The sequence below is a fragment of the Pongo abelii genome, chromosome 2 (genome assembly GCF_028885655.2).
Source record: "Pongo abelii isolate AG06213 chromosome 2, NHGRI_mPonAbe1-v2.0_pri, whole genome shotgun sequence".
Lineage (NCBI taxonomy): Eukaryota > Metazoa > Chordata > Mammalia > Primates > Hominidae > Pongo > Pongo abelii.
Genome location: NC_085928.1, coordinates 115,712,314 through 115,843,437, shown reverse-complemented (window position 1 = coordinate 115,843,437; position 131,124 = coordinate 115,712,314). Strand labels below are relative to the sequence as shown.

Sequence of the window (131,124 nt, the reverse complement as noted above, 5' to 3'; positions counted from 1 at the left end):
GTTGGTGGCACTAATCTTTGAAATTCTCCCAGGGGTTTCAAAGGGCTACTGTAATAGCCCTTACTCCATGTGTCAACAAGCCAATGTGAGGATTCTGCCTGCTTCCAGGTATGCCTCTCCCAGCTGTCAGGGGTCAGGAAACATTTCCTGTGAAGGATCAGATAGTAAATGTTTCAGGCTTTGTGGGCCACATTGTTGTCATCTCCTCCTCCTCCTTCTTCTTCATAGCCTTTAAAAAAGATAGAAACTATTCTTAGCTCACGAGATGTACCAAAAAAATAAATAAATAAAGAAGGCTACAGGCCATAATTAGACCAGGCCATATTTTGCCCACCTCTGGTCTAGACCAGCGCTATATAATAAAACTTTCTGTGATAAGATGATAATGGAAGCTTAAATTTAAACATCCACAGGTGGCTAGTGTTGACTATATTGGACTATGCAGATCTGTATCCAGTAACCATGAAGTATGTCAATAGACCTATTGGGTCCACTATGATTTGAACTTTGGTGACATCTCCATAATCACTGACTTCCATAAGCACCCATTTTCCATTTAGATTGCGGTGGCATTTTGGGTCCCCAGGAATTAGCTTCAGTTCAGAGTCAGTGTCTCTTAATCCCTCGGGATATTTCTTTTTCACCAGTGCACAATTACTATAGTAAATAGTTGCAAGTTCCTATGGAAAAAGCCTGGTGAAAGATTTATAGTATATACTTTTGGAAATTCTGCGGAATCCTTTTTCAATAGCAACTTGTCTCTACAATCAAAGGAATCTTAGTTTGTGAACTGGTTAAGGTTTGGAAACTGGGTGAGAGTCTGTGACTCTTTATTGCAGTGACCCTGCTTTGCAGTGGGTAATTTCTGTCAACCTATCTTCAGATTCACTGTTTCTTTCCTCAGCTGTTTTGAATCCACTGATGCATCAGTTGAAGGTATTCTTCACTGCTGTTATTGTGGTTTTGATTTATACTATTTTCATTTGATTCTTATAGTTTTCATTCCTGCTGAAATCTGATCTTGCATGTTGTCTATATTTTCCATTAAACCTTTCAACATATTACCCATATATATTTTGAATTCCCTGTCTGATATTTCCAATTTCCGTGTCATATGTGAGTTTAGTTTTGGTTATTGCTTTATGTCTTCAGCTTATGTTTTGTCTTGCCATTTTGTATGCCTCACTTTTTGTATTATTAAAAGCTGGGCACATTGTATAAGTCAGTAGAAACTGGGGTAAATATTTTTATGCTTGGACATGCACATGCTTTTGTTTTTGCTAGGGCTTTAGTTTGGGGGTTTGTGTTAATCTAGTCAGTAGTTGGGCTGGGTTGAGGGCTGCTCCCCACTTGGCTTTGAGTTGTCCCTTTGAGCTGCCCCTCAGAGAGAATGAATTTCTTGCAGCTCTCTCAGATGTATTCCACTGTCATTTTTACATGACACTTGTTAGCATGGTGGTAGCGGACAGGAGAGGGAAATGTTTTTTGATGTATTAATTTAGTTTCATTCTTAGGCAGGTACTGAGAACCTGGGTCTTGGGAGTGTGTTCTCCAAAAGTGTTCTTACTTCTTTATATCATACTGGGCCTTGTTTATACTCCTGTTCCTCCCCTCTGGGGATACAGGATTTTTGTTTGTTTGGTTTTATTTATTTATTTAGCCTCCCCTGGCTGCAGTGGGTTTCCACCAGTGTTTTAAGGCTATTATTCTGTTACCTGTCCTCTGTGGACTAGGGCTTTTTTAAAAAAAACTAGGGGAGATAGGGAACATGGGTCTGGGTAGAGGTTTTCTTTTCTTTTCTTTTTTTTTTTTTTTTACTGTGGCTGCTGTTCCCCTTCCCCAGCCCCCAGCCAGCAATGGGGAGGGAGCTTTAGCAAGTTTCTTACCTATGTCGCCTGTGAGAACCAGGTGGGGTTCCCGGAATAAAAAGATGCAAGAGAATGTAGACTCCCCTGTTTATATGCCACCCCACTCCCTACAAGCTTTACTCTTTCATGCTACCCCACCATTGTACCTTACAATTTATTAAAAATTTCTAGTTAAGCCAGGTGCTGTGGCTCACGCCTGAAATCCCAGCACTTTGGGAGGCTGAAGCAGGTAGATCACGAGATCGGGAGATCAAGACCATCCTGGCCAACATGGTGAAACCTCGTTTCTACTAAAAATACAAAAATTAGCCGGGCATGGTGGCACACGCCTGTAGTTCCAGCTACTCGGAAGGCTGAGGCAGGAAAATCATTTGAACCAAAAAAGCGAAGGTTACAGTGAGCCAAAATTGTGCCACTGCACTCCAGCCTGGTGACAGAGTGAGACTCCATCTCAAAAAAAAAAAAAAAAAAAAAAAAAAAAATTCTAGTTAAATCTTCTCATTGGCTTATATGGTTTTTAACAACATCTGTCCTAGATAAGCAAATGCTTAGGTCTTGTTTTTCCCTACAGGCACCTGTTTCTCTCCAGATATTGGGTTAGTTGTTTGCCCTGTGATCTCAGTTCTCTCATGGATTTTAGAAAAGTCACTACTTTTTCAGGGTTTTTCTTATAAGGGTGGGAGCAATGCTCTTTCCGGCTCTCTATATCTTCACGCTTGAGGTGGAAGTTCTCACTATTCATTTTAATAGAGATAAATTAGTAGAGATAATATTATATAGAGAATTATGAAGTAGGTATTAATCTGTTAACTAAGTAACTGAAAAAGTAAAAAGAGAACGTTAAGGTCTCACAGCAGTAGGAACTACAGGAAGCAGATATAATTATAATTAGATAGAGCTGGAGGTACAAAGGAAAGAGCTGGAAGGAGGGGTCCTGAGGAGCCGAAACTTGGACTTTAAGGAGGTGACTCTGGCTGGCTAGTGAAGGTGTTTCTAGGGTAAAATCATGAAGAGGTTGGTTCTGCAAGTGCTGAAAAAATGCAAACTAGGTTTAATTGCTGCTTTGGGAAGGCTCTGCTGCTCAGCACATGACTAGTAGAAGTTTCTAAACCTGTGAATTTGCTAACATAAAGTCCAGTGACTTAACAAAACTCCAGCATAATAGGGGATTAAACAAAACAGAAGTTTATTTCTCCCTTGTGTGAATTAATTTTGAAGATAGGCAGTCTAGGCCAAGTTTTGTGGTTCTATGATCATCAGGAACCCATCAATTCTGTCTTTCTAATTCACCATCCTAATTCACAGCTTCTGTCACCTCACAGTCCAAGGTGGTTGCTCCATCTGTCTCATTTGTATGGTAAGCTGGATGGAGGAGTTAAAACAGAACTCAAAATAATCTGCCTCCTCTTTTTTTTTTTTGAGACGGAGTCTCACTCTGTCGCCCAGGCTGGGAGTGCAGTGGCATGATCTCTGCCCACTGCAGCCTCCTCCCTTTTAAGGAGCTTTCTGAAAGTCATAAAAATGCCTCTGGTTATATCTCTTTAATCAGAATTTAGTTATAAAGCCATATCTAGCAGCAAGGGAAGCTGGGAAGGCTGTGTTTTAGCTGAGTATACTTGTCAGAATTCTGTTACCAAGGAAAAAGAAGAGATTGGATTTTGGGAAGCAATTAGCTGTTTATTCCACTATGTGATTGAGGAAACCTACCAAAAACTGATAGCAAATACATTAATAAATTCTGAAAGGTTTAGATATGCCTGCTAAAGTCAGAAACAAGATTATTATACCCACTCTTTTCACTGCGGTTCCACATTGTGCAGGAGGTCCTCCATGCATTAAGACAAGAAAGGAAATGGTGGCTTAAGGATGGAAAGGAAGAGACAAATATATTATTTTTTACATAAGACCTAATTATCTGCAAGGAAAATCTAAGAATCTACAAACTTGTAGCACTTAATAAGAGAGTTCAGAAAAATTTCCAGATACAAGATCAACTTTTGAAAATCAATAGTGTTCCTATTCAATAGTAATAATTAATCATAAAAAGTAAAGTGCAAAATATGCCTTTTGTAGTAGCAACAAACTATGTCCTAGAAGTAAATATAATAAAGTTGTGCAAGTATTTTATGAAAATTAATGTCATATGTTATTGAAGGGCATAAAAAATCTGAGTAAATGAATAGGCATATCTTGATGTTGGATTGGAAGACTGAATATTTTTAAAATGTCAGTTCTTTTCTAATAATCTATAAATTCAATGTATTGTCAACAATTACTCTAATAGATGATTATATGGAACAAATCATAATTCTAAGATTTATATGGAAAACTAAAAGCCCACAAACAATAATAAAATTTTTAGTAAAACTAAGTGAGAGACTTTGCTTATCAGATTTATTACAGGGCTATAGTAATATAGTGTTTTTCCTGTAAAAAGGCAGAGATACACATTAGTGAGATTGAACAGAATGTCTATAAACAGGCCCAAGCATATATAGGAACTTGATATTACATGTGTCAGAGGTGATATTTCAAATCACTTAGGGAATGGATGGCTCTCTACAAAATGGTGTTGGAAAAAATGACTATTAATATGGACAAACATTGAATTCTATGTTGAAGATAACAGGTTGTCTTCTAATATCCATTATCCTTCTCCTGTTTTCATAAATCAATATATTTTTAGTTGGGCATAGACCCATCCCCAAGGCTGAGATTAAGACCTCTTTTAAGATGGTGTGGCCACCCCAGGAACACGGCCTACTGGTAGTGAAGAGATTTACCACAGAGTGTGGGCAGGAGCTAGTTTAGAAGTGGCCCACAATTGGCATAATAAATGGGTAGGTCAAGTCTGTTCTGTAGAAGTCACTTGCCATTGTGGATGGTATGTCATTGCCTGAGGGTGCAGCTAGAGCTGGTCCTCTGTGCTAAATAGATAGAGTGACAGACTAGAACCTGGAAAGGAATATGTTCTCGCTAGAGCTTAGTCAGGTGGCAGCACCTAGCTTGTAAGGGAGACTATGACAGAAGAAATGTGGGTGACTTCCAATCATACCTTTAAAGGGAGAAAATGTGCTGTCCACTTTTCCATTTCCCGTTGGCTGAAATGTGGATACAATAGTGGGGTCCAGAACAGCCCTTCTGGGCCTTGAGATGAAAGCTTCATGATGCAGATGTCAGAGCAGCATGGTAAAAGGAGCCTTGATTCATGGTGGCTATGGAGCCTTCAGTCCTATACTTACCACTTGGATTTTCACATGACAAAGCAATGCACCTCTAACCGTTTAAGCCTCTGTGATTTGGGGTCTCTTTGTTACAATAGCCAAGGTTATATCCTAACATAAATAGATACCTTGTGTATTAAAATATAAAATTCAAGGTGAATTTAAGAAGCTAAGACAAAACACAAAATTTGAAAGTTTTAGAATAAAAAGAGAAGATTATATTTAAATTTTTAATTATATAAGGAATGATTTCTTACATAGACCAAAAGAGGGAAAAGATTGACAAATATGACCTATGTAGATCAAAATCCTCTTTTTATAAAAATCATTGAAATAAAGCAATAGTAACTATATATGATAAAGGCTTCTTTGCAAGTGACTGTTCTAAATTTCTTTTCAGTAATTACATATTTATGGTCAAAACAGTGCTCTGAGGTCTATGCTATTACTATCTCCATTTTGACAATGAGGAAATGAAGACCGAGAGAGTTCATATAATTTGCCCAAGGGCACAGGGCTAATAAGTAGTAGAAGGGGGGTTTGAACCTTGGCAGTCAAGTGCTGGAGGTTACACACTTGACCACTACTTTATGCTGCTCCTTACTGATTTCTAAATAGACTAGAAAGACAGACGATAGGCTGGGAGAAGATATTTTCAATTTATAGCAGGTAAAGATATATGCAAAGAATGCCTAAAAGTGTATAAGAAAAGGACAACTGATGTAATAGACAAGTGAACAAAAAGTACAAGCAGGCAGTACGTAGAAGAAAAAATACAAACAGCCAAAAAATGTTTTTAAGAGTAGTAATGTTCACACAGTGGTCTAGAAAATGGAAGAGGAGGGAGAACTTCCAAACTTATTTTAAGAAGCTAGTATTACCCTGATACCAAAACAAGACATAGAAAGTACAAAAAGGAAAAAAAGAGATCAATGTCTCTCATGAGCTTAGCCACAAAAATCTTCACCAAAATATTAATAAATTGAATCCAGCAACACTTAACAATTATTATATACTATGACCAAGTGGGATTTATCATAAATATTTAAGGCTGGTTTGAAAAGTGATTTGGAAAATCAATTAATATGATCACCATATCAACAGGCTGAAAATGCTATGATTATATTAATTGATTAAGAAAAAAAGTATTGTAGAAATCCAACACTCATTCATGATAAAAACTCTCAGCAAGTTAGAAATAGAGAGAAAGTTTCTGAACTTGATGGAAAGCGTCTATGAAAAACCTATAGCTAACATCATACTTAATGGTGAAAGATTGAATGCTTTCCTCCTAACATTGGGAATGAGGAAAAAATGTCTATTCTCACTGTTCTTATGCAACATACTACCACTGGAAGTTCTAGATAGTGCCATAAGGCAATAAAAAGAAATAAAAGCATTCAAAAAGGAAGAAATAAAAGAATTACTATTTGCAGATGACATAATTGTCTGGTAGAAAATCACTACAAAAACAAACAAGAAAACTCCTAGAACTAATAAATGAATTTAGCAAGATACAGGATACACGATCATCACACAAAATTTTATCACATTCTATATACTAACAATGAGCGCATAAAAACTGAAATTAAAAACACAATACCAATTGGTGAAAAAAACCCACAATATCATTATTGTATTCATTTAAAAGAAAATGAAATACATTAATGAAACGTGTAGGTTCTACATTCTGAAAATTACAAAATGTGGGTGAAAAAAGAAGAGCTAAATAAATGGAGAGATATATACCATATTCATGGATTGAAAAATTTAATATAGTAATGATGTTAGTTCTCTTCATATTAATCTATAGATTTAATGCAATTTCTATAAAAATATCAGCAACAGTTTTTGTAGACATTGACAAGCTTATTCTAAATAGTACATAAAAATGCACAGGACCTAGAATAGCTAAAATAATTTTGAAAAATAGAAAAAGTGGAGGAAATCACTCTATTCAATGTTAAGGTTTATTACATAGTTATAGTAATTAAGATAATTAAGTAATTAATTAAGTTATAATTAAGTTATAGTAATTAAGTAATTATGGTGGAGAGATAAACATAGAGGTCAATGGAGTGGAATAGAGAACTCAGAAGTAAGATATACATATATGTGCAACTGATTTTTTTTTTTTTTTTTGAGAAGAAGTCTTGCTCTGTTGTCCAGGCTGGAGTGTAGTGGCATGATTTTGGCTTACTGCAACCTCTGTCTCCCAGGCTCAAGTGACTCGCCTGCCTCAGCCTTCTGAGTAGCTGGGATTACAGGTGTCCACCACCATGCCTGGCTAATTTTTGTATTTTTAGTAGAGACGGGGTTTCACCATGTTGGCCAGGCTGGTCTTGAACCCCTGATCGCAGGTGATCCACCTGCCTTGGCCTTCTAAAGTGCTGGGATTACAAGCATGAGCCACTGTGCCCAGCCTTATGTCATGCTGATTTTTGACAAAAGCGTCAAAACAATTCAATAAGGATACCTTTTTCAACAAATGGTGCTGGAGTGATTAGACATCCACAGGCAAAGACATGAACTGTGGCTGGGCGTGGTGGCTCACGCCTGTAATCCCAGCACTTTGGGAGACCTAGGCGGGAGTTTGAGACCAGCCTGGCCAACATGGCGAAACCCTGTCTGTACTTAAAATACAAAAATTAGCCAGGTGTGGTGGCAGGCACCTGTAATCCCAGCTACTTGGGAGGCTGAGGCAGGAGAATTGCTTGAACCCGGGAGGCGGAGGTTGCAGTGAGCCGAGATTGTGCCATTGCACTCCAGCCTGGGGGACAAGAGTGAGACTTCGTCTGAAAACAAACAAACAAACAAACAAACATGAACCACAACCTCAAAATAAACTTCAATAGATCACACATTTAAGTGTAAAATGTAAAACTAAAAAACTTTAAGAAAAATATTTAGGTAAAAAATTTCAAGACATTTGGACTTAGACTTGATGCCAGAAACATGATCCATAAAAGAAAAAGTTGACAAATTGCACCTCATCAAAATGAAAAACTTTTGTTCTGTGAAAGACCATTAAGGGGTTGAAAAGACAAGCTACAGATAGAGAGAAAATATTTGCAAATCACATATACAATAAAAAACTATTATCTAGAATATATATAGAATTCTCAAATCTCAACAGTAAAAAGTCTCAAACAACCAAATGGGAAAATGAGCAAAATGCATAAACAAACATTTGGCTGAAGAAGATTTATAGGTTGCAAACAAGCATATGAAAAGATGTTCAACATCATTAACCATTAGGGAAGTGCAAATTAAAACCATAATGACATATCACTATGCACCTATCAGCATCGCTAAAATACAAAATAGTGACAACACCAAATGATGAGTAGGATATGTGGAAACTGGGTCACTCATGCATTCTGGTGGGAATGTAAAATAGTACTGCCATTTGAGAATAGCTTGGCAATTTCTTACAAAAGTAAACATGCACTTACCATATGAACCATCAAAGGCACTCCTGGGCATTTATTCCAAAGGAATGAAAACTTATGTTCACATAAAATCTGTACATGAACATTCATAGTAGCTTTATCCTTAATAAATAAAGAGTTAAAATAACCAAGATGTCCTTCAATGGGTAAATGGTTAAACAAACTGTGATACATCTATACCATGAGATGTTATTCAGCAATGAAAAAAGAATGAACTATGAATACACACAACAACTTGGAGGGATCCTTAGGGAATTATGCTGAGTGAAAAAAAATCCAATCTCAAAGCTTACATACTGTATGATTCTATTTATTTGATATTATTGAGATGGCAAAATTATAGAAATGGAGAACAGATTAGTGATTGCCAGAAGTTAGGTGTGGAAAAAGGAGGTGGGTGACTGTGCCTATGAAAGAGTAGCACAAGGGATCTTTGTTCTGTGTCTTCACTGTGATAGTGACACGAATCTATATGTGACAAAACTGCTTAGAACAAAATATACCCACAGGCACACACACATGCAAATGAGTGCAAGGGTTTTTTTGTTTGTTTGTTTTTAAGTTACTGAGACTCTGTGAAGAAGTTTTAGGAATACCTTAAATTATTAGTTTTGCTTATATACTCTTTTACATATATGCATAGAAACAATATAAAAGAACTATTTCAATAAGTTCAAAATAAAAATTCTAAGTGGTAAGAAAAAAAAGGAACCAGGAAAGTATCACTAAAATACCAATGATTTGTCATTTCATATTTAAAATTGATGAAATTTAATTAAAATTAATTTAAAATAAAAATTTCTGACATCTAGTGTGGATAATGACATGGGCAAGCGGGAGCTTTCCACACTATTGGCATCATTTGGTTTGACCACTTTGGAGTACATACAGTCCTTGAGGTGCAGAGTGTACCCCAGAAAACCTTGAAGTAGGTACCCTAGAGCAACTTTTACATATATGCACAAGTAATTGCTTATAAGATTGCTCAGATCAGCACTGTTTTCAGTAGTAAAAATTTCAAGCAATGTAAATGTTCATCAGTTGGAAATGGTTTAATCGTGGTATATTCAAAAGATGAAAAATAATTAAAAGTTAAAGTGAATAATGAGCTTAAAAATGTTGAGTAAAAAAGTAAGCAATTGAAAGACACAGGAAATATTACACTGTTTATGCAAAGTTTATAAAATGCCCAAGATATCATATATCACTCATTAAACAAATTTATGTAATATAAACACAAAACCTTTATTTATGTAATATAAAGATAAAAATCTTGCAAAAAAATATGTGCTCTAAATTCATCACAGTGGTTGTCTCTGGGATGGAAGGAAAGAGAATCAGAATGGCAAGGGATACAAGGGATACCTCAACTCTTTAATGTTTGAATTCTTTCAAGAATAAAGGAAGAGATCTGAAACAAATGTGATTGACAACATTTGTTAAACAGTTACAATGCTCCAGGCACAGATTCAAGTCTTGGATTCAGTCACTTAATATTCGTAACAATACACTACCCCTTTTGCAGATGAGGAAGGTGAGGCACCGAGAGGCTGGATAACTTACCCAAGGTCTCACAGTGGGTAGAACCTGGATGTGTGGTGTTTGTGGGTGGAGTGCCTGTCTTGTATCTGAGCCTTGTGAGGAGGGTTTCAATAGGCCAACTCTGTGATCCCTGAGGGTGCTTTCCCCACTAGTAATGACCACCAACCTATTCCTGAAGCACTGATTTGAGGATGGGAGATGTAATGGCTGGTGTTTCTCATGCCTGGAACATGACGCAGCTGAAGATGGGCTGGCTAGCTGTTGGCATAGAGGCCGGCCGAATGCACGGTGGCTGTATTGGGATAGATGAGCCCCCCTAGAATTTGTCACCTAACAGGATGCCCAGAAGGACCAAGGGACCTCAGCAGAAAGTATCTGTAGGGGACTACCTCAGAGCTTCTCAGGGCTGTGGAAGGAAGCGAGAGGACAGGGCAGATGAGCTAGAGGAGAGCGTCTTACTCCAAAGGAAGAAACTACAGGTGGGAGAGCTCCAGGAATGAGAGCTTGAGGTAAACCCATAAAATCTCCTACAGAGTCGTCTTTAAACATTGGCGAAGCTCAGAGAGCCGGAGGTCAACTCACAACAGTGACAGCTGGAAAGAATTTTCCAGTTCCCTTCCCTCTCCAACACCCAAACCCCATAGGGGTCAGAGACAGCAGCTAGAAGAGGGAGAAGGCAAGTGAGAGAGAAACAAGCAACACCCCTTTCCAGGAACTGAGACTTTGAACGAGGTTGAAAGCTTTGGCTATTACATAGGACCGGCATTCTAAGTACCAAAGTGGGACTGTATTTTGTGACCAAAAGTTATCAGTGGACTTCTTGTTAAATAAACGTAATCAGAAGAGGCAAGGGACAATGAAGATTTAATTCAGAAGTGTTACAACTTCCATTCTGAATGAAATTCAAGAGGGCAGTGAGTGACAAAAATGAAGTTGCATCATTGAATACAGAAGTAAGAGGCAAGCAATGTGCCAGGGTGCAAAATTTAAGGAGACATCAACTCTCAGGCTCATGCAACTGCAGGATCAGCACTTGAGGGTGAGTGCCTCCTTAAATCCTGTGTCCAGGGCACCATGCTTGCCTCACTCTGGTCCCCACCTCGACAGGCAGTGATCGAGGAGAAAGCACAATCCCTGCAGGTGGTAAGGGGAAGCCTATTCTCGAGGCACTGATTTGAGGAGGTCAAAATTACTGCATGGGAGCTTCTTGAATGGGGGCTCTCCTTCAGAAACACTGCTTCACAGTGTTGAGGGCAATCCATGGTGACTGTGGGCACTCAGGAAGGGGAGGGGTTGTTGCTAGATCTAATTAGAAAGCAGCTTTTCTGGTCCAAGATGGCTAAGGATGCTCAGATGACATATTGCTGAACATCTGCTCTGAGGGGCTCCATCTGTGGCACCTTCAGAATCTACTCTACTGCATAATGTTCATGCAAAAGCCACGTTCCTCCCATGCTGCCTCCATCAATGACTAAAGAGTGGGGTTCTAGAACTAGGCCATTCTTGCCCATTGAAGACCCCTCCACTGGGCACTCTTTATTCTAAGACTCCTCACCAACCTGCTTGAGACTTTCCCACTGCTGGCTGCACTGCAGACTGAGGCTCTTCCAATCTAATCCTACTTCCTTCCTTCTCTTCTTTTACAGACAGCAGACTTGCATCATATTGGAGGTTCTTTCTGCTGATTCTTTCTCCCCTCCCTTTTATTCTTTATAAATGTCCCCCTCCATGAATCTCTTGCAATGTAATTTTGACTTGAGAGACTGGCTCTTGGAGGACCAAGATTGACCAGAGGTGCTCTTCTCACCATGGCAGCATATTGCGGGGGCAGTTAATCTTGGTCCTATAGACTCTGTATGGGAGAGATTCAGGGAGGGATTTTGAGAACTATAGGAAGTGTTCAAGCTGGCAGGATAAATATATCTGAAATGTGCTCCATCATCCTCAAGGAGATCCCCATCTAGAAAGACTTTAGAGCTTAGTAAGACACTATAGAGGCTCTGTCCAAAACAAGGACAGTGAGTGGGGTAGGTGGACCTCATAGTCCATACATAGGATGCCACTGGAATGAAGCCACCAGTTGGAGCCCTTATTTCTCCATGTTTAGGAAAGAGCCTTGGCTGCCTACTGACTTCTTTTATGAGGTGGACAACAAGGGAGAAGCCGGAGGGTTTCTCCCACGGTCTTCTGCTGCTCTGAGCGGCAAAAGCTAAGCTTCTTATTTACAGTAGGCCACAGCAACTTAGCCTGCTGTTGTGTGCCAGGAAAAGGAACCATGATAGCTTCTGGGTACAGTCACAGTTTGGAGAGTCTTGTTGCAAAGTGTGACTTCCAAAGTAGTCCAGTACAATAAACTAATGGAAAAAGGGCCAGAGGTGGTTATAGACTTGTTGGGAGTCTTGTCAGTTTACAAGAGGCAGTGAGAAGCTAGAACTTGGGCTTATAATTAACCTTTTCTTTCTCACAGAACAGTTGAGAGGGGAGGTGAGGATCTACTTGGTCCCAAAGCAGTTGCCACCAAAATCAAAGCCTTCAGTAGTGCTTTGAGAGGGTGTAGAGAGGAGTTTCACCCTCCTCCTTGGTCAAAAGCAGATGGGCGATGGGTGAGCAGTGGGGAGCTGGAGATGACAATGTTGTTTTTAGGTGGGACCCTTCAACAACTCACATAAGCTAGAGGAAGTGATTTCCTTTCTCCAGGAGCCATCTATAGCAAGCCTGGAGATGAGAGCGTTAGCATGTGGATGGCATGGGAAAGTGACTTCCCAATTCTGAGAAGCGGGATGTCTGGGGGTTTGTGTTAATTTGTGTTTTCCCCTAAACAGGAGCTGAGACAAGAATTTGGGGACAGAGTTTATTTGGGTGGCTATTCCAGGAAGTAAAAGTGAAGGAGCAGGAAGAGTTAGCTATGAAGGAAGAAACTCCAAGAAAAGCTGGTTAATGCCCTGGATAACAGGGCAGGGCAGGGACTAAGGCGAGCTGAGACAGTGGCCTCGGGTGCAGAAGGTAAGGAAGCACTCACTCTCAGTTTCATGAAAACCTAGCACTACACTAGAGCCTAGGCATGCTGGGGATTCTCTGAGGAATTTGGCTCAGAACTGTCTCTCCAAGGAGATTAGGATATTTATCTTCCAACTCTTGTCCTCCATTGGTAGAGGGTTGGCCTCAAGAGTGTCAACATCCCCCTGTACTTGCTCCACCACAGGAAGAACAGCTTCTGGGCTGCTGTTCCTGAAAAATAGCAGTGGAGAAAAGCCCAATGGCTTTGGAGAAAGCCCCGAGGCAGAAGAGCTGCAGAATTGTATCCCAAGTCAGATGAGGCAAGGGATGTGGCACGGAGCCCCAATGGTATGTGCTACAGGGTTGACATGGTAGAATTTGAGCATAGCCTCCCACAGTGGTCTCTAGAGGAGCTGCCATCTATTTGGATGACCCAAGTGCTGGGCATGTCCAGGGAGGACCCTGCAATGTGGTGAGATGCTCCTTTGTGTGTGAGCACAGTGTCACCCACCCAACACCCCTCTACTCAATGAGGCAGGGACAGCAGCATTGCCACTTGGGAGGGGCACAGTGTGGCAGGATGGGCTCTCTAATTTCCCCCCCTTTTATCTTTCTGCTTCTTTCTTCTGGGCAGGAGTGGAAGGCATCTCTTAGCATGAGAATGTTTAAAAGTTATGCCAATGGCAATAAATGGTTGGCCTGTAGGTGCTCCTTTCTAAAGAATACGGGGTAGGGGTCAATGGGACTTAGTGACTTAACATAAAAGGGGAGGGCAAAATGGGGCCTTGGCTGGCCAACTCTTTATGAACTGAAAGGCAACCCTAAGTGGGCAGCAAAGAAGCACCAGCATCATCCTCTGCTTCAGAGCAGTTTAGGGTCAGCTAGAAGCAAGCTTGGTTGTGGGTGGAGTGGGCATGACTTTTCAGTCACTGTGGGTTGGGGCCAGAATGATGGGAGTTACAGCACTGGACTGAGGTGGAGGTTTTAAGGCTGAATGCATTTCTAGGCAGTAAATTTAATATTTCAAAGAGTTTGGGGGAAGCAATCATACTAATCCAGAGAGAAGGCAAGATCCTGAGTTAGAGAAGTAAAAATAACAGATGGTGAGAGGTAGAGATTTGACATAGAGACCCCAGGACTTAGCTGATGGAGTATGTGGAAAGGCAGCAAGCATAGCTAGCTCTGAGTGTCCAAACTGGGTGGATTGGAAGGTGAGTGGTAACCTGAAAAGGGCAGGGGGCACTGGAGACTTGTATGAGAAAAGAGGTGTGAGTTGGAGTGATCTGAGAACATTCAAGTGGACATGACCAGGAGGTGCTGGAGCCAGGGGAGGAGGGGTGACTTTGAATTCTAGGGAGCACTCACATTTTTAGTCTTTAGAGACAGTGCCTCACTCTGACAACCCAGGCTGGAGTGCAGTGGCGCAATCATAGCTCTACTTCATTAGGAGGAAACTCTGGGAGTTAAGCACTCCCTTTGCACATTCCATATATGCTGTATCCTCAAACTCCTGGGCTCTAGTGATCCTCTCACGTTAGCCTCCCAAAGTGTTGGAACTATAGGTGCAAGCCACCACACCCAGCTAATTAAAAAAAATTTTGTAGAGATGGGCATCTTGCTAAATTGCCCAGGCTGTTCTTGAGCTCCTGGTGATCTTCCTGCCTTGGCCTACCTGGAGTGCTAGGGTTATAAGCATGAACCACTGTGCCTGGCCGGCACTGATACTTAAAGATGGCCAGAGGATGAGGTGTTCAGAGAGGGAGAGGGAAAGAAAGTGAAAGAAAGAGAATGTTTTCAGAGAAGGGAGTGTTGTAGGAAGGATTCAAGCCCTCTTGCCTCTTAAGGGCCCGGTGTTTTGGAGGCTCTGCCATTCTACTTCATTAGGAGGAAGCTCTGGGAGTTAAGCACTCCCCTGCACATTCCTTATCTGCTGCAGAATTTCATAATGGTCCCACCATAACAACCCCTCCCAAAGCTGTTTTTCTCTTTCAAACCTTCCAAAGCATTTTCATCCCCTTCGAACTTCTTTGGTGGGTTTGGTAGGCCAGTAATCTTTCCTCCAATTGTGTAGATGAGAAAATTTGCTCAAGGAACTTGTGACATGCGCAGCAGAAGGCCTGGAATCAAATTGGGACCATCTGCCCTCTCATCCAGAGCTCTGTCTGGAGCGCCATACCACTTAGCAGATGAGTTTGAATGCTTCTGTGTGGATCATTTCCAGACATCTTCGGCCTCCAGGTGTTTCTGAGGCTCCTTGTTCTAGCTTCAAGAACATAATTATTCAACAAGTACACACACACACACACACACACACACACATACACACACACACATATTTATATTGCTTTATAATGCAATTAAATCTGTAAGCTGGAAGTAGGAATAGCTACATTTCTAACAATCAATTAACTCAATTCTGGTAAGGAAAAAAAAATGAGTCTTCTTCATGTACCCCCCTTTAGAATTTATCTTAGTGCAGTGTGCATATGGACCAGGTTTTGTTGTTGGTTCTGTTGTCAGAACTGGTATTTAAAGGGTTAGCAGTAGACAGGAATTTCCTTGGTGTATATTTGATGCCCCCAGAAAATCCTGCCTTTTTCTACCTGAATTCAGGTGAGTGATGATTTATCTGGGTCTCCTCAGGAGGACACATTTCAAACATATTTCCATTTCAAGGAATGTTTGAATGACTTTCTGGAGCCAGAGTTCACTGCCAATGTTTGGGGCCTAGGGAGCATTTATCCAGACAAAAAGTATTTGACCATCTCCCCTTAGATGAAGGTGGGAGCAGGAAGCCTAGTCCATGTCCTTGGCATCCTATCTGAGCAGGCTTAGTGGCTTTTAGTTAGTTTGGTTGAGAGACTCAGAAGTCCTTAGATCAGGTCAGCACTGGACACAACCTCCTACCTAATCTCTCTGCACCTAAGCTCAGCTTTCATGTAATTTGTAACTGTGGCCAGAGGGGTCTTTACAAAACATGAATACAGCCTGTAACTTGTAATACTCATGGGGAATTTTTGCCTACCAGCTTCCTTCCTCCTTTTGGTAACAGTGCTTTCACGTTTTTGTTGGGGGTGAGGAAGGGTTTGGAGACAGGAGGTGATTGCACGTGGTCTTGTTGGAGCTATCAGTCTAAATGCCCCTCTCTTTCTTCACTGGAGCTGGGCCAATCAGATGCTCTCTTCCTGAAATTTGAATCCTAACTGGGAGACTCACAAGGGAAAAAACTGGAACTGCTTGGTCTTGGCCTCCTGAAGAGACTTTCTATTAGTGTCTGCTGCTCAGAAACCTACCTAGCCTGGGGTGCCATCCTCCCTGGTTCTTCAGCATTTTCTTTCATTCTTTGAGCTTCCCATAGCCTTCTAGTAGATTATTTCTATGCTTATAGCTGAATAATTCTGATGCAGAAATTGATACCTAGAGATGAGTGTTACTGTTAACAGATTCTAAAATGTGTCATTGGCCAAACTGAGGTTTGAGTATAGAGCACTGAAACTTTCCTATCCCCAGATCCAAATTTGGAAATCTCTATTATGCCATTAGCTGTAGCCTGTTGTATCTGAAGACTCAGGCCACCTGCCTCTTGCAGTAGGAGTTTTAGGGCCTTGATGGAAAAATTCTAGGATTTGGAAGGTGTGGGCTACTTTCTGTAAGGCTTAGCAAAGTCATACGAATGAAGATAAACTTACTTTGCCTAAGTTGGCCCATATTAAAGCAGAAGGGGAAGCTTTCTCTCTTTATGGCAAGAACCCTAGATCTTATAGGCTTATGCATTGAAGAGTAGAAAAAGCAAATTTCTGTCCCAGGCTAATAATGGTAGAGAGAAGGCAATGGGGCTGGAAACAGTGGTGTGCCAGAGCCGGCTCATATTGGCTCAGGTCGACTGCGTACATCTCTTCCCAATTCTATCTTCAGGGTGGTCACATTAGTAGTTTCACATGGGCCATGGTGGAAGTGTTTACACTAGACAAGGCAGAAAATGCTACATATCAGGGTTTTTTTTTTTTTTTCTCCTGGAGAGCTGACTTTTTTAAACACTTACCCGCACACCACTGGTTGGGTACATTGAGATGGGGTAAGAATAGGAGCTGGGAGAAGCCTGACACCTCCTCCCCTCTCTTGCACTCTCTGTAGGGCAAAAAAGATATTACCCCAATTTAAAGAGCTGTCCAGTGGGATACAGACTGGGGTAAGGGGGAAGTAAACTGTGCCTCCAAACCCAAGCCTATGTTTTTTCAGCAGTATCTTTATACAGTGGCTGGCTAAAGCCAGGATGAAGGCTACTCATCTGAGAACTGGAGGGAGGGAAGGCAAAAGGTCTATTGTTAAAAGACAGTAACATACAGGTCTAAGTCTCGATGGAAGGGGCGTAACCCACTAGATCTGACAAGTTGGTAAAATATAACAGAAAAAATCTCTTATATTTTGAGACTGGGGTTTTGAGGGAGTTGCATTGCCAGAGAAACTTCAGTCCAGATAAGAAATGGCCTGTGATTGCTCAAACCTGAAGGGAATTTCTGGGGCCCAGTGGTACCAACAGAAAGTGCTGCCTATTCCCAAGAGGGAATCTCTTCCCAGTGCTCTTGTCTCATGAGGAAGTAGGACAGTGGATGAGGAATTCTTCCGGCGATCAAGACCAAGAAAACTCTCCACTGTCAGGTCAAGGAGTACATGCTTCAGGGTACATTGTGGATTGGCACTTCGGGACGTGGTTTCTCCTTTTCTGAACAGCGTTTTTTAAATGGAAGCTAACATGTTTATCCTATACTATCAATTGCATGGTTAGCATTTGGGTACTGGGCCATGAAGAGCTACCTCTAAACTGATCAGGAAGAAAGCATTTCACTCATTTGACAAATATCTTTGAATTTACTTTGATACTGTTCTGGTGGCTAGGAATATATCAATGAGTAAAGAAGAGTCCTTGCCCTCACAGAGCTTACATTCTAGTGGAGAAGACAGGCCATAGCCAAGTTCATGTATGAGATCCCAGAGGGTGTTAAGTGCTGTGGTTGTGGCTAATGATTAGATAGGCTGGTTGGAGAAGAACTGAAGAAAGCACAGGGCTGAGCGCTATGGTTATAATGGCTGAGGGAAAGCAAGTTCCATGGACTTGACATTGAGGCAAGAGCATGCCTTGTGCATTTAAGAAACAGCAAGGAGGACAGCGTGGCTGAAGCACAGGGAGTGAGTGGAGGGGAGATGAGGTCAGGGAGGAGTGAGGGCCCGATGATGTGAAACGGTTGTAACGATATCTACTCGGAGCACTCTGGGGCCATGGGTGGATTTTGAGCTCTGGCTGTGGTTTGAGAATTGATTGTTGAGGGTAAGAGTAGAAATTGAAATAAAACTTGTGAAAAATGATGGCTACTTGGATAAAGTTGAAAGTTAATGTGGTAAGAAATGGTCAAATCCTGGATGCATTTTGAAAGCAGAGTTGACAGGAGTTGCTGATATCTATTATTGAAACATGCTTGACTTGAAGCTGAATGCAATAATTGGACAAGGCTCTGGAGTGTATGGTTTTATGTGAGAAAGTTACATCATGTTAGGAAGTTATTCTTGTTATTGCATGTCTGGAAAGAAGGAAGTTTGCTAACACTGGGCAGCCATGAGGTGGAATGCGGTGAGCAGCTATTATTCATCATCTGTTCCTTCTTGTTATGGCCACAGGGCTCCTCTATATGGGAACTACTCTCCACCCAGTTTCTGATTCTGATTGAGCACATGATCCAGGAATGGCCAGTGGGCTGCATGTTCCAGACACAATGTTTGCTTAGGAAAAGGGATGTAATATAATGAGGGCCAATACCATGCCCTCCTGGATTTTTGCTGGAATCATTAGGTAGAAGTTAAGCTTCCCCTCTGCGATCACAGATATGAGCAATTTGCAGGTGATCTTGGCTACCCCATGGAAAGAGTCTGCCTGATAATGGAGCCAACATATAAGAGACCAGAGTCAAGAGGGAGAGATGATATCTTGATGGCATTGTGTGAGCTCCTGAATCCAGCTAAGCCCAGATCCAGCTGCATCTCAGGGTTTCCGGTTTAGTAGATGAAAATGTCTTCTTTTCTTTCTCCTTTTTGCTGGGAACTAATCTAGGTGGGATTTCTATCACTTGCAACAGGGGATAATATCTGGTCAGTATATGCAGGTATAATGAGATATTTCTATACTGACTCGGAAATAGCGGCTGCCTCAAGTCTTCCAAGGGCTCCCTACTGTGCCAGCTATCCTGGTCCCTACTTTGGGACCTCTCTCTGGACCTCCCCACAATCCAACAATGAAAGGGTTAATACCTGACGCAGCAGGGGGCCTGCTTCAGCAATATGGTCAGTTCCTGCTAATTGGTTGGCACCAGGCAGATTGTGAAAAGTTTTAATATCACTCAAAGTACCATCCAAAATAATTCAGAGGGATATAAAACTTTGTGCCCGTTGTGAGCATATCCTACTCACTCCCACACTCCCTGATATGCTTGTTTTACAATAGCTTGGTTTCCTTTCCTCAAACTCTTCATCCACATGCACATCTTCTGTGTCCTTTGCAGTTTTTATTACTTTTTCCTAGAATTTTATTTTTTATTACCCACTATTGAACTCCTACGCCACCTTTTACAACTCAGCTCTGATAATCCAAGTCCAAGATATAAAATGTCACCACTGAGAGTAGCAAATAGTAACTACTTATGTGAAGAGGGAGGAGAATCAAAGCTGAACCATTTAAAATTTCTTTTTTTTTCCTTAAAATCATGAGATAGCGTATCAAAGCTGAACCATTTAAAATCTCTTTTTTTTCTTAAAATCATGAGATAGAGCACACACACAGAAAATGCATGAAACAAATATGTTTAGCTTAATGCATAGACATAAAGACGATACTTGTTAAGAGAACTACGTAGGTGAGTAATTTTTTTTTTTTTTTTTGAGACAGAGTCTGTCTCTGTCACCAGGCGGGAGTGCAGTGGCGCAATCTTGGCTCACTGCAACCTCTGCCTTCCAGGTTTAAGCGATTCTCCTGCTTCAGCCTTCTGAGTAGCTGGGACTACAAGCATGCGCCACCATGCCCAGCTAATTTTTGTATCTTTTAGTAAAGACAGGGTTTCACCATGTTGGCCAGGATGGTCTCAATTTTCTGACCTCGTGATCCACCTGCCTCGGCTTCCCAAAGTGCTGGGATTACAGGTGTGAGCCACCGCGTCCGTCCTACATGAGTAATTAGAACATTGCCAATCTCAGTCACAAGCGCTATCTTCCGTCTACCAGTAACCTTGATTTTTGTGGTCACCAGCCCTTGCTTTTCTTTATACATTCCTAAACAATACAGTTTAATCTTGCCTGTTTTTGAAACTCATATAATCGTAGAGTAGATATAGTTTGTGTCTGGCTTCTTTCATTTAATAAGGTTCATTTTTAGACTTGTTTGAGGCTGTATCTCATCCATTTTCATTACTGCCTAAAATTACATTAAAAAATACCACAATTTATTAAATTATCCTACTATTGAAGGACATTGGGTTGTTTCTAATTTGGGTCCATCATGAACAATATTGATAAGAAATCGTCTTGTAAATGTCTCCTGGAATATGCGTGCATGGATTTCTCTAGGTTTCATACCCAAGAATGGAATACCTGAGTCATGAGTTTATGTATCTTCAACTCTTCTAGGTAAATTTAAGCGGTTTCCCTAAACACAGTCATGCTCTGCATGATAACATTTCTGTCAATAACAGACCACATAGAAGACGGTGTGCCGTAAGATTATAAGGAGCTGAAAAATTCCTGTTGCCTAGTGATGTCATAGCCAACAAAAAGTGGTAGCACAAGTCATTACTCTCATGTCTGTGGTGATGCTGGTGTAAAGAAACTTACGGGGCTGCCAGTCATATAAAAGTAGAACATGTACAATTATGTATAGTACATAATAATTGATGATGAAAATAAGTGACTGTTACTGGTTTATATATTTACAATATCATATTTTTATTATTAAAGTGTACTCCTTCTAATTATTTTTTTTAAGTTAATTGTAAAACAGCCTCAAGCAGGTCTTCCAGGAGGTATTCCAGAAGAGGGCATTGTTATAGGAGATTACAGCTCCATGAGTACTACTGCCCCTAAGACCTTCCAGTGGGACGAGATGTGGAGAAAGAAGACGGTGATATTGATGATCCTGACTCTGCGTAGGCCTAGGATAATATGTATGTTTGTATTTTAGTTTTTAACAAAAAAGTTAAAGAAATTAATAGGAAAAAGCTTGTAGAATAAGGATATAAAGAAAATACTTTTGTATAGCCTGTACAATGTTCTTGTGTTTTAAGCTAAGTATTATTATTGAGTAAAAAAGTTAAAAGAAATTAAAAAGTTTATAAAGTAAAAAAGTTACAGTAAACTAAGGTTATCACTGAAGAAATAAAAATACTTTAAAAAAATTTAGTGTAGCCTAACTGTACAGTGTTTATAAAGTCTACAGGAAGCGTACAGTAATGTCCTAGGCCTTCACATTCACTCACCACTCATTCGCTGATTCACCAGAGCAACTTCCAGTCTCACAAGCTTCATTCAATGTAAGTGCCTTACAAAGGCATACCATTTTTATCTTTTACACCATATTTTTACTGTATCTTTTCTTTTTTTTCTTTTGTCTTTTTTTTTTTTTTTTGAGACGGAGTCACACTGTCTCCCAGGCTGGAGTGCAGTGGTGCGATTTTGGCTTACTGCAACCTCCAACTACCGGGTTCACGCCATTCTCCTGCCTCAGCCTCCCGAGTAGCTGGGACTACAGGTGCCTGCCACCACACCCGGCTAATTTTTTGTATTTTTAGTAGAGACGGGGTTTCCCCATATTAGCCAGGATGGTCTCAATCTCCTGACCTCGTGATCCACCCTCCTTGGCCTCCCAAAGTGCTGGGATTTTAGGTGTGAGCCACCCACCCGGCCTACTGTACCTTTTCTATATTTAGATACACAAATGTGTTACAATTGCCTATAGTATTCAGTACAGTAACATGTTGTACAGGTTTGTAGCCTAGGAGCAACAGGCTATAGGTGATGCAGCCCAGATGTGTAGTAGGTTATATCATCTAGGTCTGTGTAAATGCACCCTATGACGTTTGCACAGTGACAAAATCGCCCAAAGACACATTTCTCAGAATATATCTCCGTTGTTAAGCTACACATGACTGAAGTTGTACCAATTTACACTGTCTTTAATGGGAATTCCTGTTTTCTCCATCTTTGCCATCACTTGATATTTCTTAGACTCTAACATTTTTGCAGATCGAATAGATGTGTGGTGGTATTTCACTGTGATTTTAGTTTGCATTTCCCTAATTACTAATTAGGTTGTGCATACTTTTATATGCTTATTGGTTATTCAGATTTTCTTTTTTGTGGAGTGCCTCTTCCAGTCTCTTGCCATTTTTTTTCTATTGTGTTATCTATTTTGCATTGATTTGTAGAAGTTAACAAAAATATCCTCTGAATATTATTTTGTTGAATATAAGTGTTTTAAATATTTTCTTCCATTCTATACTTTGCCTTTTCATTCCTAATATATGTTTTAATAAACTGATGTTCTAGATATTAATGTAGTCAAATTTATCAGTCTTTTCTTTATTCTATGGTCATGTAGATATTTTCCTCTATTATCTTCTAACAGCTTTATAGATTTGCCTTTCACATTTAGGTATACTTGAAATTGATTTTTGAGTACAGTTTTAGGTAGGGGTCTAATTTTTTTTTCTTTTTCTTCTGAAAACACAATAATCCTAGCACCACTTATAGGAAGACTATCTTTTCCTCACTCTGTGTTGTCCCATCTTTACCGTATATGAAGGGTCCATATATAAGCTTGGGTGTGCTTCCTTTTGTAATTGATTCTCAGCTAAATTGTATTATCGTCTGAAAACATACGTATATTTTAATCCCTTGAACATTGTTTGAATTTTATTCTATGGCCAGGCATACAGACTATTTTTGTAAATGTGCCCTATGTACTTGTATTTGTACCCTTTTGGTAACCTTAGGTTTTGTGTGACTTTCTGTAAACAGAATTTATTTGAATTTTTTAAAATCTTGACTGACACTCTTTTTCCCAGAGTCCATTTAAATTTAATGTAATTTATGAATATATTTGTTTTTGAATATACTACTTTACTCTGTCTTTTCTATTTGTTTCTTTTATTCTGTATGTCTCTTTATCCTGTTTTTTATTTATTATTATTAAACTTTAAGTTTTAGGATACATGTGCACAACGTGCAGGTTTGTTACATATGTATACATGTGCCATGTTGGTGTGCTGCACCCATTAACCTGTCATTTACATTAAGTATATCTCCTAATGCTATCCCTCCCCCTCCCCCCACCCCACAACAGGCCCCGGTGTGTGATGTTCCCCTTCCTGTGTCCATGTGTTCTCATTGTTTAATTCCCACCTATGAGTGAGAACATGCAGTGTTTGGTTTTTTTTGTCCTTGCGATAGTTTGCTGAGAATGATGGTTTCCAGCTTCATCCATATCCCTACAAAGGACATGAACTCATCATTTTTTATGGCTGCATAGTATTCCATGGTGTATATGTGCCACGTTTTCTTAATCCAGTCTATCATTATTGGACATTTGGGTTGGTTCCAAGTCTTTGCTATTGTGAATAGTGCCGCAATAAACATACATGTGCATGTGTCTTTATAGCAGTATGATTTATAATCCTTTGGGTATATACCCAGTAATGGGATGGCTGGGTCAAATGGTATTTCTAGTTCTAGATCGCTGAGGAATTGCCACACTGACTTCCACAATGGTTGAACTAGTTTACAGTCCCAACAGTGTAAAAGTATTCCTGTTTCTCCACATCCTCTCCAGCACCTGTTGTTTCCTGACTTTTTAATGATCGCCATTCTAATTGGTGTGAGATGGTATCTAATTGTGGTTTTGATTTGCATTTCTCTGATGGCCAGTGATGATGAGCATTTTTTCATGTGTTTTTTGGCTGCATAAATGTCTGCTTTTGAGAAGTATCTGTTCATATCCGTTGCCCACTTTTTGATGGGGTTGTTTTTTTCTTGTAAATTTGTTTGAGTTCATTGTAGATTCTGGATATTAGCCCTTTGTCAGATGAGTAGGTTGTGAAAATTTTCTCCCATCCTGTAGGTTGCCTGTTCACTCTGATGGTGGTTTCTTTTGCTGTGCAGAAGCTCTTTAGTTTAATTAGATCCCATTTGTCAATTTTGGCTTTTGTTGCCATTGCTTTTGGTGTTTTAGACATGAAGTCCTTGCCCATGCCTATGTCCTGAATGGTATTGCCTAGGTTTTCTTCTAGGGTTTTTATGGTTTTAGGTCTAACATGTAAGTCTTTAATCCATCTTGAATTAATTTTTGTATAAGGTGTAAGGAAGGGATCCAGTTTCAGCTTTCTACATATGGTTAGCCAGTTTTCCCAGCACCATTTATTAAATAGGGAATCCTTTCCCCATTTCTTGTTTTTGTCTGGTTTGTCAAAGATCAGATGGTTGTAGATATGCAGCATTATTTCTGAGGGCTCTGTTCTGTTCCATTGGTCTATATCTCTGTTTTGGTACCAGTACCATGCTGTTTTGGTTACTGTAGCCTTGTAATATAGTTTGAAGTCAGGTAGCGTGATGCCTCCAGCTTTGTTATACACCAATAACAGACAGAGAGCCAAATCATGAGTGAACTCCCATTCACAATTGCTTCAAAGAGAATAAAATACCTACGAATGCAACTTACAAGGGATGTGAAGGACCTCTTCAAGGAGAACTACAAACCACTGCTCAATGAAGTAAAAGAGGACACAAACAAATGGAAGAACACTCCATGCTCATGGGTAGGAAGAATCAATATCTGGAAAATGGCCATACTGCCCAAGGTAATTTATAGATTCAATGCCATCCCCATCAAGCTACCAATGACTTTCTTCTCAGAATTGGAAAAAACTACTTTAAAGTTCATATGGAACCAAAAAGAGCACGCATTGCCAAGTCAATCCTAATCCCGTTTTTTTTTAACCTTACTTTTTTGATTGGCTAATAGTTTCTTAGCATAGTTCCCCCTTGTCCTACTTTGGAAATGATATACTCTATTTCTGATTTGTTACTGGCAACCCCAATAATTAAGTCATTCGTTCTTAAGTTACACAGTCTAATGATAATAAAAACCTTTACTTTTTTTTTTACTTTTTAGCATTAGGAGAAATACCTAATGTAGCTGATGGGTTGATGGGTGCAGCAAACCAACATGGCACATGTATACCTATGTAACAAACATGTACATTGTGCACATGTACCCTAGAACTTAGAGTATAATTTTAAAAAAAGAAAAAAAAGGAATTGTCTTTTTAATGTATTTGTGAACCTTCAGCCTGTGTTCAGCTCCAGACTGAAGATCTGTCTTATTTTGCATCCCTAGCCCTTAGGAAAGTGACTTCACTTTTGTCTTAAGCAAATGCTCCAGCACACCAGGGCTCCGCCTATACCTACTATTCTGTGTTAAGTGGATGTTCTGAATATTATTTGCCATCTGTGTCTATGTGTTATGCAGTTTAATGGTATAAAAAGTTAGGGCGGTGTTTATGGTGGAGGCATATTTTTGAGAACTTGCAGGTTCCAGATATTTGTACAGTCAGTATCATTATCCTGTCTCTTATCTCCCTTCAGTGCTAAGGTATCCTCACATTCTGGGCCAGAGAGATTCTAGTTTTATCTCTTATGAGTGGGGTTGAGAAGGTAGCTCTGGCTCTCAGGTTGGCTCCCATGGAAATCTAGTTTCTACTTTGTAATTGTACCACCAGGTGAACTTGGAAACTGGCTCTAGCAAAATTTTCAAAAGATAATCTTGCATTTGGTTATATTTCCAAAAACTCCGTGTCATGAAAGATGTATATATTGCATCCCTTTTCCAATGTTTCCCATTACAATTTAGGAAATGCATTTGTGTAGAAAAAATGAGAAATGGATTAGTTTCCCTGGGATGCTGTAACAAATTACCAGAAACTAGGTAGATCACAATAATAGAAATTTATTCTCTTACACTTCTGAGGCTAGGTGTCTAAAATCAAGGTATTGGCAGGGCCATGTTCCCTCTGAAGCCTGCAGGTGAGAACCGTTGCCTTCCATGCCTCCTCCTAGCTTCAGCAATCCTTGCCATTCCTTGGCCTGCAGATGTATCTCTCCGATTTCTTCCTCTGTCTTTGTACAGCTGTCTTTTCTCTGTTTGTGTTTTTTTCTGCATCTTCCCATGGTATTCTCCTCTCTGCGTGTCTCTGTTCAAATTCCCCTCATATTTTAACAACACCAGTCATTGGATTAGGGCTCACCTTCATCTGAATTTGTTTACATCTGCAAAGACCCTAATGTCAAATAAGGTCACAATCACAGGTACTATTGGTTAGAACTTCAACATACCCTTTTAGGGAACATTATTCAACCCAAAGCATAATTCAACATAAAGTTGAATTATGTTTCTATGTTTAGGGAGCATAATTCAACTCAAAGTAAAAATACTTTTGAGAATGGTGTCATCTACTTTAACAGAACCAGTCTGATGGTTTGGCACACTTAATTCTTTCACATATCATTGTAAAAATAAACCTGTGCCCCAACTCTCTGTCCACTTAGCTGTCTTATAAACACGTGGGCTAGTATCTCAGATGGCTTTTTCATCATCCACATGGGATTTAGACGTTGAAGAAGCTGCATAGTCGGTATCTGTGCTCCCGGGTTCAGTGGTATGAGAGAGGAAGGGTTATTTGGTTGAACTCATCTTTTAGAATAAATCAGGCATTCAGAGAATAGCTGATTTGAGACGGCTTGGGCCCTCTGCTATCCCATCATCATCTTATTAACCTGCATCTGTGGATGCTGCCAACTCCCAGTAAGCATCTTGAAAGCCTTTTGACTTCTGATGGGCTAATAGTGACAGAAAAGGGAAAGCAAGGGCTCAGCAAATCTGTATCTTTGAGGCATGTGAGATGTATCAGCCACTGTGCTTTGTAATTATACAAATGGAAAATCTTATGAAATGATCAAATATATAGACCATGAATTGGCTATATATTTGAATCTTTGTGATTGTGGCTGGGAATGGGTCAAGAGTTAATGGAAGATCATGATTGTCATTACAATCCCTATGTCCTATGTTGTCATAGGGAGTCTTTGCTTTCCTTCATCTCAAAATCTGCAACATGCCTTTGGCCTAAATAAACTCCTCTGACAATTCTTACTCCATTCGGTTCATACAACTAATCTTTTGGGGGCTTAACTCCTATTTTATCTCTTGTTCTTCGAGCAGTGCCCATCATATAGTAGGTAATTAATAACATTTGCAGGATGAATGAAAGAAACTACTGGCCATACATTTTATCTACCAGATCATCATTCTCATGATTATACCTTTTCTTCTGATTATACTAACTATGGAGTTCTGGACGCCAGGTAATGTAAAAACTCTCCTCCTTAATGTCTGATTATGAAATGTGAACAAACACTGGAATGTATTCTAAAGCTACCTCTTTAGCTACACAACAGAAAGGTCCAGCCATTTCAGCCTCAGAAGAGTGTTTTTCCCATATAAATGGGGCAGGCACCATTGAGTTCTACAACACGAGATGCGAAGGCTATAGAAAGCATTCATTTTCTTCTCTTCCCACCAATTTTACAAGTGAGGAAATTGAAGTTAAGAGGGGAAAGACTTTAGCCCTGGTCAGTCAGACAACTGGTGGAAAAGTTAGGATTCCAACTGGCATTTCCAGATCTCAGGACAGTGCTCTTTCCTGCTCCACCCAGCCTCAATCTCAAACTGAAAAATATCAGGATCCCAGAAAGTGAGGGGTAAGTGACTCATGATACATGTCAGCATCACAGAAATAAGAGAAAAATAAAATGATGCTTTATGATACAAGACTGGTGTGGACATACCTTTAAAAATATTAATTTTAATGGATATCTCAAAGGCTTTTCATGACATAGGCCACAGGTGTTACCCTGGATCAGAGCAGTTGTCCAACAGCTCTCACATGCAGTCATGCAAAATCCTAAATAACATTGCCAGTCTCTATATGGTGCTTCACAGAGGACTACCTTGGACCTTCAGTAATGTTCTTGTTCTATATCTTTGGAAGTTCTGGTGCTGAGAAGTTTGTCTCAGTGAATATAATCTGATTACAATAAAAATAAAAGGACAAGGGATATTTTCTGGAGAGTAAGAGAACCCATGATCTGATATTGAAATTCAGAAGGGAAATCACAGTGGAAGTGCTCTTAGCTTCTGACTCCTTTTTGTGTATGATGGCTTTTTTAAAGGTGGTTACCAGCTGCATTCCCTGCCCAGTTCTGACATTGTGACCAGTGGCATGCATTGGTGAGGCTGTAGCTGGGTGTGATCTGCAATGGGAAAGAGTTAACACAGAGCAGAAGGACACATCATAACTGAACATATCCAGGCTGGAGTGTTCTCACTAGGGCCCAGGGGCAATCACCTCTGTACTGGTGGCTTCATCTTCATTTTGTATTGAGCTAGATGTCCTCATGTTGACTCTATCACTAAGGCCTCTAGTGACACTCTCATAGGATGGTGGGAATGATGTGGCAGATGCAGTTTCAGATTTGTCTGGGAGTACACAATTTTCATTTGCTGTGAATGGAACAAAACTTTCATCTGGGAGTGATGCAGCCTCCTCCTCAGCTCTGGGCACACATGGGGTGTTAGAGAGTGCCATGGAGCGGTGCAGCACATAGCTCCGATAGGCCTTTTGAATGACAGTGGCTGAAATGTCTTCTTGCTTCCATCGGAGAGTGGTTGCTATTGGTTCATAGGATGATTTTGAAAGATTAGTTGCCATAAACTTCTCCTCCATATTTGCCTTCAGAGAATCCAACTCCCCGGATTCTCCTAGGACATTCTTGGTGAAAGCAAAAAGGATGTCCAAGCAGTGGATCTTATCTCCAGGAACCAAAGGCAGGTCCATCTGGATCAGTATATTTCGATTGGGTTTTGGGATTCTCAGGGGACCAGAGAGAGTGTCTGCAAAGTCCGAGAGAGCAGAAAAGGTAATAAACTGAGTGGCCTCTGGGTCAAACTTCTCCCAGGTCTCATAGAACATGTCAAAGTCATCCTCACTCAGGGGCTCGGTGCTCTCCTCCGTGGCCACATTGAAGTTCTCCAGAATCACTGCAATGTACATGTTGACCACGATGAGGAAGGAGATGATGATGTAGGTGGTGAAGAAGATGATGCCTACGGCTGGGCTCCCACAGTCCCCTCTGGTGCCATTGCTGTTGGGCAGATTGGGGTCACAGTAGGGGGGCCCTGTGTTGAGGATGGGGCTGAGGAGGCCATCCCAGCCGGCCGACGTGGTGATCTGGAAGAGGCACAGCATGCTGTTGGCGAAGGTCTGGAAGTTGAACATGTCGTCGATGCCAGCCTCCCACCTCACATGGGGAAAGCTGGACATACCGAAGATGGAGTAGATGAACATGACAAGGAAGAGCAGCAGCCCGATGTTGAAGAGGGCAGGCAGGGACATCATGAGGGCAAAGAGCAGTGTGCGGATCCCCTTGGCCGCTCGGATCAGTCTGAGGATGCGGCCAATTCGGGCCAGGCGGATGACTCTGAAGAGCGTCGGGGAGAAGTAACTTTGAAGTGACTTAAGAATTGCAGAAAAAATCAGGCCTTTAAAAGAAGGAAGAAATTATCTAATTAGTATCTCCAGCCATGCGACCTGACAAAGTTGGCTGTGATGGCACTCTGCTTTGCTTGGTATAGACTGCCACTTGGGCATCCACATTTGAGGACTCTGGGCCCTCAGAGCCTGGCATGGTAGGTAGCACAAAGTAGGGGCTCAGTAAATGCCCATTGCATAAGTCCTCTCTTCCTCATCAGTCTTACCCTTCCTACCATGCTATCTTTGCCTCCACCCAGAATATCCTCTTGGTCAACCTCCACAGTCAAAAACTTATCTTCTGCAGCCAAGTTCAGCTGGAAGTGACTACAGTTTATTCCACAGGCTCACAGTCTTTGGCCTGTTTTTGCCTATGACACAGACCCTGCTCCTCCCTGATACTGCAGCCTTTGGGTCATGCCCTTTCCTCCACCCTGGTCCTGTGCTCTGTGAAGGCCAGGACCCCTTATGATTCCTCTCCCTACCTCCTACTGTGAAGATTGACTCTGTTTCTGGCACCCGGGCCTGTGGCTAATTGTACGGAGCCTGGTGTTAATTACAAGGAGGCCTGAGGATTCGGGAAACTGGCTGACAGCTAAAGCATAAGGGCTTTAAATGACCAGCTGTCTGCACAATGCCTTAATTTGTTTTTTTTTTTTTTGGTTCCAGCTGTTTTTGAACTTTATGTTAGAGCCTGGAGATAGGTTTTTTTGGGGTAGTCAGTTACTGCCCCCAACTCCAACTATGAACAAAGTTGGAAATATAAAGAATGTATATGTCCCTCTATATGATGTCTAACTTGAAGATATTTGAATTTTGGTCTTGGGGACCTGGGGAGCCCTATTTGTACCAAAGGCCTCCACCAAAGATGAGGCAAGGGCTTCAGGTAAGAGAGGGTTCAACATCTCACAGGAAAAATGGTGAGGGATGTAGCAGCAAGCTCTCGCTCCTTGCCGGGTTCCCTGGGCCCTCTCCCCTACTTGCCCTTTGTCGTTATGCACATGGGTCACAATATTGTGTCAGAAAGAGGAAGAAAGTAGAAGGGGACTTGGGAGATAATTATAATTTTGGATTATAAAATCTTTGTGGAAGACCTTATGTAAAATTCCAGTTTAACTAGGACATGTTCCCATCGTGTAGGGTACATTATTTGTCTACATACTCTGGTAAAATTTTCTGTCAGACAACTGGTCTACAGTACATTTTAATTTGCTCCAGGATCTTATTTTAAGGGAGAATGGGTCCTCGTACTTGTAATAATTAGATACTCAGTCACCTCTTGCTGGTGGGAAGGAAGAAAGGGAAGTAAGGAGAGAGGGCAGAAAGACTGATATGTGGGTTTTTCTGCTTATTTTCCAGCTCTATAAGGGATTCCTGCCCCAGCGGATGGTGCTACCCTGTAAGTCACAGGAACTGGTAGTTAAGATATCCCCATCATAGAACTTGGCTATGTTTTATTTCTATATTACTGATACACAAACAAGCTCCCTTCTTTAATATAAAATCAAAATAGCCTTTGGAATCTTTCATTTTGGAAGACAAACAAAACAAAACAAAAATGAAAACAACCAACCAACCAACCAACAAAAACTCCTATTATGCTAAGTAAGATAAGCCAGACACAGAAGGACAAAAACGACATGATTGCATTTATATAAGGAATCTAAAATAGTCAAACTCATGGGAGCAGAGAATAGAATGGTGGTTTCCAGGAGCTGGGAGGAGGGGAAATTGGGGAGGTACTTGTCAAAGTGTACAAACTTTCAGTTATGTGACATGAATAAATCCTAGAGCTCTACTTATAGCATAGTGCCTATAGTTAGCAATATCGTGTTGTCTACTTAAAAATTCACTGAGAGAATAAATCTTAAGCGTTCCTAGCATTCAATAAATAAATAAATAGACAGGAGGAAGTATTTGGAGGTTATGGACATGTTTCTGGCATTGATGGTGGTGATGGTTTCATGGGTGTATACTTATCTCCAAACTCATAAAGTTGTGTACATTAAACACATATAGCTTTTTACATGTGGATCATACCTCAATAAAGTGTTAAAAAACAGAGCAGCAATATCAAAATAAAACAAGAACAAAAACAAACTGAAATCCACGGAAATACATGCAACCCAAGGCTGTGTTTCAGCACCAAGGTGGGGAGGTTGATGAAATGCTGCTAAGTTGTATTTAGATACTCTCAGCTCTTGGTAGTAAATCAATGGGAAATTAAATCTACAGCTACGCCCTGACATGAAAAGTAAGCAGGTCAGGATATAACCAATCAAGATACATTTATAATGCCAGGTGAAGCTGGTGAGCTGTGATTTGGCCTTTATAGGGTCAAACTTCAGCTAACCCATAAGCCCAGGGACAGTCTCTTGGCTGTTGGTGACAGGCAGCAAGTTCATTAGAAGATTGGAGGCTGTTCTAAATTCAGCTTCAACCCTTGGAAACTGTGACCCTGCATAATATTCTTGATCTCTGAGACTCAATTTTAAATTATAAAATGAGGATAATAACACCTGCTTAACAGGGCTGCTGTGAACATTCATGGAACCCAGCTCAGTGCTCAGAACTTAGGAAGTATTCAATCATGGCAGCTCCATTTCCCCATGTTAGCCTCTAACTCTAGTAATTTTCTCTGAACACCATTGGGCCCAAAATACTGGGCCTGTCATTCAACAACACCGAGACTGGGCCTTAACAGTATTAATTTCTTGGCATTGATATCTTGACTTTTCTATCACTCATGTTCCCTAATAGAACAGTTGTGTAGAGATTTAATTCCAGACCCTAGACTTGAGAATCTCCTTTGAACAATCTCCTCCCAGTCTTTCCTCACTTTGATGGTAATCCATCTCCTTTTCCAGAACATATTTTAAGACTCACCTCACATTACACCACCTGCCCCCTGCTTTCAAGACCATAAAAGTAAGGTCTGCTGGAGACTCCATCATCTTACAGCCTGAGGTTCTCAGGAGGAGTGATTATTCCCTGTCAGCCCCCGAGGTTCTAGCCATGGGCTGTGCACACAGTAGGTGCCTGAAAACACTTCGTGTGAGCATGGAGAAGGCCAATAGAACTTCTTCACTTCACTGAGAGAGCAGCCCAAGGCATTTAAAGCTTGCTACTCTTGGAAAGCTGCAAATACAGGGTTCTTCTAACATAAACACTTATTTCAAAAAGTTGGTTGGTTATTTCCTTGGTTTTAGAAGAGCATCCCAAAGACCCCCAAGCAGAGGTGGGGCTTCCCCACCACGTGGCTGCCCACTTACTCGCAATGGAGAGAACCACGACAATGAAGTCAAACACATTCCAGCCATTGGTGAAGTAGTACTGCCTCAAAGCGAACATCTTCATGACACATTCGCCTGTGAAGACGGCCACAAAGAACTGGTTGATTTTGCCCAGAATTTTTGTCTTTTCTTCACTCTGGTCATCAGTCTCCACCATCATGGTGATCATGTTGAGGCAGATGAGGACCATGATGGTGATGTCAAAAGCTTGTCTGGTCACGATGTCAAAGACAAAACCCTGGAACTTGTTCTGAGAAAACAAGAGACAGTGGCATCATGGCCTTTGGGCCAACACAAACCAGGCATCTGTGTTATCCATAGATGAGTTTTGTCTCCATCACACTCCACATCCGAACAGAAGCCAGATACTATCCTTACCTCTTCCAAAATTTCACTTTTAGTTGACTCTACCTCATTGCCCCAGTTCAAGTCTTTAATACCTCTCCTGGCCCTTTGATGTCACCAAGCCCTTTCTTTCTCCTGGTCTGTGCCCTTGCTTCTATTTGCAATGCCCTCCCATCTCCTCTCTTGGCTGTCTAAATTCCAACAGTCTTGAGTAATCCATCTCTTTTAAGCTCCACTTACTGCATGGAGCGTCCCTTAGTCACGCGACACCATACTGCCCTGTCGCTTTGGGGATCCCACTTTTCAGTCAGCCTCGAGTTCTAGCACTTTGTATATGCGTCTCTTCTTCTCTACTAGACAATCAGCTGTTTGAGGACAAGGGCTATACCTTCCTTAACTTTGTTTCCCTGCAGTGCCCTGCACATTGCAAGAGTTCAAGAGCTGCTTGAAATATTAATTTGAGCTACTTTGCTGAGAGTAAAGTCAAGTGCAAAGGGGAAACTTATTCTTGGAAATGTTCTCTCTGTTCCTGGTGCTGTGCAAATGCCTAGGCAAATGCAGGTATGGGGCGTAGGGTCAAGTCTTGGTTGTTTGCATCTTGGAAGGAGGCAGAGTGGCCTGGATAACCAAGAGATCATTTATATCTGGTTATTTTTATGGTGTCTTTAAAAAGCTCCTAGTGTGATCCTTTCTTCTTTTAGTGCTGTGAACATCTTACTGCTCTGTGAGTCCATGATCCCAACCCCATTCCCCACACTTTGACCTTCTCCCAAACCTTCTCCTGACCTCTATGGAGCTCACCCGCCTTGATCTGCACATATCTCCCCCTATTCAAAGGCTGCCATTCTCCCCTACCCCATGTACATCAGGGGTCAGGCCTGGGGTTCTCCTTGTTCACCACTGACCCTTCCACACCATTGCTCTTCCTGTGTCTTGTAAAACCCCTTCTTGCTTTGAAGCTTTGCCACCTAGCTTTGTCACTTCTTCATTACTGCCACTTGCCAAACCCTTGGTCCCTGTGCCTCATTAATGATGGGTGAGGCTCTTGGCCACATTTGCCCACTCTTGGCTATTATCCTAGGCAACATTAATGTCCATGTGCATTACTCTTTGTATCTTGGTTTATTGCACAAATCTCTAATGACCTGGTTTCTCCTAACTTAAAGCAGAATCTTTCAGAAACTTACATCTCCCTCCAGCTACTGTCTTAGATCTCTTCACACTTTCAAAGCAAAATTTCTTGAAAGAGTTGTGTACAATCAGTGTCCCTCATTCACTCCTCAGCCCACATCAACAGAGCTTTTGCCTCTATCCTGACAGAGATGGTTCTCACTAAGATCATGAATGACTTCCCATAATATTAGATCCAAGGACACTTGTCTGATATTGCCTAGTACCCCTTCTATCTTGAAATGTTGCTTTCTTGGTCTCCACCATGCCTTACATTTCTGCTTCTTTTCTTGCCATTTGTGATGCTCTTTTATAGTCTCCTTTACCCAATTTTTAGACATCAGAGCTCTTCGAGGCTCAGTCTTGAGCATCCTTTGATCTTCACCCCATTTTTTCTCCCTTGACAATTTCTCCAGCCAGGAATTAATATATATGTGCAACTTTTGGCCAACTGTTTGCCTCTGTCACTGGACTGTAAACTGTAAGAGTAGGAACTTTGTCTATCTTGCTCACTACTCTAACCCTGGTGTCTGCATAGTGCCTGGCTGCAATAGATGCTCTGCAAATTGATAAATGAATGGAAGACAGAATGTGACTTTAAATGAAAATTTAAAGTCACCCTTTATTTGACTAAATTCAATTCTGTACCAAGGGTACCTACTGAATGTATGGGATGTGCAGGCCTCTGCATGAGTGGCTATGAGGGAGGAAGAGAAGAACCTGTCTGATCCCTGCCAGGGAGCCCACGGGAGCTGCACAGCAAGCAGAGGGGGAAGTGCTGTGATGAGGCTGATCCTTGCCTTCTGCTTCATGGTGGGGATGGGTTGCTGCCCTGTTGGGTTAGAGCAAAGAATCAGACCCAAGTGGCCTTCGCTCAGGGCAGAACTGCTGGCTCACATCTTTCCTGGGGTGGGAGGGGGATTGCTGGGCCACTAATCCCTTCCATTTCATCACTGAAAATGGTGAAAGAATACAGGCCCATTCATGGTCACATGACTTCTAATTAAACAGAGCAGGCAACAGCATCACTAAGTGGCTGGGTGTGAAGTTTGCCCTGGATATTCTGACTTTAGGGAATGGAGTAGCTTGCTAGCTGCTCTTAGATTAGCTCACGGTCAGGGATCATACCTTTGCGACCCTTGGTGCTCTCAGAGACGATGAAGTGGGTGATCGATGATGTGATATTCTCTAGAGCCTATTATATTTCTATAAAGTGGAGTATTGAGAGCTGCTTTTATTGATTTCTGTAGCAGGGAATGTTAAAGAATAAAATTTCCCAGACTTGTGGAATCCTTAGCCTTTCCTATGGAAGAAACAAGATTTAGAGCCTGAGCATCATCAGAGGTGAGAGGAGGTGTGTGAGGCTCCTATGTGGTCCCAGGTAAGCTCTGTCATGAATGACACCCATGCACTGATGGGGCAGAAATCTTGTGTCAGTGCTTGCTGGTATGACCATTTTGACCTTTGGGGCTCCTAAGGGGAGAAGGTGGACATTCCAGGGCCAATAATCTGGTCAAAAGCAAGCTGGGCCTGGGAAGAAGGGTCTTAGTTGGGAGTGGGAATTTCCTTTTTCTTTGGATTTCTTTCTTGGTTCTAGACTTTGAAGAGGGAAGATGATCAGGGTTGTGCCACTGGGCATGTGGGTGTCAAAGATGTTGCCTGCCATATGGATGCTGGTCAGGAACTAGGATGATCCAAGACCTATGGGTCCTGGAGAGCAGCCATCTGCAGGTGCTGCTTGGACTCTGCTTTGTGCTGATTTCTCTGTTGGCATACCTGTGACTTCAAAGTTTTGTTTAAATGTTCTAGCCTTGCCTCAGCTATGCGAAATTAGGGAACAAAGGAAAGAGTGTTTACCTTGCTTGGGCCAGAATATTAAGGGGAGAGCCACGTTCCTCCACTAAGGCTAGCATAAGGTTGAGAGTCAATTACTAATCCACTCCTCTTCCATTCAAAGGATGGAGAATCTCAGGAACAGAATTGGTTATGAGGTTTCACTTCCCCTCCATATGTGGAGGTCTCCCCCAGTGCCATCCTCGGAGGATCTTGGTTGTAGCTTAATTAGGAGAAATGGTGATTTTGTTGCAGGTCTTCCTGCCTGAACATCAACTCCGTCTCCCACTCCTATTTACTGCCTGGAATTTCAACATTAGGGTCATGCCTTTATAGGTAGATGCCCTCTCCAGGGTCCCTTTTTGAAATATGATTTATCTTGTCCTAAGAATGTTGTCTTCCCTGAGGGGAGGAAGCTTTCTTTGGCATCATATGCGGTTGGGTGATGAGAGGGAAGAAGCCGGGATGTCAAAGAGAGATTGAGTAGTATGTGGGGGAAGGTGCCGAAAACTTTCATGATTTTGCCAAGGGTTGTCCCTAGCATACAACTCCTTGGCATCTGGTTCAAATGTGGATTCAACCTTACTCCAGCCACAAGTAAAGGCCAGTGTGGACTCAGCTGCTTGCTTCTCAGTAAGTCTTAGGGTCCTCCTCTCATTACCCATGACTTGAATGTGGTTGAGACTCAGCCTTTCACCTAATTTTAATTTTGAGCCTGCTCCTCTCCATTGAACTTGTTGATGGAGGGATACTCAATGAGCCTAAGCACTTTTGCTCAGGCTCACTCAAATCTAGTTATCTTGATCGTATGGGTGACTTAGGAGGAAAGCTCTGCCCCTACAGAGGTCTGAACCTCCTATCACTCCACACTGTAATACTTCTTATCAGAATCTAGACTAGTAATAAATTCATGACCACTATTTCAAAATAATGTGTCAAAAGTCATCACTTTTTTTCTCTTGTAAATGTTTTTCACTTAGTTCTGACAAAGTTTGAAGTAAATTATGCAAATCCTATACCTTGATTTAAAAAAATCTAATACCTTGGCTAACAGAATGCATGTCTCCGTAATTCATTTAGGGAAAGGCTTGTTCCTTTGTTAAATGTCCTTTGGACTTTTCCCTTGTGTGGGGAAGGGCTAATGAAATTGTGCCACCAGCAATACTTGTGATTTTCTTCACTAATGCTGCATCTTAGCCACAGAAAGTTTATGTAGAGGGACACAGGGCCAATTCCATTCACTGGAGTGGATGGCTTAGAAATTCTTTGAAGAGGATCAACAATAATTTCTGACACATCAACATCTTCACCCCCAAACCTGTTCATCCATTCCCAAAAACGTGCTATCTTGGGGCTTCTCAGAGGCTTGATGTTTTCTATCTTCTGACAGAGGGCTGAGAAGAACTTAGGTGATATCATGTGTGGTATGGGTAGTGCATTTAATGGAGGAACACAAAGCCATGTCTCTTGAGATCTTTATGAAAAAAGGAGTGAAACTAGAGTCTGGCCCTAATTTTTGCCCAATCTTTAAACTCGAGTGGGATAACTTTTGGTTCCTATTGGGCCACTTGACCACGACCATGACTGCATCTTGTATCCCGGCAGGGGAGTTGGGTTGTTGTCATTTCCTCTTTATACCTGTAGGTGTGGGGTAGAATATAGGGTGATACTGGAGATCCACTGCGACCTAGACCATGATACATAACCACACAAGTTTAATCCCTGGGTTCTAACTACCCTTACTGTCACTTAGCTTAATCTGCCTCCAATCCTGTGCTTGAACTCTAAAACTGTTGGAGAAACTCAGTGCTTCCCCCAACAGACTCATTTCAAATAGCTGTAAAATGTATGTTTACTCCAGAAGACCAGAGTTACTTCTTTTGAACTTCTCATTCCTTGGGCGTAGGAACCCTCATCACCCTCATCCCAATGTCAACCCAGATCTTCTCTTCCATAAACAGCACTCCCTCAGGCCCCTGCCTGACACAGGCATAGACTGTCATGTTGGATTCACAGACAGGCTGTGCTACAGAAAACCTCTGGGGCTCACCAGGGGCCGTGGGATGGGCTTCTGGGGCTTCTTGGAGCCCAGTTTCTTCATGGCATTGTAGTACTTCTTCTGCTCCTCTGTCATGAAGATGTCCTGGCCCCCTAAGTGCAGAGAGGGCCACACTGTTATAAAGCAAGAGGAACCCCCTATGGATACCAAAATCAGAACAGGCAGGAGAGAAAGGATCATATCAACATTCTCCCCTCCTCTGCAGATAGACACACCAAGCCCAGCCTCAAGGAGTGTCTTGCCACAACCAGTGTCAGAACGGTGGGACTGAGTTCCATTGCTGACTCCCTGCCTGGGTCTCTAAAGCAAAGCCAGTTGCTGTTCTCCAGGGATCCAGAGATGCTGGATAGAGGGTGGGGAGGGTTGGGAAACAGGACTCAAGGAGAAGGTACATGTTGGTTCAGATCTGAGCCTTGGATCTAGCCTGTTCATTCCAGTAAAATTCTTTGGGCTTCTAGAGTCACAGTCCCTCCCAGGGGGCAAGAGATTTCCTAAGGACCTTGAAGCAAAGACTCTGGGACAGAAGCCCTCAAATCTTTTCTGGAGAGGAGGAGATGAGGACAATTACTGCCTTATCCTTGGGTCCTTTGTCTCAGAGGGACCTCTGGTTCTCTTGAGGCCCTGCCAGTCACACTGCCCTCTGCTGTTACAGTGCCAGGAACTGCACCACCAAAGATGTCTTCCTCCCTTAGGACTGGGTATTAGTTTTTCTTTAGGGGCCCTTTGGATTTTCTTCATTCAAGCTCTCACCTTTAACTTCCTGACATAATTTGAAAGCCACCTATTTTAACAACATGTTTATGTAAGTTAGTCCCTGCAAATGCTGGGAAAGTGGGCTGAGATCTGTGGAATTTGAAAGGAGATCTGAGAAGATCTGTGGACACAAAGGGCTTCCTGGGAGGACCATCTTTATGGGGGGAGAGAAGGAAAGGGCAAGGGCAGTGGGTAGGTGAGCTCCAGGTGAGGTCATGCTGAGAACTCTGACCAAGGATTCAGTAGATGCAGTTTCTCAGTGACCCCAGCCTGGTCACTAGCTCATCTCCTTCCGTTACCCTCTGTAATCTGTTTCTTGACCTCAGTTTTCTCATCTGTAAAATGAGAGAAATGATTGCTTCAATAATCTCAAACCTCCCCAGGGTACTAATCACACTGATCAGCACTGTCTTGTCCCAGACCTATCCTGTTCTCTTCTTATGCCCAGAACCCTGGGCAAGGATTTCCTGTAAGTGGGATGCCTGCCCTAGTAGGCATATATTTTAAATTGTTAATAGCAACAGCATCTGGTGCTCTTGGGGCCCTGCCAGTCACACTGCCCTCTGCTGTTACAATGCCAGAAACTGCACCACCAAAGCTGTCTTATGCTCAGTGATCTTTGTTCAGGGTTTTGTTTACCCCTCACCACAATCCAGAGAGTAGGTATTATTAGCCCCATTGAATGAATAAGAAAACTGAGACTCAGAGAGGTTTAAAATATTGCCAGCATGAGCCATCCACAAGTAGTTGAGTCAGGAATGCAAACCCAGGTTTGCATGTACTCTGTGACTTATCCATGTAGCCCCTTTTCTCTCGGGATCTCAGTTACGCAAATCTAGAACAGCGCCTATCTACCTCAGGGGTATGGAAGGCATTAAATGAAAGGATAATAGGAAAATACTTTACACCTTTATTGCCCTGAAATTTTCTTATAAACATGAGAGGTTATCTGGGATTTGATTCCTATTAATCACAGTTGGTACCTTTGGAGGCACAAGCCTTCCTCCCCATCCCAAGGAGGGTTGGGATTCTGCCAGTGTTGGGCCATGGCCTTTCCTGAGGTGCCCTGACTCAGTCCTTTGTGGGGATCATATCCCCCAACAGGTCAGCAAGCTCTGGATCCCTTTCTTTCCCTGCTTGTATTCTCCCAGGGCTCACTTGGAACACATCTAACACACCTGGTTCCAGTTGGGAAGACCAAGATCCCTTTGGGATGTGAACCCTGAGTGAGGATGTTAGTGGGGCATTGCTGACAGAGAGAAATGCAACTCTTCCTGCAACAGCAATCACAGGGCAAGGGTTAGCACTGATATTAAACTGATGGGCTGTGAGTAGTGTTGGCTTTTGTCAGGAGGCCAGAGCTGGCCAGAGAACAGGAAATATAAGGCTTACCACTACAGCAGAAACCAGAAACCCCTGAGCCCCACTTATCTTTTTTTTCTGTTGATTGAAGTTGTCAATTATGACCCCAACAAAGAGATTCAGTGTGAAGAAGCCTCCGAAAATGATGAAGATGACAAAGTACAAATACATGTACACGTTGTCCTCCCACTTGGGTTGCATGTTGACCTGTGACCAGACAAGGGAGAGTGGGAAGGAGGGTGGGTGTCTTAGTTCAGATTCAATCTGAAAGCCAAGCCTGAGACATGGACCTGGGTGCAGGTGATTTATCTGGGAGGTGATCCAAGGAAGCAGGAATGAGGGAGTGGGGGAGAATAAGCGGGAATGGGAGAAGAGCCTGTGAAGAGGATGTTGTTAAGCAGGGCATCATTGTGGGCAACTGGAGCACAATCCTACTGGGGTCCTCTGAGTAACTGTGTAGAGCACATGCAGGATTGTATCACCAAGGGACAGGGAAGCTAGAGTATTTATCCTCAGACTCCCAAAACTTATTGGTAAGGGTTGCCCCTAAGGACATTAAATCCCTGGTCCTTGGGGGAGAAGTTGCTGAACAAGCTCCTAAGCCCTGAAGTCTTTACACAGAGAATCAGAAGTGCAGCCTGCAGGTGAAATCAGAAGTGGGCTAAGGGAAGAGATGGCAGGGAATTGACAGTGCCTGCCACAGCAGGAAGGAGTCATTCCCCAATAGTGTCTCCCCAGCCTGACTTTTTCTTTTCTTTTTTTTTTTTTTTTTTGAGATTGAGTCTCGCTCTCTCACCCAAGCTGGAGTGCAGTGATGCAATCTCAGCTCACTGCAACTTCTGCCTCCCGGGTTCAAGAGAATCTCCTGCCTCAGCCTCCCGAGCAGCTGAGACTACAGGCACAAGCCGCCATGCCCGGCTAATTTCTTTCATATTTTAGTAGAGACGGGATTTCACCGTGTTGCCCAGGCTGGTCTCCTGAGCTCAGGCAATCTGCCCACCTCGGCCTCCCAAAGTGCTAGGATTACAGGCATGAACCACTGCGCCTGGCCCAGCCTGGGTTTTATGATAGTTCCTGAGATTCTACCACATTCCTCTCGATGCACCTTGATTTAGCTACTACCCTTGCTTTGCTCCCACCCTTGTCCAGGGAGTGGCTCACATGAACTGTCTCTTAGAGGTTATCTGTTGCTTTCCTCAATAGTGAACAGAGGAAAACCTCGAGAAGCCTAGGGAGTGTAGATGAAAGGGGGATAGGCTCGGTGGCTGAAACACTCAACAGAGAGCCAGCTGGACACTGCTGCAAGGAGGGACAGTGTGAGGTTGCTGGGTGATCGCCTCTTCCAGTACCAGGGTCATCGTCACTTCATTTCAAATGCAGACCGATATGGGTAGGATGCACAGAGGGGAAGGCTGTAGGGACAGTGGACTGAGACTCACCTCCCGGGAATCAACAGCTGCATACATAATGTCCATCCAGCCTTTAAAGGTTGCCTGGAGACAAGGAGCAGAGGCCACTCAGTGTCTGCCCATCCATCTACACTGGACCCTTCCCAAGCCATGGTGGCCCAGTGAGAGAGGGGAGAGTCCTGAGTTGGAAAGGGCTTGTGCAGAAAGAATGAAAGGAAAGGTTCCCTTGGGCTACTTGACTAATCTCATATGATGATTTAAAGTAATCCCACATGTGGCTGTTTAAGAACAGAGTAGCATTAAAGACACAGAGCCTTTCAGAAAGCAGTATGGACTGAGGACTGAGTGTCTAGGTGTCTGGTTCTAGTGCCAACTGCTACAAGGCTGCTCTGTGCACTTGCCTAACATTTCCCCTCTCATGGCTGCCATTTTCTCAGCCACTTTCCCACCTTATGCACATGATGTAAGAACAGTATATCTTCCAGATGGAGAAGTTGAGAATAGAAGACCTCCACGTTCCTGCCTTCAGCTTTAGCACTCTTGAGGTCTAGAAACTGGGCGTGCCTTCCAGCATGTTCAGGGCATGCAAGACATCTTAGGTCTTACACTCCTAGTGTTACACTCGTGTTACAGCACTTGATGAGCTGTTTTAATTCACTTATTAGTCTGTTTCTCTCATACAACATCGGTGTCCAAGCCCAGTTCTGACTGTATCTCCCAGGGCTGAGTAGTACCATGCCTGGCATACCAGAGCTACTCAGAGATTATTCGTTGAATAAATGCAAGAACCAGTGGTGGAATGTAGACACTCAAGAGTAACTGCATGACAAATGTATAAGTAATTGTATTAACACTTGAATGAACAGAGGACTGAATGAACAGGTAGATGAAGGCAAGAAATGAGCGATTGAATGGATGATGAAAGAAAGAAAGACAGGGTGAATGTGTTTGACTGTCATTATCACCAACATTATATATCATTACAATAGACCTAATGAGACATAATTTATTACCATTTAGGAAATGATGTGAAGTTGAAGACTGAACATGTGGCTATGCCTTGTCTATTTTGTACAGGTTCTGTGTTTTAACTCACCACCTGATAACAATCCCATGGCAGGCCCATCCCTTTATACTATTCTACTAACCCACACTTGTGTAATTGCACCACTGTGATATCATATTCACTAGAGGCCCTCTAGCCTCATGGTGTAGTCTGTAGGAATAGAGAATGATCTCAGTTCACACTGAGTGCTACTCCTTGCAAAGTAGCACTTCTGGGAACCCAGACTCTCCATTTTATTGAGCAGCCAAAGCAAGAGATATGGTTGATCTCATGGTTGACTCACCACCTGTAGAAGTGCAAGGTAACCCATTGCAACATTATCAAAGTTGACTTTCACATTGACCCAGAAGAAGCTGCCGGTGGAGTTTTGAATCTTGCAGTCAGACTTGTTATTCACAATTGACAAAGGTACAAGGGAAAACTCTCCATCGGTATAGTTGATGCACCTCCAAAACTTCCCTGCGAAGAGGTTCACGCCCATGATGCTGAAGATGAGCCAGAAGATGAGGCAGACGAGGAGGACATTCATGATGGATGGGATGGCGCCCACCAGGGCATCCACCACCACCTGGTGGGAGATAGAGAAAGACCTGGAACCCCTCAATACCCCACCCCCTCTGCTGGATTCTATCTCTTTCTATACTCATTCAGGCTGCTTCATGAGCCAGTGGCCTTTGGAAGCAGCAAGAGAAGTGGGTTAATTAGTGCAATAATTCAGACTCAGAAGACTGAGAGACACTGGGCAGCTGAAGATGGATTTAGACCTTCTTCCCTTAACCTCATTCAGGGTGGGTTGCAGTGAGAAAATGGATAAGTTTACAAGCATATTGCACTCATTTAGAAGTGTAAGTGTGTGTATTGTACTTGCACATACAGACTTCTAGAACTTTGACTTATTCTCCTTAAATACCATACATAAAACACAAACACAATTTAAATACAATTTAAAGTATGCTTTGGTCAAGAACTAGTGAAAACCTAAATCCATATTAACAAAACAGCTCATTTGTAAATAAGCAAATGAGAATCTATTAGATACAAAACAAAATAAATTTCAAACTATTTCAATCTTCAGGTCCTAGTGTTTGTAAAGGTACAAGTTAATTTCAAAAGCCCACTTTTGTTTTTGAAGCTATGATGACTACTTTCAGCCAATGATAGTGGAGCAAAGCAAAACCTTACTTTCTGCTGGGGAGCCTTTTGTAATTACGAGGAAGAGGTGGGTGTCAATCAGCAGTCTCTAAGACAAGGCTCTGGCTGTGAGCATTCTGTCCTGATGGAGGCAGTTAGGGCAAGGTGGAGGCTGACAGTGGTGGATAAGGAAAGGGGTGGATGGAAGGGAAAAATTCACAGGGCCTGATGATTGCATTAGGTAGGAGAGAAGAAGCATTCCAGTGGGTGGGAGCTGAGGTAATGAGCTAATGATGTCACTATTTTTAAATGGAGTATTAGAGGAAAGACTAATTTGTCATGGAAAGACAGAGAACTTGGGATGTTCTGGAGATGTTGGCAATAAGAGGCAGAGTTGGGTGATTGAGATAATAGATGCTTGTGGAGCGATGATTCAGGGTCACTTCACTAAGAGCAAAGGGGGTGAGGTCTGGGTCCTGGTGGCTGTAATATTTATGGGTGACAAGGGAAGAGGGGCCCACAAAAAGACTTGAAAGAGAACTAAGAGAGTTAGGACATGCAGCACCACCAAAGTCAGGTCAGGAAGTGAAGACTCAGAGCCTGCCTTTGGAGGTGGGGCCCCGGAGCTCAGGGTTGGTGGGATGGAGGGCATAAAGGAGGAAGGGTTACCAAAAGCTGCAGATCAGAGAAGTTTTTTGTTTGTTTTTTGAGACGGAGTCTCGCTCTGTCACCCAGGCTGGAGTGCAATGGCACAATCTCAGCTCACTACCACCACACCTGGCTAATTTTTGTACTTTTAGCAGAGATGGGGTTTCAGCATGTTGGCCAGGGTGGTTTTGGACTTCTAACCTCAGGTGATCCACCCGCCTCAGCCTCCCAAAGTGCTGGGATTACAGGCATGAGCCACCGTGCCTGGCCAGATGAGAGAAGTTTTGAGATCAGACTTACCCGCATGCCTTCAAATCGAGACAGAGCCCGCAGTGGCCGCAGAGCGCGAAGAGTTCGAAGGGCTTTGATGGGAGCCACTTCAGAATATTCCAGAATCTTCGCTGTGAGACTTATCAGTGAGATCTGAGTGCAGGAGAGGGCAGAAACATCACTCTAGGTTTCCAGAAAGGCAGTCCTGGTGGAAGGAGACAGGAACTCCCTGCCCAGCCTCCCATCCCTACACGTCTAAGCCATCATCCTAGCTCCCACCTTATTCGGAACTCCAATGAGAGGTCTAGAAAGAGTTCTGTATCCTCCCTTTTATTAAAAATTTTATTCACCACTCTCTTAAACAATCTGGGCAAGAAAAACTCAGTCTCTAACACCACCAACCTCTGGTATGTAGGTGGCCAAGCTTCCAGTGTGTTAAATCAACTCTTCCTTTTCCCTCTAGGGGTAGCAGTCAGGCCTCAACAACCTTGAAACTGATTTTCAGAGACTTGGAGACATGATGTTCCCTCCTAGGGGCTATGCTGAGAGTCTATTCTGAGGAATATAGTAGTCTGAATTATATTTGCTCAGAGAAGTGGGGTGGAAAGAATAGTGGTTTGAGTAGGGTCTAATTCCCTTTTGACCCCTGATTTTTTGTGACTTTGGGTTAGTGCCTGGCTAGTCCAGGGTACTTTCACCCTTTGTAAAATGAAAAAGTCAGACTAAGAGAATTCCAAAGTTCTGATAGCTCTGTAGTTCTTCAAAAAGTTTCTGGTACGGGTCCATGAGATCTAGCTTCAATAGATATCTGAGATATAATGACTGACTTGTGAGCCCCTTTTGGTCTGTCAGTTTTCTTTAAGTGGTGGTCCAAATACTGCAAAGGACAGAAACTTACATGAAGAAAGTTCCCCTGCTAGGAACTTTAAAGGTGCCAGGGAGATGTCACAGATACGGGCTATGACCCTGTCCTGTGAGATCTTAGCCGCACCACAGATGGTAGGCTGAATTCAGGCTCAGCTTATCCTGGCAGTTAGGTGGGATGCACACAGGAGCTTCAGAAAAGAAGGGCTTTATACTTGAGTGACAGAGCCCCAAGCAATGTCCGTTCTTTGGGTGAGTGGCTTATTCCACCAGGACAAAGAAATGGAATGGAAGAGACCCCCTTCCTTCATTCATGCAAGGCTCCAGACATCAGCAGGTGAGACCCAGTTGCCTGGGTGCCTGAGGGTAGGGAGGTTTGGGGCCAGTTCCATGCTGAACCCTATTCAGTCTTTTGCTCAGCCCCCTGGGAAGTCTGCCTCACATGTATAATCTGCAGCTGGGGCAGACAGGTGCTGTTGCCTCTCCAGCAAAGTCCGTCCACCCAAGCCCACCTCCATTCCCACTGCTCAGCCCACTAGCCTCCCAAGTAGTCTCCAGGCCGTAGTACAGCACCATGCATCTATTCTCCACTGCATATCTGATTATGATCATGTCTTTCTCTTACTCCCAAACTTCACTGGTACTTTATGACTCTCAGGATAATCTCCATACTCTGTAGCCTGTGTCATATGGTCACAACCTACTTTTCTAATCATATTTCACCCACACATTCTACCCAAATCAAATTGTTCCCTGAGCATACTTGTGTCTGTGCCTTTGTTCAGGGTCAGTCTTTAGCTAAGACGGGCCTTCCCCAGTCCTCTCGCAGCTCCTTGCTCCTGCTTATTTCTATGCCCCACATCTAATGCCACCTTCCATAGGAAGCCTTCTCAACCACCCCACCCCAAGAGTGGAAGAAGGCTCATGTCTCTGTGTCTCCAAGGTACTAATTGCCCCCAGCAGTGCTCAACACATTCACCCTTATAATACATTTATTTCCGTGTGTGTCTTGTCTGCTGAAATACTAAAGTGTAAGATCCTGGAGATAGTGAGTATTTATTCTGTGCTTCTGTTTCTTGCAGAGCACTTCATAAGGCAATCCTGTATTCAATAGTTATAAATAGACATTTGACAAATGGAAGAAAAATAGAAGCATTGGGATGGCTAGAAGGAAGGAAAGAAAGAAGTACAGCTGGATGAAAAGTTGAAGGGTGATTGCATAGAGGGATGAATTAAAGGATACAATGATAAATAGGATAGATTTAATGTATAACCTGAATACTATAGTTAATAATAGCATATTGTTTTCAGTATTTTTGCTAACTGAGTAATTATAGCTGCTCTTGCCACAGTGGGAGAAATGGGTAACTATGTGAGATGATGGATATGTTAATATGTTCCTCTATAGTAATTATTTTACTATATATATATATCTTATAACATCATTTTGTATCCCTTAAATATTGATATGATTTGGCTGTGTCCCCACCCAAATCTTATCTTGAATTCCCACATGTTGTGGGAGGGGAGGGGCCCAGTGGGAGGTAAGTGAATCATGGGAGCCGGTCTTTCCCATGCTGTTCTCATGATAGCGAATAAGTTTCATGAGATGTGGTGGTATTATAAGGGGGAATTTCCCTGCCCAACCTCTCTCTTTGCCTGATGCCATCCAAGTAAGATGTGACTTGCACCTCCTTGCCTTCTGCCATGATTGTGAGGCTTCCCCAGCCATGTGAAGCTGTAAGTCCAATTAAACCTCTTTCTTTTATAAATTGCCCAGTCTTAGGTATGTCTTTATCAGCTCCGTGAAAATAGAATAATACAAATATATACAATAAAATGTATTTTTAAAAATTTTAAAACAACAGATACAAAAAGATGGATAGGATAGGTAGTTGAATGAAGGATGGAAGAAACAAAGAAGAAGCGAAAAGCATGAAAGCAGGGAATAGTGAATGGATAGATGAAATAGGTGGATAAGAGAAGGATGGATGGCTGGGTAAAATGACTGATGCATGAATGGAAAGATGGGGAGCTGGACAGAATAGTTGAATGGAATAAATTAGTGAATGACTGGAAGGTTGATAGGATAGATGAATGGATGATGAATGGAAGTGAAAGGGATGAATGAACAGATAAGTGGAAGAAATGAAGAATAGATGGATAGGTTGAAGCAAGAATGGAAAGATGGAAGAATGAGTGGATAGAAGGATGAGTGAGTAGAAGGATGCTTGGATGGAAGACGCACGAATGAGTGAACAGAATGTTAGATGATTGGACAGTTGGATAGAAGAATGAATCAAAAGGTAGAAAGATATAAGGGTTAAGGATGATGAATAGATGGAATGAAGTTTAGAATAAATGATTGGGCAGAAGAGAAGAGGGAAAGAAGAATGGGAATGGATGGATAGAAGGAGAGGACTGATGGAGATGTACAGCTGGAAGAAATAAAGATGGATGGATGTTTGGGAGGAAGGAAAAAGGAAGACTGAATGGTTGGATACAAAAGGTGAAATGTATGGAAGGAAGGATGGATGGTTGGAAGGAAGAATCAGTAGGAAGATGGAAGAAATGAGTGCGTGGCTGTTTAAGGTGATTAGGACTGAGACTGGTGAGATCAACATAAGCAGGAGTGACTGTGCCCCTAAAGGGGTGGGACAGTGGAATAAATAATTTTCCTTTCATTTATGAATAATTATTTTATACGCACAGAGTTATCATCCATGACTGAAATTTCAGGCCTCACAGCTAATCCTTGTGGTACAGTGGCCTGAAGCTGCTAGTGCATTGGCATCAGGGAAGAAGAGAATTGAATGCACAGGCCTGCTGTGGAGGACCTGCCAGCACAGGAGGCTGGACAGAATGTTCTGTGCTGGACCTCATCCAGCTTCAGGAGGCAAGCACCAAATACAGACACATTTCCTGACACCTCTGCTGGGCAGACCTTGCTGCTGGCAGCTGCTGGAGTGGGGCAGGCAGAGACCAACACAGCACATGCCTCACCCTGCTTGCAGAAACCCTCAGCTATGCGGCAGTGAATGGATAACTCAGGTAACCATGCTGAAAAGCAAAGAAGGTAGGGACCTAGACAGTGACAGGGCAATGTAGTGGTTAAGATAAGGAAGAGATGACTCTGAGGAATCACATATCTGATGTGTGAGAGGCACACAGTCAATTCTCTAATGCAGGGGGTACTGGCCACAGGTTACTCTGAGTGTGAACACATGAACTCCAGCTCATTACCTCTCCAAATGGGCCCTCTGTTCTTTTCAGTACCACTGGGGAGGAGGCAGCAGTATAAACTCAGTGGTTCTTATCCATGGCTGCACCTTGGAAATGCCTGGGAGCATTTATAAAATACAGGTGCCTGGGCCCCACCCAAGACCAATAAGATCAGAAACTCTGGGGTAGTGGTGTTCAGTCACTGCATATTTCAGAGCTCCCCAGGTGATTCTCAAGTGCAGCCAGGTGTGAGGACCACAGAGCAGCAGGTGGGAAGATTATCTGTGCTCACAGTTCATGGCTCCCTGAGGTCCAGAAGACCCATCCATGGATGCACGGCCATAAGACCTCTGAGAGCTGCATGTGTCATCTCACTTTGGATGTAAAAATGCAGAGGATTGCAGGGATCTCTCTGAATGGAGACCTGATAACTCACCTAACAGTCACTATTGTGTCACAGTCACATACTTCCTGTACTTTACCACTCATGGATGTCAGGGCTATTCTCACACTCCTCACTAAATTCTCAAAGCTTTTGTTTAGAGTAGCCCTTGAGGGCCAGGTCTCTGAGCTTCCTTTGCACTAGCTGTAGCCAGTAGTCAGAGGGGAGGACCCAAAACCCCACGTGTTCCCACTGAGCCACTCACATTCACAATGAGGAAGTCCAGCCAGCACCAGGCATTGGTGAAGTACTTTTTGAAGCCATAGGCCACCCACTTAAGCAGCATCTCGAACACAAAGATAAAGGTGAAGACCCTGTCAGTGTACTCCAGCAAAGCTTTCACAGTGGGCTTCTGGTCCAGGTAATAGTCTTCAAAGGCCTGGAAGGAAGAAAAGATGCAGAATGGTAGGCTGCCTGGACCCACAGCACTGGGGCCCAGACTGATAGGGAAGGACCCAGCCAGCCCTGACCACAGTCCCTGGAAGGGGATTTGGTAGTCAGCTTGCCAGTAGCATTTTGTTTGCTGTGGGGGAGGTAAAGTGGGATAGTGGAGGAGGTACTGTGAGCTACAAAGCATGACTTCTTCAGGGCCAACGGGGACAAACAGCCCTGCTGATACTTGCAGGGATGCTGAATGCAAGGGAGAAAGAAAACCTTCTCAAATTGGATTTTGGAAGTGAACCAAAGGGATGCTAACAGTGACTTTGTTTAAAAATAAAAGCATCAACGGATGTTCACAGGCAGTTTACAAAAATGAAAGAATCGCCAACACACCTCTGAAAAAGAATGTTCTATCTCACTGGTAATCAAGGAAATTCAAATTAAAAGAAGATGCTGTTTTTCTTTTATCAGACTGGTGGAGATGGAAAAGAATGGGGAAAACCCTAGGATGCTGTGGCTGTGGGGAGCTGCCACTCTTACAAGTGACTGGCAGGAGTGAAAATGTGGCCAGTCCTGTGTGAAGCCAAATTGGCAATGTGACTCAAAGGTTTCAGGAACCCAGCAATTCCTCCTTCAAGCACTAATCCTAAGGACACTGGAGGCTGTTGGTGCCCACCGAGGTCCTCTTTAAGGGGCCAGTGCCCCTATCCTTCATCTGCTGGGAGTGTCGGCTGCTAATAGTTCACGGATGCAGACACCCCCTTTACCAGATGGCTTCGCTGGGCTGGAGGGAACTGTGTCCACCTTGGGAAATGCTCATCCTCCCCACTGGGGCAGCCCTCAGCCAGGGACACTGACAGGGGGGTTTACAAGGCTGTCTCTTTTGCCTCAAGGTGGGACAGCTCTGTGGTGCCCTTTGTGCTTCAGGGCTTTCCATGGGATCAGCTGAAGCTGGATTTCAACTGAACCCACATCTTTTCTCAGCTTCTGATTCTGTGTCTAGGACCAGGACTAAGACAGGAGATTATCCAACATCTCTAAGGGGTACACATAGGGAATATTCAATGTGTATTAGAAGTAAACATAGAGATTGGTTGAATAAATTATAAAGGAATATCTTATAGCCATTAAATGAGATAATATGAGAATATTTACTGAGAAAATGTACTGAGGTTATAGAATGCATAAATGTGGTTTTATTTTTGTAATGTGTGTATATTTTATGCATAAGCAAGATGAGAAGGAGGTATACCAGCATGTTTTCAAAGTGAGCTTCTCTTTGAGTGATAGGGAAATGGATGATTTTTTTTCTTTACCTTTTTCTATAATTTCCAAGTATTTTTTTGGTACTTTACTTTGTCAGATGAAAATGCATGTTATTTTTAAAAGGTACTCAAAGTGAAAGCCTAAAGAAGGCTAAATTTGGTGCCAGCCTGTTCAGTCCCAGGGGGAAGGAGATGGGAGGGAAGGGAGAGCTGCAGGGGGGCGGGTTGGGCTGGAGCAGTGCGGCAGGTCTGAGCTTCCCCCTGGGAATGTGGGGGGTGGACTGGGGTGTGAGGAGAAGTGGGTTAGAGAGAGAAGGGAGGGAGCAAGGGAGAGCAGAGAAACAAAATGAGGAGAGAAGGCCCACAAGCCAATGAGGTAGTGAGGAGAGCACCTGGCCAACAGCACATGTGGTTATTATTTTAATCCAGGAAGACTGGAAGGAGAGGAGCGTAGGTGTGGAGAAAGCACTGCCCAGCCCCCTCTTGCCCCTGCAATTTGGCCTCTACACTGTGCTGAGGTCCGTGTGGACAATCACTGCCCTGTGCCAGGGCACTGGGCACCTGCAGCCACTGTCACACCCTCCTCCCTGCACCCAAGATGGCAGACCAGTCCCTGCCCTGAAATTCTCTTCTCCTTTGGCTTTGCGTCATTGCCACCCTAGTTTTCCTCCCACCTCTCAGATTCTGCCTTGTCCCGCACCTGTGCTCCTCCCTAAGGCTGAGGCCATGCACCGAGCAGTTTTGTCACCCTTCCTGGGCAATCTGGCATTTAGATGGAGGCCCAGATATTTAGTAGGTTGTTTTTAGAGAGTAAATGACACATGAGGTGCAAGATGAGTGAAAACACTGCAGCCGTGAATCAGAAGAGTGGGACTGTAGTCCTAGCCCTTCAACTAATTAGCTGCCACCCTGGACTCTATTCTCAGCCCTTCAACTAATTACCTGAAGCCCCTCATGCCTTTGGGCTTTGACTTCCTCATCTAGAAAATGCAAGCAACTGAGGATGTTAAGTCCCTTCCTGTGTCTATGTCTACCTTGGTCTATTGGCGGAGTAGTTGAGATTGTATAAGGAACTTAAGCCACAGTACAGAGAGAACCTTCCTTCTTTGCTCTACAAAGCCCAATATTCAGCCAGGGCCTTAGAGATGTCTCCCAACTCTGAATCGCTATTCCCATAAGGCCTTGTTATTCAAAGTGTGGGCCACTGAGGGCAGTGCAAGCATCACCTGGGAGCTTGTTGGAAATGCAAATTCTCAGGCCCTGCCACAGATTTATGGAATGGGAATCTGCATTTGAACAAGCTCCTGGGAGATTAAATTTTGAGAAGTGCTATTGTAATGATTTTCTGTGAGCTTTAAAGGAGTAATTAGTAGCATTTGGAAGTGGTTTGATAAGGAAAGACAGTCCTTTTTGTACTGTAGGCCTTCAGAGAAGGCCGTGTGTTGGGGAGTCAGAGGGTGGGAAGCCAGGGGCTTCGGGATTAAATAAGGGCAAAGCTGGGTTTTGCTACTGACAAGTTGGGTGACCTTGGACAAGTCTTTTAAACATTTTGAGTGTCAGTTTCCCCATCTATATAGTGGGATGCATACACCCACTCACTCAAATGCTTGCAGCCAGGTTTGGCAGGCCATGGCACGGGCACCTTGAACACCTCCCATGCTCTGCTGCTAAGAGGGGCCCTCGCCCTGGGCTGCAGCTCTCCTTCTAGTGACAAGGTTGGGGACTTTCAGCTCAGTAGTCAGGAGAACCCACCGATGCAGCTCCAGGGCCTTTGGATTGTAGGAGATTCCTATCTGGAGGATTTGGGGGCAGGGGCTGTGCCTCCCCTTACCAGAGATCCACTGCTGAGCAGGATCATGAAGATGATGAAGCTCTCAAACCAGCTGTGCTCCACGATACGGTAGCAAGTCTTGCGCACCTGCCAGCCCACATCCCATGGACTCTTGGTGGTATCTACTTTGCAGCAGGGACAGTGGCGAATGCATCCTGTGGGGAGAGGTGACTGATGGTGGGTGATGGCTACTGGGCAAAGGGGATAATTTCTGCTCCTGCTGCAGAGAAACCATTCTGCTAGGAAACCCACTTGTCATGCCCTTGGAAAAAAATTCTTTCCTGGAATACGGGTGAAGAGGGATCCCTTCCAGGCAGTCCCTCAATCCAGACCTGCAGGTGTTCCTCTCCATCATTAGTCTTGCCCACCCTGGTGTTTTTCCTAGCCATATCCTTCTTACAGATGACACCAGTGGTCCCTGTCCTTCTGCCCATCTATACCTGGAAAACAGACAAGCTACGGGGTATGAGCCTGGGCGTGCCTGAGGGGGATATGCTCCAAGCCCAAGCTGAACTGAGGACCACGATGTGGCTGGGATGGGGATTGGGTTCAGCCCAGCTCAGCCCAGCCCAGGGTCAAATAAAACTATTAATAAAAACTCAAGTGTTTAAAAAATTTTTCTATGTATTTTTAGAAAGCATTGAGGCCACAATTCCCTTCATAAAATGGACTCTTGATTCATTAATTGCACAAATATTTATTGAGAATGTAATGTGCCTCACTGTTCTAAACACTGAGAAGAAAGATGACTAAGACACAGGTTCTGCTTTTGAGAGCTAAACAAAAGATTGAGGGAAGCAGATACATCATGGCCCTCCTCTGGGTCCTTCATGGTCCAAATCAAGAGTTTTCAGTGGTGTTTATGGTGGTGATTACCTTTCCCCCTTTCAACTCAAGAGGGCTGGTTTAGAACTCAGGGAGGGGTTTTTGAGGGTAAAGAGGAAGGCACACGTCTCTCCATAGTGTCTGATAGGGCATGAGATGCAGATACCATGGCCAGGCTGCTGCCAGCTGGGGCATGTGTGTCTGATGCTGGCGCCCTCAAGCCTGGGAGTGAGGCAGCAAGTGGGCACAGCTTGTTTGTCTTCTGTGGATCCCAGGTGAGTCTTCGCTCAACTGGATTCTGGCCCTAATTAACATCAGTGTGAGGGGGCCTGTGGCTGTCCCTTCACCTTCTGTGAAGCAGTCATCTGGTTCTTCTAGGTCATCTGCCAGCTCAGGGATCTTCCTCAGGATCTCCTCAGGATCTGGGCAGTCCACCGTGCTGCCCTCAGAGGAGCTTGTGTCATCCACTCCCTGCAGGGGAGAAGCCCAGGGCAGTGAACTCGTCTCTCCGCGGGGCCCAGGGAATTGCACGCGGTCACTGCAGGTTCAACTGCACCCACGTTTGGTGCCTCCCCAGCTGAGGCCTGGAACACTGCTGTTCTCCCTGGAGCCCCAGAGGCTTAGCTGTGTGAGACTGTAAACCTTCGGGGCCCCTGATGGAGTGCTGGCAATGGCCCGAGACACCGTAATTACACCCATAACGACTCTCAGCATTCACTGGGCTTGAATATTTAATCATGGAGTGATGCTGCAGGGGCCTGCTGCCCTCCTGGCAGCTCCAGCCCTATAATGTCTCCAGATGAATTCAATTAGGGGTTGAAGCTACTCTCATATTAGTAAACCTGATAGCTTGGCTAATGGACCCAAATGGTGGGGCGGGTCCCCATCTGTCGCTGTCAGGCCCCTCCTGCCTAGCCGGGGTCACGGACAAGAAAACAAAAACAAAAAACCAACACCCAGAAGTTGTGTACTGAAAACACTGAGTAGGGACAACTAGCCAGGGGAGTCCTTGGAACATTTGGGAAGAAGCATGACATCCACGTGCAGAATGTGACAGCCCTCACCCAGTGGGAACCAAGTGGCTTCTGTTCACCCACAGCCCCCAAATCCCGTCCCAGCCCTCCCTCTTATCTTACCCTGCTGTGGTCAGCCTTGCCTAGGGCACACAGCCAGTAGCTGACATTCTTCAAGCTGAAGGGCTTGATAACTTTGGGGATGAATTATGACTTCCTTATCTCTGTTGAGCCCAGTGCCTGTCACATAGTCAGCACTCAGTGGCTAGGTGTCAAATTAAATTCTCGAATTGAAGGCAGTGTTATTAAAGATACTAAACTTTTATAGACGCCTTTTTCCCTATAGCTTGTTTCCTTCAAGATTTGTAAGTGAAACCACATTTATTTTTACCTTGTATAAGACAATCCTAAACCTCAAATCTTCCAGCTCAGTCTCTGTCAGGCTGTCACTTCACTACTCACCTATAGAGAGCCTCTCCCTAGCCCCAGGCTGCTTTTGCCTAGAGAAAATGATGTGGACAAAAGAAAGCGGGGGAGAATCACAAGGGAAAACTTCCTCATCTGTGAGCACCTCCAACTCTTATTTGCTGGCTCTGAAAGATATTTGACTTTCTTTGAGCATTGTCTTTCGTTTCCTTTTTTCTTGGCTGTCATTTCCTGGTCACTTACTTTGTCTTAGGCAGGACCTAAACATTTGACAAGCAGCGTCTCATTTAAGCTTCAAAATAATCCTACCAAGTAGACACTACCATTCAGTTTCATAGATGAATAAATGGAGGCTCAGAGAGGTTTAGGAACTGATCTTAGGTCCCACAGCTTGTGGAGTCTCACTCTTTTTTTCCATACCTACAACCACCTTGGAATGAGATTGTGGCAATGGTATATGGTGAAAGTTGAAATTGTGTGGATTAGCCGGAGGTTGGGAGGGACTTAAAAAATTCCCAGGATAAGAAATGAGGTTATGTGGTTGAGTACAGTCTGGAATACCCCACCTTCACCCCCACCCTCCAGCCTCTACGAGCCCACTGGTCAATGTCTGGCTGGCTGTCCAACCTCTCCAGGAAGCTCACATACCTACCTCGGCAGGGGCCTGAGGAACAGACTCAGCTTTCCACGTCTCACCCAGGGATGGAGCCAGGTCCTCAGAAGATGTCCCAGTGCCTGGGCTCCTGGGTGTCAGGTGGTCCTCACACCTCTCGACTTGCTGCAGCTGCTCCTGCTAGTGAGAGAGGGTCCCAGCTGGGTGCCTGGCCCCACCCTTAGATGACCAGTTCTAAATTTGAAGGGATCTTGCACATCACAGGCTGCCAGAGCCAAGGGTTTCATATATGCAACTCACGTACATACATATATACATACACGTGTGTGAAGTGAGCATGAAGACTCTAGCTAGGTAGACCTGTGTTTTATCCTTGGGCTCCATTAATTATAAGATGTGTGACCTTAGGCAAGTTGTTTAACCTCTCTAATCTTCGTTTTTCCCATCTTCAAAATTGAAAAGGCTAGATCTGCATCATTCAGCTATTTTGATGACTAAATATGTTAGTGCTTGTAAAACACTTTGCACGAAGTGCTTGGCTCAATAGATGTTAGCCATGACCATTGTTATTTGTCCAGAGGTCAAAATTGTAGGGAACTTGGCCATCTGGAGCTCCCCAAGAGCCCCCAAAGTAACTGAAAATGCTTCTGAGTGGCAGACAGCTGTCACAGAGTTCATGTCCTTTACTCTGGGAATGGTGATGCCCTGCCCTCTGCTGTCACCCAGACAAAGGCATGTAAAATATGGCAGCTGATAACAGCAGCTGCTGGAACACAAGTGATGACTGCAGGGAAGAAGGCTATGGGAGAGCTACTGACTCAAAGCACAGCTTTTCTGGACCACTTAGTAACCCGGCCAGCAGCCCTGTGTGTTCCTGAGGCCCCACAGGGATCCCTGCCTTCCCACATTGGGCAGAGGTGAATGCCCTGAGTTACTGAGAAGAGGTTAGCGAGGGTTGATATACCAGCTTAAGGTAGTAAGGAATAGTGCCAAGTATTTAAAAATATATATTATCAAATGGCTCAAATGTGCTTTAAATTAGTTGGTGCCAAAAGGAGTGTGTCATTTCCCTGTGATATCACTTGTGGGGAAAAGCTGGCTAAATGAGTCACATAAGAATTAGGACTTCTTAGGATGCTGGTAAAGATTAGATGAGCCTTGCTCTTGGACAACATCCTGTTCTTAGAGAAATCTCATTAGCATCTCATGCACAGAGCCTGGGTTGGGCAGAGTGCATGGGACAGCTGTGTGAAAGACAATCCCCAAGCACCTCAAGGTGGCCTGTTGCTCACCTGCTACCCCCCACTCCCTGTTTGTCTGTCTGGGGAATTCTGACTTTTTCTTCCAGGCCCTGCTCAAACGTCACCTCCTCTGGAAAGCTTGGTGTGGTTTAAACCTCTTTATGTCAAGGTCTCCTCTGCATTTCCCTTTTGCCCTTTGTCACTCAAGCCCTGAAGCCCCTCCCCACTACCTGTGGCTGTCTCATGGGGATAACTCTTACCTGTCCTTTGGGGATCACTTCCTGCTGGGAGCTCTGAGCATCTTCCTCACCATCATCCTCCAAGTCATCAAGATCAGATTCACCCTCAGCAATGGGCACAGAGACCCACACAGTAGGATTAGCAATGAAGTCACTGTGCTCATCCCTGGGGCCTCTGGGAGCTTGGAGCCCTCCAGAGCTCCCCCTGGCAGTGTTGACAGCAATGTGGTTCTCAGCTTTGGAGCTGGAGAGTGGGAGTTTCACCACCAGCTCAGGCTCTGCCTTGGGCCGGGGGAATGGGCAGGGCCTGCTGAAGAAGCTGCAAAGAGCCTGCTTGGTACGATGGCCAAAGACCTGGATCCGTGCCAGGGCCACCTGCAGGTTGTTCACCTCCCCATCGTCCTCTGGGGCTGTGAGGTTGTCAGCACTGAAAGAGTTCAATAGCAGGGCGATGAACAGGTTAAGCACCTAAAGAGAAGGAATGGAAGGGAAGATTGATCAGTCTCTAAGCTGAGCCCCACATTGGCCTACCGGGTTAGCAGCTGGCTGGCAGGACAGCCATGGCCTGGGCCTCTTCCTGCCCACTTGGGATGCTGTCCCTTTTCGGGGAGTGGACATTCCGAGAGCAGTTGAGGGAAAGTTTGGGGACGTCCTGGAGTGACCCGCCTCAGTGGACGAGGCTTGGAAGCATATTTTCCACCATAAAGGAGGAGCCCCCTGCTGAGCAGAGGATCATTTAGGGACAACAGACAGAAGGCACCGGCCCTTCCTGCAACCACCCTCATGTGCCAAAGCCCTGGGCTCTGTTCCTGACTCTGGAATCCTGGGCACATCTTGCTGCTTCCCGTTCTTCACTTGAGAGCAGATGAAGAGTGGTTATGAAAACAAAATGATACGAGAAATGTAAAAGTGCTCAGAGGGGTAAACTTCCTGTCTGAGGGTGAGGGGCATCTGTGGCTCTGCAGGGATGCTGGGCTCAGCCTGGAAGAACAGAGTTTCTGGGATGCAGGCAGAGACATCTCTGGCCCAGGGGCCAGGGTGGAAAAGACTAAAGAGTCTGGATATGTTGTTGCTTCCCTTTTCTTGGTTTACCTTTCTTCTGTCTATAAAACTCTCATGAGGAAAGAACCCAAGTTGGTTGATGTCCAGGGCAATAAGAAAGGGCCTTCTGGAAGACTGCATCCTCCCATACAACCAGTCAGTCCCACCAGGGCAAGGACCCCCCATGATCAGAGTGGGTGGAGACAAGCTGAGGGCAGGGGGCCAGGCTGGGGCAGAGAAGGGGTATTGGGGCTTATTGGCAAGTAAGTCTCCAGAGAGGCTGCCTCCAAACATGGAGTAGATTTTGTTATTATCTCCGTGGCCTTGGATGTTGTTGATGTTGTCCGTGACCCATTGTGCCCCCTCCCTGCAGCCTCTCCCCCTGCTCTTAGCTAGGACCTGTGCAGCTTGGAGAAATCAGTCAGCTCTTACTTCCCTGAATAAAAATGTTTTCTGAGCCCCTTTAGATTGGGGAAGGACATTTTTCCTTTAACAGCTAATAGCCACCATTTATTGAGTTCCTGCCTCAGCCCAGACATTGCATTAGGCAATTTGCATATGTCATCTCCTGTCATTTAATTCTCCCAGTAAACCCATGAGTAAGCACTATTTTCTGGATTTTAAGGAAATTAGATCTTGAGGAGATTAAGTCTCATGCCTGGGGTCACCCACCTAGTAAATGGTGGAGCAGGGATTCTACACCAGGTTTTTCTTTTTTAATCATATGTTCTCATTCCTGCAAGTCAGGCTGCCTCCCAAGGCATACTTCTTGTAATGAATCCCACATGAATTTGAAAAGTTTGAAGACTTTTCAACCAGAGAAGTACAATCTGAGCATAAAAAATGCAGATCAAACCTTTTTCAGATAACCCAGAAGCCTCCTCCTTTCCCCAGGAGACAGTGCCCCCAGCAGGGCTCACCACTCACCACCAGGTTCCCTAGCACCATCACCGTCAAGAAAAGGATGAGGCATACGGATTTTTGGCCGACTTCCATGCAGGCCCACATGTTCTCAATCCACTCTCCACAGAGGATACGGAAGACAATGAGGAAAGAGTGGAAGAAGTCGTGCATGTGCCAGCGGGGCCAGTCTTCATGGGGCGCGGAGATATTTTTTCGGTTGTTACGGTAGTTTTCCCCTAGAAGCTGCTTGCCAACCAGAGCAAAGACAAAGACAATGATGGCCAGGATGATGGTGAGGTTCCCCAGTGCCCCCACTGAGTTTCCGATGATCTTAATGAGTGTGTTTAAGGTGGGCCAGGACTTGGCCAGCTTGAAGACGCGCAGCTGCAGAGAAACAGAGACTGTCAGGTTTTGGTAGCTGTGCTCATTACCTTTCATCTGAAGTTTTGCCTGGAAACCAAAGATCTGGGAAAAACACAAGGCCTATCATCCCATTAAACCAGGGCGTTTTCTGGAAGCTGATTTCGGAGACCTTTCTTCCTATGCTATAAATTACTCACAAATATGATCAGCCTTCTGTGGTTCCTAAGTTTCAATGTGCTTCATTGACTGTGGCCGAGTCAGGGTCTTGTACTGGGGTGGTGGCCTTGCGATCTGTACTCTGTTCTATAGCCACAGGCCTGATCCCTCCTGAATATGGGCCTCTTCTATGGAGGTGGGGTGGGTGTGATGGGGCTCACAAATAAGTGAGAACAAGCTTATTTGTGACCTGAAGACAGACCAGCCTCCTTCGGGTAGGAGATGACCCACTGCATTCAATAGGTATTGGCAAAACATCTCTTAGGGCATTTCTCATCTTGGGGCAGTGGACAACATCTGTTGCTCCCACCAGCTTTGAAACTGCAAATGTCCATGATTTCATGGACTCAGCATTCATATGTTGATTTAATTGACCAACCAACCTACCCCCCGGAACACCAGCCATGCAGGTGCATGGCAGTGTGCTAGCCTATGAGGTGTATGAAGAGAGGTGTGTGGGCTCTTGCTCTCATGGAACTAATGGTTTAGTTACTGAGAAAAGATGAAGTCTCAAAAGTCTTCATTGTAAACTCAAATATGCTAAGTCCCACAAGACAGCAAAAGCATCAAGCATAAAAATGTATAAATGTTTTCAAATATATTTGTATGGTTCTCTAATTTGTCAGGAAAAAAAATCTGAGCTCAACTGTCAGTCTGTCAGTCAAGGTGTGTTTATGGAGGACCTACTAAGAGCCAGGCTGTGGCTTAGGTGCTAGGATGCAATGCTGAACAGAACTGTGTAGCTACAATTTTATCACCCATATCAGTGAGTAAATCCCATGGGAGGAGGTTTAATCCTCTTATACAGTAAGTACTGTATATACCTCTTTATGTGATGGGGGAGAGCGGGTCCACGTTCACCTTACACCCTATCTGGAAATTACTCTCCTCATATGGGAAGCAGAGCTTAAAACAACAACTCTGTGGACTGGTCACAGAGGCAGCTGATAAACACAAATAAAAACTGAGCATTAGTAACTAGTATGGGGAGCAGGAAACATAGTCCCTGGCCTGCTGAAGGTTGTAAGCCTAGCAGGAGTTTCTCCCCGCTTTAAGACTAGATCCCAAAAAGCTATACCCTTCATGTAAGGATGAACCACAAACAAGCCCAGGAGAATGCAAGGAAAATTGAATGGCTGGTGCTAGGTACCAGCTACAGGAGGAAAATTGATGCTGAGCATTTGGAACAACAAAGTCGTGCTCATGTAGGATTTTAGCTGGAATTCACACTACCTAGGTATTTTAAGTTGAGAATTTAATTTAGAGCAATTCTACAAAGTGCTCTGCAGAATTAAATGTGAATACTCTCTGGAGGAACCTGCCTTTATCCCAGGTTTCAAAGTATTCCCTCAAAAATTAAGAGTTGCAGTAAAAAAAAACAAACAAAAACAGAAGGAATGAGTCATCAGGAGTGAATGAGATCGAGAAGAAACCACAGATGTGGAAATAGTCATTCCATTTCTTCAGACGACATAATTATTAGTCAGAGATAACAGTATAATTAGGTATAATATGTTAAAGAAATAAAATAATAACTTGAAACTATGTGCAGAGAATAAAAAAACTATAGATAACAAGTTGTGAAAAACAAATACACTCAGAAATGAAAAAATATAATACTTAAAATTAAAAATATTATGAAGAAGGTTTGCATCAGATTTGACACAGTTTGGGAGAGAATTAGTGAACTGAGGATATATCAGAATAAATTATTCAGAATATAACCCAGAGAGACGTAAGATGAAAAATATCAAAATAGTGTAAGAGACATAGAGGATAGAATGAGAGAGTTTAACATCTATCTAATCAAATTCCAGAAGGAGAAAAAATAGAATGGAGTGGAGGCTATAATTGTCCACATAATGTCTGGGAACTTCCCAGAATTGAAGAAAATTACAAATCTAAAGATTCAAGAAGTCAATATACCTTAAGCATTATAAACGAAAAGAAGTCCACACCTAGACATATTACAGTGAAACTGCAGAACACCAAAGATGGAGAGGAGATTTAAAAAGCATCCAGAAAGAAAGGAATAACAGTTAAATTGAAAGCTGACTGCTCATTAGCAACAATGGAGGCTAATTGTTGGAATACTATCTTCACTGAAGGAAGATAAAGTATCAACTAGAATTTTACGTTCATAAGAAGTGTCTCTCAAAGACATGGGCAAACTGAAGAGCAAATTTCAGATAAACAAAGAGATTATGGCCAGAAGGCACTTACTAAAAGAAATTCTAAAGGAGGTACTTCAGGTAGATAGAAAGTGATCCCAGAAGTAATGTGTAATGTGTAATATACAAGAATGTGAAACTGTGCTCCAAAGGGTTAAAGAAATCAATAACCAAATTTTTAGGCTTACAGGACACCAGATAAGAAACAACTCACTGAAAATCTGAAACTCAAGCTGTGTTCCAAAGAGTAAGAAATCAGTAACTTACAAAAATTCTTGAGTTTTTAGGATAGCAGATAGGTAAAGAAACAACTTGCTGAGACCCTGAAACTCCCTCCCCTTGTGTGATGATGAAAAAACTGGCTGAAATCAATTGGAACCAGGATGGCCGACTGGAGTTTGTGTGGAATGAGCTTGCTGACGTCATGGACTGAATTTCTACTTCATATTGCATACTAACTCCTCCCAGATTTGCATATGCAACCCATGGGTTAGCATGAAGAGAGAACTGCGCAGGCCCAGGGACTCTCCAAACCTCCCCTTTCCTTCCACCGATCACCTGCAAATCCCGGTATCCACCCACTAAACATTTTCTAATAGAAATACTGCCTTGAAGACAGCACAGGCAGACAGATCTGAGCTTGACCTCCTGTCTTCTTGCCAGCCAGCTTGCAATATTAAGCTTTTCTTTTCTCAAAAACCTGGTGTCATTGTCTTGGCTTCCAAAGTCATAGTATTGGCTTCTAGAGCATTGGGCAGCGAGCCCCCACTGGCTCTATAACAAAGGCATAAAGAGCAAGAAAGTGCTAAGCATGAGAGTGAATCTAAATAAACATTGAGTGGACAAAACAATGTCTTGTGAGATGTGGAAGAGACCGGTCATATGGTCTCCATTCACTTTTCTCCTCCCAGACACAACGGAAGACTGTTTTCCAGTTTTGCTTGCAAATAGTTGGGGTCACGTTAGTGGGTTCTGTCTGGTGGAATGGAGATGGAGACAGAAGTAATATACATGACTTTTAGGCATAGCCTTAAACCCCCCGCACTTTTTCTTTCCCTTTCATGTTCACCATAAAGGTCACTAATTGAAGATGGTGACATCAAGATATGGGATAATCCTAGATCCTTGAGTTGCTACTTGAAGTAGACACTCCCAGGAGAGCTTCCCAACAAGCACTGAATGTGCTGTGAGACATACATCTCTATTATGTTAACTCACAGATTTAGAGGGTATCACTGCTGCTAGTTGTACTTATCTTGAGTAATGGAGAAATTGCTTCATTGAAAAAAGGTATTGCCTTTTCAAAAGCGTCAACTATGTGGCACTGGCTTAATGATCATGTGGTGGGCAACAAGGAAGCTGATAGGAGAAGGCTTGGAATGTCAATCTATGTTATTCAGTGACAAAAATATTGCTGGCAAAAATTTTGAGGCAGAGCATGAGCCTCATGAACCAGCAACCCTAGGGGAAGGGTTTATTAAACCTTAGTATTGTGGGTCAGTTGTAATTGGCTATGCTGGTCAAGACAGTACAAGAAAGAGATTAGCTCAGGAAAGATTTAGCTGGTTTATAAGAAATAAAAGAAAATATAATCCAGAAGTTTAGAGCCTTGACGATTTAGGGAACTGTACTTCTTCTAGATTCCAGGCAGTGAGCAATGGGATTAAGTCTTCAAATGTTGAAGGCTAGTTAAATTTCCCAATTAAATGAAACAACTCTTAGCAAAGCTTATAGTAATGGTGTAGCCACTGTTTCTAGTGCAAGAGAAAGGCATGGGGAAAGGCAAGCAAAGAAATAAAGAACAATTGAGAGCTTTGTCAAAGAAAGCACTTTGTGTGGCAATGAGAGGTCTGAAGCCATCCAAGTTTTTGAAGTAATTGTACTGTGAAATAAACCATAATCCCTGACTGAAAAAGCCTTTCACTGTTTAAACCTTAAAACAAACCTTGGCTTTCAATTTTCCCACAAGCAGGAGGCAAACTTTGAAGGTTATATTGGCCTCCTTCAGGCATGGCAAAGTCACTTCTTGGGGTCCCACCTAGAGCTGTCTGGCTTGCATTAGGCTATGATATGAGTGAGAAATAAACCTTTATTGGGGTAAGTTACTCAGTTTTAGGGATTGTCTGTATAATAGGTAGCTTTATTTTTCATTTCTTAATAAAAATTTTTATAAACAAGATAAAATTAAAATACTTATCATTACAATAAATTGGGAAAGGATATCTGGAATGAAAAATAGTCTTGGAGGAAGGTTAATGTTTTTAGCTAACTTTTGGCTTTGATTAAGTTAACTAATGGAGAGTTAATTTACGCTGTAATTTCTGCAGCCACGACCTCCTGGGCTCAAGTCATCCTCCCACCTCAGCCTCCCAAATAGCTGAGACTACAGGCATGTGCCATCATGCCCAGCTAATTTCTTTTCTTTTCTTTTTTAAATTTTAATTAAATTAATTAATTAATTAATTTTTGAGATGGAGTTTTGCTCTTGTTGCCCAGGCTGGAGTGCAATGGTGCGATCTCAGCTCACTGCAACCTCCGCCTCCCGGATTCAAGCAATTCTCCTTCCTCAGCCTCCCAAGTAGCTGGGATTACAAGTATGCACCATCACACCGGGCTAATTCTGTATTTTTGGTAGAGATGGGTCTTCTCCATGTTGGTCAGGCTGGTCTCGAACTCCCGACCTCAGGTGATCCGCCTCCCTGCGCCTCCCAAATTGCTGGGATTACAGGCATTAGCCACTGCCCCTGGCCTTCTTTTTACTTTTTTAAATGAGATGGAGTCTCGCTCTGTTGACCAGGCTGGAGTGCAGTGGCATGATCTCAGCTCACTGCAACCTCTGTCTCTGGGATTCAAGCAATTCTCGTGCCTCATCCTCCTGAGTAGCTGGGATTACAGGCATGCGCCACCACACCCAGCTAATTTATATATTTTTAGTAGAGATGGGGTTTCCTCCTGTTGGCCAGGCTGGTCTCCAACTCCTGTCCTTAAGCAATCCTCCCACCTTGGCCTCCCAAAATTCTGAGATTACAGGCGTGAGCCACCCCACCCAGCCCTCTTGGCTTTAAAAAAAAAAATTGGCATAACCTTGGAACCTTGATACCAACACCTGGCAAGGACAATGAAAGTCAGGAAAATTATAGATCAAATATTACTCATCGATGTGGATAAAAAAAATCTTAAGCAAATTTTTAGCAAACTAAATCTTCCAATGTATTAAAAAATGCATCAGGATCAAGCTAGGTTTAAGCTGGGAATGTAAAGTTGATTTAACATTAGAAAATCAATTAATATAATTCACCACTTTAACAGATTAAAGGAGAAAATACATGATTATCTCAATACATGTAGAATAATTGTCTGATAAAATTAAACATCCATTCATGATAAATATTCTTGATAAAAGAGAACTTCCTAAACTGATAAAGGTTTCTTATCTTTAAAAAAAGCCTGCCACAACTGTTAGAGGTGGTGAAATACTGAAAGGATTCTTTTTGGGATTAGAAAATTGATAAAGATACTTGTTATTAACACTTCTTTTCAACAGCGTACCAGATGTCCTAACTAGCACAGTGATCTAGTAAAAAGAACCTAATGGCATAAGGATTAGAAAAGAAGAAATTAGGCTGGGCGTGGTGGCTCATGCCTGTAATCCCAGCACTTTAGGATGCCAAGGCAGGCAGATCGTGAGGTCAGGAGATGGAGACCATCCTGGCTAACACGGTGAAACCCTGTCTCTACTAAAAATACAAAAAATTAGCCGGGCATGGTGGTGGGCGCCTGTAGTTCCAGCTACTTGGGAGGCTGAGGCAGGAGAATGGTGTGAACCCGGGAGGTGGAGCTGGCAGTGAGCTGAGATCACGCCACTGCACTCTAGCCTGGGTGACAGAGCAAGACTCCGTCTCAAAAAAAAAAAAAAAAAAAAGAAAAGAAAAGAAGAAATTAAGCTCATTATTTCACATGATGTGATTATGTTAGAAAATTTAAAACATTGTATAGATAAATTATTAGAATTAATAAGAGACATTTCTGGATATAAAAATGTTAAATATCAAAATGCTAGCCAAAAATGCCAGAAAAGAACATTTAAAAAGATATGCAAGATCCTATGGAGAAAATTATAAAAACCTCATGGAAACATTTTTAAACTTTATTGAAAGACTGGTATAGAGAGCATACTATCTTCATAGATCAGAAAACCGAATTATGTAAAGATTATAAGTCTTCCCAAATTGACCTATCAATTATAGCAGTCCCTAATGGGAAAAACAATAGCAGTTTTGTGTGTATGTGGGTATGTAACTTGGCAAGATAATTCTAAAGTGAATATAAAAGTGTGCAGGCCAAGATATTCTTGAAGTAAATTAGGTGGATTACTTGATTTACAGACACAGATATATTTAAAGCTGCCATAATTAAGACTGATATTGGTGCCAGGATAGACCAATGGACTAATGGCGCAAATGGAGCAAGGCTTTAAGTGATGGGAGGAGAAGCAATGGTATTTTGGGAGAGAAGGAAGACAGACTTTTTATTTCTTCCTTTTTCCCTCCTCCCTCCTCTCTTTCTTTCCTTCTTTCAATCAATCAACAGGTGTTTATTGAGTTCCTATGTATGTGCTGGGCCTTGTGCTAGGCCCTTGGGATAAAATGGTAGACAAGAGACTCTGGTTTTTGCCTCATGGGATAGCAGGACAATTGTAAATGCCAGGTTAATTTGATGAGGGAATCCAACTTTAGATAGTGTGGTTGGGGAGGTCCCCTCTAAGGAGGTGACAAGTGCATTGAACACAGAGGTTGAGAATAAGTGAGCTAAGTGAAGACTAAAGGAAAAGCATTCCAGGCACAGTGAAAAAACTTCAAAGGCCCATAGCCAAGAAGTTCTCTGTTATGTGTGAAGAAGAGAGAGTAGGCCTTTCTGGCTGGAGCAAAGTGGGCAAGACGGAGACTGGCGAACTGGCAGGTCCTGATTATGCAGAACTTTGTACACCATCATGAGGAGTCTGGATTTTATTCTCAGAGCAATGGGAAACCAGTGAAGTTATTTGTAACAGATGTAGGTACTAACATAAGATGTTGGTAATAGGGAAACTCTCTCTGTGTGTGTGTGTGTGTGTGTGTGTGTGTGCGTGTGTTGTGGGATTGATGGTATATGAAAGCTTTCTGTTCAATCTGCTCCAGTTTTCTGAAAACCGAAAACTGTCCTGAAAATAAAGTCTACTAATTAAAACCAGGAAACTGACCAGCTGGCGGTGATTTTTCTCCAGCATTTCTCACAGCTCAGGTGCAGGCAAGGTGGAGAGAAATATTTGACTTAGACTCTCCAGTGAGGTTTTGCCAAACACAAAAATGCAAAGAGGCAGAGGGAAAAGGTGATTGAGTTTGTTTTCAAGGGCATAATAATACTGGTGGGCTGTGAAATCTAAGCCAGGTCGTGAGAGAAGTGGAATAGATCCCAAGAAAGTGTGTAGTTGGTGGGTGTAGTTAGGGAATTGTGCACTGATCAGCATGTTAAATCAGCGAGGTGGGGACAGGGCAGCATTCCCCTGCAGAATCCTGTAGGGGCAGATTGTGAAGTAAACTTGCCTATTTTTGGTTGTTTGGGACTTTAGACTGTGGGATCAGAACAAAAGTAGCACATAGACCTTAAAACACTAAGCTTCTGCTTCCCCAAGTGTAGCAGAAATGTTAATATTTTATTAGAAAACTAACTGTGGGCCTGCCAGGGTATGGGGGTGTGATATCTTGCTCTCTTGACGATTGTGCATAGGTACCTTATATTGACCATTAGCTTAGGGGCCTGCCTCTTGATATCACTTTCTAGATACCTAGAGAAATCTGTCCTTCTAAAAATGTGATTTAATTCTGACCTTCTAAGATTTTCAAGTTATGGATAAAGAGTCCTACAGGCCTACTCTACCCTTCTCCTCCCTGGGATGGTGACAGCACCATCAGCTTAGGCAGATGCCATCAACCAGCGTTTCATGGCACAGCTGTGTCTCAGGACATGCTTTATTTGGTCTTTAGAGTGTTTTAAAAAATTGGATTAGTAGCCAATATTAAAGACATTTGCACAAAAGTCTGGATTTCTGACTTTTTATGGAAAATTAGTAACTCTGACAGTAATGGACAGGCCATAGCCCGTCCCTCCCTCCCTCCCTCCCTCCCTGTCTCTCTTCCTCCCTCCCTTCCTTCCTCTCTTTCTTCTTTCTTTTCTTTCTTTCTCTTTCTCTTTCTTTCTTTCTTTTTCTTTCTTTCTCTTTTTTTCTTTCTCTCTCTCTCTTGCTCTCTTTCTTTCATCTGTCTTTCTCTCACTTTTTCTATCTTTATTTCTCTCTCTCTCTGTCTCCTTTCTTTTTTGAGACAGGTTCTTACTCTGTCTCCCAGGCTGGAGTGCAGTGGCATGATCATGGTGCACTGCAGCCTCCACCTCCCTGGTCTCAGGTGATCCTCCCACCTCAGTCTTCTGAGTAACTGGGACAACAGATGCGCACCACCATGCCTGGCTAATTTTTTCATTTTTTGTAGAGATGGGGTTTCACCATGTTGCCCTTGAACTCCTGGGCTCAAGCGATCTTCCTGTCTCGGCCTCCCAAAGTACTAGGATTACAGGTGTGAGCCATTGCACCTGGCCTGAGATGGTCACATTGATTTCTATGTAAATATCCCTCCCTGGAGTTGTGCACTGCTTTGGGTCTGCCTAGGTGAAATGGAGTCATCTTTGCCTGTCTACCTGAGGCAAATCCAGTGCCCAAATCTCTTCCATGCCTGGCTCTACGTCACTGCACATGGGCATTTGAGTTTGCCACCCCTAATCCAGGTACACCAAGTTTAGGGGCTCAGCACTGTCTCACTGGCCCCTGTGATAGGGTCCCAAGTAGATCTATCCTAGTGTCTCGTTGCCTCCTGAACCATGCACCCCCTTCAACCTCTGGATGCCCAACACTTATCAGGACCTTGGGGAGATTGCTGGATACTCCCCTTTGTTTTGTCACCTCTCTCCAAGGCTAGATGCAGGGCTCCCAGTTAATACTGAGAGATTCCTGAGAGCAGGCAGCCTGCACTAACAAGCCATGACATTTCTTCAGGCCTCTTTCCTATTCCCAAGAGTCAGTGAGATGCCAAGCTTCCTCCAGATGGCCTGGAGACCTAGTGACCCGACACTCCTGGGAATCTGACAGGTTTGGCTGACAAACGTGGCTCTGATAAAAGTGGGTGGCCTGTGGCACTTCTCCTGTAGAGGGCGTCCTGGAGCTGAGTTTAGAGAAGAGCCGTCATTGCATGTGAGTGAGACTAATGGGAGGCAGGTTGAAGGTGCTTGAGACATTGGGGCTGTGATTTCGGGCACCAAGGAATCAGAGAATGACTTCCTTGAGGCTGGAAGGAGCTGGGGCTCTGGAGTCAGACAACCTGGATTTGAGATCCAGGTCTGAGGCTTATTCGCTTGCTTGGCAGATGGGAGACTTTGGGGTTGTCATGGAACCAATTCTTTTTGCTCACCCACCCATGAGGATCTTAAAAACGACTATCTCTCAGGGTTGTTGTGAGCATAAAATGAGGTACTTTTTTCCAAGTGTCCAGTGCTATGCCTGACACATTGTAAGTGCTCAGTAGTATTAGCTGCTATGATTATTGCTGTTATTGTTATTTGATAAGAGACGAGGACAGTGCTTGGAAGTCCTCTCTTGGTGCAGATGAGGAAACCAAGGCCCAGAAAGGAGAAGGCATGTCCCCGCTCTGAGTCAGCAAAAAGCTGGGACCACAGTCCCGAGTCTCCAGTCGTCCAAGAGTCAGACCCTGCTCCCTCCCACAAGGACAGGAGAGGAAGGGGGAGCTGGCTGGTGCAGTCCCCAGAGCACAGTGTTTTCCCTGAGTCTGGGTGGGAGTTTATCCAAGCCATAAAGAGAAAAACATTACCAAGCGGAAGCTCCGCAGCACAGACAGGCTTCCCTTCTTGGCCACGCCCAGCTCTAGCAGACTCACAGTGACGATGATGCAGTCAAAGATATTCCACTTCTTCTGGAAATAATAGTATGGGTCGAAGGCAATGATTTTGAAGACCATTTCAGCAGTAAAAAATATGGTAAAGACCTAGGAGTGGAAACAAGTTTTCATCACAGTGGGATCTGTGGAGTCAGAGGCAATGATAAAAATGGCAGCAAGAAAATGTCTTATTTACAAAATAGAAAATCCTCTTGTTTTGTTCAGTTGCTGTGTTATCTGTGCGCTCCTGAGGATTGGCCAGGGGAACAGTCAATGTGACAGAATGGAGACATTTCTGCACCTTTCTCAGGGGCTGTGCATGCTGCAGTTTTTCTATGTGACTGGTGGTGGGAGTGGAGTAAGCGGATAGTCTTTAAGATCATTATTATAATATCATTTTGTCAGTGAAGAGTCAGTCTGGTTCAGTAGTTAAAAAGCGTGGGTTGTGGGACATCATAGACCTGAATTAAAATCCCAGCTCAGACATTTCCTAGCTTATGTAAGCTTGGACAAATAATGCATCCTCCCTGTACCTCAATTTCCTCATCTGTATGATGGGCATAAAATGAGCCAATGCATGTGCAGTTCTTAACAAAGGGCCTGGCAGACAGTAGTTCATTCATAAATAACAGTGACTAGTAAGAACAATGATTCATTGTCTCTAAGATTCTTTTAGGCTCTGTGTGTCTCTAATTGCCTTAAATAGGACAGAATTCTGACACTGAGAGAGGTCAGAACCAGGCTCGGGTAACACAACAACCAGCAGGGAAGGGAGACAGAGAAGGAGGAAAGCAAAGACCAGGGTCAGGTGCTTTTCCTTCATATCTTTTTATCTGAGCCCCTTACCAGCCTGAGAAACAGACAATGCATCTTCTTATGGAGAAGAAAACAGGTTGAGAGTTTAAGTGACTTTCTCATGCCACAAGACTGATTCAAAGAGTATCTATTGAGTGCCCCTTGTAGGCAAGTCAGTATGGTGTGGTGGAGGGTAGGGTTGAGGTCTTGTGTCTTCCAGAGACCTGGGTCCACCCTGGTTCCACCCTCATCAGCTATACAATCTTGGGCAGGATACTTAAACTCTCTGAGTCAGTGCTCTCTTTTGTCATGTGAGGGTGACAATAACCTCATAATGTTGTTGTGACACTGGAATAACATTCATAAAGCACCTGACTCATTGCAGGCACCAAACACATGACTTTCTTGCTTTAAAAAAATGGCGCTTTCCTCTGACTCTGTGGGAAAGGCCTTTTCTCTCTCTTGCTTCTACTTTTCTAACTGTAGAATGAGGGCGTGGGCTCAAATGTCTATTCCATAAGGCCCTCTGTGGTCTTAGGCTGACTTCTTGGAAATAAGCATTCTCTTCTCTTTCCATTTTTCCTTTTCATATCAACTTTAGGATGTGACCTCAGCCTAGGTGCTGCCAAAACGTGAGGCATGCTGATTCTACCATGTTCCAGAACCTACTGCAGCCCCTTTCACAGCCCTGGATTATGGCGGAGGGAGTGGTTTCTAGGGACAAGTAGTCACATTTCCTCTGGGCCTTCACCCTCCACCTAAGTCTGCAGCCTATAAGAAGCTGGACCCCAAAGCCAAACAGTTCTGGTGAATCCAGTAGGTCACCTCCAGCTTGGTAGACCCTGCTGCGGACATGAAGGCAAGACGCTGACCCTTTCTAGCTTCTGCCTATCATGTGTGCATGTGTTTGAACACACACACACACACACATGCAGGTCTTGTGAGGTGGCTTAATTAAGGGGTTAAGAAAAGTGGGCTTGGGAGCCGGTCTGTTTGGGTTCAAATTCTGATGTGGCCACTAAACTCAACTCTATGATCTTGGGAAGATTATTTAACCTTTTGCATCTCCATTTTTCCATCTGGGAAAGGGAATAACAAGAGTGCCTCCCGTATGGGGTTGTTGTGAAAATAAAATGAGATAATCCATGAGAAGCATCTGAGTATTATTACTATTCCTGTGGGTGGGGCAAGGTTGGAGCAGTTGTTCTTCCTCTGAGTCAGATACTTTATTCAGTATATAGTGAAATCCAGTATGGATTGTATCTTGTTAAGAGTAAATAATACTAACAAGTGATGGAGGAAAATTTAAAGTAGCATCATGTCTAAACTAGATGCCAAAGAAAAGTTCCGACTTCCTGATGCTTTTGTTACAACAGCAACCTTGTTTCCATGTTTCCTCCCTTCCACTGTCTTCCCCTTCCCTCCCCAACTCTTTTTCTCCTTAAGTGACAGCATTGAAAATCGTGGCTACTGTTAATTGCAGTCATAAAAGTAATTACATTGGAAGGAAATGGACAAGTCCAAAGATTGTCTTTAGATAAAAAAGTGACATTTATCCTCATTTCAAGGTAGAGGCAACTGAGATCCAGAAAATTCAAGTAGTTGTCCTATGTTTTGTAAAGGGCAACTAGCTGCCTCTGGCTCCAGGCTCTCTTGGTTCATTTTCCTGTGCTTGTTCATCCCAAAGCCATTCCCACCAGCTCAGCCTGGGTCCTCCCACACTTGACCTCCTGAACCCAGTGTCCACATGTCTCCCCTACTGTTGCTCTGCTCTCAGCTAACTGGCTCAACACACTAACCAATAAGGGCATGCCCCACCCCACCCGAACCACACCCTGCCACCATCCCCACCCTGCCCCGGCCACACCACTGAGGGCAGTACCAGCCAGAGCACTCACAATGTTGCCTATCTGGAGCATGGCTTCGAAGGTAGGGCTCATGCCATGGTGCTCCATGGCCATGAAGATCGTGTTCACCACGATGCACAAGGTGATGGTGAGCTCTGCAAAGGGATCCGTCACAAGCCCAAAGAGAATTGTCTTGAGCTTCATCCACATGGGGCAGCAATCCCAGATCAGATACTTCTGAGCCAAGCTGGTCAAGCAGGGTGGGCACTTCTGTTCAGACTCCTCGAGTTCTGCATTACAGGTGTGGTCAATGACAGCTGTTAGCCATGTGTCACCTTGGACCCCAATTCTGCAGTCATCCTCTAGACCTTGTTGTTACTAATAAGTACCGCCTCCAACATTTTGACTTCAGCCCTCTCTCTGTCTCTGGTGTTCATTTCCTATATTTTGAACTCCTTTAGTCCTACAACTCCAATTAATGTCTGCCCCATCCAGTCCTTTAAACTGCTGACATTACACATTTTTACTGCCCATCACCTATATCATGTCCTTACTTCTCAATTTACTCAGCTTAGATTTCACATCCATCTCTCTAACTACTCCCTTGCAGACACCCTCAATTGTTTTGACCCTCTCCTCCTTCATTGCACTTGCCTGGCAAACCCTGAACTGTGAATAGACCCAATTTGTAGACTACTCTGTACTTGCACCCAACCAGCTAGACCTGGCTGGAAAAAATACACAACTATGCTTACCGACCCTCCTAGAGATCTGTGAGCCCCAGTCTTGCCCTGCCCAGAAATCTGGCTGTGTTTCTATATTATATTCCACTCCTTCAGTCTTCTAGATGACTGTTTCTCACTTCCTCTTCCCCCCTCTAACCTCCAGCTCTTCTTTCTACTTACTCTCTGTTGATGAGCTCCCTTTTATTTCACTCAGAATATAGACTAGCTCACAAAAGAACTTCCCCTTCTTCCTACCACTAAATCTCTGGCATATCTGCAAGTCCACCCGGTATTCTGTCTTTGTGCCCTACACAGTGCGTGGGTGGCTCTACCCCTCCCACTTGTGCCGGGCCCTTTCCTTTCCCACCGATTCAAGGCCTGCATCATCCAGACCCGTCTCCCTTCCAGACCATTCCCATGAGCAGGTAAACATGCTTTAATTACCTCGCAGCTTTGATAAAGTCTCTCTGGACCCCATGCTCTCTTTCATTACTGCTTCTTTAACAATAAAATTCCTTGTAAGAGTTTTCTACACTTAACCTTCTACACCTCCTTACCTCTTTTTTTCTCTGCAGCCCCTGGAATCTGACTTTAACTGCTTCCAAATTCAAATAATTGATTTCTTGATCTCATCTTACCCTTATAACATTTGACAGAATTTATATTGTTCTCTTTGAAACCAGTGTTCATTTGGCTCTGGGGACTGCATCATCTCTTGCTTTTTCTCCCATATTTCTCCACTTCTTTTCACTTTCTGTTTTTGTCTCCCTTTTCTTTCCTGCTTGTAAATGTTGAATAACTTAAGCATTCTCACCTTAGCTTCTCTATGTTTTTGAATCTCATAGCCCTAAAAAACCATCTCTATGCCAAGTCCCACCAAATTATGTGTCCAATTTCTGATCCCTTCCTGAACACTTGGCTCATCTCTCTACCTGCCTCCATTAAATCTCCATGTGGATGTGTAACTGTGTCCACCTCGATGGAGGGCAATTTCTTAGCTTTAAGTTTATCTATAAATTCCTCGGCAAGACATGCATCTTGAACAGATATCAGCCTATGTGGGCAAAGAAAGAGGATGTCCATTGTTTATAATAATAATGGAAAACAACAACTGATAAAGCATAATACATTATGAAAAAGAATGAGGCAGATTTATTTGTGGTAATGTAGAAAAATATATATGTGTAATGTGTGTATGTACATGCATGTGCTTATATATGCATAGAACATTGCTTGAAGAATATAAGATAAACTGGAGTGGGAGGGGGGTGCACCAGGAGTCTGGGGAGCAGGAAGGGTCTATAGTGGGAAGGAGACATAGTTGTCATTGCATACACATTTGCAGTGTTTAGATTTTTTTTTTTACTATATGCACTTGAAAAATGAGTTTAGAGAAATAACGGTGTGCCCCCAAATTTTGCTAACAGTGCTTTTTCCTGATAATTTAAAAATGTGTATGTAGTCAAGATTTATCAGTAGTATTTTTATTTGTTTTCTTGCATGTATGCCTTACATATGAAGCTTTTCTCACTGCAAGACTTGGAAAATACCTTCTCCATGTTTTTTTCTTTCTTTTGTAGTTTCACTTTTTTCACTTAAAACTTTGGTGCATTTGAAATTTATTTTGGGTATAGAGTAAGATATTGATGTGGTTTATTTTTTCCTGTCTCTGATTATTTATATCAACATTACTTATTGAATAATTTTTCATTTTCCCAAGATTTGAAATGTCATTTTTGTCATGTTATTACCATTTATGTTCATGTGTTTTCATATACACATGTCCATTTCTCTTCCACAGATCAGACTATTTATTTTCACTGTCATGCTGTTTTAATCACTGACTGTGGGTTTTAGAAACTACAGATGTCAAAACTGGCAAAGCATAGTTCTCTAAAGAAGTTGGCACATCCTGGGACCAAAATCAACAATCCCTGTTTGGAACAAAAGCAAGAACTTCCCTGGACCTATTTTGGCACTAAAAAGAAGCACAGGAAGTAGTGATGAATGAGGACACTTTAGATGTGCCATTTTGGCAGGAAGCAGCCACCTGTGAGGCATGATGGGAAAAGAGAGGCATCTTTGTAAACAGCCTTGACATTGCTGAACTTGATTGATTGCAGAGACACAGAGGCTAAAAGTATCTACTTGCCAGCTTAAAACATGACCATGGCCCCACCTCAAAAGGATCTCCTATATAAAATTGATAACAGAAAGAACTTTCCTCCCTTTATCCTGTTACGCTTAAAGAGGTCCCCCTGCTCCTGTTAACACCAGTGTCTCCACTGTGCATTCTCTCCTACCACTGCAGGAGTCTGTTGAATATTCTCTTTCTTCCCTTAATCTTCAGTCTCTCTTATTCTCTCAGATCCTTCCCATTAGCATGCAAATATTCTCAAAACAAACAAACAAACAAACAAAAACTCCCCCAAACACAAAAACCAAAAAGTCTTCTTTCAATTCTACCTACTCCCTAGTGCCATCTTACTATCTCCTCTTCCTCCCAGGCAAACTTCTTGAAAAAATTGTCTGCACCCCATATCTCCATTTCTTCACCTCTCACCTGCTCTTTAAGCCCCTTCAATATGACCTCTGCCTACCCTTTTACTCCATTAATCTTCTTTTGCTTAGATTACCAAAGACATCCATGTGACTAAAGCCCCTGGACCTTTTCATGTTTCATTTTACCTGACCTTTCCACAGCATTGCCTCTGTTGGCCTTTCTATTCTTTCTGAAGAAATTTTTACTCTTGGCTCTGCATTATATTCTTCTAGATCTTTTCCTATTTCTGTACCTTCCTTTTCAGTCTCCTCTGCTGGGTCCATCTCTTCTGCTTAACCACTAAACATTTAGTTTGTTAGAACTGTGTCTGAGGCCTTCTTCTCTTCTTACTTCAACCCTTCTGTGTTAACTTATCCACTTGCGTCTTTTCAAAATTACCACTAACATCCGAACTGCTTTCATATATATATATATATATATATAGGCCATCTTTGTCATCTAAGTTCTAGACCCATATATCCTAAAGTCAACTTCCTACTGGACACCCCTACCTAGATGCTCCAAGGGCACCTGAAACCCAATATATCCCAGACTCAACTCATAATCTTCTTTCATCTTTCCCCAGTAAAGCCCACTTCTTCCCCTAAAATGCTCCCTTTATGAGTTATTGTATCAGCATATCTTAAGGCGCTTATACCAGAACCATATGCATCATCAAGTCCTGAATCTTATGCCCCTTAGATGGCTCTCATATCCTTCCATTTCCCATCAGCCCCACTGTCACTACCCTAGAGTTCAAGCACCGCCATCTTGTACTTGGTTTCCTCCTAACTGGTTTCCCTGCCAACATACTTCCCCTCTTAATTTCATTATCTACAAGTATCCAGAGTAACTTTTATAAAATGCAAATGTAACTTCCCTGCCTCCAATCCTTTAATAGCACCTGACTCCTCTTAGCATGAAATCCCATATCCTTAATGCAGTCTAGGAGGTTCTTGGGATCTGGCCCCAACTCATCCCTCTAGCCTTATTTTGAGTTCTCCTGGTTCTCTAGGTTACAGCTACATTAGGCTTTTTCATTCCTTCAAATGTTATTCTCTCTTCTGCTTTGCAGTCCTTTCAGCCTGGGATAATTCCCTGGCTCCAGGCAAACCTTACCATATTTCACTTAGTATCCTGCACTTCCTTTTTAAGGCACTCACCACTCCAGTAAGCTCACTTCTGTGATCCAGCTTCTGGAATTCTGGTTTGGACAACAGTGAAATCTCAGCCTGCATGCCAAGCATAGATGGTTCACATGCTTTGAGTTCAGTGAATTGTCAAACTCCTATTGGTTTGGGCCAAACTTTCTTAAGCACAATCCCTCTTAAAGAGGTGGCCTTTGTAAATCCTATTATGACTCTGGCAGCATGAAGCATCCTTCAGGTGTCTCATGTGTGTAATGAATATAACATCCAACCAGAGAAGACGATGTGCCCTATGCTCAGAAAACTTTGACCTCTTTGATTTAACCTAAGGTTTCCTCTCCTCAGATTTTCTTTAAAACATCATTTTTTCTCTGGCCTTTCTTACTCTACTGTCACAGCATCTTCCTTGAGGGGAAGTCTACCCTACCCCAACATATTTGACTATTACTTATTTTCTTCCTTTTTATCAGTTCATACTGTTATACATTAGCATCACTCCCCCCGCCAACCACCCAAATATCACCTTTGTGCATGCACTTGTCTTCTGGGTAATGGAGGTCAGGCTGTGAGTAAAACAAGACACATCTCCGCCCTCATAGATTTTACAACCTAGTGAATCATAATAGCCAAATGTGATGAGTATTTACTACATGCCAGTCACGGTTCTAAGCATTTTGCTTGACCTGACTCATTTAATCCTCACAAAACTCTACAAGATATTCTCACTACTTTACAGGCTAAAAATCTGAGGCACAGAAAAGTTACTGAAGCTCCAAGGTCACACTGTGTACCATAAGTGGAAGAGCTAGGATGCAAACCCAAGCAGCTGGGCTCCAGAGCAGTGTTCTAACTACCACCCTCTGTTGCCTCTCATTCATTCATCCCATGACCTTCTTTTGTCTTACCTACACTGGGATGTGTTTGGGACACGCATTTTGCTTATTGCTATCTCATTCTTGCAGAATGCATTGTACTTGCTATTTGTGTCGGCGAACTTTCTCCTCAGGTTCTTACATAGCTGATTCCTTTATTTAATTCAAATTTCTGTTCTTCTTGGAGAGAATTTTCCATCTCCTTTCCTACTTTATTTTTTCTCTTACTTCTTATATCTGAATATCTATTCATGTTCATCTTTCATGTCCCCTTCCCTGCTAGGATGTAGATTCCATGAGCACAAGCTTATATCAGTTCACCACTGAATCCCAGCACCTAGAGCAATGCCACACACACAACAGGGGCTCAACAAATGCTTGTTGATAAGAGAATAAATGAAAGAAGAGAGAAGGAGGAAGCTTAACAGTTTTCGAGAATAAATGAAAAAACAAACTGTTTGTATTCAATGTTTGCTGTTTGATGACTAATTGCAAAACAAAAACCAAAACAAACAAACAAAAACCAAGAAACCTATCTGGCCAAGAAAAAAATTGTGGGAATAGCAGCTTGGTCAAATTCTATGCCATGAAAAGTGTTAGAAGTGCAGACTCTATTACAATGAATGGTGATATTAAATAATTATCAATGAGAAAAAATAATATAAGACAGTCTGTACACATTGTTGTTGAGAAATGAGTACACATTTCTCAAAGCGCAAACTCAGGTATGCAAGAAATGTAACTTAGTTGAATTCAATTTATGCTTCAGGTCCTCACCATGGGAACTGTCTCTTGTTAAGTGAATGTTGGGTACTATTTCAATATCTGAGTCTGTGTCTGAGTTTTGTAGGGCTCAAACCTGGTGGAGAGTTGGGCTGGTCCTTTGTCATTGCTAAGCGTATTTTGCCTGAGTTGTAGCTCCCATCTGGTCCCTGGTGGGAGAGTCCATGAAGATGGCTCTTCTCTCTCTAGTTTCCATCTGTGGGTCTCACTCATCTTTTTCCATAGCCTTCACTGGGGGCTAAGTCATCATCCAGCTCCTCTCTGCCATTCTGGAGCCACAGGGCTCTCTCTGAGGCTGCTTCAGGCCTTCTCTAACCTAAGGTTGACCTAAGCTAAGGTTGCCTTTCCCCAGATTTTCTTAAAAACTTCTTTGTTTCTCCTGCCTTTCTTACTCTACTCTCACAGTATCTTCCTTGAGCAGAAGTCCATCCTACCCCAAGATACCTGACGATTCCTTATTTTCTTCCTTTTTATCAGTTTACACCACTATAAATTAGCATCACCCCCCAGATATCACCTTTGTTAATGCACTGCTCTTCTAGGTAATGGAGATCCAGCTGTGAGCAAAACAGATACATCTCTGCATATCTGGTAAATTACTGGCTAGTTCTACTCTACAGTTTCTGTGCATGTGAATCTCTCTCTAAGGCTTGCCACCTCTGGCTTTACCTAGAAAGTAAGGCACACATTGGCTCTGTTTTGAAATCCCTTAAACATTTTTTTGGTTTCTATTGCTCACCACTTCTTCCCCTCAAATTAGGATTCAGCCTAGGGCTGGGAGGAAAACACACAGGACTCCTTCTCAGGAGCACACCAGCACTCAAGCTCCCTTACAACTCCTCCAGCCTAGGTCAGTTTAATTTGTCTAGGGGAGTAAGATAACTGGAAATGACTAAGGTTGCATTCTCCATGCCCTAAGGCAAAAAAAGGCTGGATTAGAACAGACCTCCTGCTCAGGGTTAGGGGGATGCAATCACGCTCTATGGCAAAGTGTGTGGATAGGTGGCCATGACCATTGCCACTCTCTTCCTCTACCCCTTGGCTTGGAACTTAGACACATTGCTGGGGAGACTGAGTGGATTCCCACTTGATTGGTAGAATTCTAAATTAACAAGGACTTAGTTAAATTGACTGATTAATGGATTTAAATTGTCTTCCAATATTCAGCATAATGGGGGCTTGAACAAGAAATTAAATTACAACTGTGTAAGTTACAACCATGAAAAATATAATTTTGAAACCATTAAAAGGATAATTTTGCCATGTTGGAAAATTAAAGATGGTTACATTTCTTGTACACTGGAGAGCTGGCCTGAAATTCTCTGATGCCTGCCAGATCACTTTTAAAAATCTAGTTTTGTGATGCATGCAAAGCAGATGCTAATTTGAACAAGAGATGAGCTAGGATCTTTTACTTATCAAATTATTTTGTTTTTGAAAAATTATGCATATAAAAAAACCACATTGATAAAAGATGGTGGGACCTAAGACATAAGAAGGAGGAGTATTAAGAATTCCAGTACACAGAGATGGACGCTTTGACAGGAGTTAGAGACATTGCTTCTGCTGCTCACATGGGAATTCATCATGGCACAGTGGATGAACAATGCAATGAGCAGCACTTACCCTCAAGGACGGAGGTTATGATACTGACAACACTCATTGCCCTTTGGGCTCGGAAAGGTTCATCTAAGTATTCTGCTGACAAGAAAGTCTTCTTTTGTCCTGCATCGAATGCCTGCTGAGACACAAACAAAGTCAGGACACTCCCTTAACCTGACATCTTCATGGCAAAGTTGGATCATTCAGCCTCTTATTGGCCAATCTCATATATAGTCATATGTCACTTAATGATAGAGATATGTTCTGACAAATACATCATTAGGTGATTTCATCATTCTGTGAATATCCTACATTGTATTTACACAAACAAACGCTATAGCCTTCTATACATCTAGGCTAAATAGTGTGGCCTATTGCTCCTAGGCTACAAATCTGTACAGCATGTTATTGCTGAATACTGTAAGTATAAACAGTTAATAAACATAAAGAAAGTTTATAAAGTTTCCAACCATGAGGACTAAGCAAATGATACTAGTAGTCACTATTTATTGTTATCTGTCAGACATGTATAAAAATGTAGGCACTTTATTATTTCATTTAACCCTCCAGCTATTTAGAAACCTTTTTACAAGGGGAGACAAGGAGGCTTGGATAATTTAAAGGACTTGCTAAAGGTGACTCAGGTGGTAACTGGCACAGTTGGGACAAAAATACAGGTCCATACTAAACAGAAGGGCCTAAAGAGTCAATCTTTCACTAGCCTGGTAATTTAACTAGAATGAATCAAGGTCAGAATATCTAGACACACGATAATCTCAGGAACAGAGAAAGGAGGGTGGGGGCCCATCACAAGAGAGGCATAAATGCCTTCAATGAGGCATTTTCTAGAGTGCTAATGCACTCCCAGGGAGCCCTGCAGGCTGCCTTTGACTTTAAGGCTCTGTTTTGGTGATTCCGTTTGCCCTGGAGACCTACTCTCTACCTTCTCTGCTCTCTCTGTTCCTGAGGAGGGAGACCTGTACAAAATGCATTACCCTTACCCTCTGGTTCTGGCCAGGTTTGGTTAATGGGACACATAGGCAGGACATTCAAGGACAGAAGGAGAGACAAGTCAGGTATTTTCCCCTGGCTTCTTCTCTCCTGTGCTATGGCTGAGTAGCAGAGCTGTGATCCTCTACTAAGATCACAAGTTCTGCCAGGCAGCCTCTCTGACACATGAGGGCAGCTGCTGCTGTAGTCTAATTCTGGTCCTTTCCTTCATCCCTTCAGCCTAGGCATGTAACAGCTTCCCCCGTTACTATTTTCTAGGTGCCTCACTGTCGCTTATTCATTCCCTAAGCCCAGCCTACACCTCTGTATATACTTTACTAAACTCTATTAGCCCATCGGAGTGGTCCATCTGTTTCTTGCTGGGACTCTGAATCACGTGACATTGAGTCAGAGACTGAGCTAAAGCAACTCTGTAAGACTTATCTGTATCAGTGGAACCATATATTGGTCTCTTTACAATTCTGTCTGCAAATTGCTCTGTATCCCTGGCTAGCCAGAGAGGGCAAACGAAAAACACAAGAAACATCATTACTGAAACTGGAGGGGAGAGCTCACATTAACTCACAGCTCCCAATCCAATGAGGAATCCCTGACTTGCCATTACACTCTGCGATTATTCTATTAAAGAGTGCTGGCCAGTTAGTCACTGTTGCCTAATTTGTTCATTTTGGCAAATTATTTCTTCTGTGAGTAAAGCAAGGAATACTGTGCTTCTATTCAGATCTGTCCTAAGAAACTTCCTGAATTTCTCTGGGTTCCATTTGCCCAGCCTAGAGGAGTTTGCATAGAGCCATAAGAAGGAAGAGAAGGGTCCTTCAGTTTTTCTCATACCTGTCCAGCAAGAAAGCAGGCCTATCACTGAGGCAGTGATGTTGAGTGGGGACAGAGAAGCACTGATAAGAAATGCGGGGTCAAATGGAATATAATTTGTATCACTACTGCAGAATAAACCAGGAAACCTGTTTGACCTCAGGCCAACTCAATCTCTCTCTCTCTGGGTCTCATCTTCTATGTCTGTAAAAAAGGAGTAGAATGGGGAGGCACTGGACAGGATGATGGCTAAAGATCCCTTCCATTGGTGATACTCAGGCTTCTTGGTCCAAGGCTTCTAGCTGGAATACAGCCTGGGGGAGTCTGAAGCATTCACAAACTCACCGAGACATCGACAGCTCCAGGGGCAAGCTCACTAGTGGGTGGCGGTTGGTGTTCATCTTCTCCATGCCTGGAGTCAGGATTGCTGGGTTGAGGAAGAGGGCTTCTAGGGAAGGGGCCTTGCTGGCCAGCACCCCCACCCAGCAGCAGGGAGCCCCAATGGCTTTCGTGGTCTCCAGGAAAGACTCCATCATCTGTGACTCCCTCAGGGAGTGAGGTATCTCGGCCAGGGGACCAGAAATGGAACACGCTGCCATGACTAGCCCGGCGTTTTCCAGAGGTGAGGCCTAGAAAAGACTGGGCATTGCCCCAAAGGAGCAAGAAGGCTGGAAACTGGTCCTCTGGCAAATCTAGAGCCCGACACTTCCCTCTACCTACTCCCATTTCCCTGCCCCTATCTTTATGACCTTTCAGTCGCTAAGTAAAGGCACAAATCTAAGGGGTATTCTAGGTATGCATGCTGAGGGAAAAAGAAAAAAGGAGATTCTAGACAAACTTGGGGAAAGACCAGGAGAGAGGAGAGATTACAGGGTGCCGATGCTCAGCAAATAGGTTATCATGGCCAGGAACATGTCAGAGGAAACCTTGTCACCTGGATAGTTCAGTTGATTGCCAATCTTTGGCCACAGGGCTAGACAAAGCTGTCCTAAGTTCTCTTTTCCACATGCAAAGTTGTGACCTAAGGAGGCTACTATGAACACCAGTACTGGAACATACTTGGTAAGTGGTTGTTGAATGAATGAGTGCACTTCATTGTCTGAAAATTAGGTTGTACAATTCATTAGATCCCATCTGTATGAGTGTGAGAGTTTGTGTTGCAAAGAAGGAGACAAGAGCTGTATGGTGCAATGAGTTTCTAGGATCCCTCGAGGCTTGAACAGTCAACAATAGAGAGATTGAAGAAAGGGTTGCAGCCTAATTTCCTGGAAGAATAATGTAATTCCTCCAAATCGATAAACATTTCCCATCAAAATCTTCCACTGAGGGAACTGTGTGGCTTAAAGTTGCCAGAGAAAAGAGCTAATTCATAAACCCAGAGCCCTCAGAGAATTAGTGTGCTGGGTTAGGTAGTTCCCATGACCATAGTGAAACTTGACCATAACAAACCATCATTTCTGTCCTCAGGTGGTCTATACTATGTACAAAATCTAAACATTGACTTCATACTGAACTCTGATCATACTGATTTATTCCACTCACCTTCCTTAATTCCTTTTAATTACTAAGCTACTAAAGTGGAGAATCTTGCCAATTGGGGTTCTCCTTACTAATCCCCTTATCTTACAGAACTGAAGTTTCCTCTCGATAAATTGAAGCCTGATCCTGTTTAGCAACGATTATTAAAAGCCCAGTATTATAAATAGAGTACTCTCTGCCTGTAATACATGCCCAAGGACTATAGAACTCATAAAATGCAAAAATCCTTCCAATTTTTGAAGCAAATGAGAAAAATTGGCACATCCATATTAAGGAAGGGAATACTACATTATTTGCACTTGAGCACCAAGCAAACCAATGAAGAAACTGAGAAGAAAATTTTGGGTGCATATTTCACAGCAGTGTCTCCTTGGCCACGAGTTATTTTAGAATTAAGCTTTTTGACAAATGGTGGGCAATGTCTTCTGAGTATAAGCATTAGAATTGCTTTAAAATTCATCCTCTAACGAGACCAACTGGTCTGTGATTTTCCACAAAAACCCTCTTGGGTCTCTCCTATATATTCCTCTATTTAATTTCTATTGGTTATAAAATGACTTTATATAAAAACTGCATTAGGTCTATTTACCAGATGAATGTACCTGGGAAAAGAGGGAGAGGATGCCTTCCTGAGTGGGCTCCAATCAATCAGTTAGCATTAAAGAAGTACTCAAATGGTGCCTCCCTGTCTTTGCACATATTTGTTGTTCTTTCTTCTGGGAAAATACTCCTCCCCAAACTCTCTCAAGTCTTCAATTACTAGAAGAATCCCTACATGCTATTTATTGTTGACCCCAATTATGCCTTCCTCCAGGAAGCCTTTTCTGATACCTATCCAGCCCCATAAGAGTGGATGTTTCTTCCTTGATTCTCAAAACACCATGTATGTGTCTCTAATACGCTATTTAACACATAGCTGTGTTAATATCTGCCTCCTCCACCCAAATGGAAATCCTTGGGGAAAAGAACATGTTCTAGTCATCTCTTTATACCAAGCACCTAGTATTGTTGAATGAACAAGTTACAACTCCTCTTTTTTCCCTTTGAAAGTAAGCATCACTGGAGAGACAAGCACACATACCAATTATTGGACATCCAAGTGCTAATCTGTGTGGGGCTGACAGAATGGGGGAAATTAAAGCCCAATTCAGTGTCATTGACATTTCCATGGAAGCTGTGATTCATCCTGTTCTGTGATTGACTGAACTGTGCCCCATGTATGCCAGGTGCTGCTCAAAAGAGGCAAAGCAAGAAAGAGGAGGGCACAGATGCAGATAAATGCTGAAGTGTGGGTGTGTCATGAGGTTGGTGTGCATGCAAGTGTGTCTGTGTTTGTATATGCACACATAAATCTGAGGGTTGGAGAGATGGTATTGCAAAAAAGTAAAACATCCTTCGGCTTAGCACAGGAAAAGAGACTGAGAGGGAAGTGAGAGGTATAAAGCATAAAAAATAGCCATGTTGATCCCCTTTTCCCCACTGTTAGTGTGGAGCCACCCTCCCATACAGGCGATATTATCTGTCAGACCTATAGAAAAGGCATATTTGGGGTAAAAGGACTTTCAAGGGGCAGGAAGGTGGTGGGAGGAAGCATGGTGAGGAAAGTTGCAGTGCAAATTTTAGAGTGGGAGGCAGAAAGTTATTATGGGGGGAAGAGAATTGCTACAGGGTCTGAGGTGAGGTGCTGAAGCCATTCCCAGGCTGGATTGTGTCACAGAGATGGGTGCTGGGACCTTTTCTGATAACAACAGGTGACAGCTTGAATTGCAGGGCCTTAGGAAGGAGGTCAGAAATTATACCCAATAATTATGTAAAATTGTGATGTGTCAATTAAAAAAAAAAAAAACTAAGTAAAAAATAAAAACCACCTCGACGCATCAGAAAAAAAAAAAGGTGCATGAAGGATCTCAGCACCATGGACAGGGATCCTTGAGCTCTAGAACTGCAGACCAGAGCCTCAGAAGGAAGCTGACCTTTGATGTCCACAGACACCTTAAGATCGGCATGTTCAGTATGGGCTTCCCATCTTTCCTACAAACCTGGGTTCTTCCTCCAGTGTCCTCATCTTGGAATCCTCACCCATTTGATTGCCCAATCCTGAAACCTGGGAGTCAAATTGGACTCCCCTTTCCTTTTTCTACAGTCCACAATCCCAATCTTGTTGATCCCCTCCCCTAAAGTGTCCTTATAATTCACCACTTTTCCCCATCTATAACTACACTTTCCTAGTTTAAGACACAATTTTGGAGGGGTGTCTGGATCCTTTTAAGCTCTATGCCTCCAGCTCTTTCTCTGCCACACACTTCTTCCCACTCCAGCCCATTGTCTATGGCAGCTGCAATGGTAGGTAATCTTTAGAGCACAAACCTGAGCCTCTTACCATCCTGCGCTGGTTGTAAGGATCAGAGCGGGGTGATTTGTTGTCTTCTGTGGAACCCTCTGACACTGTTGGCTTTAATCTATGCCTTCTCTCACTGGCATTTTTGGAGTTTAAAGGTGATCCATTGTGGGAGTGGAGAGAGGTTGTGTCAATCCCTAGCGCTGCTAGCACCTGTGAAGAGAGAACAGCAGGTGTAGCCAATAGTATTTTCTTGGACTTAGCATGAATGTGTCCCCCAGACATGGGGTGCCAGGGGTGAGAGATCTGAAACAGAGAAGCTCAAGGGTTAGGACCTGGGTGGTGGTGGGATTAGGCCATGGCAGGAACAGACACCTCTGGTCACCCCCCACTCATTCATGGGGCACTCTGTTGGTGCCCCACCCAGACCCCTTTCACCAGGTCAGCACACCTATCCCGAGCTGCTTGAGTGGCAGCAGCTGATGGCTCATACTTGCAGCATTCTGCAAAGAAAATCTCTTTTGGCTGCCTGCTTCTGGGATAGGTACGAGGAGGGTAAAAAAAGTTGGCCCCCTTGCCTCAAGGTAGGACTAACTGTGGTACAGGTCATGCCCCAGAGTTCCCCATGGGATCAAGCTGAAGCTGGTCTCTAGCTGAGAACACTCCTTGTTTAGTTCCACCCTCTTCCCCATTCTGTTTTGCTTCACTCACTTTCTCCTGAGAGCACTCCCTCAATTGGTCACTTGCACAAGAATCCTCACTTAGTTTCTTCTTTGAGAAAACCTGATCTAATATGGTCCCTGAGGCAAGATGATTCCTCCTATAGCTCCCTAAATGGCAGCCCTAATTGAAGTGGCTAGTCCAGAACTGTATCCAAGAATGGACAGTCTGCAACCTTCTTCACAAAGCTTCCACTCCTCACAAACCTCCTGCTCCTTCTGGAGTATTTCGAGGGCCTCCTGGAACTTCTTCTCCTTTGCTTCAATTTCATCAATGGTTGCCTGGTTCTGCTCCTCATACGCCATGGTGACTACAGCCAAGATCAAGTTGACCAGGTAGAAAGATCCCAGGAAGATTACGAGCACAAAAAAGATCATATAGATTTTCCCAGAAGCCCTCAGGGTCTGCAGATTCAAGGGAAAGAAGAGAAACCTGTACCCATAGCACATGGACCCCTGAATTTAAGTCAGCCTCCTCCAGGAAAAGCACAGCCATGCAGCTGACCCACCAGCCTCCAACCAAGTCTGCGTGGGGGAATGCAGCTCAGTACCTGCTGGTAGAGGCGTTCCCAGGAATCCTGTGTCATGAGGCGAAACAGTGAGAGGAAAGCCCAAGCAAAGGAATCAAAGCTGGTGTAGTTAAAATCCGGGTTGTCAGAAGTTTTAAGGCAGATATAACCATCAGGGCAGTGGCTGCAGCAAGAACAGAGAAGGTCATCCCCTGCTTATTGCAGACAAGGCAGCCCAGGGCTGCAAGACAACTACAGAGTTTCATGTCAGAGATCAGAGTTCAAGACCTAGTCTTCCTCTTATCAGCAGGATGATCTTGGACATTTGGTCTGTTTAGGTCTTGGTTTCTGTTATCCATAAAACGGGGATGCTAATACTTTCACGTCAGAATTTCATGCACAGGGGAGTGGCCTGGGGAAGGCAGCTGACTGCCCAGACACGATACTATAAGCTCTTTGCCAGTTCATACCAGGGAAAGGAGAGTCAGTAGCAATAATGCAGACTTAAAACCTGAGCCTGTTGGCATCATCTGCAGAGTTGTCTATCAAGGGAGGTCTCACATTAGCCAAGTTCACTGATTAATTATATATAACAGTGGAAATAACACTTTCCACTTACTGAGCACTTTCTGTGTTCTTCTCTCTCCCCTTAAGTGCTTTACAAACACTATAATTTAATCACTCAGTGTTCTTTCTTTACAGATAAGGAAGCTGGGGGTCAGAAAGAAGTCAGTTGCCTAAAACTATGCAGGTGTCAATGTATTTATTAAAAGGAGAAATATAACTGTCAAGTAGCCCAATACTTGAGTCAGCCTAGCCTCCTCCTGAAGATGGCCTATGAAGGAAGGCCAAATTAAAAATGACTGCCTGTTGAGTATTGAGGTGGGAGTGCTGAATTCCTTCTTCTCTCTCATAATAGGAGGATCAGTTGATGTCAAGAAGCATCTGTCAGCTCAGGGAGCGTAAAGTGCTCTCATCCACCCTAGTGGAGATGGCCTGATCAATGAAAACAGCAATGCCTCATTTGAAGTCCAGAATTATTATTTAAAATTTTTTTCTTTTTTTCCTTTTTTATTTACCTGCATTCCTTGTGAATACATGGAATTCTTTTACTCGCAGGATTTCTCCATGAACTCCAATCTCTGGGGCTCTCCTTGTCCCAGACATCCATGTGAACAACCCATACCATGGACGAGAGCTCAGACAACTTAATTCTAATCAATTCTAAGTCTATCACCACTTCAATTGAAGATTGCAAGTTCCCTGGCTTTGTAGACCCACATTTAAAGGTAGGCTCTTGGTTTGCTCTTCCAACGAGCTAGGCAACCCATTTCCTGTAGGTTTCTTAATTAACTCTGAGGGCAGTCTTATTTCCATGTCTTCTGTAGAAACCCACTGTAGCCACTGCATATAAACAGTTCGCTGCTCTGAGGATTAAATGAGATCACTGTATAGTGTCTTGCACTTCTGCATAGTAAATATTGTATATAAACTGCGAAGGAAAATTCCTATTGTTTTTAACCTTGGAAGCTGCTGAAAGGATAAACTGGAATAATATATGTGGAAGAACACTGAAAATTATCAACTATTTTCTGGTATCCATTTTTTGCCTTGAGACCCCTGACCTTCCTCCCACAGTGCCATTGGCCAATGTGGGCCTTTCCTCAGGACTCTGGCTTCTCTGCAGCCCCACAGAGGACCCAGGTTTAGCTTTCACGGCATGCCCCTGCAGGGCTCACTCTGTCCGTTATCCTGAGCTGGCCTCTCTCTGCCATCCCAGCCTGGTCCACTCCCCCACTGCCTGGCTGGCACCTGTCCAATAGCAGGCCTGGCCTCTCGGGGAGCTGAGATGTAGAGATGTGTAGATGGACCCAACAACTTTACCACAAAAAGGGCTTGAGCTGCTCTGGAGCCATTGCCTTGAGAAATGCCATTATCTAGACAGAAAGATGCTGAGGGGCTCTTGGTTTACATTTAAGTCAAAGGCAAATGAAAACTGATGTCAGAACAACCCTTCACGAGCCAAACAACCAAATGCCAAGTGCATTTGTGGAAGAAGAGTCCAAGGAACCTAATGTTGACCAAATGCTCCTGCTTGTTTCCAGTCCTCAGCTCCAACTGAGATAGTTTTCCTAGTGAGCTGATGAAGGTGGAGCCTCATGCAGGCTCCACACAGGTCGACCTGGGCAATATGGAGCCGTCAGCCTCTCAGGGACTGGGGGTGTTGTGAGCTCTGCTCTTCCAAGCTCTTAGCCATGGAGGTGGGTGAGATGGGCCTTTTTGATCTTTTGCCTAAACTCTTTCTGCTCATTCTTTCCTCCAGTGGCCAAAGCAGCAGGCAGAGCTGAGGGGTCCTCATCCCTTAGCTTTGTCTCACATTCTGTTCTGCCACCTGGAATGGCCTTCACTCAAACTATCTGGTATTCACCCAGCCTGGAGACATCCTAACTGCCCTTGAAAGCTCACTTCAAACACCACCTCCAGGAAGCCTTCCCTACTTTCTCTCTTGCCTCACACCGCCACCTCACTGTGTTTCCCCAGCCCATGAAGCCTCTAGTAAAGAACTTGTTTTCCACAGAGTAGCATCTTTATGTCTATGCATGAGAAATTGCAAACTAGCAGCTTATAGGCTGGATTTGGCCCGCAGAAATATTTTGTTTGGCCCAACAATATGTAGACATTTTTTGGAATAGGTAGCCAATGTTTACAGTTGGGAGATTTTATATAAAAATCTAAATTTCCTATCTCTATTTTAAAAGTTGGAAGAGCTGGAAACAGTGAACCCACATTTCCACATGGCAACCAAAAGCTGGACCGAGCAGTGGGGCTGTCCCCTTTAGAGGAGGCTTGAACTCTCAGCTCCTAGGTTCTGTCCTGGCCCACTCCACTCATTTGTTGTTATGAATCTGGCCTCTGTAAGAATTTGAAATTGCAAAGTCTGATACATGTGTTTCTTCCTCTATTTGTGAGGGTAATGTGGCTATAGAATGGAGTTAGCTGTGATGATTAAGTGTAGAGCATTTGACACAAATAAGTATTGGTTCCTTCCTGGGGTAGATTGTTTATTAAGATGGCTATAATTCTTCTCCCTATGTATCCACACCCTTTCCAATGTGACTTTTCAGCTCTTTCCATTGAGTGATGAAGTCTATTTCTCTATCTCTTGGATCTGGACTGGACTGGGACTTGCTTTAGTCAAGAATGTATCAGAATGTACAAAAGGTACATTGTGTTGGTTCTAAGCCTAGGCCTGAAGAAGCCTTGCAAACTTCCACTTTTTCTCTGGGAACCCTGCCATGAGAACAGGCCCAGACTAACCTGCTTAGGGGTGAGAGGCCACATGAGCAAAGACAGGACATCCTAGACAAGCCATTTCCAAGTTAATATGCTGGCTGCATATGCATGAATGAGCCTAGTCAATGTCACCCAATGCCCATCTGATCCCAGTCCAAAATGCTGATGCACAGAATCAAGAATTAAATAAATTTTTGTTTTAATTCACAAAATTTTGGGGTCATTTGTTACACAGTGAAAGCTAACTCATACATTCCCTCCCCATGAGCTCTGGGTTGACAGAGACCATGATTTATTTATTTATACATCTTTCCCAGGACCTCCAACCCCATCTGTGACCATACTATGCCAAGGACAAGATGGAGAAGGAATTGTTGGGCACTGGTGCTTTGTCATAATTTGGGAACTCACCCTGAGTCAGATCCATTGCCACACAGTAAGGGATCAGAAGTGCCTCGCTTATTTATGTAGATATCTCCTGAAGAAAGGAAGAAAAGAAAGCCTTGCAGATGGTTCTGAACCCTCCAACCCAAGCCTTGTGTGGTGAATGCAGCACTCCCAAGTCTTCCAAAGTGAGCTCCTTTGGCTACATGTACTCAGTGGGCATGCTGGGCCACATGGAAGGTGTAAAGTCACATCTGGAAAGAGAAGAGCTAAGCAGTGACTTCAGCTCCCAATCTCCCCCAGCAGAGGTAGAATGACTTGTCTCTAGATTTATGGCTCATTTCCTTGCAAGAGGGATGCTGAGCAACAGGAAATAGAATACCCAAAAGTAAAACACAACTCAAGAGAACCATTTTGGCGGGAAAGGGGAATCAAAATATACGTCTATACACACACACAGGGGCTCCATATCCCCTGTCCCTATATGATACCAAGGGTCCAACCAGACCTTGGTCCCTATGGAAGAGACTCCACTCACGTTTTCTGTGAGATGAGTAGTTGGTTGTCTCATTGACAGCCATATCATTCTTGACACATTTATTTTTGAGGTTGCCCTTGAAGAGTTGCAGCCCCACCAAGGCAAAAACACTTAGGCAGAAGATGGTGAGGATGGTCACATCAGCCAGTTTCTTCACTGAGTGAATCAGGGCCCCCACAATGACCTTCAGGCCTGTGGGAAGATGACAGTGGTATGACCACATGGATGAGGTAGCACACACAGAGCACACATCTTCATCTTAGCCATCCTCCCTCATCTCTACGTACAGGAGTGAAGTACATACATACTCCAGGGCAGTTCCAAGACCTTTCTCATCTGAAGCTTGCATTACTCTGAGAGGCAGGCAGGCAGTCAGGGGCTATTCTCATTATAAAGACGATGCAACTGAGACCCAGGCAATGCATTTTTTATTATCTGGAGGCTAATAAAATTCCTGACACTAGCAATTCAATTTAAATAATTTATGCTAAGTACCTACTTTTTTCCAGGCTCTGTGCTAGGCATGAAGCTACTAACTTCATCCCAGTAATTTGGCATCTGTCTTTCTGCATGCATCTCTCAGTTCTGGGAGGCAGCTTGAGACTTGGGACACATGAACCTCACTGTGTGTGTGTGTGTGTGTGTGTGAGAGAGAGAGAGAGAGAGAGAGAGAGAGGGGCACGAGAGATAGAGTGAAACAAAAATAGACCAAGAGAAAGAAAAAGACAGAGACACAGAGAAACAGAAAGGTGAGTTTAGCAATAGAGAGAGACTATAAGAAACACTGAGACAGTCACTGGGGCATAAATAGAACTTGTGCCAAGCACAGCTGTCAGCAAAGAAGGATACACCTGCTTGTTTAAGGAGGGATGATTTGTTGCTCTGGTAAGTAAAATCAACTTCTTCGGGAGAGCAGCTTCACAGGTAGCAGAAAGAGCTCTAACCAGGGAAGCAATCTAGGATTTATTTTTGGTTAGTCATTTTGGTCAGCAAATAATCCACTGAGCACTACATGTGTCAGTCCTTGGACTGGGAGCTGAGTGATGGCTAAGGCAGCAGCATGTCGAGTGCTGTTGTCTGACAATTGAGGGGAAAGTCCGTAGCATTACTGAGCAGGTGGGCACACAGGGGAGCAGCCCTTAACTGAAGTTCCAGGTGTGGGAATGGGGTGGGTGGAGTGTGAGGAAGGTGGGAAAACCAGGGAGGAGGTAAAACCTTGGCAGAGCCCTGAGGAATGAGTGTGAGTTGAGTAAAGAGAGGAGGAAGGATATCCCAGAAGAAGGGGCAGCACAGTCGAAGGCTGGGAGGTGAGCAACGGTGTGGAGTATTTGTGGAACCATAGGTGGATTCCAGAGCACGGTGAGATGTGAGGAGAGGTGAGAGATGAGGCAGAAGAGACAGTATGGACAGACCAGGTCTTGCAAATAAGACTCAGGGTCTTCCCAGTTGAGAGTAAGTGAGAGAGATATGAAGGGCCAGGACCAGGGCTCTCTTCAAGAAGTGTGTCCAGTGGGAATTGGCAGAGAGTTTCCTGTCTTTCCCTGCAGAGTCAGACAAGAAATGGTAGAAAAGACTTCCACTCTAGAATGGGTGTTTCTGTTTACAAATGAGAGAACGAATTCTTGGGGTGAGAGGAGAGAACCCATCAGGCCACAAAGGGGAAGCGTTGAGTCCCATTTCAGAAAGTTTGCCTTGTCTCTGGCCTCCCCATCCTCACCATCAACCTAATGGGGGCTGAAGAGTAGTTGCTGGGCTACTTGTGACAGTGGAGATCTTAGAGGCCCCACACAATGAGCTTTGATGGACTACTTTTGTTTCTGAATTCTCAGTAATCAAGAATTGCCTAATTCTTTTTTCCTCTGGGTGTCTAAAGACAGGATTTTAGACCTATGGAAACAGTGAAGATACTGGGACTGCTTTCTCCCTTCCTCCCCATTTCCAAGTTTAATTCTTTAGTTTAAGGTATAAATAAAAATTCACCTGGGAGGTCTTGCTTGAATCCCACAACCAGAACAGAAAGTGAAGACATGCCCCTCCTGTTATGTATTGATTGTGAGCATGTGGTATGTGGGAAGAGCACTGGCCTAGGAGTTGGGACAATAGGCTTCCAGGTCACACTGTCTCTCACTAGTGATGAGGCCTTGGGTTTATGTTTCCTATACTCCAGGCCTCAGTTCCTTTGTCTCGTAAGTGGGGACAATAGTCTTTGCCCTGGAACTTTACAGGGTTCTTGTGAAAATTAAAGAAGGGAGTTAGGCTGTGAAAACCAACATATGCTCTGTGAATAAGTGTTCTGGTTCAAGCAGCTCACCTGGGATCACAGAAACTGTTTTCAATGCTCTAAGAACTCTGAATGTCCGCAGGCCTGAGATCCCACGGAGATCTATTGCTGTGCCAACATATCTGTAGGACCAGAAGTTAGTCAGCATCTCTGCAAGCAAGGGTCCTGGGGATGCATGCAGCATAAATAAGGATAACTTGGGGTATCATTAGCCTAGAAAGGTTGCAGAACGGACACTTAGACTCTAGTGACACTGCCATCTATAGACTGACACTGGCACTGATTTCATTATTGCAACATCTTTCAGAGTGGACCCTTTGAGAAGATGCATTATGATCTAGGCAACACTGCATGTGGATCGATCTTCAAACACGGGAGTTTGACCAACCAGTCTCCTCAGACACTCGTTTCTCAGGAGGAGACCTCCATGTCAGGGGGGTACAAGGCTGGGCTTTGTCTGATCCACTGTGACAGGCTAACTATTATCTCAGATTTGAGGTCTCTGACATCTCCTCATGGGCATGGGACTAATCTTGGAAAGCAACCCCCAAAGCGGTACTCTGTGGCAAGAACCCCAGGCCATACAATTCCAAATGAGGAAGCTGAACTGAGATGAAGAACCATCTTCAGAGTGTGAGCCTGGATACACCCATAAGCCCCACATGGACACACATGCAAATCTTTTTATTTTATTTCAATAGTTTTGAGGGAACAGGTGGTTTTTGGTTATATGAATAAGTTCTTTATTTGTATTTCAGTAGTTTTGGGGAAACAGGTGGTGTTGGGTTGCACAGAAAAATTCTTCAACGCTGATTTCTGAGATTTTGGTGCACCATCACCCCAGCAGTGTACACTGTACCCAGTGTGTAGTCTTTTATCCCTTACCTTCCTCTCACCCTTCCCCCCAAGTCCCCAAAGTCCATTATGTTATTGTTATGCCTTCGCATCCTCATAGCTTAGCTCCTGCTTGTAAGTAAGAACATATGATGCTTGACTTTCCATTCCTGAGTTACTTCACTTAGAATAATAGTCTCCAACTCCATCCAGCTTGCTGCCAATGCCATTATTTCATTCCTTTTTACAACTGAGTAGTATTCCATGGTGTGCATACACCACATTTTCTTTATCCACTTGTTGGTTGATGGGCATTTAGGCTGGTTCCATATTTTTGCAATTGCAAACTGTGCTGCTATAAACATGCATATGCAAGTGTCTTTTTCATATAATGGCTTATTTTCCTCTGGGTAGATACCCAGTAGTGGGATTGCTGGACCAAATGGTAGTTCTACTTTTAGTTCTTTAAGGAATCTCCATAATGTTTTCCTTAGTGGTTGTGCTAGTTTACATTCCCACCAGCAGTGTAAAAGTGTTCCCTTTTCATTACATCCATGCCAACATCTATTGTTTTTTGGTTATGGCCATTCTTGCAGGAGTAAAGTGGTATCTCATTGTGGTTTTAATTTGCATTTCCCTGATAATTAATGATGTTCAGCATTTTTTTGCCTGTTCATTGGCCATTTATATATCTTCTTTTGAGAATTGTGTATTCTTGTCCTTTGCCCAATTTTGGATGGGATTATTTGTTTGTTTTCTTGCTGATTTATTTGTGTTTCTTATAGATGTTGGATATGAGTCTTTTGTTGGATGCATAGATGGCAAAGATTTTTCTCTCATCCTGTGGGTTGTCTGTTTACTTGTATGACTATTTCTCTTGCTGTGCAACAGCTTTTTAGTTTAATTAGATCCCATCTATTTATTTTTGTTTTTGTTGGATTTGCTTTGGGTCCTTGGTAAGGAACTTTTTGCCTAAGCCAATGTCTAGAAGAGTTTTTCCAATGTTATCTTCTAGAATTTTTTATAATTTCAGGTCTTAGATTTAAGCCTTTTATCCATCTTGAATTGATTTTTGTATAAGGTGAGAGATGAAGATTCAGTTTCTTTCTTCTACGTGTGGCTTGCTAATTATCCCAGCACCATTTGTTGAATAGGGTGTCCTTTCCCCACTTTATGTTTTTGTTTGCTTTTTCAAAGATCAATTGGCTGTAAGTATTTGGCTTTATTTCTGAGTTCTCTATTCTTTTCCATTGGTTTATGTGCTTATTTTTATACCAGTATCATGCTGTTTTGGTAACAATAGCCTTGTAGTATAGTTTGAAATCAGCTAATGTGATGCCTCCAGATTTGTTCTTCTTGCTTAGTCTTGCTTTGGCTATGTGGATTCCTTTTTGGTTCCCTATGAATTTTAGGGTTGTTATTTCTATTTCTGTGAAGAATGATGATGGTACTTCAATGGGAATTGTATTGAATCTGTATATTGCTTTTGGCAGTAACGTCATTTTCACAATATTGATTTTATCCATCCATGAGCATGGGATGTGTTCCCATTTGTTTGTGTCATCTGTGATTTATTTTAGCAGTGTTTTGTAGTTTTCCTTGTAGAAATCTTTCACCTTTTTGGTTAGGTATATTTCTAAGATTTTTTTTGTTTTTTTGCAGCTGTTGTAAAAGGGATTGAGTTCTTGATTTGTTCCTCAGCTTGGTTGCTGGTGGTGTACAGTAGTGCTACTGATTTGTATACATTGTTTTTTGTATCCTGAAACTTTACTGAATTCATTTATTAGATCTAGGAGCTTTTTGGATGAGTCTTTAGGGTTTCCTAGGCATACGATCATATCATTGGTGAACAGCAACAGTTTGACTTCCCCTTTACTGATTTGGATTCCCTTTATTTCTCTTGTCTGATTGCTCTGGCTGGGACTTCCAGTACTATGTTGGATAGAAATGGTGAAAGTGGGCATCCTTGCCTTGTTCCAGTTCTCAGGGGGAATGCTTTCAACTTTTTGCTGTTTGGTATAATGTTGGCTGTGGATTTGTCACAGATGGCTTTTATTACCTTGGAGTATGTCCCTTCTATGCCAATTTTATTGAGGGTTTTAATCATAATGGGATGCTGGATTTTGTCAAATGCTTTTCCTGTACCTATTGAGATGATCATATGATTTTTGTTTTTAATTCTGTTTATGTGACATGCAGCATTTATTGACTTGTGTATGTTAAATCATCCCTACCTCCCTGGTATGAATCCCCCTTGATCATGGTGTGTTATCTTTTGGATATGTGTTGGATTCAATTAGCTAGCATTTTGTTGAGGATTTTTGCATCTATGTTCATCGGGGATATTGTCTGTAGTTCTTTTTTTAAATGTCCTTTTCTGGTTTTGGTATTAGGGTGATACTGGCTTCATAAAATGATTTAGGAGGATTCCCTCTTTCTGCATCTTTTGGAATAGTTTCAGTAAAATTGGTACCAATTCTTCTTTGAATGTCTGATAGAATTCAGCTGTGAATCCAGTCTGCTCCTGGACTTTTTTTCCTTGGCAATTTTTGAATTACTGTTTCAATCTCGCTACTTGTTATTGGGCTGTTTAGGGTTTCTATTACTTTCTGATTTAATCTAAGATGGTTGTATATTTCCAGGAATTTATTCATCTCCTCTAGATTTTCTAGTTTGTGCAAATAAAGGTGTTCATAGTAGCCTTGAATGATTTTTTTTTTTTGTATTTCCGTGGTGTCAGTTGTAATATCTCCCATTTGATTTCTAATTGAGCTTATTTGGATCTTCTCTCTTCTTTTCTTGGTTAATCTTGCTAATGGTCAATCAATTTTGTATATCTTTTTAAAGAACCAGCTTTTTGTTTCACTTATCTTTTGTATTATTGTTTTTTTTTGTTTGAATTTCATTTAGTACTGCCCTGATCTTTATTATTCCTTTTCTTCTGCTTGGTTTGGGTCTGTTTTGTTCTTGTTTCTCTAATTCCTTAAGGTGTGACCTTATATTATCTATTTGTCCTCTTTCATACTTTTTGATGTAGGTATTTAATGCTATGAGCTTTCCTCTTAGCACTGCTTTTGCTGTATCCCAGAGGTTTTGATAAGTTGTGTGACTATTATCATTCAGTTCAAAAAATTTTTAAACTTCTATCTTGATTTCATTGTTGACCCAAAGATCATTCAAGAGCAGATTGTTTAGTTTTCATGTATTTGTATAGTTTTGAGGATTTCTTTTGGAGTTAACTCCCAGGTTTATTTGACTGTGCTCTGAAAGGATACCTGACATAATTTCTATTTTCTTAAATTTACTGAGATTTGTTATGTTATCTATCACGTGGTCTATCTTAGAGAATATTCCATGTGCTGATGAAAAGAATGTATATTCTGCAGTTGTTGGGTAGAATGTTCTTTAAATATCTGTTAAGTCCATTTGTTCTAGGTTATAGTTTAAGTTCATTATTTCTTTGTTGACTTTCTGTCTTGATGACCTGTCTAGTGCTGTCAGTGGAGTATTGATCCCCCACTATTATTGTATTGCTGTCTATTTCATTTCTTAGGTCTAGTAGTAATTGTTTTATAAATTTGGGAGCTCCAGTGTTAGGTGCATATGTATTTAGGATTATGATATTTTTCCATTAGACCAATTATTTTATCATTATATATGTCCCTCTTTGTCTTTTTTAACTGTTGTTGCTTTAAGTTCTGTTTTCTCTGATATAAGAATAGCTACTCCTGCTTGCTTTTGGTTTCCATGTGCATGGAATATCTTTTCCCATCTCTTTACCTTAAGTTTATGTGGCTCATTATGTGTTAGGTGAGTCTCTTGAAGACAGCAGATACTTGGTTGGCAGATTTTTTTTTTTTTTTTCCTTTCTGCCCTTCTGTATATTTTAATTGGATCATTTAGGGCATTTACATTCAACATTAGTATTGAGATGTGAGGTACTTGTTCTATTCATTATGCTAGTTATTGCCTTAATTCCTTTTTTTATTATGTTATTGTTTTATAGGTCCTGTGATATTTATGCTTTAAGGAGGTTCTATTTTGGTGTATTTTAAGGTTTTATTTCAAGATTTAGAATTCCTTTTAGCATTTCTTGTAGTGCTGGCTTGGTAGTGGCAAATTCTTTCACCATTTGTTTGTCTGAAAATAAATTTTATCTTGTCTTCTTTTACGAAGCTTAGTTTCACTTCATACAATATTCTTGGGTGGCAATTATTTTGTTTCAGGAGGCTAAAGATGGGACCCTAATCCCTTCTGGCTTGCAAGGTTTTGGTTGAGAAATCTGCTGTTAATCTTATGTTAATCAGATAACCTTTCCTTTATAGGTTATCCGAGGTTTTTGTCTCACAGCTCTTAAGATTCTTTTCTTTGTCTTGACTTTAGATAACCTGATGTCTATTTGCCTAGGTGATGATCTTTTTTGTGATGCATTTCAGAGGTATTCTTTGAGCTTCTTGTATTTGGATGTCTATATTTCTAACAAGGCCAGGGAAGTTTTCTTCAATTATTCCCTCAAATAAGTTGTCCAAACTTTTAGATTTCTATTCTTCCTTGGGAACACCCATTATTCTTAGGTTTGGTTGTTTCACGTGATTCCAAATTTCTTGGCCGATTTGTCATTTTTTAAAAAATTCTTTCTTTTTGTGTGTCTTAGTTTGGGTCCATTTAAAAGCTTTGTCTTTGAGCTCTGAAGTTCTTTCTTGTACTTGTTCTAGTCTATTATTGAAACTTTCCACTGCATTTTGTATTTCTCTAAGTGTGTCTTCCATTTCCAGAAGTTGTGATTGTTTTATCTTTATATCTATTTTTCTGGAGAATTTTCCATCCATATCCTGTTGTTTTAAAAATTTCTTTAAGTTGGTTTTTATCTTTCTCTGGTGTCTCATTGAATCACTTAATAATCAGCCTTCTGAATTCTTTTTTTTTTTTTTTTTGAGATGAATTTTTGCTCCTGTTGCCCAGACTGGAGTGCAATGTCATGATCTCAGCTCACTGCAACCTCTGCCTCCCAGGTTCAAGCAATTCTCCTGCCTCAGTCTCCTGAGTAGCTGGGATTACAGGCATGCACCACCACATCTAGCTAATTTTGTATTTTTTAGTAGAGATGGGGTTTCTCCATGTTGGCTTCAGGCTGGTCTTGAACTCCTGACCTCAGGTGATCTGCCCACCTCAGCCTCCCAAAGTGCTGGGATTACAGGTGTGAGCCACTGTGCCCAGCCCTGAATTCTTTATCTGTCAATTCAGAGATTTCTTCTTTGTTTGGATCCATTGTTGGGGAGCTAGTTTGATCTTTTGAGGGGTGTTATTGAACCCTCTTTTGTCATATTACCAGAATTGCTTTTCTGGTTCCTTTTCATTTGAGTAGACTATTTCAGAGAAAAGATCTGGAACTGAAGGGCTGTTGTGCAGATTCTTTGGTTTCATGGGTGATCTCTTGATGTGGTGCTCTCCCCATTCCCCTGGGGATGGGGCTTCCTGAGAGCTGGACTGCAGTGATCGTTATTGTTCTTCTGGGCCTAGCCACACAGAGGGGCTACCAGGCTCTGGGGTGGTGCTGGGAAATGTCTGCAAAGAGTCCTGTGATGTGATTGATCTTGAAGTCTCCCAGCCATGGATATCAGCATCTGTTCTGGTGAAGGTGGCAGAGGAATGAAGTAGAGTCTGTGAGAGTCCTCGGTTGTAGATAGATTTAGTGTGCTGCCTTTCTTGAATGCTAGTTATGTTAGCAGTGAAGTTGTCGTATGGACAGACTCAGGACGTCTGGTTAGCCAGGATGCTGCAGGCAGGGAAATTGGTTGTTGTTTTCTTCTTCCTGGGATCAAAGTTATTCTGTCATGAGTCGCTTTAATGGCCTGAGCTGTTTCACCTCCAGCAGGTAGGTGATGCTTTCAAGAGAGCACTAGTGCATTAGTAGAAGGGGGTTCTAAGCTCACCCTAAGTTGGCCAGGGTAAATATTTTAGTTTCTCAGGTGATGAGCGGGGCCATAAAGTTTCCAAGAGTTTCTGTGTTTTGTGTTCAACTACCAGGGCAGGTAGGGAAATACCATCAGGTGGGGGCAGGGGTAGGTGAGTCTGGACTCAGACTCTTCTTGGTTAGGGATTGCTGTGGCCACTGTGGTGGTTGGGGGTTCGTTCTCAGGCCAATGGGGTTGTGTTCCAGAGGGAATTTTGGCTGCCTCTGCTGTGCCATAGAGTTCTCCAGGGAAGTGGGGGATAGCTGCTAGTGAGAGGCCTCACCTAGTTCTCATGTAGTTGGTGAGGCTGGTCTTGCTCCTGCAGTGCCCCACTCAGACCTTGCCCCAGGCTGTGAGCTTCCCCACTAAGAAAGAAAGCATGACTTTTGGACCACATCCCTCACTGTCTGCTTGCAGTTCCCATTTGACCCTGGATTCTGCTCAAGAAAATTTGTGCCCAGTTGAAATTATTACTAATTTTAGTTGAAACTTCTTTCACCCTGTGACCCCTCCCTGATTCCACTGGCTGCCTTCCCCAAGGGTCCCTGTGAGACATAGTCAGGGATGGAGTCCCTGGTCTCAAGCTGGAGACTGGGAGTGCCTACAAGGCACTTCCCTTTGCTGTTTCTACTTTCATATTTTGTGTGGCTCCATAAATTTATTTACATTCCAGGTAAGGGTAAATTCTTCTCCTGTGATCTGGATTTTCAGATTACCCAGTCGGGATGTATGTTTGGAGGCAGGTTTCCCCCCCTCACACTTTGGGAGGTCACAGTTTTTCACCTGTCTTGCAGAATTTCCAGCAGTGTGCCACTTATTTAAAAGGATCTATGAATTCTTTCAGTTCTCCTGGTATATTCCTGCAGTGGTTCTTGGAGCAAACGTTCATGGTGTGAGTCTCCACACTCTGTCCAAGTGGGACTCGCATGTTAGCCCTGTCTCCTACCCACCATTTTGTCCCCTCTCCTATCACACATGCAGATCTGCATAGAGATATACTCACGCCAGGGTAATGACGCTAAAATCCAGCCAGTTCCAAGGATCTCTCAGGTACGCGAACTCATTTAGACAAAATCCTCTTGCCAGTATCTTTATCAAGGCTTCAAAGGTGTAAATGACAGTGAAGACATATCTGGGAAGGAGGGTAGAAAAGGAGTGTCAACTGTGCCATGGAGAGTACTCAGGGGGTTCCTTCTGCTTCCAGGAGGGAGGGATGAGCTGCTCTGACTGCTCCAAGAAAAAACATGCAAAGAATATCACCAAGGTGATGAGGGGGAAGAAGGTAAGGCGAGGAAGCAAGACACAGACTGAGGGAAAAAGAAGGGCCACACAAATAGATGGAGTGGGGAGGGATGTGTGTGGCTGGGACAGCCAGCAGCTTCTGCTGTTCTGGGGTTAGGCAGAGGGCAGTAGCGGGTGAAGAGCAAGGATTCTCCTGTTTATGTCTGCCAGGGCCTCCCTATTCTGCAAGAAGCTGGAGGCTCATCTAAAAACTCCCAGTTTTTAGAAACTGGAGTGCAGACTGATGAGTGGTAACTGACAGAGCAGACCTAAGAAAGCTGAAAACCGGCTGAAGCAGGGAATACCCAGAAGCAAGCCAAGCTATGCTGCAGAGCCCCAGAACTGCTTGGAACTTAGAGATGCTAAGTATCTCTGAAAGCAAGGTTTGGGGGAGGGTGATAAGTAGGGCTGAAAGAATTGTTTGAAATTTTTTTTACAAGAACCAGTTGAGCTTTCTAGACTCTGCTTTATACCATCCATTCAGTGAGAAACTGTTTCTGCTCCAGAAATGGATTGGATGCTCATTTTCTTAAGAGTTGAAGAAGAGGGAAAGAGTTGCATACTGAAAAATGCATATAAAGAAAAGTTTACATACTGAAAGGCAAACGACTCCCCTCCCTATTCATTTCTGCTCCTCATTAAGTTTCCAGAAGATAGTCTGGTTTAGAGCCCATGAAGATGCTGCACTTTTAACATGAACAGCCAGCCAAGGAGCATCAGGAATTTGAAGGATGCTTCTAACACCAGAAACCAAAGCAACCAAACAACTGAAAAAAAAAAAGAAAAGAAAAGAAAAAGAGACAATAAAGAGGGCAGAAAAAAGTTAGAGAAATAAAACTGTATTGGCCAGGCGCAGTGGCTCACGCCTGTAATCGCAGCACTTTGGGACGCCGAGGCGGGCGGATCACGAGGTCAGGAGATTGAGACCATCCTGGCTAACACGGTGAAACCCTGTCTCTACTAAAAATACAAAAAATTAGCCGGGAGCGGTGACGGGCCCCTGTAGTCCCAGCTACTCCAGAGGCTGAGGCGGGAGAATGAAGTGAACCCGGGAGGCGGAGCTTGCAGTGAGCCGAGATCACGTCACTGCGCTCCAGTCTGGGTGACAGAGCAAGACTTCGTCTCCAAAACGACAACAACAACAACAAAAAAACAAAAACAAAACAAAACAAAAAACCTGTACTAATATTTTTAGAGAATTAGGAGATGAGAAGAGGCTCCACGTATAGAACAAGAACAGAAGGCTGTGAAAAGTACCTTCAAAGACAAAATGGAATTTGCAAACAAAAATATGATAGCAAAAGTAAAACACTAATAGGCGGACTTGTAAATAAAGTTTTGGAAATCTCACAGAAAGTGGAACAAAAAAGCAGAAATGGATAGGAAGTGATAAAAAGTTTGAAAATTAGAGAATCAGACTAGGAAGTATATTGTTTGACTAATAGGAGGTCTAGAAAGAAATTAGAAGACAATGAGCAAGGCCTTCAAAATTAAGAGGAAAATAATTTCTGATACAGAAGTCTTTCCCTAGCCAAACTGTCAAAGAAGGTAGAATATATGAAGTCTTGGGAAATGTACTGCTTAGTTACCCTTCTAATAAAGTTACTAGAAGCTGGGCATGGTGGTATGTACCTGTAGTCCTAACTACTTGGGAGGTTGAGGCAGGAGGATCACTTGAACCCGGGAGTTTGAGGCCAACAGCCTGGGCAGCATAGAGACTTTGTCTTAAAAAAAAATGTCACTAGAAGATATGCTCCATCCAAACAAGAAACATATATGCGATCCAGGGAAGAGGCAAAAGGAATCCAAAAAAAGGATGAAGAAGAAAAAATCTCTAGAAAACAGCTGTGCATCAGGCCTAGAAAACATCTAGGTCAGAATGAGGCAGAAGATGAAGTACTCTAGCAGTGATTTCCATAGGAAAAAAATGATACACATGCACCTGATGTGTCCAAATAAATTGAAGCAACAATTAAACATCTGGAGAAGAGTTCGGGAACACATTAGGGATAAATCTGAGCAAACAAAAAAATAAAATCCTTATTAACTCCAGGGAAAGCAAAAACATTGGTAAAAAGGAAATATAGTCAAAGTACACTGCATGACACAGCTGTAAACAGTGTTTACTTAGCAATGTAATGTAATTATATATGTAGTCAGACAATGGATATATTATCTGATGATCTAACTGAAGATTACAATATAACTGTAACAGGAAGGCGAGGGTGAGAGGAAATGAGTTTGTGTATGTGGCCTTAAGTTTTTTCTCATAATAGGAAGCCAATAAATAACATCAGAAATTGAAAAATTAAAAATTAGTATTATGAGTATATTATTGGAGATAGGGAGGTATCAGAAAACACAGGTAAAAAAAGCTAAAAGTGGTGGCCTCTGGAAAGAAGAGATGAGAAAAATGAAATTGCTGTTTTTTTTTGTCAGAATCTTTATAAAACTCCGTGACCTTTTAAATCATGAACATATATGTCTTAAATAAAAGTAAAAGTCAAGTTAAAAAGTGAATAATTTTTTTCACATCTGTGAGAGGAGAAATAGTGTTTGAAATCATGAAGGAATCTACATCTGGTTGCATAGCTGCTTGAGCTGTCGGCTTCCATGTCTTGTTGGTTTCCCCCCCACATTCTTTATGTTTTCTAAATTAGAAAATCTTGACTCAGAATTATAGGTTGTTGGGAAGCTTTGACGGATATTTCTGGTTTGTCAAATCAAACACAGACCCAGAAATTATGGAAAGAGTGCTCTCTAAAGACTATTTTCAGTGCTTCACCAGAAGGCAAGTGCCCCAGCTCAACAGCAGCTAATGGAGTTGCATCCTCTCTTTGGTGGTATTTGGCTCTGCAAGATATTTCTTGACGTTCGGTTGCAGCATTCAGATGTAATTTTTAATAAGCCCAATGTGTTATTTCCTAAGTGCTTTTTCTGGTGAATGAAGAAAATCATTGGGTATTGGGAAAAAGTCAAGCTCTCAGCCGTTGAGCCACTTGTACCACTGATGTCTGATCGTTACGAATCCCGATATTCAGGCTCTGAAGGCAAAGATTCATAATATTCAAATTCTGAATGGATCACTGAGATACCCAACTTGTATTCATAAAAATGGTAATTTAAAAAATTTCATTCCTTATTTTTAAAACTCTGTGTAAGCCTTTCCTATTTGTCAGCCAAAGCAATTCAGTGTGGGAGAGCAGCCTCTCTTACTCACTTTTCATTTCAGCCCAGTAGGCCAAAGAGATGTACACTAAGTGACCACAATCAGCTTGTATTCACAATTTCCACTGTGTACCTCAACAGCAAATCAGAATCTAGAGGCATATTACAGACCCCCAGCTGCGTTCCGTGAATAAGGTATGCACTAGCATTGGGATCTGGGAGCAGCATCTTCTATCTGGATAGTGATACCTTTCCTTGCTGACCATGTGGCTGGAGTTTCTTCAATGGCAATTTAACACCTTTCCTCTTTTAAAAAAGAGTTTTGGTAAAATATACATAATATACATAACATAAAATTTACCACTTTCACCATTTTTAAGTACACAATTTAGTGGCATTAAGTACATTCAGTGTTGTGGAACTATCACCACCATCTGTTTCCAAACTTTTTTATAATCCTGAACAGAAATGTACCCATTAAACAATAACTCCCCATTCCCCCTCTCTGGCAACTTCCATCTACTTTCTGTCTCCATGTATTTGCCTATTCTAGGTACCTACTAAAGGTGGAATCATGCAACGTTTGTTCTTTTGCGTTTGAGTTATTTTACTTAGCACAATGCTTCGTCAATGTTGTGGCATATATCAGAATCTCATTCATTTTTAAAACTGAATGATATTCAATTGTTTACATATATACTACATTTTTTATCCATTCATCTGTTGATGGACATATTTGGCTATTGCGAATAACACTGCTACAAACATTAGTGCATAAACCAACATACATTTTAAAGTCTGTTTCATAGGTTCAAACTAATTTTTAATTAAACCAGAAAGCTCTTCTTTTAAAATTAGCTTCATGATAAATAGAACAAAAAGTCACTGAGTCTTTCCCATATATATAGTGAAGATATGCTGACAACTTACTTATTCATAGTTTTGTTCAACTATAAAATAAAATGTCTGCTCATATACCTAACAGTTACTGACTTTAAATGCCAGTCACATTATAAGGAATGCAATACTTCTAATTAAGGAATTATACCAATTGTTTTTCTTGTTTGTTTTCCAACCACAATACTTGTAATTGATTTGGAAACTGGTTTTGTATCTTACCAGCAGGAGTGCAATTGTGCTTGTTTTTGATATGAGGATGAATGATGACTCTATAGTTTTGTTGTCTTCTCAACCTTTAACATAAAATTTTCACAGTTTTATACTGGGAAAGCCTTATTTTGTGTTTGTAGTAGAGATATTCAATTGGTTTAAAAGTGGGGTTGATAAGCTTTATTGGAAAATAATATGGAAGTTTTGATAGCTTTATATCATTACTTGACAAAAATGTTAGCAGATAATAAACTGGGTACTAGGACAAAAGGATCATCGGTCCAATAAAATTCAATTATCATTATTCATTGTCATGGCTCCCATTTTCTTGTATATTTTTGTCTGTTTTTGGGAGATTATCCACATCCATTGTCCACTCGTCTCATGACAAACAGATTCATGCTTTGTATTTTTACAATGGAGGCCATTCATTACTTACACTGTGACCTTATTTCACATTGTAGGATTTATATTTCTATTTTTATCATTATTATTATGCTTCAGAAAACCACTTTCGAAGTGATGACTCTTTTTTTTTGAATTGTGATATTATGCAAAGAGACAGTAATAATGGCAAATGCAAGTCTGACAAGTGTAAACAACTGTCAGGTGACAATAAAATACATTAGTCAAGATAAACTGCCTATGATTAACTCCATGTTAACCATTATGAATGAAATCAGTTTTTGAAGCACATGCACTGTTTTTGAAAACATAAAAAGTTAGAAATTCTATGAATATAATAATCTTACATGTTAGATTTTAAAATTATATGTGCATAGATATCCTTAGATCACTTGTTGAGAAACATTGTAGGAGATGGAGAGAGATGAATTTCTCTGCTAAACAAATTAAGAATAAGTTGGAGTTCCCAGGGACAATTCAGGAGAGTTGGAACATCCCAAAGGGACAGTTTATGAAAGAAGATTACAGGCCAGCCTCATTTAGCAAAATAGAAAAAATGAAATATGCCTAATTGAATCCAGCAAAATGATCAGCTGGAACCATTAAAAATAGACTAGCAAATCTGTTAGTTTACAGATTTACTATATTAACAGATGAAAGACTATATGATAACCTCAATAAATATAAAAATACTGATGGAAGCCAACACCCATTCATGATGAAATTCTCAACAAACAAGAAATGGAAAAAATTGATATAAAAAGTAATTATGAGACTCTCATAAACATCATAATAGTGAAACATTAGAAGCACACACTTTAAAATCAAGAGCAAAATAAATATGCTCACTGTCACAGCTTTGAATTACCATCATGTTGAAGGTCCCGGCCAATTCAATAAGACAGGAAAAATAAACAAGTGGTATAAGAATCATAAAGGAAGAAACAAGTTTGTCATTATTTGCAGATAATAAAACTGTCTAAATAGAAAGTCCAAAGGAATCTACAGAAAAATTTAACTTTAAGGAGCTCAGCAGGGTTGCTGGATGCAAAATCAGTATATAGAAATTAATAATATTAAGATAGTTTAGCAATAATAAGTATTCAACAGGCAACCAAAATTGCAATGTACCTAGGAAAAAGACATTATAAAATGTTGTAGAAAAATATTAAAGAAGACCTGTATAAATTAAGAGATCTGCCATACTGATGTGTGGGAAGGCTTCGTATTGTAAATGTGGTGATTCTTCCTGTGGTGATAAATAAATTCAGTGCATTACCAAACAAAGTTTCCACAGAGTTGTAAGAAAAGAGCTGGAAAATATGACCCTTAAACTGATATGGAAAAGTAAAGAAACAAGAACCAAAATAATTTTCAAGAAGACAAATAAGGAAGGGCATGTGAATTGACCAGGTTAAGTCTTACTATAGAGCATTTAAATCCACGTGGTGTTGACTCAGGATGTGACAATGAGATTACAGGGAGAAACAGATTCAGTAGACATGGGAATGTGGTGCATGGCAGAAGCAGTGGTAGGAACCACTTGGGAAATGATGTATTGAAAATAATGTTAGAATAATCCATATGGAAAAATATTGGAAGCCTATCTCACACCACACATATACAAAAATAAATTCTAGGAGATCGAAATACCTAAATGTAGAAAGGAAAACTGTAACTTTGAGGAGAAAACACAGGATAATATCTTTATGGAATACTATATGGCAATAAAAAATGAATGAATTAGGTCTACATGTATCCATCTGGGCAAATCTCAAAAACATAATTTTAAAACATCAGATAAAGCACACGTATAAAATGATAACGGTTCCATAAATTTGAAAAGATACAAATCAATACTTTATGTATGCAGTTTTAAACACCCACTTCCCCATTTGCAGTAGATTCAGCTTCATTTCACATGTTCTTTGCCAGGTGAGAAAACACTTATCTTCTCTACAACCAAATTGCTCTAATTTGTCAAAGGTTTTCCAGAATATTGATATGGTTAGAGATGAGTGTCCTAGGGTCATCAAAGAGCTCCTTCAATGATTCTCTGAAACCGGGGCATGCGGAGAGTAGGAAAGTTCTGATCTTGCCCTTCTTAACAATTTTTGACCCCCCTGCTCTCTTCACCTTCTGGTGCCCAATCTGAGGAAGAACCTCTAGTTTCTTTCCAAGCAAAAGAGGGGATTAGAAAATGGAATATCTATCTTTATCTTTCCACAAGCAGACAGATAGGCAGGCACACAGAAAGACATAGAGCTACCATTATCAGCAGGTAATTGTGCAAAGCTAATGTTTCAGCAAGGAATAATGGAAGGGAGGGAAGATAAGGAAAAAGATTGTGTTAAGAACATGGCAATAAGATTGGTTTCTGATTCCTCACTGGCTAAAATCTAATGTTTTTTCAAAAGTATACAGCATGATCTTTGGAGCCCAGTCTATCCCAAGGACATTTATTATCTTCCTCTGGGCTCTCAGCAACATAGGAAACAACTAATGGCTATTATCAATTTGCATTTCAAAAAGAAAATCTAGTCTGATTATTTCCACGAGGCCAAGGATGCTGAACATTCATCCAATACCTGTCACATAAATTCCCAGGATTGTGACCATATAGGTAGATTTGTATATGTTATACTTTTCATAGTGTGCATATAAAGGGAATTATGTCAACAATTCAGTTAATATAAAATCTCCTAAAGAATGGATTTGATAATTAGTGGAAATGGAAAGGATTCAACTTTGGAAGATGATTTGGCAATATCTCAAAAACTAAAATGTACACCCCTTTGACCTGGCAATTCTACTTCTAGAAATTCATCCCTTAATTTTACTCATATTATGTGTACAAAGATACATGTGCAAGGATACTCAGCAAAAAATTAATAAATGGTGGCAAAATATGAGGATTATGTTAATTATGATAAACGTGAATGTCTATCAATAGGAAAATAGTTAAATAAACTTTGCTTCATCCATGCAAATGAAATCTGTTCAGCTAATTTCTACAAAACAGCTGCTGCTGGGATTTTTTTGGGGATGTCATTGAATTTATAGACTAATTTGGGCAGCACTGACATTTTAACAATTATGAATCTTCTAATCCAGTCACATGAGACATCCTTTAATTCATTTAGGTACTTTAAAATTTCTCTCAATAATGCTGTATTTTTTTTAGTATAAAGGTCTTGTGCATATTTTTACAACAGCATTTGGATTTATTAGATCTACTGTTTTTCTATTTTCTAATATACTGCTTTTTATAATTATTAACTTCTTTCTTTCATTTGTTATCCTTTTTCTAGTTTTGTTAGGTCTTTAAATAATTTCTTTTCAGCTTTTACTGATATAAATCTTCTATGCTTCCATGCTGTGAATTATTCCCTGAATATGTATGTCTCTAACTGCACTCTCTAGGTTCTGATTAAACTGTTTTTTATCTTTTCTTCCCTAGAAATTATATAGTTTGTAGTTTGCTTTTGTCCAAGAGTTCTTTAAGAGAGATTTTTTGAAAATTATCAAGTGGAAAGTCCTCTCATTTTATTAAATTTGGTTATTATTTTTTAACTATTTCAATGTGATCAGAGAATGTTTTCTATATTATTTCCACTTTCTGGAGCTTATTGAGGTTTTTGTCATGGCTTAATATTTGGTTTGATATGTTTGGTTTTTTTGAAAAAGAGGTGCATTTTCTATCGTTAGGGAAGGTAGTTTGCTATATATTAATCAGATACATTATATCAATTATATTACTAGGTCGTCTATAACTTTACATACTTTTAATACATTTGATCTGTTATTGGCTAAAATTAATTGAAAATTTCTATTCCTACAATATTTTTATTTATCCTCCTACTCTAATAATTTCTGATTTATAAATATTGTTGCCATCTTATTTGTTGCAAAGATATAGATTAGTATTGTCTTTAATATTAATATGTCTGTGCAATTTTTGTCCTATTTCATGCTTTTTGACCTAGATTCCACTTTCTCTGATATTAAAATCACGGATCCTACTTTCTTTGTTTGCCTTTGCTTATGTCTTTCAAAATCTATAATTTTAGCTTTTCTGTATCACCGTGAGGAGTATCTTTTTTATTCAACATAGAGTTGGGTATTGCTTTGTAATGTAATAGGCATTTTTAAAAATAGGTGAGTCAAATCCATTTATATTTATTGACATGACAGATTTGCTTAGTCTTAGCTTGTTTGTATTATTTCATATGACGTATTTAGTTTTTAAAATATTAGGTTGGTACAAAAGTAATTGTGGTTTTTGCATTGTTGAAATTTGCCGTTTGATATTGGAATACATTCTTAAATAAATGTGACCATGTTATACATCATTTTAATGTGCATTTCTCACTTTGTTTTTTTTTTGCTGATGACTTATTACTTGCTGTTTATTTTATATTTATTTTAGACTATGGAAATTATGTTATACAAAAAGCAAATTCGAGCGATTTTTTTTCTTTCAAAGTCCATATATTTATTGACAATTTTTTTTAATCTTCCCAGAGAAAAGAACTATTTTCTAAAATTGATTAATTAACTTACTGACCTGAGTCAAAGCTTTGATGAAAAACAAAATGAATGTACTTTCTCATATAAATCCCAGAAAACATAGGGCAGGTGGGTTTTTGGCTTTTTTAAAAAAATTTATTATTATTATACTTTTGGTTTTCTTATTTGAGTTCAAAATGGGTTGTAAAGCAGCACAGACAACTCAACATCAACAATGCATTTGGCCCAGGGACTGCTAACAAAGGTACAGTGCAGAGGTGGTTCAAGAAGTTTTGCAAAGGAGATGAGAACCTTGAAGATGAGGAGAGTAGTGGCTGGCCATTGGAAGTTGACAACGACAAATTGAGAGCAATCATCGAAGTTGATCCTCTTATAACTACACAACAAGCTGCGGAAGAACTCAACGTTGACCATTCTACGGTCGTTCGGCATTTGAAGCAAATTGGAAAGGTGAAAAAGCTCCATAAATGGGTGCCTCATAAGCTAAGGAAAAATGTTTAAAAAATCGTCATTTCGAAGTGTTGTCGTCTCTTATTCTATGCAACAAAAATGAACTATTTCTTAATCAGATTGTGGTGTGCGATAAAAAGTGAATTTTACATGACAACTCGCAATGACCAGCTTGGTGGCTGGACTAAGACGCTCCAAAGCACTTCCCAAAACCCAACTTGCACCAAAAAAAAGTCGTGGTCACTGCTTGGTGGTCTGCTGCCGGTCTGATCTACTACAGCTTTCTGAATCCCAGCAAAGCCGTTACATCTGAGAAGTATGCTCAGCAAATCGATGAGATGCACAGAAAACTGCAAGGCCTGCAGCTGGCATTGGTCAACAGAAAGGGCCCAATTCTTCTCCACAACAACCGACTGCATGTCACACAACCAACACTTACTTCAAAAGTTGAATGAATTGGGCTATGAAGTTTTGCCTCATCCACCATATTCACCTGACCTCTCACCAACCAACTACCACTTTTTCAAGCATCTCAACAACTTTTTGCAGGTGAAACACTTCCACAACCAGCGGGACGCAGAAAATGCTTTCTGAGAGTTCATTGAATCCCAAAGCATGGACTTTTATGCTACAGGAATAAACAAACTCATTTCTCATTGGCAAAAATGTGTTAATTGTAATGGTTCCTACTTTGATTAATAAAGATGTGTTTGAGCCTAGTTATAATGATTTAATATTCATGGTCTGAAACCCCAATTACTTTTGCACCTTTTCATTATTTGGCATGTCTTATTTGCTTTTTATTTTTTGATGTACAATTCTTCCAGTATTTAGAGTTTGTCATATTATTTGTTACAAATATATAGATTACAAAAGAGTTTGTATCTTTATCTTAGTGGTTATCTTTATAAGTAAAAACTTATAAATTTATAATTATAATTAAAACCATGTAATACATCGTCCTTAGTGTACTATTTCTTTAAACAAAATCTCTCACTTCTGTTTGGTGATTCTCTTTCCTTTCCTCTCTGTTTTATCCATCATCTGACTGTATTTAATAATATCTTTTTGTGCTTACCTTTGTACTGTCAAGTGTAATTATTTTGTCCATTTCTTTATTTGTCAACTTTAAATAATACTCTTTAACTTCTTGTTATTATAGAAGCAGCAGTAAGTGAGCATACTCTGCTCCCATGTTGTTTCCTCTTTCTGCTTCCATTTCTTGCTATTTGTATCATGTGAACACTTGCAGGGCCTCTGGGGCTTGTTGCAGGGGGTGGGGCGGTGGGCAAAATGCCTTTATTCTCATTTTTATCCCCCTCTGGAGGCACCGTGGTTTAACAAGCCCTGATCTGCTAAGTGATTTACCACTTCTCCACCCACTTTTGGTCTTCCAATTGTTTTGACATCATTTGTCCTCTATGTTTTCCATTCTCTTTCTCTTTGTTCTTGTATATTTATACTATTCTTTTCCCTGTGCTGTCATTCTATTGGCATTTTGAGAGGGTGGGGCAAAACATATGCATTCTATCTTCCATATTTAACCACAATCTCCAAATAACTCCCAAATAACTCATTTTGCAAAAAAAGTTTTACATTAAAAGTCCAAAAGAAGCATAGACATTTTACATGCTATATGATCTCAACTATATTAAATATAATTTCATGATTTTGTGATTTCTCAACTTAGTAACCATCTTCTGATTTATATTTTCAGTGTTCTGCATTTTATGCAATGGTCATTTATTTTAAAAAATTATTGGGTTTTTATTATGATATGTAACATGCATAATAAAAATGTACATAAAACATAAATTAATTGTTTTAAAACAAATGCTTGTGTATTAGTCAGCCTTTGTTGCCTTAACAAAATACCATAGACTGGGTGGCTTATGCAACAGAAATTTATTTTCTCACAAATCTGGAGGTTGAAGCCTGAGATTGGGATGTCAGCATAGTTGGGTCTGGGAAAGACTCTCTTTCTAGCTTATAGATGACTACGTTGTCCTTGTGTTCTCACACAAAGGGGAGAAAGCTGTCTCTTTCTCTTATAAGGACACCAGTTCTACCACTTAAGGGCTCTGCTCTTGTGACTTCATTTAACCCAATCACCTCTTTAAAGGCCCATTCTCCAACATAGCAACATGGGGGGTTAGTTTCAACATTTGAATTTTGAGGGGACACAATTCACTCCATAGCAGCTTGTGTGACAACTACCCGTGCCATAAAATGGAACATGACCAGCACTTCACTAGCTCCTTCCCAATTATCTCCTCCCTCTTCTGCCCTGGAGGCCACTATTCTCCTAATTTTTGGTACTTTTTCTTGCCTTACTTTATTGATGCTTTTTACTTCATAAGTATGCTTTCCTAAACAAAATAGTTTAGTTTTGCTTGATTTCAAACTTTATATAAATGAACCATGTTTATGTAATCCTTTGCATTTGACTTTTTTTGTTCAATATTATGTTCTTAAGACTCATCCTTATTGTTGTGCAGCACTAAAGTTTATTCATTTTTATTGCTGTAAGTTTTCTCATTTTAGAATATAACAGAAAGAGTTAACATACTCAAAGTTTATGGACATTTGAGTGGTTTCTGGTTTGGGGTTTTTATGAGCAAATGTTCATAAACTTTCTTGTAGCTATATTCTGGTGTCCACAAGTACATATTTCTGTTAAACATAGGTACCTAAGAGTGTAATAGAAGAATACAGCATATGTATGCTTACACCTTTACTAGATAATGCCCATTGCTTTCCAAAGAGGTTGTCCAAATTTACACTCCCACCAGCAGCGTGTGAGTTTCTGTTGCTCCATGTCATTCCCAATACTTGGTATTGTGACACTTTAAAAAATTTCCCTTCTATGATGAATGTGTAATAAAATCTCAGTATGATTTTAATTTGCATCTCTTTGATTTAAAAAAAGGTTAAGAATACTTTCATATGTTTATGGCCATTTGGATTTCCACTTTTGTAAAGTGCCTGTTCAAATTTTGTGCTATTTTACAAGTGGTTGTTCTGACATTTTTTCTAATTGATTTGTAGGGTTCATTACTCTGAATATAAGCACTTGCTTTTTCATGCTCTTAAAGTTGTCTTCTGATGAACATTCTTAATTGTAGTATACTAAAATGTATCAGTTTTTTTCTCTATAGTTAGTGCTTTTTGTGTCATATGTAATAAAGTTTTCCTTAGTCTGAGGTCATAAAGATATTCCTCTTTGTTTTTTCCTTTCAAAAAGCTTATCCACCACGATCAAGTCGGCTTCATACCTGGGATCAAAGCTGGTTCAACTTACACAAGTCAATAAACGTAATCCATCACACAAACAGAACCAATGACAAAAACCACGTGATTATCTCAATAGCTGCAGAAAAGGCCTTCGACAAAATTCAACACCCATTCATGCTAAAAACTCTCAATAAACTAGGTATTGATGGAATGTATCTCAAAATAATAAGAACTATTTATGACAAGCCCCCAGCCAATATCATACTGAATGGGCAAAAACTGGAAGCATTTCCTTTGAAAACCGGCAGAAGACAAGAATGCCCTGTCTCACCACTCTTATTTAACATAGTATTGGAAGTTCTGGCCAGGGCAATCAGCCAAGAGAAAGAAATAAGGGGTATTCAAATAGGAAAAGAGGAAGTCAAATTGTCTCTGTTTGCAGATGACATGATTGTATATCTAGGAAACCCCATCATCTCAGCCCAAAATCTCCTTAAGCTGATAAGCAACTTCAGCAAAGTCTCAGGATGCAAAATCAATGTGCAAAAATCACAAGCATTCCTATACACCAATAACAGACAAACAGCCAAATCATGAGTGAACACCCATTCACAATTGCTACAAAGAGAATAAAATATCTAGAAATACAACTTACAAGGGATGTGAAGGATCTCTTCAAGGAGAACTAAAAACCACTGCTCAAGGAAATAAGAGAGGACACAAATAAATGGAAAAACATTCCATGCTCATGGATAGGAAAAATCAATATTGTGAAAATGGCCATACTGCCCAAAGTAATTTATAGATTCAATGTTATCCCCATCAAGCTACCACTGACTTTCTTCACAGAATTAGAAAAATCCACTTTAAATTTCATATGGAACCAAAAAAGAGCCTGCATAGCCAAGACAATTCTAAGCAAAAAGAACAAAGTTGGAGACATCACACTACCTGACTTCAAACTATATTACAAAGCTACAGTAACCAAAACAGCATGGTACTGGTACCAAAACAGAGATATAGACCAATGGAACAGAACAGAGGCCTCAGAAGTAACACCACATATCTACAACCATCTGATCTTTTACAAACCTGACAAAAGCAAGCAATGAGGAAAGGATTCCCTATTTAATAAATGGTGTGGGGAAAACTGGCTAGCCTTATGCAGAAAACTGAAACTAGACCCCTTCCTTACACCTTATACAAAAATTAACTCAAGATAGATTAAAGACTTAAACATAAGACCTAAAACCATAAAAACCCAAGAAGAAAACCTAGGCAATACCATTCAGGACATAGGCATGGGCAAAGGCTTTATGACTAACACACCAAAAGCAATGATGACAAAAGCCAAAATTGACAAATGGAATCTAATTAAACTAAAGAGCTTCTGCACAGCAAAAGAAACTATCATCAGAGTGAACAGGTAATCTACAGAATGGGAGAAAATTTTTGCAATCTATCCATCTGACAAAGGGCTAATATCCAGAATCTACAAAAAACTTAAACAAATTTACAAGAAAAAACAACTCCATCAAAAAGTGGGCAAAGGATATGAACAGACACTTCTCAAAAGAAGACATTTATGCAGCCAATAAACATATGGTAAAAAGCTCATCATCACTGGTCATTAGAGAAATGCCAGTCAAAACCACAATGAGATGGCGTCTCATACCAGTTAGAATGGAGATCATTAAAAAGTCAGGAAACAACAGATGCTGGAGAGGATGTGGAGAGATAGGAATGCTTTTACACTGTTGGTGGGAGTGTAAATTAGTTCAACCATTGTGGAAGACAGTGTGGTGATTCCTCAAGGATCTAGAACCAGAAATACCATTTGACCCAGCAATTCCATTACTGGGTATATACCCAAAGGATTATAAATTATTCTACTATAAAGATACAAGCATGCGTATGTTTATTGTGACACTATTCACAATAGCAAAGACTTGGAACCAAGCCAAACGCCCATCAATGATAGACTGGATAAAGAAAATATGGCACATATACACCATGGAATACTATGCAGCCATAAAAAAGGGTGAGTTCATGTTCTTTGCAGGGACATGGATGAAGCTGGAAACCATCATTCTCAGCAAACTGACATAAGAACAGAACACCAAACACCGCATGTTCTCACTCATAGGTGGGAGTTGAACAATGAGAGCACATGGATACGTGGAGGGGGACATCACACACCAGGGCCTGTTGAGGGGTTGGGGGCTAGGGGAGGGATAGCATTAGGAGAAATACCTAATGTAGATGATGGGTTGATGGGTGCAGCAAACCACCATGACATGTGTATACCTATGTAACAAACCTGCACTTTCTGTACATGTACCCCAGAACTTAAAGTAAAATTTTAAAAAGGGCTTTATATATTTACATTTCACAAAGAAAGTGAGGTGTTGATCTACCTAGAATTGATTCTTGTGTGTGGTGCAAAGTTGGATGTGTAATGTAGTTTTTCCAGTGGGATTCCTAATTCTTCAGCATCATTTTTTGAAGACCGCCTTTTCCCTACTGTTCTGGGGTGCCACCTTTTCACACATTAGATGTTTATATATGTGTTGGTCTGTTTATGGACTGTCTATGCTGTTACATTATTCTGACCAATCTTACACCAATGGCACACTGCTTCAATTAGAGCTTTATAGTAAATCTCGACATCCAGTAGAACGAGTTCTCCCACTTTGTATTTCTTCCTCAAAAGTTTCTTCGCTATAATTTGCTCTTTAAAATTTCATGTAAACTTTTGAGGAAGAAAATTTAAAGTTTAAAGTTTGTCAAGTAATACCAAAAGAAGCCTGTTGAAATATTGACTTGAGGATCATATTAAATTTATTAGTCATTTTGGGGAGTCTTTACAATATTGAGACTTTGAATCTGAGAACATGTCTCCCCACTGATTTGGTTTTCTTTAAAAATTTTACACAATACTTATTATAATTTTGCTTATAGAGCTCTTACTTATACTTTGATAATCTTATTCCTAGATACTTGACATTTTAAAATGCCAGTGTAAATGGTATTTTTAAAAACTATTTTCTATTTGTTGCTAGTGTATATACACAATTGATTTATGTATGTTAATTTGTACCCAGCTACCTTACTATACTCTTTTATTAATTCTTACAGTTTATGTTGGATATTTTATGTATACAGTCTTATTATCTGTAAATTACATCTTTGGTACTTTTTTCTTCTTGCATTTTTTTTCTTTGCTTTACTATGCTGGCTGAGACCTCCTTTACAAAGTGGAACTGAGAAGAACAGACATCTTTGGTTTTTTTTTCTTTTGATCTCAAAGGGAAAGCTTTCCATGTTCACAATTAAGTATGACGCTTGATACTTTAAAACAATGAATACTCTTTATCAGAGTGATGCAATTGCCTTTTTAAAATTATTATATTTTAAGTTCTGGGGTACATGTGCAGAACGTGCAGTTTTGTTACATAGGTGTACACGTGCCACGGTGGTTTGCTGCACCCATCAGCCCATCATCTACATTAGGTATTTCTCCTAATGCTATCCCTCCCCTAGCCCCCAACCCCTCAACAGGCCCCAATGTGTGATGTTCCCCTCCCTGTGTCCATGTGTTCTCATTGTTCAACTCCCACTTATGAGTGAGAACACGCAGTGTTTGGTTTTCTGTTCTTGTGTTAGTTTGCTGAGAATGATGGTTTCCAGCTTCATCCATGTCCCTGCAAAGGACATGAACTCATCCTTTTTTATGACTGCATAGCATTCCATGGTGTATATGTGCCACATTTATTCCCTTCTATTTCAACTTTTCTAAGTATTTAAAATTATAAATGGAAATTAAACTTTATCAAATGACTTTTAGCATCAATTAAGAAGACTATGTGATTCTTTTCCTTTAATCTATTAATAAAAATATAACATATTTTCTGTTGTTGCATGCATTACTGTTTTGATTAGCAAAAAAAAAAAAACAAAAAAAAAACAGCTCTGCAAAGCACCTGTTATTATACCCAAAGGTATGTTAGGTTCAAGCTGGAGTGGAAGCATCCCTCCCAGATGTGTGGATATGGAACATTTTTGGAAAGCTCCCAGATTTCTGAAACTATAGGGGTTTCACCCACTAACCTAGGGAAAAAGAATAACCTCAGGAATACTAAGGTTACTTTGAGGCATATGAAGCATGATAACTTAAACAGCTTCATTTATGAGTTATTTTCTAAATATACTCCATAGCCGTTTTTTCTTAGTTCTGTCTCAGTTTTGCTCCTGTCTCTCTTTCATAGTAGGCCTTCTCAAAAGCATACCTTCTCTAAGGCATACATTTGTGTATGCATCTAGCAGGTGAGTGAGTGTGTGTGTGTGTGTGTCGGGGGCGAGGAGACTCATCTTCCCAGGCCACCTTAGACTAATGAAAGTAGAAATTAGACTTTCTGGGGCTGGGACTCAGGCATTTAAAAAATCTCCCCAGAAATTGCAATATGCAGCCAAAGTTGAGAACCACTAATCTGTATCTCCTTGAAACTGAAAATCATGTATGTTTATGAAACAAAGCTCACAGAAGGAGAGACCTGGTTATTACAAAGACACATAGACAATGAGATTCAGCATTACCCACATGAGGCATGGCAGGATAAATAAAAGACAAAGACTGCCAAGTGAAGGAAGAAAAGAAAGCAAAAAGAGATGGTACAATAATGATAGCAAATCTACTCACTCAATTTTCTCTGGAAGGTCAGTTCGGGTCATGCACACACAATTAACCAAAATAGTGACTGTAATAAATAAACTGAACCACCTGAAAGGCCTGTGTTAAGGAAAAGCTGAGATCACCAAGTCTCTGTGATGTCATCTAGGATCACCTTGATGCTGAATGATTACATTCAAATCTTAGCTAATATTAGTTTATGATCTTGTCACATAATAACCACTAACATTTACCGAGTGCCTAAGCTAGGCTGAGTACTTTGTCCACGTTACTTCTAATACAACTGATCTAAAGGTGGGTATAAATATCTACATTTTGAAGCTGAGAAACAGGCTGACAAAAAAAAAAGTTAAATAACTTTTCTCAGGTCATGCAGCTAGTCAACCATGCTGCAGAGATGTGAACTCTTATCTGTCTGATAGCAATCTCTGAGCAAGATAGAAGGAAACAGGCTCCCTGTTCCAAAATGTCCTTTTGCCCCGAAGCCTTCATTTCACTATACAAAATGGCCTGAAATTTCATCTGGCAAATGTCTTTTTTATTCTAAAAGACAAAGAGAAGTTAGAAGCTTGGAGATAAGTGAAAAGGTACAAACTTTCATGGGAATTAGTTTCATCAGATTGTTTGCGTAACTTAGTTGAGATCAGTTCCACCGAGGAAATGGTCTTCTGGGTAGGAACGGTGGAGGCAGGCACAGGGAAGTGAAATACTGGCTCAGGAAGAAAACTCCAAGTAGGATTAGGCTGGAGTGGAGAACTCTGAATAGCCAGAGTGGAGAATATTGACAGCAGACTATGGACAAAGAGATTACCAAAAGGGGAGGGAGACATTGAAAGGAAGGTGGGTGGAAGGGGTAAATAGAAGGGAAGAAATGTTGGTGGGGAGAATCTAAAGGTAAATTGTTCCCACTTGGACATTTTTCTTAGGAACAGCTGGACTCCTAACAGTACTTCTAAGGAAAAACAAAGCTTGAAGATAAGCTTGACCTACAGAGAGAGTACAACACTCATTTTTCAATTTGAACAGAAGTATTTAAATGTATTTTAGTTTTCTGTGAATGTCTTGATGTGTCTAGTTTTAGTTACTTAAGAACACATCTATTTTGAAAAGGAAAATTCTATTAATTAAACCACATTTTCCTGCTGACTTACAACTAAATTAAGAAATATGCTCACATGGGGGGAAATGTTAATCCAAGGATTAAACTAAAATCATGTCTCCAATTCTACAAACCTTTAAAAGTAATATATCTTATGTATAATATTAGTTATGAAAACATTCATAGCAAATGTGATTAGAATTATATTTTTGGTGAAATATTAACAATAGGGCCCTGAGAATTCTAGTACCTTTTGGGGCTGGAGTTACCAAATTTATGAGATTTAAATGCAGACTTTTGTGAGGAAGAGACCCCCTCAACAGCTTTTCTGTCCAGCTGTGACTCTACCAAGCAATTATTTACTCATCAAGTCTCAAGATGAAGAGAATATTCACTGGTCACTTGGTTCTTTTAAGGGGATTTTATTTCTAATTAGTTGTTTATTACTTATCCAGATGTAATTCAACCAGAATCCATAAAGAGGAGTTTGTACATTTGTGATTTCTCTTTATTTGTAATTTCCGTGTAATTGTATATATTTTGAAAAAGCAACAACTACCCAAGCAGAGATGACACATTGAGAGAATAATTACCCTGATTACTTTCCATTAACTGCGTACTTCCTCACTGTAGATACTGCTCTACGCAGGATGCAGGCTGGACTTCTTAACTAGCTACATGGTCTTGGATAATTTACTTAATGCCTCTGTGTGTCAGTTTCATTATCTGTAAAATGGGGATGGTAATCTCTACTTCAGAGGCTTTTGAACTGATGATGGTATTGACACTTAGGAAGTATTTAGCAAGTGGGAGACACTGTATTGTCATTAAATATCCTTCTGTAGAATCTGAAAATTCAAGATTCAGCTCAGAAAACGTAATTCTTGCTGGCCAGCCAGAAAGAAAAAAATGTAAAAAGAGAAACCGTAATGCAACCTCATCAAGCTGTGCAGCTTCATGTTGAGTGTGCAGATAGATGACTGTGCCAGGGTTACCAGCTCAATGAGAACTGTCCAGAAATCCAACAATCTGCCTCAGAGTTAGGGAGCAGGGTAGAACTCCTTTTTACTGAAGCCTTCTAAGAAAAGGCTGGTTACCATTTGTCAGGCAACTGAGGCAGGTGTATTCTTGTACATCAACCTCCTGCAAGCCAGGGCTAAATTTGTCATAAAGAACTTCCAATCCTTCCGATGACCAAGGATCTTAGGTCATTAGGATCTTTCCATTAGGACCACCCAGGAAGATCTTAGGAAACCAAACCAGAGTCTCTTTTTTCTACCAGTTTGTCTGGCCTTGCAAAATCCCCCCAAGGCAGCTTCTGACACTACCTAAAACAATTCATATAGTAGACATTTGACCAATATGTCTCTAATCATTACAGTCTTGTATGGCATGAACATCAGATTATTGACATTTTAAACCTGTTAGTAGTTTTTGAGTAATTCGTGATGTCAACAGTGCCCCATGACCAATGAGGTCCCATTGAGACTATGTGTGCTCTTCCCATCATGGTCTGTTTTCCTTGCCCTCTGGGAGGTGCTGCTCTTTTGCCCAGTAAGCAGCCACTTCTCAGCATGGCAATGGCACAGAATAACAACCCATGCCTATCTCATCTGCCCAAAGAAGGCTTGGGCCCTCTTACTGCCTGTTGTGTTGTGGGGAAAGCGGACCACACACCGTGGTGAGAATGTGTCTAGGGGCATCAGCAAACCTCCCCTCATAAAGAGGACATTTTTCAAGTTGTGCATCCACAGGTGTGTCTAGATTAGTCTGAGGTGAATCCAAACCACCTGTGTGTTGCATGAACACTTCCTCTGTGTCTTGGGACTGCTTTGGGGTGTGGGACACATTAAAGGCCCAAGCCATTTTTTCAATCTAATGATCTCATCGTCCTTTTGGGATTCAATTGGATGAGGACTCTGTTGCTAGCCTCTAAAGAAGGTACTGGACACAGTGGGCAAGGTCTAATTCTAACACGTGGAAGAGGCAATCGTGCAAAGGATATGAGTGGACAGACACTTTGATGGCCGTTCTTCTGATCAGGTTGAAAGGACTGAATAGCCACAGGGCCCGAGTGGCACTAAACCGGGAAATGGTCCTCCCTTTGTTCAGCACCATAAATGTCTAAAACAAAACAAAACAGAGAGTGAACCTCCAATGAGAAACAAGATTCCTTATACAACCATGTTTTTAAACATGAGAGGCATTATCTCAGGCTCATGAGCAAGAAGGGCTCTGGGAACCACAGGTCAATGAGAGTCAAATGCAGGTACAGAGAGGTAGAGAGGATCAAGGACTAAAAGCCATATCCTCACCCTCTCAGCAAGATCCCGGTCTCTGGGACTGACAGTGCAACAAGATGAGACCACTGAGGGTACTTTAATGGACAGACAGCCAATCCTCGGGCTGGTAAGATGTGTTATGCCCAGGGGAGGACTCTGACAACAGGATGGTGAAGTTCTGGTTGCATTTAATTTCTCTTCTGACTAGAGAACCATCCTTGTTTTGCAATGTTTCTTCTGTCTCCACCTTCTAGGTCTCTGTCTCTTAAACCCTCTCCTGTTTTCTCCCTCTGAGCATTTAGGAGGATATGAACTCTTGGCATGGGAAAGGAGGAAGAAAGATATTCAGTGCCTTTTTATTTACTCTGCTAGCCATATTTGAGATGGCTGATTCCTGTCCTCCTAACTCCCAAACATGCATTCACCATTTTTTGGCTCTGTAGAACATCTCAAATACAACACAGGTGAGATAATTGTCATGAAGAAGCTCTTGTTTAAACTACTGATTCTCAAACTTTTTGATTTCAGGGATTATTACTCTCAAACCTTATTGAGGACCCCAAATAACTTTTGTTTATGTTGATACCTTTTTGTTTATGCCATATATATGTATATCATATTAGAAATTAATATATATGTATATATGCTTATACACATATATATACATATCATATGTGTGTGTATATATCTCGTATTAGAAATTTAAAACTCAGGAAATTTTAAAACACAGGAATATACAGGCACACATTCCAGTAGCTGTTAGAGTGATGACATCATCCGCCATCAATAGCCTCTATATTCACCAATGTATGATCATAAGAGAAAGTGTGTGAAAAAGACAAATTACATCCAAGTATTGTTATAAAATAGTTTTGGTTTTATAAACACACTAAAACAGTTTTGGGGACACCAGGAATTCCAAGATCATAGTTGAGGACCACTGGCTTAAATCATCCTGCTTTCTGTCCTCACCGCCATACTCCTCCCCCAACCTCAAGATGTCTGCTCTCCACCTGCAAAGAGAGCCAACTCCTCTGGAGGCCCCAGGCCAGAGCTCATCCAAGGGAACAGCCAAATTTCCCTGAAAGCTCTGCAGCAGTTATCTGCTTTTGAAGATGTGGGTTTAGTTAGTTTCTATCATAAATGTCATAAAAATTCAAAGAGATCATCAAATAAGTTAGATATTTTTTTTTTTGGTTGTTAACGGAATCTTTAGCAGACTGCCACATCACCCAGGGCTCAGGAGGACTTCCTGGGCTGGGTGGGACTGAGACTTCGTCTCCAAGAGCTGAGAGCAGACATTCCTACTGGTTGCTCTTACCCGGTGTGTGCTGTAGAAGGGGTCTAGATCCTCCAGGGGCTCCCCGATCAGTTCTGCTGGGAGCTCTCCATAGAACTTGGGCAGCTGGTTGCAGGCTTTCAAGTCTAGCTGGGGCCGAGCCTTCTCTTCTTGGTCCTTCTGCTCCCTATGCTTCTCTCTGGCTTTCTTTGTTGCCTGCTTGGCAGCAATTTGCTTCTCTATCTCCACCAGTGACTCCGGAGTAAAGCGACGGAAGTTGTTATTTTCGAGGGATCCAATGGGGAATTCCATCTTCTCATTCTTCTTAAGGAAGTATTTATGCTCTTATAAGAGTGGACATAACCACAGAGAGGTGACAGCTTGCCCACTGGCCCTGTCCCTCTCATCTGTCCCATCTTGATTGTCAGAACAGCCCCCCTCCCACCCTCATATTTGGCCCCTCCCTGAACTCACACTTGGCTCCTCCCAGGAACCCATTCCCCTGCAAGGCTCTCAGGGGAGGCTGTTTATTCCACCCTCCTCCAGGTGCCTCAGGGTTATGTCTTTGCTCCCCATGTGCTTCTATGTCATTGCTTCTTCACCACTTTGTACCATCCTACCACCACCACCGGATTTAGCCATGCTGCCCTCTCTCCTCATTTCCAGGACCACTGAGTTCCAGGCACTCTCCCATATTCATCAAAGACGTTGGTTTATAGTCTACTTTATCTTAAGTCTCATGCTACTTTCTTATCACAACCTTTTATTTATTGACATTGTCAATATTTCTCCACCTGTTTGAATTTCATTCAGACCTCCAAGTTACTGGAGAACTCCAGATTATTGGAGAATTTCATTGGGACCTCCAATTTTGCTGGGACTTCCAGGTTCAGTGTGTGGCTGAACACTTTTCTCCATAACCAAATCAGACCTGTGGTCCACAATTTTAGCCACTCCCTCACCCTTATCCTAAATCCCAAGGCTAAGTCAATCTAGAACAGTTCCCCTGAACTGCTGAGGGGTTATGGGGAACTTCAGTATTGCCTGGGAATCATATGGTATCCCTAGTCAGCAGTTTCTTCTAGTCTGAGGTTTCAAATATACTCTTTTCTCACTATTCCCTGTCTTCCCTTGCAGTGAGCCAATGACCATATTTCCTAGTTCATGGAGAAAAACAGAACTCTGTCAACTTCATACCATCAAACCTCCAACTCACCTGCGCCTGCAGCCTTCTTTCCTCCTTCCCTTCCGTTACAACGTGAAAGGTATCATCCTACATTCTAAGGACCATTCCTTTCCCTCTGCTTAGGATCTTATCTCATAGCTACCTCATTTTTCTCTCTCTCCTTGTCTGCCAGCTCTTTCCTATCAGCATTTAAAGATGCTTAACTTTCCTTCAACTTTAAAAACTCTCCCTTGATGCAGAGCCCATCCAGGTCTTCCCTCCTCTCTCCTCCTGTTCTCTGCTGGCTTTTAATAAAGGACTTACTTCTACTCACTTTTTCCAGTCACTCTTCAGTCTTTGAAGCTTGGATTTTGCCCTCCTATCTCACTAAAATGCTTCCTTGCAGGGATACAAGAGATTGCCTTGTGGCTAAAGTCAGGGGGCCTTTCTCAGTTCTTGTCTTTTTTGTCTTTTTCTTTTTTTTTTTTTGAGACAGGGTATCACTGTCACCCAGACTAGAGTGCAGTGGTGCAATCTCTGCTCACTGCAACCTCTGTCTCCTGGGCTCAAGCAATTCTCCCACCTCAGCCTCCCGAATAGCTGGGCTATAGCCACATGCCACCGCACTCGGCTAGTTTTGAAAAAATTTTTTTGTAGAGAAAATGTACCACTATATTGTCCAGGCCCATCTCAGTTCTTATCTTGATGGTCCTATTGGCTGTTTTGACAATTTCCTCCTTAAAATACTGTATCTTTTGGCTACCATGACACTCTTTTGGTTTTCCTAACTTTCTGTCTTCTCCTTCTCAGTCTCTCCTTTCTCAGCTTCTCCCATACATGATTGTGAATATTGGCACTCTATCTTTTGTTTTCAGAATAATAACAGTAGTAACAACTTCAACAGCACTAGCATTTACTGAGATTCCACTGTATTTCAGACTCTGGATTAAGCAATTTTCATGCATTATTACATTAACTATCACTGTACCTGTGAAATATTATCTCTAATATATAAATAAGATACCAGAGCAGCAAAGTTAAATTTTCCAAGATCACATTACTAATGAGTGGCAGAATGGTACTTAAACTCAGGTATGTTTGCCACAATCTCTTGGGAACATCTCATCATTCCCATGTCTTCACTTCTCATTTATATGCAGATGACTGAGTCTTTATCTGTAGCTCTCAGAAGTCCATGGGGCTCAGATCTTCATTTGGTCTCTCCACTTGAGTGTCTCATGAGCACCTCAAACTCAGCATGCCCCAAACTAAACTCATAATTATCTCCTCACTTCTTTCTAATACCTGCCTCTCTTCTATGTCTTTTTACTGCCATTAGCCCCAAATAGCCTGTTTCTGCGTCTGTCCACAACCTGGGTACCATAATTATGCTCTTTCTATTTCATTCCCACATACAATCAGACATCTAGTGCTGTTGCTTCTGTCTCCTTAGTATCTTCTCTTCATGTCTCTCTAACCTTTCCATCATACTGCTGGTCCAATCACTGTCATCTCATTGGCCTCGTATGTGTCATTTTGATGCCCCTTTAGGCCTTTCCAACCTATTCTCCAACAGTGGCCAAACGATATTTCTAAAATGCAAATCTGGTTATGTGATATCTTTATTTAAAATCATTCTAAAGCTCTCTATAGCACTCAGGATAACGCAAACTGTCTGCTGACCTCTCCAGCACGGTAGTCCCCAGCCACACTACTTTTATAAGTTTATCCTTGAATTTGACCCATTCTTTTTTATGTCAAGGCTTTTCCGTATTCCACTTCCTTTGCCTAAAATTATCTTTCCACTTTATTTTGTCTGGCTAATCCTCTCTTATTCTTCTACTCTTGGCTTTGAGACAATTTCTTTCATTTCTGACCTCTATGAAGTCCATGTTAGGATTCCTGTTTCATGTTTCCATAACTCTCTGCACTTTCTCTATAAACATCTGATTTGTAATTTCTGTTTGCCTTTCTATTGTTTCTACCAAATTGTAAGCTCAGTGAGAGCTGGACTCACATCTATTTTGTTCAGCATCGATTTTCCAGAACCTAGTACAGTGCCTGGCACTAACTAGATACAGAATAGATAGTTGTTGCATGAATAGAGGTAACGACAAAGCTTAATAGCTGAAAAACTAAAGAACATTTTGTTCAGAAAAATGCAGCAAAAATCAAAGATCCAATAATAGGAATATAAGGAACCAAAGATATTATTGAGTCTATTGACATTTTAAAGCTCACACACCCCAAAGTCAAGCAGATGGTGGCAGAGGCAGTGCTTAAATCAAATACCCCTATGATGGAGATCCTGCTTGCTCCCACCATACCTAGAGGTATTTCTTGAATCCAATACCCCTGTGATATAGACACTGCTTATTGTCACCAGCCCTAGAGGCAGCTCTGGCACCCAATACCCATATGTGGGAGGCTCCGCTGGTTGTCACCAGTCCTTCTATGCATTGAAGTCCTGGGAGGAGCTCTCACTGCTCTGACACCATTCCTCTTCCTTAATGTCCTCCATTACTTTCTTCTGAGAACTTTCCCTCACCCCCTTCCTCTCCTCCTGCCTATTTGTAGTTGATCCGTTTCTTACGGAACTTTTCAAAGTCAACCTACAATACATAATTGAACATCTGTCTTCTATTTTCTTCTAACTTAGAAGTTCTATGCGTTGTGTGCCCAAATTCTGATTAACATGGTGTGTTTATGCAATGACCATTCAAACACTGTTGACTTCAGTGTCTTTAATTCTTCCTTTCTGAGAAACAAAGATTAAGTTAACTTTCTCTTCCTTGTCTAGGGGAGAAGAGATACTTGTAGTTTGGAACCAAATTTGAATCCCAGGACTCAGTTGTTTAGTAACAGTGCAAGAATTCTCTCAGTGACACTGGAATGCAATGTTGAGGATTGAGAACAGGACTAAGCCAGAATTCCAGGTCCTGGAGCTGGGGCTTGAGGTCAAAGCAGACTCAGCTATGAGACTGACTTGATGCCAAATGACCATAATTCTTCTGGGCTACCATAAATCCCTCCGGCTAAGGACAAAGTTGTTTTCAACATTGGGGTGGGAATTTGTAGTGATGTGATGTAGGCATGAAGGACCAGTCCCTCTTTTAAGACTTTCCCATCAGAAGTGATAGCTCTGGACTTGGGATCCCTTGATTGAGGTGGTTCTCTATATTCCCATCTATTACCCAGTGTCTTTACATGACATCCTGAGAAAAATATTGGGGTGCAAGTAGTTTATCTGAGAGCTATTTCTAGGAATGTCATAGAAGAGAGGAAAAGTAAGATAAGAAGAAGAAAGCAGTATTTTTATAAGCCATTTAATCTTATGGGCAAACTGGGCTCAGAACTGCTTCACTGAGGGGTAAGGATACTAGGGTTTTATCTACCAGTCCTGTCCCTTATTGGTTTGGGGTCGCCCTGGGATCTTAACTCTACAGAACTTACTTCAGTGGCCAGAGAAAGCCCTGGGCAGAGAGACGCAGGAAGTCACATGTAGGAAGTGTCTGCTGGTGATCTCTGGTCTAGATCCCTGGGAAATGAGCAAGGTGCAGATAGTGATGGCTACAGTCCTTGCAACCTTAATTGGGAATCCCTATTTTAGAGTCCAGTTGAATGTAGTGGGGAAAGCACATCCTTTGTGAGGTAGCCATATCAAATGTATGTGTTATAGGATTAGTCTGGGCCTGATATTCACTTCTTGGATTGATGGCTGAGGAGGAGACAATCCAAGAAATATCTATTCTAGTTTAGCTCCAAGCTCGGACCTGGCTTTCAAATAGTCTGCATGAGTTTTTGCAGGTATATTCCCGTAAGTTTAATAGCTGTTCGTGCTAAGCAAGCCTCTCTATTCAGTGGGCATTCAGCCCCCCCAAGATGAACCAACAGTGATATTTGGTTCTCCTTGCCTGCTTTTTTTTTTTTTTTTTTTTTTTGAGACAAGGTCTCACACTGTTGTCCAGGCTGGAGTGCAGTGGCACAATCACAGCTCACTGCAACCTTGACCTCCCATGTTCAAGTGATCCTCCCACCTCAGCCTCCCAAGTAGTGGAACTACAGGTATGTGCCACCATGCCTGGCTAATTTTTGTATTTTTGACAGGGTTTTTCCATGTTCCCCAGGCTGGTCTCAAACTCCTGGGCTCAAGCAATCTTCCCACCTCAGCCTCCCAAAGTGCTAGGATTCTGGCATGAGCCACTGTGCCCAGCCCCTTTTGCCTTCTTAATATCAGGTGGGAGAGGTTCTTTCTCTATTGCTCTTCTCTAAAGATCCCATGTCTCCCAGAACCTGTAGGATCTCTGAATACTAACATGAGTGATGGCAGAACAGACTAGCTATAGGGCTGATGCTTTCCTTTATGCAGTGGTGATCCTCTCTGGCCCCAGATCCTGAGGGCCAGACCCAGGCCTACAGAAATTCCTCTCACAGGCAGTCCCCCATCACTCACATTGACTGATCAGTTATAGGGGTATTGGCTCAGAGCCTTCAGAGAGGACTGTCTAACCTTGCATTTTCCACAATATGTTCTGCAGAATTTGTAAACAAGTGTCCTGTGAGAAAAACAATGTAGGTAAAATTTTCCCCTTTGTAGTGGGCATAGGAGACTCCATTTTGTTCTGACTAGGAGAAATTCTTCTGCCTTGGGATGCTGTTGATCTATGGCCTTTCCCCCAGCCCCATGCTCTCTGAAACATATGCTGTGTCAACTCAGGGTTAAATGGATTAAGGGCAGTGCAAGATGTACTTTGTTAAACAGATGCTTGAAGGCAGCATGCTCTTTAAGAGTCATCACCACTCCCTAATCTCAAGTACCCAGGGACACAAACACTGCAGAAGGCCGAAGGGTCCTCTGCCTAGGAAAACCAGAGACCTTTGTTCATGTGTTTATCTCCTGACCTTCTCTCCACTATTATCCTATGACCCTCCCATATCCCCCTCTCCGAGAAACACCCAAGAATCATCAATAAATACTTCATAAATTAAAAAAAAAAAAAAAAAGAAAAGGGAGAGTGCACAACTATCTGGGAGAAATTAATTCCAAGCAGAAAGAACTCCAAGAACAGAGGTCCTGAGGCAGGAGTTACATGGAGCAGTTAGGGAAAGGCCCTGAGCAAGATTGGCTGGAGGTGTTGGCTGGACACGACAGAAACAGTAGGAAATGAAGTCAGAGATAGAAGAAGAGGAGGAAAGGTGCAAGACCTTGAGAACCATGGTTTTTTGGCTCAAAACAAAATCACTGGTGAGTAACATTTTTTAAAATATCATACTCATCTCTAAGCGTTAACCTTTTTTTAGAATGAAAGATAATTACACTACTCTTACAGTGCTTAAAATTGAATATTGGGGCTGGGCATGGTGGCTCATGCCTGTAGTCTCAACAGCTTGAGAGGCCGAGGCTGGAGGATTGCTTGAGTCCAGGAGTTTGAGAACAGACTGGGAAACATAGCAAGACCACATCTCTACAAAAAATAAAATAAAATAATTAGCTGGGCATGATGGCATGCACCTGTAGTTCCAGCTATTCAGGCAGCTGAGGTGGGAGGATCACTGCAGGCCAGGAGTTCAAGGCTGCAGTGCACCAGGACTGTGCCACTGCTCTCCATCCTGGGCAACAAAAGGACACCCTGTCTCAGGAAGAACATAATTACATTTGTGGTTCACTTTGGGCTCACACGTGTAATTTTAAGTTTTCTGATAGCTACATCTTAAAAAATAAAAAAAAATAAGAGTAGATACATGTTATTATACCTTTGTCTAAACCCACAGA

General features: G+C 41.9%; 1 protein-coding gene across 3 annotated transcripts; it reads right to left on the bottom strand.

The window, feature by feature from the left end:
- Positions 1-28,556: 28,556 nt before the first annotated feature.
- SCN10A (sodium voltage-gated channel alpha subunit 10) lies at positions 28,557-124,498 on the bottom strand. 3 transcript variants are annotated; one of them, XM_009239198.4, is made up of 27 exons: positions 124,229-124,498; positions 122,622-122,749; positions 119,536-119,616; positions 101,662-101,790; positions 93,901-93,992; positions 91,590-91,781; positions 91,079-91,145; positions 87,416-87,557; positions 87,072-87,269; positions 86,188-86,358; positions 82,614-82,907; positions 80,472-80,583; positions 72,827-73,065; positions 70,068-70,241; positions 59,429-59,788; positions 57,482-57,928; positions 56,020-56,160; positions 54,276-54,399; positions 53,104-53,258; positions 49,832-50,005; positions 45,129-45,251; positions 43,333-43,617; positions 42,014-42,067; positions 40,644-40,781; positions 38,451-38,555; positions 33,032-33,302; positions 28,557-29,770 (listed from the first exon to the last, which is right to left on the bottom strand). In XM_009239198.4, the coding sequence occupies exons 1-27, from the start codon at positions 124,496-124,498 to the stop codon at positions 28,557-28,559; spliced, it is 5,880 nt and encodes a 1,959-aa protein (XP_009237473.2). The 3 variants fall into 3 exon arrangements, with proteins under 3 accessions (XP_009237473.2, XP_024100557.1, XP_024100558.1); XM_024244789.3 differs by having other exon boundaries at positions 56,020-56,157; XM_024244790.3 differs by lacking the exon at positions 82,614-82,907.
- Positions 124,499-131,124: the final 6,626 nt, after the last annotated feature.

What these genes read in the sequence shown, in the direction of transcription:
- SCN10A (XM_009239198.4), bottom strand. Translation starts at nt 124,498, where the DNA reads ATGGAATTCCCCATTGGATCCCTCGAAAATAACAACTTCCGTCGCTTT. An exon ending in TACTCCAGAAGGAGCAGGAG is followed by an intron (nt 86,359 to 87,071) that starts GTTTGTGAGGAG and finishes CTCTCTTCACAG; the next exon opens with GTGCTAGCAGCGCTAGGGAT. An exon ending in AGATGACTGCTTCACAGAAG is followed by an intron (nt 53,259 to 54,275) that starts GTGAAGGGACAG and finishes CTCTCCCCACAG; the next exon opens with GATGCATTCGCCACTGTCCC.